The 144,179-nt window shown below is 40.3% G+C and overlaps 1 protein-coding gene and 5 long non-coding RNA genes across 14 annotated transcripts; 3 read left to right on the forward strand and 3 right to left on the reverse strand.

Annotated features, from left to right (window-relative positions):
* Window positions 1-10,536: 10,536 nt before the first annotated feature.
* On the forward strand, window positions 10,537-77,163 carry LOC309844176. 3 transcript variants are annotated; one of them, XR_014300537.1, is made up of 3 exons: window positions 10,537-10,608; window positions 54,484-54,564; window positions 74,974-77,163. It is a non-coding gene; the product is annotated as an uncharacterized lncRNA (long non-coding RNA). The 3 variants fall into 3 exon arrangements; XR_014300538.1 differs by lacking the exon at window positions 74,974-77,163 and adding an exon at window positions 59,434-59,503; XR_014300539.1 differs by lacking the exons at window positions 10,537-10,608; window positions 74,974-77,163 and adding exons at window positions 29,137-29,238; window positions 59,434-59,503.
* On the reverse strand, window positions 37,041-59,503 carry LOC309844175. The gene is made up of 3 exons (XR_014300536.1): window positions 59,425-59,503; window positions 54,763-54,895; window positions 37,041-37,205 (listed from the first exon to the last, which is right to left on the reverse strand). It is a non-coding gene; the product is annotated as an uncharacterized lncRNA (long non-coding RNA).
* A 3,962-nt stretch (window positions 77,164-81,125) lies between the features above and the next one.
* LOC309844197 lies at window positions 81,126-90,055 on the reverse strand. Of its 2 annotated transcripts, none has more exons than XR_014300542.1 (4): window positions 88,961-90,055; window positions 83,614-83,687; window positions 81,791-81,927; window positions 81,126-81,319 (listed from the first exon to the last, which is right to left on the reverse strand). It is a non-coding gene; the product is annotated as an uncharacterized lncRNA (long non-coding RNA). The 2 variants fall into 2 exon arrangements; XR_014300543.1 differs by lacking the exon at window positions 88,961-90,055 and adding an exon at window positions 87,396-87,531.
* Window positions 90,056-95,505: 5,450 nt separating this feature from the next.
* On the forward strand, window positions 95,506-109,565 carry LOC309844365. Of its 2 annotated transcripts, none has more exons than XR_014300641.1 (3): window positions 95,506-95,564; window positions 108,846-108,905; window positions 109,530-109,565. It is a non-coding gene; the product is annotated as an uncharacterized lncRNA (long non-coding RNA). The 2 variants fall into 2 exon arrangements; XR_014300642.1 differs by lacking the exon at window positions 95,506-95,564 and adding an exon at window positions 102,898-103,106.
* Window positions 109,566-117,026: 7,461 nt separating this feature from the next.
* LOC309844364 (serine protease 58-like) lies at window positions 117,027-120,331 on the forward strand. Of its 4 annotated transcripts, none has more exons than XM_082691072.1 (6): window positions 117,027-117,155; window positions 117,450-117,571; window positions 118,098-118,278; window positions 118,694-118,947; window positions 119,558-119,706; window positions 120,094-120,331. In XM_082691072.1, the coding sequence occupies exons 2-6, from the start codon at window positions 117,514-117,516 to the stop codon at window positions 120,241-120,243; spliced, it is 792 nt and encodes a 263-aa protein (XP_082547198.1). In that variant the 5' UTR covers window positions 117,027-117,155; window positions 117,450-117,513; the 3' UTR covers window positions 120,244-120,331. The 4 variants fall into 4 exon arrangements, with proteins under 4 accessions (XP_082547198.1, XP_082547199.1, XP_082547200.1 ...); XM_082691073.1 differs by having other exon boundaries at window positions 117,457-117,571; XM_082691074.1 differs by having other exon boundaries at window positions 117,477-117,571.
* A 17,050-nt stretch (window positions 120,332-137,381) lies between these two features.
* LOC309844077 lies at window positions 137,382-139,831 on the reverse strand. Of its 2 annotated transcripts, none has more exons than XR_014300489.1 (3): window positions 139,715-139,831; window positions 139,150-139,379; window positions 137,382-137,870 (listed from the first exon to the last, which is right to left on the reverse strand). It is a non-coding gene; the product is annotated as an uncharacterized lncRNA (long non-coding RNA). The 2 variants fall into 2 exon arrangements; XR_014300490.1 differs by having other exon boundaries at window positions 139,150-139,411.
* Between the last annotated feature and the right edge of the window lie 4,348 nt (window positions 139,832-144,179).

Here is a 144,179-nt window from a genome sequence, read left to right on the forward strand (position 1 = left end):
AAGCAGCCTAGCACATGGCAATTTTACAAGAGCAAAAGGGTGCACACACTCTTAGGTTAATAATCAAAGATACTGTTAAGGGGTGATATGAAAAGGAGCAAAGGGATACCCAACCAAGAACCTCAGGGCTGGGTGGGAACTGATCCCAGATGTGGAGCAATGTCTCTGTAGCCTGGTTGGTACAACTGCAGTCTCAGTGGGGTTTCCCCCAGGGGTAAGCATAATCAGACTATAAAGGCAACTATATTCAAGGGTAATTCATGCCTTGTGTAGCCGCTGGTACTCATGCTTATGGCAGGGTCTCCGTAGTCCCTCAGCCTGTACGCGCTCACTGTTATTAGAAACAGCTGTTGGCTCTAAGAGCCCTGGCAATCGGACTCCAACCGTCTCCAGGACAGTATTTTGGAGCAAACTTTAGTATGTGCTTTCAGAGAATCATTAGTGAAAAGAGATAACCACAGGTAAATATAAAGCAGGTGGATTGGTACAAGTGGTGTTACAAAAATAGTTGTCAATTACCATTTTCCTTCCTTTCTTCCTTTCTTTCTTTTTTTTTTTTTTTTTTTTTGGTGCTTTCTAAGGGAATGGGATATCTCGGCTTCACTTAGCTCTAAATAATAAAACCCTTTCACTCCTACCAACCACTGTCTGGAAAACAACCTGAAAAAGAGATCAAAACAGTGAAAAGAGGTCTTTTGCACATTTAACAATGTTAAGAAAGGTTTTAAGAACAAAATTCTATAGTAGTTTTATCACACATGGCTGTATCCAGTATCCTTTGGAAGAGCAGCCAGGGTCAGGAACTTCCTTGCTGCAAAAACACGTATAAACCCTTTGTGATCACTGCATTCTGGATATGGCCATCACCTAACTTACAGAATTTTACGATCAAACAATCACTGAGATATTATCGGTATGCCCCATGCATTAACTCCACAATAATAAAACAAATTGTACACTTTTTTTTTTTTTTGCTTCTCCTAGTGTTATGCTGGACAATTTGTATAACTTCGAAGGGCCTCAGTCCCCCCACTTTGGGGGGCCGTTGTAAGAATTAAATGAGTGATGCGTATGTATTGCTCAGGGACAAGGCCACACAGAAACTCGGCAACTGTTAGCTCCTTGTCCCTTCTAATCCATTTCTACCAAGCTGGAATGATCATAAACTATAAGATTGGATCATATTACTCTTCACCCTAAAACCCTTAATGGCTTCCCATTACATTTGGGATAAAATCAACAATTTGTAACCTTCACAACAAGGCTCCTTGGCCCTACCTGAATTGTAGCTGCTTCTTATGAGTTTTATGTTCGGGTACCACAATTGCCTTCTCAAGGGTCTTCAGATAGGCCTGACCTGTCTCATGGTTCCAGCACAGTAGTAGCACAAGAGGAGATTCGGGGTGCTTTATCTGTTATAATATGCATTGAGTCCATCTTTCCTTTGAGATGTGCCACTCATATTTTGTAGCACTTATGCCAAAAGCTATGTGAAAGTAGCTTCTAGCCCACTGTAAGGCCCTCCCGTATTGCAGTTTGGAAACCATCACTGCTTCTGCATGTGCTGCTCCCTTCTGCCTGAAACCCTCACCTTTTCTCTTTGTTACTGGCAAAATCTTACTCTTAGGTCTCAGCTTAAATGCAACCTACTCAAATATGTTTCCTTGTTAAGAACTCTCCTAACACCCTGCTCTTTTCTTTCAAGTAAATGAGTAATCCTGTGTGACTGTTCCTCTGCTACTAGACTGTAAGTTTCTAAGGGCCTGGTAGGGTGGGTCTTTCTCTCACGGCCACATTCTGACACGGACAAAGCATGCAGGAAATGCTTGCTGCTGGAGTTCAAGATTTACTAACCAATAAAGTCCACCCAAAGATACAGCGAAAGATCTGTCCCCCCTCCCCATCACCCAGGGAAAATTGGAGAGCATGACTCCAGCCAACCTGATGTCAAATTTGGGCATCTTCCTTGAGCCACATGTAGGAACAGAGAGAGAGAAAATGCCTCCAGCAAAAGACCTTTGTATGCTGCTCTCTTCCTACTTCCTCTTTAACTCACTTCCTCTTTTCCACCCTGCTCACTGCGTTTCAACATTCACAAGTGGTTCTAGAGCAAAATTAGACTTTGTGTAGAAAGAGGGATTTGAGACAGGAAGTGCACTACTGCAAAGGAAGAGAGAAACTGCTAGCACTGCCTCAAGGCTTTTCTGGTCCTGAACTCTCAGCAGAAGTGCCCCGCCAGGCCCACCTTTGTGCCTTGTTTCTAGCCCGGGTCACATTGTCCTTGGATGTTTACTGAAGGGCCAAGCCACCTGCTTTAGTGTCCTGAGTTGTGCTTCTGCATAGGTCTCTGAAAGGAAGTACTAATACGCTTTTCTGTTTGGATTCTAGGTTTAGACCATTACCTTTTAGTCATGAAAATATACCTCATAGCCCACCACCTTTTCCGATAACTGGAGCTTCTGCTAAAAAACTGCGACTTCTCTATCTTCCTTCCATGACAGTTTATGAAATGTCCCCAAGTACCATGGCCTGTGCGAGGTCCTACCTCTTATGCATTCTTTGACCTCTGTAGACTGTCTAGATTGTCAGTCTTTCCCGAAGTTTTTTGTCCACTTTGAGTCTTCCTTCCTATCTGGCTTTGATTTTTATTTTTTGATTTTTTTTTAAGTTTTTTTAATCTTTAAGATATTTCTTTAAGATTCTGCTCTCCATGCTGGTCTGACATCTTCTCTCACACGATCCCTGTTTGGAAACTCCCAGTGTAGAAGGCAGCTCTTAGAGAAGCTCTTGGAGAGATTTCCGTGCTCGTGTTTAAATGTATATTTACCATTTAACAGTCAGACGTGAAGTCACCTCTGAGTGAGAACCTGAGGCCCTCCTTCTAAACTGTGAGCACACAGTGGCATTTGCTTTGTCAGGCCTCTGTGCTGTAACTTTACACAAAAATTTCTATTCTTTCATTAGCTCAGGTTGCCACGTACTCAGATGTTTTTCTCCAGAATTTTGTGGTGTGTCTTGCTTATTGAATAAGATAACTTGAATAAGAATGGTCATGGTGCCAACTACCTATTTTTGTGCTGTCTACCTCATTCGCATAATTTTCTCCCTTCACTTCCAACTTTCTTTTTAAATTATTTATTTACTGGAGATAGAGAGCAAGCACAGGGGAGGGAAGGGGCAGAGGTAGAGGAAGAGAGAAACTCAAGCAGAGTCCACACTCATCCTGGAGCCCCATGTGGGGTTCCGTCTCCCCTTAAGATCATGACCTGAGCCCAAACGTTAACTGACTGTCCCACCAAGATGCCCCTCACTCCAACTTTCTATAGTAGCTTTCCCCCTACATGTTAAAACAGCTTTCAGGAAACATTCATGGAAATCCTTTATAAGTAATAGAGTGAATTTAAGGAATCATCTTCCAGGTCCATCTTTAAGTTTAACCTTCCAGGGCGTGAGGCTCTGGCAGTCGTCCTCGGCACCATGACTCCACTGAAGAAATTTGGTTGTCTCCTCTAAAGTCACATCACAAAAGGTCTATCTGTTCCACCCATAAGTGAGCCCTTCTGTGTCTCAGTGTTCCAAGCCCTCCGTTCAGGTCTAAGGCTTACCTCAATTCTCGGGGCACATTCCTCTCTTGCTCCTGTTTACACAAATGAACCCATTTCGGTCCTAATCTCATAAAACCAAGCAAACTGTGCCCAGAGGGTATGAATGGGGAGAGACCATTCATGGGGAGAGACGGTGGACTGTGGACTGGGGTTTTATTTAGTTGGCAGAGAATAACTCCAGAAAGTTACCAAAGCTTCTACACACATATTTTCTATATTTTAACATAACCCTTCATTTTGCAGGCTCTTCAGTAGGGAGAAAAAATGCCAAGAAATATCTCTGTACTGAACCTAAACTCCATGGATTCAGATGTATTATATATAATCCAAAAAAAAAAACCAAAAAAAAAAACCCCCCTAGAATCCTAGAGGTGGGAAGGAAGGGACTTCAGAAACCCGGCCCACTATATAGCATTCCTCAAAACTGGCCATCCAGCTACAATTTTAAGAAAAAGATTTTTTAAAGAAATGAGCCTAATTCTAAAGCCCCCAAAATGCTCTGCAGAGTCACTGGAATATTGCTGAAGTGTCCTTGGGCCCCTAGATGGACAGAATCCTTGGGTCTGCGGTATAGTTCAGCAGTCAGCACCCCCAGGGGTTTCTTATGCTTGAGTCTGGAACCCCACATTCTAATGGAGATCAGCCGAGGCAGATCTACCAGGGCTGAAGGTCTTTTTATGGCTTGAGTGGAGCCGTCTGGGCCTGAAGGCGTTTTCACAGGAACGTGGTAAAACAGCTGCTACGAACTCACCCCCAACGTTATTTTTTTTTTCCACATCACACACTTAGAAAAGCCAAAAGCATTATGAATGTGGCAGATACATAGGTTTCTACTTTCTGATGAAGATGAAGAAAGGAAGCTGGTCCCTGGACCAGGGAGAAGGAGTCAGAACAGAAATATTAATGCTACAACTGGTCCTGGTGAGATATATTCCAGGTCCCCTGGCAGCATATCTAGGCAACCACACTAAGCAAACTGTGAATATTAATGACAATCAGAGAAACGAATTTATTAGGAAACAAGTTAACTGATTCTAGGCAATGTGGAGCTATCATGATCACCTTGTTCAAAAGATAAAAACATCAATGTGCAGAGGTGTATTATAAGTCAAGAATTTGAATAGGAAAACAGCAAAAAGAATGTAGACACAATTCAAGACATAATAAAATAAACCTTAGTAATTTAACCATTTCAACCAAAACAGCATATTTTTAGAATGAGGAGTACTGCACAGTCTCCCTTTGGAGGAGGCCCGTGTTGAACATTCCATAAAACCACGGAAGCTCAGAGTCAGTACACAAGAGTCAGCTCTGTTGAAAATGCAAGAGCCAGAAATGACACATACCTAGCAGATGACCAAAAACTAGCTGAGGGAGAACAGAGAAATCCATTCTTCTTTCTCCCAAGGGGAAAAAAGTATCAAACTACCCCTCTCTTAACCTCCTCCTCCCTCTCCCCCCACCCCCAAAGAAAGAGCACTCGACTGGGCATTGAAAAGCCTAAATTCTAACCCTGGCTCTGCTAGTACCTGTATGACTTTAACCACCAACAGTCTTCGTGACTCTCGATTTCTTCACCTGTATGTAGCGGAGTGTCTCGGCTGAGATGGGACTTCAAAATTTGTGAAATTTTGTGTGTTTTTTTGGTCTCTACAAGTAAATGTTTATTTTTATTGTTCTTATTTATCTTTCATATTAATATAAACTGTCTTCATGGGGGGGGGGATCCCACAATGGTTTCTTTTAATTACACAACTATAAGGCAGGTGCCCTTAATCTGAAGACGGTATTAAGCATTCCAGTTTGGTAAGGAAAATGGTGTAGCTTTGAGCTAGATTGCTATCTCTAAGTTCCTTGTGTGAGTATGTGTATGTGTGCTCACTTGTATTTCAGTAGTAAGGAAAGAAAACGTTTTTCTTGGAAGTGTTTAAACAGCATAGAGAATGCACAGAAAACTGCAGCTTCTACTTCTGTTTGAGATAACTTTGCTTAAAGGTGATAAAGAGGGGAAGACATTCTACTGTGAGAGACACTGGGTCTAGCAGAGTGGGGCCTTGGAGGCCAGGAGACAACAGAGGGTACTTCCTCCCGCCTAGGGTGGTTTTGCTGGGTAAAGGCTGAATTAGGAATAGGTCATGGGTTGTGGACTGCTTAATAGTCCCGAGCAGAGATGGCAGCAGGTTTCTTAAGGAAGCTTCAGCTGCAGTGGACATGGGCAAGAAGGGACCCAAGTGGGAGGAAAATGACTTGGTTTAACTGCGAGTGGAGACAGGCACCCCTGCGGTGACTCTCAGAGTCACAGGGAGATACTTCGCATGTTGGTGCAAGCGCTGTGAGCTGTAAGAGTCGCCCCGGGGCATCGGAGGTAAGCAGTGTATAGGTAGTTCAGCACTGGCTGGTATATAGGGGCTGACCCACGGTGCGGAGCTGCCTGAAGAGAAGTAGGAGCTGGGGACAGAATTGTTTCACATCCAGATGTGATAGTTTTGCTCATGTTATATAACTTGCTTACCTCCCAGAATTGGAAAGCTGACATCTAAATCCTGTCATTCTATCATCATATGATTAGCAACATCCTTAAATTCAGGTAATTACTTCTCTATCCTTAAATTTTACTAGTTGCTGCCTTATACCTCTCTCTATTTTAGCCCTTTTAACAGTGAATGGAATGACTTGTTTACATGACCCTCTTTCTCAGTAGAGGGCAGAGGCTTATCTTATGAAATCTATCTCCTACCATAGTGTCTCACTCACAACAGGGACTCAATAAATAGACCCAGGTCTCAGAGACCTGGATTTTCATTTCGGTGCCGCATTATCCCAAGCAAATTACTGATTTAAGATCTAGCGCCTTTGTCTGAAAGTGTTGACAATAATGCTTATGTCATGAAATCGATTTAATAATTAAATGAAATAATGGTCATTGTTGCTGGGCTCACAATAAGTGCATACAGATGAGAGTCAGCTGTCAAAAGTTGTATTGAAAATGGCTCAGGGAGAGAATCATCTAGGGTGTTTCTGTTACGCTAGAAAAAAGGAGTGAATGTTTTTCAACTCCTCCCCTCCGTTGAGGGCTTTCTATGTGCAGGCAGTCTGCGCAGGTCCTGGAGATGGAGCAGTGTTAACATGGCCCTGGCATTCCTGGAACTCGAAGCAGAGTGACCATTTTCCTAAACTGGCATCTAACCAACACATAGACCATTAGGGAAGAAATATAATTGGCTTTCTTATCAATGTAACCAATGATTTAACCACCTATACAACACCAAGTCGGCATCATTTTGTACCAAATGTTCAATATTTAAAATAGAAGCCCATCTTAACTCTTACTTTGAGGATAACCACTAATAAGCAAGAACATATTCATATTTTCAAAAGTCATGTTTCCTACCTGCCATCCTCTTGAAGTTACCCCAGACTTTTAAACAAATTGTCCCACAATTTATTTCCCACATAATTTTCTTTTAAATAAATTGTTTTAAACTTTATTTTCACATAATTTTCTTGTCAATCATGTTCTTTGAGCATTATCTAATTAAACAGCTCTTTCCTGAGCCTTTTATACATATGTCTAATCTAAAAGAAACGAAAGGACTTTACTCCCCTGATGAAACTCTTTATGGCCCCTGAAACTTTGATCTACTCACCATAAACTAGAAGTCTATTTTGCTATGATGTTATCTAGTTCTTATTCTTACTCCATATCTTTAAACCATGTAATTCTAATGCTATGAAAAATTAATAAAAATAATACAAATTGACTTACTGGAAATTATATCAAGTGAACAATTGTTTAAAAATCAATATTTTAGTGTGTTACCATGGCATTTGAGACAAAGGATTTCTGTTCTCATTTTTTCTTATGTACTGATTCTTTAAAAAATGATCTTTTGAATGAGACCAAATGTGACTCCAAAAATAGATAAAATTCTGAAGTTATGTTACCCCCAAAGGGAATGGTTTCTTTCAAGGATACTGTCACAATATTAGATGGATCAATGTCAACCACTGAATGAGTCCTTATCAAGCTGCCATCTCAAGAAAGCCTTTACTTTCAGAAAAATTTCCCATCCTTTTAGTCTTATTTCCTGACTTACAGTAACACAGTTGACTGGAACTGGTTTGAGGATGCTGAGGGGAAAGTTTACATCTGCCTTTTTGCATTTATGCACTACGTTCCTGAACAGAGATCTGCCCACTAGATGTCCAAGGCTACTCACCACCTGTGACAGTGTGGCTAATGGAGTACGTTGTGCATTCTGCAGAGGTGATTCTAACTGGCTCTAAAACGGCCGGCTAATAGTCATCGCCAGTGTTATTCCAACATTTGGAAACATGTGGAAGGCACATTGATTGTCACAGTGACTGGGCAGGTGGAGTGGCAGCGGAGATGCTAGTGGGTTGGGACCAAAGGTATTAAAATTTCCTTCCACATGCAATACCACTCTATAATACAAAGAATTGTCCTGCCCAGAATGCCACTTGCATCCTTATTTTGAGAAGTATATTTTCTTCCAATAGGAATTGTGGAAAACTGGGCCGAGCTTGTTGAAATGGAGGATCCTACAAGATAGGGAAGAAACCACCCGCCCCTCGAGGGTTTTGTAAGCATGTAATTAGGAATTTTTCCAAACAATGTGAAGAATTAGCCCATTTATGGGGCGCCTGGGTGACTCAGTTGGTTAAGCCTCTGCCTTCAGCTCAGGTCATGATCTCAGGGTCCTGGGACTGAGCCCCGCATCGGGCTCTCTACTCAGCAGAAAGTTTGCTTCTCTCTTTCCCTTTGCCCACCCCTTCGCCCCCTGCTCATGCTCTCTCTCTTATTCTCTCTCTCTCTCTCTTTCAAATAAATAAATAAAATCTTTAAAAAAATAAAACAGACAGCCCATTTTTTTCCCTCCACCCTCGGACAAGAAAACAATGTTGAGGGATACCAAATGATCCATCATGCTTGTTGTAGAAAGCCCCACCAGTAGAGTCACTTTTATGCATTAAGGTATTGTCTCTAAAAAAAGATTAAAACATAACTATGTTATGGGATAAAACTAGAATATACTAGAATATACCCTAGAATGGATTAGTTTTTCAGATTAGTTAGTCATCACTGTGGCAACTAATCCCTAAGAAAATAGATTACAGGCAAGTAATATGGATATGGGCATAATAAAAGAAGGGATTGGAAAGGGGAGAATTTCCAGAGGTGAGCCCAAAAGGACTCTGAGAGACCAGAAGAGCAATCGGGTGCCTCAAAGAGAGATCAAAACAGGAGATGGCGACAATTGTTTTTGCCCGTATTTGACCCATATTTCTGCGGCTATCAGCATTCTGAAAAGAAATATTTCAATGCCAAAATAACCTTATCCCTTTGAAGGTAGAAGCAGTATCTTTTCTATTATTTGCTTAATTCCACAATGCTTTGCACAGTGAACTTTTAATAATTTTTGACACGTAAGGAATCAAAAATATTACTTCTTATATTGGCTTGTCAAAAAGCTATTAGAATCTAGGTTCAATAAAATACACAGCCACACAATGTTTTGTGTTGTGTTTTAGGCTTACAGCACAATTTTTAAGAGCATGAATGCATAAGCTATTTTCTTTAAGCACAAGGAATGCTTCCAGGTGTTTCAGAGGAAATCGAAATTGGATAAAAATGGACTTTAAACTCCACGTCAACATTCTATATTTAAAAAGAGTAGGCCACTTCCTCTTGTTTTATATAGAACCACACATTTTAAGATTTGAAGCAATGTAAATGAAAGTAATCTTCCTCAAATAATACACAACTATGGTTTACACTGAAACTTGGTATTTTCTTCGAGTCATATAATAATAGTAATAACAGCAAGATGATTCTTAAAATGTTCTAATACAAAGGTAAACAAGACATGAGTATTTTGTTTTAACATGTTACATCTCAAATATTCTTAAAGTATACTCTTAAAGTAGATGAAGAATTTAAGCTTCATGTTAAGAAATCTATCGCCATAGCTTATTACAAACCCAAGATGTACACCTACAAGTCTTGCATATATACTCTTGAATCCTGTACATGTGAGAAAATTGTTAAGAAGATCCTTGACTGAGTACAGACTATGAGCACCACCAACTGTCGCTCTGTTTAATATTTTTAGTTTTAGGGGTGCCTGGGTGGCTCAGTAGGTTAAGCCTCTGTCTTTGGCTCAGGTCATGATCTCAGGGTCCTGGGATTGAGCCCCGCATCAGGCTCGGCGAAGAGCCTGCTCCCCCCACCCCCCTGCTTGCCTCTCTGTCTGCTTGCGATCTCTGTCTTTCAAATAAATAAATAAAATCTTAAAAAATATTTTTAGTTTTAAAGGCATAACTTTGGATCTAAAAACATACACATCCTATGCAGTACCTTTCTATGAACTGGAAAAAGTTGCCTGTTTTTAGGGGTAGGTCGAGTCCTCCCCCCGCCTCCCCAAGCATGACGTTTCGCCGGGCGTGTCCATCAGGTGTCTGCGCAACGCTCAGACTACAGAGCTGTCTGTGGCAAGCCCTACTCACATCGCATAGTTCAAGACTTCTTGCCTCTGAGGTCCTTCTTCATTTTCTGCTAATCTTCACATTTGTCATGACTCTTTGTCGACCTTTCAGTATTCTTTTCCTGTCCCCCTTCTAGCCTTTTCTACACTTCCCTCCACTGCTTCCTTAGAGAGACACTTCCTTAGAGCTGGAGGACACTGAGGACCATCGACAGTGGGAGCTGTGGTATTCACCAAGGGCTTCCATGTCCTGGCGTGTAGCTGGCATGGAGAGGAACTCTGCTAATATTTGATGAGTGAATGAAGTAATACATTCTAGAACTAAGTACTATCTCACTAGTTCAGCAGTTCAAGTTCACCTAATTTGTAGTGACAAATCAACATGAAGACCCTGAACGTAAGTCATTTCCCTGCTATTCTTGCAGATCACATGTAGAGGATTTAAATTCCACATTGACCCTTCCTGACTCCTCTTCCAGACAACCTCCTCCATCAAGGTAGTCCTGAAACTAAGCTGGGTAAAAATTAACTAGTTAGCCAAACTTGCTGGGGGAAAAATTCCATTTACTATATTTAACTTAAGAAATTATGTTGGGAATAATTGGACTGTATCATGGCAATAATGCATTAGTGCCTCACAGAATTAGTGTCCATAATGAATGTTGACTCTGAGTTTTCCTCTCCAATTCTCTGGGTCCATTTGAAAATGTTACACCCATTTAATATTAGCTTTCTTACAATTCAAAATGTTTCTCACATCTCAAACACATATCATCAATTTATTTCTTTTTTGGTTTAATGTTAATAGTAAAATAGCTTAAGATGTCTGTGGATTAAATGGTCAATGATCATAACAACAGAATAATACAGGGACACTTTTATACTTGTACTGAAAGAGGAAAAATTAATCTTTCAGAATTTCATTTTTTCTGATAGTAGTAAAGTTCAGTATTCAGAAATTTTGAGCACCATGCACATTCTATATTTGGGGACTGTGCTAATGGGATTGATTCAAAAACATATCAAGACCACTAAAATATTTTTTCTGAATCTACTTCATTGTTAATACAAATCTCCCTTCATATGATCCGGTGTCAAGAAGCTGTTGGTTATGACTAATGCTAGCTAATGCATATGGAAGGAATGATAGAAAAAGAAAATTACCATTTTATAGTTATTTCTGTAATAACTTATTTAGAGGTGTGTGTGTGTGTGTGTGTGTGTGTGTATAGAAAGGGAGAGACTGCAAGTGTGGCAAGAGGTTAAAAGATGTTGAGTCCGGATGAAGAGTATATGGATGCTTTTTGTATTTTTCCTTCAAGTATTTTATAGGCTCATAAATAATAAATTGGAAGAGGAGGTAGTTGACTAGAAAGGTTATATGGAGGCTGGGACTGTAAACAAAGGATTAGGATATAAAAATTTATGGGATTTGGCAAAATATTGCTTTGATATAAGACACTTTTTTTTTTTTACCCCCAAACTAAGAATAACAGAACAATCTAATAAATCAGTCATTGGGTCTTTAAGTTTTGGATGAAACCGAGAGATATTATATGTTGAAAACAAAATCAAATTTTGTTTTCATGGGGAGCTGGATGACTCAGTGAGTTGGACATACAGTTCTTGGCTTCAGCTCAGGTCGTGTTTCCAGGGTCTTGAGAGGGAGCCGTGTCGTGCTCTGCACTCACCATGGAGTCTCCTTGAGATTCTGTCTCTCCATCTCCCCTTACCCCTCCCCTGCTTGCTTGTGCATGCTCTCTCACTCTCCCTAAAATTAAAAAAAAAAAAAATTGTTCCATTTACTCATTGAGCAAATAATTTTCTTGATCCCCATCATACGCCGTTATGTTCTGTGTGGTACAGAAACAGCTGCCAGCAATCAGAACGACCCCACTCTTAGAGAGCTCACCCTGTGTGGAAGTACCGACAGCAGTAAACACAGAAAGAAGTTAACAAAGGAATCATAGAACGTTTGACATTTTTATGATCGGCTTATTTCACGTAGTACAGTGTTCCCAAGTTTCATCTGTGTTGTAGCATGTGTCAGAATTTTTTTAAGGCTGATTGATAAGAAACTTACTTATGTCATTTTGCTAGTTGTTTTCGATATGCTTTATTACAGTTTTATGGTGCCCCATATCCTGCATTACTGTCTTCTTTTGTGTTTAGTTGATTTTTTGTAATGAAATGTTTAAATTCCTTCCTCATTTCCTTTCGAGTATATTCTACGTCATTTTATTTGTAGTTAGCATAGGGATTTCGTATTCTAAGGTTACAGCACTCTAACTTGGATTTATGCCAGCTTAACTTCAATAACACAGTAACTCTTCTCCTTTACATGTCCATCCTTACTCCTTTCAGTTGTTGATGTCACAAAATTATGTCTTTATACATTGTTTTTAAAGCATAAGTTAATGATTTTTAAAAGTGTATTAATTTTTTAAATAATGTAGAAAGAAAGTGGAGTTGCAAATCATTGCAACAATAGCAGTAGGTCTTGTAATTGCCCATATATTTACCTTTATTGAGAACTTTATGTCTCCATATGGTTTCGAGTTGCCGACCAATGTTCATTCATTTCAATCTGCGGGTTCTCTAGAGCATGTCTTGCAGGGTAAGTCTAGTGGTCATGAACTCCTTCAGCTTTTGTCTATCTAGAAATGTCCTAATTTCTCCCTCAGTTTTGAAGGAATTTGTCAAATACATTCTTGGTTGACAGGTGATTGTGGTGGTTGTTTAGCATTTTGAATGTATCAGCCCGCTGTCTCCTGTCTCCAGTTTCTGATGACTTGCTTCTTTCTTGCTGCTTTCAAGAATCTGATTCTCAGTGTCCATCTCTCTGAATTCATCCTACTTGGGTCTTGGAACTTCTTGGATGTTTATGTTCATGTCATCAGATTTGGGGAGGTGGGGGGCATTATTTCTTCAATATTCTCTCTGTTCTTCTGTCTCTCTCTACTCCTTCTGGGACTTCACTATCTGTATGTTGGTCTGCCTGATGGTAAATCACAGGTCCGTTACACTCTTCACTTTCCTTCAGTTTTTTTTTTTTTTCTTTATGTACCTCGGGCTCAATAATTACAATTGTCCTATTTTCAAGTTTGCTGATTCCTCTGCTCAAAAATGCCTCTGAATCCCTCTAGGGAATTTTCCATTTCAGTTATTGTTCTTTGGAGTTCCAGAGTTTCTTTTTTGTTTCTTTTAGGTTTTTTGTCTCTTTATTAGTATTTCCATTTTATCATACATCATTTTCTTAACCTTCTTCATATCTTCCTTTAGTTCTTTGAGCATTTTTATGACAGTTGTTTTAATGTCTTTGTCTAGTAGGTCCACCATCACTTCTTTTCCAAGGACAGTTACTGTTGGTCTAATTTTTCCTTTGAATGGGTCATACTTTTTTGTTTCTTTGTATACTTTGTGATTTTTGTTGAAAAATGGATACTTAATCTAATGATTTGGTAACTGTGGAACCAAACAAGTTTTGCTATTTGGTTTATTGTAGGCTGTCTGTTTGCTGGGAAATCAGTCTGAAGTGTAAATCTAAGGTCCTTTCAGGTATTTTCTGAGTTGTACACTTTGTCTGGAAATGTGTGGTAACTTTCTAATTTCTCTTAAACATATATATGTGTGTGTGTGTGTGTTTGTATACATTTGCTTTTGAATAGCCTAGTCTTTAGTGTACAGCTCCCAAAGGCAGAAAATAAAAAAAAAAAATGAAGGGGAGCAAAAGGATGCCAGTTCTCTAAATCCCCAGAAGTCTCTTCAACTGAAATGAGAGCGGCTTGCAAAAATGGGGGAGGTGTAACAACAATGATCATTGGCTCTTTGCCTGTGCCTCTGTGGTCAGAAACGTCAATCAGCCATCAGAGAATAGACCCCACATATTTGGAGGACATATTTTCCCCCCACCCCGGCTCTGGAAAATTGCATGGAAGATGTTCTAGAACATGTGTACAGCTGCCTGCCACAGGTCTGAAGGGTGGAGGATGGGAAGCTGCTACTGTGGTCACTTTGCCTCCCGGAAGTTTCAAAATTATAACACCTTGTATTATATAGTATTCTACAGTTTGTTTTCACAACATGGATTATTTTTGTTCTTCACAATGACATGAGCAAAGTTGTAAGGTCAAAGAGTGCTATCCCACTCTTACAGTCAAGAAGATTTAGTCTTGGACTATAGTAAATCGTAACGTATACTCTGAGTGAAGAGTAATAAATCAAGCATTTCTCACTCAAAGCTAGAGTTCTGTCTGCCACCCAAACTGCCTCTGGAGAGCAATACTAATTTCTCTACAATACCAGGTAGTTTGACTCTGAACAATGAGAACAGTCTAGGAATCTGGAATGAGAAATATCACAGCCGAAGCTTCCTTGACCTGTGAGACCATCAGTTGCTCTCTCTGCCTGTTCCGATTATGAATAAACTCACAAAAATGTGAGAAGGTAAAAAAGCAAGAGGATGCTGTCTTTCTTATCCCCTCCAATAGTTTCTTCCACCTGCTGGAAAGAGAGAACGAGCAAAGTGTGAAGTTGAGGGGCGCCTGGGTGGCTCAGTTGTTAAGCGTCTGCCTTTGGCTCTGGTCCTGATCCCAGCATCCTGGTCCACATCAGGCTCCCTGCTCAGCGGGGGGCCTGCTTCTCCCTCTCCCACTCCCCCTGCTTGTGTTCCCTCTCTTGCTGTGTCTGTCAAATAAACAAATAAAATCGTTAAAAGAAAAGGAAAGTATGAAGTTGGGAGACTCCATCTAAGCAAGTTCCTCATAGCAGCCGTACAATTCTTGCTTTTACTTGCAATTAAGAGAATGAGCTGATGTCAAATTTGTTTGAAGTAACAAAATATATAGCCTCTCTAGAAACGACCTGAGTCCTTCAGGATGTGGATTTGGGATGAATATTCAAATTTCTGTTTCAGCCAGAAGATAAGAACAGAGTTAGAATAAGCTAATTTAAAGTAGATAAGCATTAATTTAAAATATATAAAATTACACCTAAAGTTTTGTCATTTAAAATTATGTTGATGCCTGTATTGGTGCTCAATTATTGTATTCCTTGGGGGTGCAATGTCATTTTAACAAAATATGGCTGCTGGTTCTGACCATGTGGTGAGATATTTATTGCCCCCTGGTGGTAGTTTTCCTCAATTCTAGCTATAATTTTAAGGGATGAGGTGACAGTGAATTTCAGTGTTTGGCTCATTTGTGTGAGGCGCATGATCCCGCTGGGTGGGCGAAGTGCCCACTTCCAGTATTCATGCCAATGCTTCCTTATATTGGCACAAATGGCCAAGGCGAAAGTCAGTACTGAAATGGGAATTGGTGACTCAAATACTGAAAATAAGTATTCATTAACACAGATATTTGAATGATAATCAGTACAATATGGGGTTATTTTTTAAACACATATTATCAAATATTCAGGGTGTGTGCTGGGCACAGCTGAAGCAGGGAGTGCCCAAAACACTGGGTAATTGTCTTCAGCCCTCATGGTTTTGGGATTGTGCGTCTGGACCATGACTCACTCCGGCAGTTAGCCAATTCCCCAACTGGTGCTAAAAATGACCTGAAAGATGGTTTTCTCATCTGTAAAATATGGAGATAATAATACTATCTGCCTTATAGGGCCATAAAAACTCAATGTTCTCACCACACTTAAGGGTGGGTATTTTTTACACATGAATACATTGCCATACCTTTTGTCACCAGGGCAGGCAGGTAAGACTTGCTTATCTCCTTTTTATACCCTTTCCCCAGACTGGGTGTGGCTTTTTTGGATCTTCCTCATTCTTTTTTTCAGATTAGTTTTTTTAACCCGATGTTCCCATATAAAAATGTTCAGAGCAGAAGGTGGCAGGGTACAATGTGATTTGGGCTGGTTTCCATTCCTACCCCAAAGCCAACCACGTATGAGAGCATGTTAAAGTTGTGACTGCATGAAAGGAATGTGGATACTGATTTGTGATGGAAAATGACAGGAGTCCATGAGGAAAGTACTACTATGAAGTATCACCTTTCACAGGGGAGTCAGGAATGCCTTCGTATTGACTTTGCTTACTTCTTCTTTTTCTTTTTAATTGGGACTCTGAAACAGTAGAAACATCCCTAAGGTTCCAAACAAATAATTTAAAACTGAATTACTGGACCCAAGAGTTTTTTGGCAAACAAATATAATACGAGGAATTCTCTTAATTAAAAAAATCTTTAAGACATTCACTTTCGGGGCGCCTGGGTGGCTCAGTGGGTTAAAGCCTCTGACTTCGGCTCAGGTCATGATCTCAGGGTCCTGGGATCGAGTCCCGCATCGGACTCTCTGCTCAGTGGGGAGCCTGCTTCCACCTCTCTCTCTCTGCCTGCCTCTCTGCCTACTTGTGATCTCTCTCTGTCAAATAAATAAATAAAATCTTAAAAAAAAAAAGACATTCACTTTCATGTGTTTCATATTTATTTATTTTTTTTTTTAAAGATTTTATTTATTTATTTGACAGAGAGAAATTACAAGTACACTGAGAGGCAGGCAGAGAGAAAGAGAGAAGGAAGCAGGCTCCCTGCTGAGCAGAAAGCCCGATGCGGGACTCGATCCCAGGACCCTGAGATCATGACCCGAGCCGAAGGCAGCGGCCTAACCCACTGAGCCACCCAGGCGCCCCTCATGTGTTTCATATTTAAACGTGAGAATGGATTAAAGAAAAAAATTGCTAAAAATTAGAATTACCCACTTCTGTAATGAGAGCTATTAACATGAATATTAGAGTGAGAAAATGTTTTACTCCAAAGAGAATACACAGTATAGCATATTAATACCAAATACAATTTTAGTATATGTGCTGCCGAAGCGAGCACTATTAATACCAAATACAAAGTGAAAGTATAAACAGTGTGAATGGCTTTTTAAGTAAATATTACAGCACTTATATACTCAAAGGACTCAGCAAAATAAATTTATATGCTTAATCAATGCTAAGATTTCTGGAGCTCCTCTTATTGAACTAGTTTTCAGTCCTGTTCAGGTTGAAAATAATTCACGCTGGTTTATGGTCATGCTTCATTTTGAAACCATTTAGAGGATGGTTAGGCTTTGTATGTGATCATTACATAAAGGTGATAATATTTTGAACATGACCTTCGTGGGCCAGTGAGCAGGATTAGAAAGGAAGTTATACAGGGATTGAAGAAGGCCTGTTGGGGAGGCGGAGAAATCAGGTGGCATTTGAGACAATCTAAAAATCAACAAATCAAGGCAGTTAAAAAGATACAAAGATACCTAAGTATTTATGTAGCCATAGAGATGGCATGAAATCTTTCTTTGGGACAAAATATTTTCTCTACCCTCAGGTAATGCTGTAAGCAATAGAGCAGGGTAATGGCTTATCAAATAAATGGGTATTTTAATAAAATAGGAAAATGAGAAACATATTTAATCTTATGCAAAAACTTCAAAGTCCTGTTTAAGAAATATGGAGCTCAACAGAGAAAGGTAAGCTATTAGAGAGAACAGATGGAAGCTTCCCCGAGATAATCCTGAGCAGAAACTTCAGTACCTTCCTGGAGAATTTTGAATCCATCTATCTTCTCAAAAAAAAAAATTTTTTTTTTTGGAAGAGAGAAATATTTATGAAATGAGTTTGTGTGAAATTGGCTGCTGTTCAACTCTTGAAGAAACAAGCTGCTTATCTAATTCTTGTCTGAAGGGCATTTATTTTTAATAGTGGAAATTGTACAGCTACCCAATGTCTCACCTTCTCAGTGGAGGGGGGGGGGAGATCTTGAGAGAGGAGAGTCTCCGAAAGACTTTTAATTACACCTCAAGTAATTAGATACTTATATGACCAAGTGTACCTACACATGCACAATAGAAAAATACATGGAGAAAGATACACAAACACATCTTCACAGAGACAAAAGTAATTTATTAGCAGATTGATAATAAAGATCTATGTAGTTCTATGTGAAAAAGAATAAATTTAGGTTTAAAAGCCTCCTATTAATTATAAATATATATGGAAATATATACTATAGTAAATCCCTGGTATAAAATGCCATCTGAAATTCAAATTCAAGATTCAACCACTTGTGTTTCACTGAAAAGAAGAATGACTTTAATGGTTATTTAAAAAAAAAAAAAAAAAAACCTTAGTTAAACATGCAAAAGATTCCAGTAACTTAAGAACTGTAAATAGGAACCTCATTTGTGTGTAGGCTTATACCTTTCTGAAGGCAATCCTTCCAAAGGGTCATGGCTGATACCCTGGAGACCATCTGAGAATGGTGTTTGGATTATTTGTCCTGAAAGCATCTTCTCTCCTATCCTTGAACATTCATCTTCCACTTCTCTGCCCGCTCCCCCGTTCTGGTGCCATCTTCCTGTAGGTTATCCTGCACTTGGCAGTTTACTAAACGGAAGTTCCATGTCATATGCCACTTCGGAGATTTCAGCATATGCTCACCTCTGAATCATTTACCAAACCTTTTCTTAAGAATTCCTTAGAGCCAATCCCTGGTGTTATCTCACTGCTTAAATCTCTTCATTCAGGAGGAATGGAATGTTAAGTGGAAGTTTCAGCTGATGTCCTAAAGTATGAGCTACCTAAGTTAATTGTAAACTTATTAATTTAAGAGTTATAATGCTTAGGCCCCTTACCCACATCAGGGGCATAAGGGTGGTTTTATTGGGCATTTGAAAAATTGATTTCTTTCTTTCTTTCTCTTTCTTCCTTTCTTTCTCTCTCTCCCTTCCTTCCTTCTCCCTCCCATCCATCCATCCTTCCTTCCATGAGTTGTGAAGCATCAACCCCACCTTCTTTAGCTCAAGTCAAGAGTGAATCTTAAAGTAAACCAGCAAAGTAAATTCTTCTTGGGGCGCCTGGGTGACTCAGTGGGTTAAGCCTCTGCCTTTGGCTAAGGTCATGATCTCAGGGTCCTGGGATTGAAAAAGCCCCGCTTTGGGCTCTCTGCTGGGCAGGGAGCCTGATTTAAGAGTGAATCTTAAAGTAAACCAGCAAAGTAAACTCTTCCTATGTAAAGGTAAGAAGAAAAGCTAAGTTTCTACAGAGACAGGAGAAAGACCAGACCTATTGAATAAATATAAGTGGACAATGAAAGAGAAAAGTTTGTTTTCTTCTGAGCACATCCTATAAGATAGGACTTGTTCAATGCACTAATTATACATGCAAGTGCCCTTTACCCTTATCTTTTATTTAGTGCTTTTAGAGCAGTTCTTTATCCATAAAATTTTTTCTCTGATGATTTTTATTAAGTGTTTTTAGTGTATAATCTTATGAAAGGCTAACACAAACATCACATTTATTGCTGTGCTTTTATTAAGGTATTTAATTTCACTCTCAAAGAAGCCTAACATATTACTTAGATATGATTTTCCCTTAATAAAATGTGTTTTTTATCAGTATATCAAGTTTGTGCAAGTTTTCAGCGATCTTACACTCCATGGTAAATTCATTTTTAAAGCTTAGATAGAGGTGAGACCTTCTGCTCCCCTGCCTTTTTAAAATCATTAAAACTCAGAATAATAAGCTAAGAGATAGAAGTCAGAGAGGTAGTGGTCTCAAAGAAGCCAGTGGAAGGAGAAAGTTTATAGAAAGAAGATCTATAGAGTCAAATGATGCAAAGACATCAAGAAGGATAAAAAAGAAATTATGGTTATCTGGGGATTCTGGAGAGACCTTTTCTTTTTCTTTCTTTCTTTCTTTTTTTATTTTATTTTATTTAATAGAGAGGGAGAGGGAGAGCATGACCTGGGAGGAGGAAGCAGGAGTCTGATATGGGGCTTGTTCCCAGGACCCTGAGATCATGGCCTGAGCAGAAGACAGATGTTCAACTGACTGAGCCACCCAAGCACCCCCGGAGAGACCTTTTTGAATGTCTTTGGATGGAGTGGTACTTTCTTATATTTTCTAACTCTTTGTTGATGTTTTCACTGTGTTCATCCATTCTTCTCCTAAGTTCAGTGAACATCTTTATGACTTCTACTTAAAACTCTTTTTCAGGTATATTAGGTATCTCCACTTCAGTAAGGTTTTTTTTCTAAAGTTTTATTTTTTTATTTTTTATTTTTCATCTGGAATATAATCCTCTGTTTCTTCATTTTGCCTGACTCTCTGTTGGTTTCTATGCATTAGATGAAACAGCTACCTCTCCCAGTCTTAACAGATTGGACTTGTGTGGGAAATGAACCATATCACAACCCTTCCCTAGTTCTTGGTTGTCTTTTAAGCCTTGTGATTATCCAAGCAGCCTATAATATTTTTTAATAGCTCCCAGTAGTTGAAGATGGGCCAAGATCTGTCAGTGTCTCAAAGGAGATCTCACTTAGCACTTACAATCATTCAAGGTGCCTGGAAACCAAAGCCTCAGGCAGCAGATTTTAAAGTATGCAAATGTATATGGCCTGTGGAACTGGAAGTGTAGCCCTGATGGCTACCAGAGCCAGGTGATCTGGAGGAGTCCCCTGCGCAGCAATCACAAAAATCAGTATTCCAGATAAGTGCATAAGCTCTTTTCCAGATACCACTCAGCTATAGCAAGGCAGAGGGAGAGACCAAAGATGGTATCATCAGCCTATATTCCTCAAGAGCAACTCAGTAGACCCCTAGGTGTGTACCAGACTAAAAGCCTGTCCCTCAGGCCAAAACTCCTGCACATGCAAATAGGTTTCTTTCACAGAAAGACTTAGGGGATGTGCTTCAGTCCACTTTCTTCATAGTGCTCTGGACATGGTAGCCTGCCAAGAACTATTCTCCCATTTTAGTAATGTGGGATCCAGAACACAGCCACACCTGGCCACTGGAAGCAGGTGGTCAAAGAGCATTCCCTGGGCAGCAGCTGCAAAAGCTAGGACACCAGATCCAAAAAACAAACAAACAAACAAACAAACAAAAAAAACCAACAATAACAACAAAAAGGCACCAGATATATGTAAGAGCTTCCCCCTGGGAGATACTGGCATTCTGGAGCAGGGCAGAGGTATACAATACAGAAGGGCCTACTGGCCGTAGCAAGGAAGACAGGGGCATAAAGATGGCACCCAATGGAAAATTTGTTTTTAAAAAAAGCAAGAGGTGGCAGCTTTGGATAAGAGCAAGGCAGAAGGAGACCATGATGATGGTGTCTACCAATCTCTGCCCCCAGAGAGTGTTCCTGAAGGCTCTCAGATATGTGTTAAATTATATACCACCACCTCAGACCAGCACTTTAATATACTCAAATGAGCCTCTTTCACTTAAAGTCAGAACAGAATGCTGCCCCTGGGCTGGCCCCTAGGGCAGGTGAGTCCCAGCACAGGAGTCCTTTAAGAACTGTTTCTCAGATGGCTACAGTCTTGTCGTCTCATGGATATAAGCCTTGTTGGCTTTCAAAGCTAGGCGTTTTAGAGGCTCTTCTCTCAAGTGCAGGTCTTAAAAGCAGGGGTGCCTGATATGAGGTTCAAACTCCCCACTCTTCAGGCAAAAGCTCTGGGTTTTGAGTTCCTTTCCAATGTGGGTCACTGTGCTAGGGCTGGGATTTATGGTGAAATTATACTCTGGCCTTTCCTACCCCTTTGGATGGGGTTTTCTTCTCATATTCCTGAGGTATAGTATTTGTTCAGCCAGCCTTTAGCCCCTCCCCCCCCAGAAGAAGTTGTCCCATATGTAGCTGTAGACTTACGGTGTCCATGGGAGGAGGTGAGTTGAGGCTCTTCCTATGTCACCATCTAAAACTGGAATCTGAATGAGGAGGTCAGAAGAGATACAATGATGAGAAGACTGAGGAGCAAATGTGAGGTGAAGAATCGAGCATAAAGATGTTTCGTGCTTTTTCAAGAAGTTTGACTTTGGGGAACAGAGTAAAGAGGAAGTTTTGTGTTTCTTAGGTCGGGGGACTTGAGCCTATATGGAGACTGAGGAAAGCAGAGGAGTAAAGGCTGAGTGGGTAAGTGGGTGTATCTGGGCCCTGGAAGGGAGAGGAGGAAGCATCCGGGAGGATGGGGTGAGTCTGGAAAGAATGTGTCCCCTTAGACAAGAGGGAATGTGCAAACATAGAGTTAAATTGGAGGAGGGAAGCTGGAAGTTGAAGGAGTTCACAACTCTTGGTCTCAATTTTCTTTGCGATGTAGGTGATAAGTTCGTCTGCTGAGTAGGTACATAAGTGGAATAAAGTTATGCCCCTCACAAGGGAAACTGGAAGCTGAAATTCCAAGGGGTACACCTTTTTCTAACTCTAATGAAGGTACCAAAACGACTAGCTACAGCCTTTGGTCAGAGCTTTAATAAGAGTGGTGAAACTTGGAAAAGTATCAGATTCTAAGGATGCAGCCTACAAATGGTGGGCCAATTAGTTGAAGAAGATCTGAGTATTATCACAATTTGATATAATCACTCTAACTTGGTTGTTGGAAAAAATGGGGTTTAAAAATTCTCTAATCCCTTTTAAAGGAAATACTAATTAAATCTGTGCTTATTATACGTTAACTGAACTGTCACTTAACAATTTTAAATAATGCCTTAGTTTTGGTCTTTGAGTCTCAAGGCATTTGAATGTTCTTCTTGAGTTCTTTTTTGAAATGTCTAAATTTTAATTGATGCATTTAATACAATTTTTCTATGATATCTTTGTGAAGGCAAAGTTCCCACTATTGAGGGGCTGGCCTGCCTTGCAAATTCCAAATTAGGGCAGGTTTTTCTGGTGTTATTCTGAAATAAGTGAACTCTAGAAGTGCCCATTATTGAGTCTTATTTATTTTTAATGAAAGCCATTTATGTAATCCTCTAATTATTATTGAAGACCTACTATACCATATATATATATGTACTGCATATATATATATGCAGTGAAACAGACTAAAAAAATTGCTGCCCTCTGTAGCTATGTCCTGTCTCTTGGAAGTCCTATCCCTGGGAAAGGAATCTTGGAGTAGGACATATTGGTGGCCTGGGTGGCCAGTCAGAATGTGTGTGTTCGGTTTGTGGGCCGTAGCACGCTAGTCCTGGTATCCTAGACCATTTCTGAGGTCCATCCCTTCAGAGCTCATTATCATGTCTGTTTTGTTTGTTTGTTTGTTTTCATGCAAAGAGAATGTAGGCAAAGACAAAAGAAAATCAGAGATGCCCTTCGTTAGGGAGGAAAAACAAGTGCCTGAAATAGCTATTTCAGATGTCCAACCAAGAGCCACCCAAAAGGATAAAACAAAACACGGAAACATGTACATAATTATGAAAAATGTATGGGAAATAAAGGTAACAAGTACTGTCAATCAAAAATTAATATTCCAAGAAGCTTTCATTTCAAAATATTGACATCTCAGGGCACCTGCATGGCTCAGTCAGTGAAGCCTCTGCCTTCAGCTCAGGTCATGATCCCAGGGTCCTGGGATGGAGCTGAGTCGGGCTTCCTGCTCATCAGGGGAGTCTGCTGCTCCCTCTCCCTCTGCCCCTGCTTGTGTGTTCTACATCTTTCAAATAAATATATAAAATCTTTTTAAAAAAATGTTGACATCTCAAAGATACAGAACGATTCAGCAACACAGAACTGGGCATTCCTTCCCTCACTTCTCCCTCCTTTTCTTCCTCTCTTCCTCTGTCTTCCCTTTTATTTTTCCTTTTTTTTTTTTTCCCTCAACGCAGAGGAAGGAATTTTTAGACACAAATAAAAGCAACCAATATTCTTAAAGAACAGGTTGATAAGAGCTGCTGTTAATAACCTATGGTTGCGTCATTTGATTCTCTTACAGTGTAGTTTGGAGACAACGTATTTCTGTGTCATTAAAGTATTAGACAACACTGTCTTCAGATTCACCCTGAGAATGGGCAGGGTGTGCCCCTGTGCGGGAGAGTCAGGAAGAGGCACAAAAAAGAGATGTCAACCATTGCCATCCATTTCTCAAAAAGCATTCTGGGCAGATTTCCAAATTCCTGTTACAGTCTGTTTTTGTTTTTGGGTTTTTTTTTTTTTTTTTTTTTTTTTTGTGTACAAGATGATTAGCTGCTTTGACAAATATACTCCTCCCTTATTAACAACAGCTGCTATCAAAAATCACTAGCATGAAATTAAAGTCTGAAGTACTGTGTGTCCTGTTTATTTCAATGAAGTATGAAATCTATTTCTTAAGGATCTCAAGCTCCTTAAGGATGAGACTTTCATTTTCAGGCATAGTTCGGGTTAGTGTTTTAAATGGTTTCCCTTGTTTCATATTTAATGTTTACTCTACCTTTTGTTTAAGTCACTAAAAATCTCTAGCAGAATGCATATGTGGAAGAGTAACACATTGGGGATCAAAGTCGTTCAATTCAGTCATTAGCAATTTAGCTCAAGACTGGTTTTGCCAGAGAAAATGGACATGGTGCCATGGCCACCATGGAGGGTAAAGGGAGAATAAACCCAGAGAAGAGAAAAACTGGGATGTCCTGATGGGGTGTCACAGATGGGGGGAAGGCTGCGTAAGCACGTTAAATTAAGAGGCAGTGGGAGAAATTAGGGAAAACTGGAGATAATGGCAGGTGGTTAAAAAAAGGAAGAGGTCACTGTAAAAAGAGAATGGATGTTAAATCTTGTTTACTTCCCAAATTTCCCTCAGGCTGGTCCCAGCCAAGAGAGCCAGCAATCACCTCTGATGGTCCGGGGAGAAAGGATTCTGCTTATGCCACCGGGGGAAAGGGCTCTCTCAGGAGTTTGAACATCCTTCTTCTTCCTTTGTTTTTTTTTTTTTAAAGATTTTATTTATTTATCAATTTGACAGAGAGAGCACAAGCAGAGGGGGCAGCAGGGAGAGGGAGAGGAAGAAAGAGGCGAGCTGCTGAGCAGGGAGCCCAGTGCCAGTCTCGATCCCAGAACAGTGGGATCATGACCTGAGCCGAAGGCGGATGCTTAACCCGCTGAGTGGCCCAGGCGCCTTTTGAACATTTCTCTTTAGCACACATCTCTAGACTATCTTCCTTTGCCTTCATAAACCTTCCCAGGAGCGGTGTTTTACCTCTTTCTGCTCTGTTGTTGACCACAGATTGAGAACTGCCAGGATCTTCTGAGCCTCACTTTCTAACGAGTGTCACAAACGGCACGGACACATATAACCCCAAATTGTGCTTCGATCACTGTGTCCTCTGATGTTTACATTTTCCTGCCCGTGTGTATTCTTCATTGCTTCCCCTTTTTTCTTCCTTTCCTTTCCTTTCTTCCCTTGTATACCTCCTGGTTTCTCCTCTTCTCCATCAGGATTAATTAACCCTTCAGGTGGGGTGCTGTCAGAGCCAAAAGATCAAGGCAATAACTTTTCACTTTTTACTGTTGTAGTCAGTGCTTCCCTTTCGTCGTTTGTAGCAAAGCTCACTCCCTCAGAGGAAAGGATGAGGAACATAAAAACTTTAAAGTTGAGAGGTACTATTCTAGATATAAAAATACTGGCCTTAGTTAAGAAACATTTCATTTTCATTCTTAAAGGTGTCATATGAGTATAAGGACTCTTAACAGAAATATAGAATCCCAAAGATTAATTCATTGATTTATTTACTCACTAAATATTTGTTGAGTAACTTCTACAGGAAATACTCTTCCAGGTGCTGGTCATACAAAGATAAGGCTTGATCTTTGCCCTGGGGGAGGTTATCATTTAGTAGGGGAGCCAGATGTGTAAACATAAAATTATAATACAGAATTTTATTACAGAATTATGTATTCTGAACTGAACTGCCAGAATTCTGGCAGTTTGTGTAAACTACTGTTTTGTCAAACGGAGATAGTCAAGGACTCTGCCAGGCTGGGGCAGAAAAGGCTTCCCTGGGGAAGAGATTTTGAGCTGAGTGATGAGAAATAATGGAATTCACAGCAAAGAGGGAGGCGTGAGCACTGACTCTAGTGAAGTTTGCCTTGAGCATGGAGCTCATGTTAGGGTTAGTAGGAGATTTAGCCCCAGCGATAGCCAAACTGAAAATGGAAATATGAGAAATGCTGAGGATGTGAAGTGACAGGTAGGGCTCAATAATGTGGCCCAAGATGATGAAGAGGATCCCCAGGTCTCTCTGTTTGGAAAGAGGCTAGATATTGTTTAGTCCCACTTTTGACTAAATGCAGGAATCTTGCTCACAGCATCTGCACGCGGTGGCTCGCTAGCCTCTTTTGGGACACTTCCAGGCGCGGAAGCCGTCTGACTCACAGGCAGCAGCCTGCTGCAATCTGGATGGCTTGGACTGAGGAGAGAGCCGCTTTACAGAGACCTGATACCCGCCTGCCCTTAAATGCCATCCACTGTTCTTAATTCTGCAAAGACTTGGTCTGTTTTCTTTACTCTCGGTCTGGGCGTCTGGATTCTTAGAACAGTCATTTATCACTCCATAGTCTTCTCCATTCTTCTTCCTTCAGAACATTCCTAAGGCTCCAGAAAAATCCTCACAAAATCTCTATTGATCATAATGCTGACATTTGAAAGAGGCAGCTTTTCACCTTCTTCCAGAGATGGGATGTGGTGCCACAAGTGTTTAATGCCATGACCTTAAAATACGAAACTCTCTGGCTTAGTGGTCATTTGAAGTAACAGTCTTGTTTTAGTATTGCAGAAGAAAAGATGATACAGTTTTACTGTTGGAATCGCCATCATCAAAACGCAAATGATAACGAGTGTTGGCATGGTTGTGGAAAAAGGAGAACCCCTGTGCACTTTGTTGGGATTGTAAATTGGCACAGCCAGTATAGAAAACAGTATGGAAGAGCATCAAAAAATTAAAAATAGAACTGCTAAATGATCCAGAAATCCTACTTCTGGGAATATATTCAAAGGAAATGAAAACAGTAACAGGAAAAGATACCCTCACCCTGATGTTTATAGCAGCATTATTTATAATAAGCAAGACATGGAAACAACCTAAGTGTCCACTGACACCTGAACAGATAAAGAAGCCATGGTATATGTAAACAATGGAATACTATTCTGCAATTGAAAAAAAAGGGAAAATCCTTCCATTTGCAGCAACATGGGTGGACCTTGAAGGCAGTATGCTGAATAAAATCTCAGACAGAAGAAGGCAGATACTGTATATCTCATTTATATGTAGAATCAAAGCAAACAAAAACAAAAACAACCTCATAGACGAAGAGACAAATTTGTGGTTGGGGGGTGTTGGAGGACAGGGGTCGAAAGGCACAGACATCCAGTTGTAAGGCAAGTCAGTACTAAGGATGTAATGTACAGTATGATGACTGTAGTTCATGCTGCTGGATGGTATAGACGGAAGTTAGGAGAGTTAATCCTAAGAGGGCTCATCATACGGAGCTTTTTTAAACTTTTCTTTTTTTTTTTTATCTATATGAGATGATGGATATTAATCATTTCATGGTATATGTGAATGGAATCATCATGCTGTATGCCTAAAACTTACCCAGCAGTCTATGTAAGTCAGTTATTTCTCAGTACAACTGGAAAAAGGCATTACAGCTTGATGCAGATAAAGTCAACATTTCAGACTAAGAGAATGAAATAACATTCAAGCTTAAAGTGATCTTTGAGATGTTCTTACCCAAGCCCATTTTATAGACCAGGCAATGTATGACGGCTTGATGATGATGAGTCAAATTATTTGTTAATACCATTTGAAGATTAGTTGATGGGTGACTAGACACTCCTGTATTTCCAGATTAACACCAAATAGATTATTTTCTTTTTTAAACTTTATTTTGACTCCTACATAGTTGGCATACAGTGTTGTATTAGTTCTAGGTGTGCTAAAGTGGTGCAACACTCCCCCACATTACCCCGTGCTCATCACAACAAGAACAATTCCTTTCTCCCCATTTCCTATTTCGCCCACTCCCCCACCCACCTACCTCCTGGTAAGCAGCCATTTGTTCTCTATATTTAAGAGTGTTTCTTGGTTTCTCCTCCCCCCATTTTTTTTATCCTTTGCTTGATTGTTCAATTTCTTAAATTCCACATATGAGTGAAATCATATGGTATTTGTCTTTCTCTGACTGACTTATTTTGCTAACATACTCTTCAGTGCCATCCATGTCATTGAAAATGGCAAGATTTCATTCTTTTTTATGGCTGAATAATATTCCACTGTATATATATCACTTCTTCTCTATCCATTCATCTACCAATGGACACTTCACTGCTTTCATAATTCGGCTATTGTAAATAATACTGCTATAAACATCAGAGTACATGCATCCCTTTGAATTACTGCTTTTGTATTCTTGGGGTAAATTCCCAGTATTGTGGTTACTGGACTGTAGGGTAGTTCTGCTTTTAACCTTTTGAGGAATCTTCAACCTGTTTTCCATAGTGGCTGCACCAGTTTGCCTTCCCACTAATCGTGCACATGAGGGTTTTTTTTCATCCACGTCCTCACCAACACATGTTGTTTCTAGAGTTTTTTTTATTTTAGCCATTATGACAGATGTGAAGTGATATCTCATTGTTGTTTCAATTTGCCTTTCCCTAATGATGAGTGATGTTGAGTATCTTTTCATGTCTGTTGACCATCTATCTGGATGTCTTCTTTGGAGAAATGTCTCCTCATGTCTTCTGTCCATTTTTTTATTGGATTATTTGTTTTTTGGGTATTGTATCAGTTCTTTATATATTTGGGATACTAACCCTTTATTGGATATGTCATTTGCAAATATCTTCTTTCATTCAGTGGGTTGCCTTTTAGTTCTGTTTCCTTCACTGTGCAGAAACTTTTTATTTTGAAATAGTCCTGGTAGTTTATTTTTGCTTTTATTTCCCTTACCTCAGCAGACATATCTAGAAAAATGTTGCTATAGGCAATTTCAGAGATATTACTGCCTTGCTCTTTTCTAGGAATTTTATGGTTTTAGGTATCACATTTAGTTTCTCAATTTATTTTGAGTTGATTTCTGTGTATGATGCAAGAAAGTGATCCAGTTTCATTCTTTTGCATGTAGCTGTCTGGTTTTCCCAACACCTCTTGTTCAAGACAGTGTCTTTTTTCCATTACGTATTCTTTCCTGCTTTTTTGAAGATTGACCATGTATTTGTGGTTTTATTTTTGGATTTCCTGTTCTATTTATCTTTGTGTCTATTTCTGTGCCAGTACCGTACTACAGCTTTGTAATATAACTTGAAGTCTGGGACTGTGATTCCTCCAGCTTTGTTCTTCCTTTTCAACATTGCTTTGGCTATTTAAGGTATTTTGTGGTTCCATACAAATTTTGGGATTGTTTGTTCCAGTTCTGTGAAAGATGCAGTTGGTATTTTGATAGGGATGGCATTAAATCCATAGATTGCTTTGGGTAGTATAGATATTATAACAATGTTTGTCCTTCGAGTCCATGAGCGTGGAATTTCTTTCCATTTCTTTGCGTTGTCTTCAATTTCTTTCATCAATGTTTTATAGTTTTCAGAATACAGGTTTTTCACCTTTTTAGTTAGGCTTATTCCAAGATACTTTATTATATTTAGTCCAATTGTAAATGGGATTGTTTTCTTAATCTCTCTTTCTGCTGCTTCATTATTAGTGTATATAAATGAATCAGATTCTTTCATATTGATTTTGTATACTGTGACTTTACTGAATTCACTTATCTGTTCCAGTAGTTTTTTGGTGGAGTCTTTAGGGTTTTCTACATTCAGTATCACATCATTTGCAAATTGTGAAAGTTTTACTTCTTCTTTACTAGCTTGGGTCCATTTTACTTCTTTATGTTTTATAATTGCTGTGGCTAGGACTTCCAGTAATATGTTGATTAAAAGTGGTAAAAGTGGACATCCTTGTCTTGTTCCTGTTCTTAGGGGAAAAAGCTCTCAGTTTTTCACCATTGAGTATGATGTTGGCTGTGGGTTTTTCATATATGACCTTTATTAAGTTGAGGTATATTCCTTCTAAACCTACTTTATGAGGCTTTTATGAAATGGAAGTTGTCCTTTGTCAAATGCGTTTTCTGTATCTATTGAAATGATCATATGGTTTTTGTCCTTTCTCTTACTGATGTGGTATATCATGTTGATTAATTTGTGAATAATAAACCACATGTGTATCTCATGATCAAATACCATTTGATGGTGGTGAATGACTTTTTTAATGTATTGTTGGATTCAGTTTGCTAATATTTTATTGTGGATTTTTTCATCTATGTTCATCAGAGGTATTTGCCTATAGTTCTCTTTTTTGTAGTGTCTTCATCTGGTTTTGATATCAGGGTGATACCTCATAGAATGAATTTGGAAGTTTTCCTTCTTGTATTTTTTGGAAATATTTTGGAATAGTTTTTGGAGTATTTTGGAAACTACTTTGGAATAGTTTGAGAATAGGTATTAACTCTTCTTTAATTGTTTAGTAGAATTTTCCTGTGAAGCCATCTAGCCCATCTGGGAGTTTTTTTGATCACTGATTCAATCTCCTTGCTGGTAATCAGTCTATTCAAATTTCCTATTTCCTCCTGCTTCAATTTCAGTAAGCTATATGTTTCTAGGAATTCAACTCTTTCTTTTAGGTTGTCTAATTTGTTGGCATATAGTTTTTCATAACGTTCTAATTGTTTGCATTTCTGTGGTGTCGGTTGTTATTTCTCCTCTTTAATTTGTAATTTTCTTTGAGTCCTTTCTCTCCCTCTCTTCTTTTAATGTGTTGGCTAGATCAATTTTGTTGATCTTTTTAAAGAACCACCTCAACTCCTCATTTCATTCATCTGCTTTACTGATTTTTTTTTTTTTTTTTTTAGTGTCTACGTCCTTTATTTCTGCTCTACTCTTCATTATTTCTTTCCTTTTTCCTTCTGCCATTTTTAGGTTTTGTTTCTTGCTCTTTTTCTAGCTCCTTTAAGTATGAGATTAGGTTGTTTGAGATTTTTCTTGCTTCTTGAGGTAGGACTATATTGCTATAAAATTCCCTCTTAAACTGCTTTTGCTATGTCCCAAATGTTCTGAACCATTATATTTTCACTTTCCTTTGTTTTCATGTACTTTTTGATTTCTCTGATTTCTTGGTTGACTCATTCATTGTTTAGTAGCATGCTGTTTAAGCTCCAGGTATTTGTGGTCTTTTCAGAATTTTTCTTGTGGTTGATTTCTGGTTTCATAGCATTGTGATGAGAAAAGATACATAGTATGACATTGCTCTTTTGAAATTTGTTGTGATATATTCTGTGACCTAATATGTGATGTATTCTGGAGAGTGTTCCTTGCGCACTTGAAAAGAATTTGTAGAATCTCCACACTGTTCTCCAAAGAGGCTGCACCAACTTGCATTCCCACCAACAGTGGAAGAGGGTTCCCCTTTCTCCACATCCCTTCCAACACATGTTGTTTCCTGTCTTGCTAATTTTGGCCATTCTAACTGGTGTAAGGTGATATCTCAATGTGGTTTTAATTTGAATCTCCCTGAGGGCTAGTGATGTTAAGCATTTTTTCATGTGTCTGATAGCCATTTGTATGTCTTCATTGGAGAAGTGTCTGTTCATATCTTCTGCCCATTTTTAAATATGATTGTCTGTTTTTTGTGTGTTGAGTTTGAGGAGTTCTTTATAGATCCTGGATATCAACCTTTTGTCTGTACTGTCATTTGCAAATATCTTCTTCCATTCCGTGGGTTGCCTCTTTGTTTTCTTGACTGTTTCCTTTGCTGTGCAGAAGCTTTTGATTTTGATGAAGTCCCAAAAGTTTATTTTCGCTTTTGTTTCCTTTGCCTTTGGAGACATATCTTGAAAGAAGTTGCTATGGCTGATATCAAAGAGATTACTGCCTATATTCTCCTCTAAGATTCTGATAGATTCCTGTCTCATGTTGAGGTCTTTTATCCATTTTAACAGTGTGGAGATTCCTCAAGAAATTAAAAATAGAACTTCCCTATGACCTTGCAATTGCACTCCTGGGTATTTACCCCAAAGATACAGATGTCGTGAAAAGAAGGGCCATCTGTACCCCAATGTTTATAGCAGCAATGGCCACGATCGCCAAACTGTGGAAAGAACCAAGATGCCCTTCAACGGACGAATGGATAAGGAAGATGTGGTCCATATACACTATGGAGTATTATGCCTCCATCAGAAAGGATGAATACCCAACTTTTGTAGCAACATGGACGGGACTGGAAGAGATTATGCTGAGTGAAATAAGTCAAGCAGAGAGAGTTAATTATCATATGGTTTCACTTATTTGTGGACTATAACAAATAGCATGGAGGACATGGGGAGATAGAGAGGAGAAGGGAGTTGGGGGAAATTGGAATGGGAGGTGAACCATGAGAGACTATGGACTCTGAAAAACAATCTGAGGGGTTGAAGTGGCAGGAGTGTGGGAGGTTGGGGTAACAGGTGGTGGGTAGTATAGAGGGCACGGATTGCATGGAGCACTGGGTGTGTGCAAAAATAATGAATACTGTTATGCTGAAAATAAAAAATAAATTAAAAAAAAAGAATTTGTATTCTGCTGTTTTAGGATGGAATGTTTGGTGTATTTATCGGTTATGTCCACTTGATCCAGTGTGTCTTTCAAAGGCAATGTTTCCTTGTTGATTTTCTGTTTGGATTATCTGTCCAATGATGCAAGTGGCATGTTAAAGTCTCCACTGTTATTGTATTATTATCAATTATTTCTGTTCTTGGTTAGTAACTGTTTTATGAATTTGGGTGCATAAATATTTACAGTTAGTATATCCTCTTGTTGGATTGTCCCCTTTATATATTTATGTAGTGTCCTTCTTTGTCTCTTATTACAGTCTTTGTTTTAAAGTCTGTTTTGTCCAATGTAACTATTGCTACCCAGGCTTTCTTTTGACATCCATTTGCATAATAAATATTTCTGTATTTCCTCACGTTCCATCTGTAGGTGTCTGTAAGTCTGAAACGAGTCTCTTATAGGCAGCATTTAGATGGGTATTGTTGTTTTATTTTAATCCACTCTGTCACCCTTTGTATTTTGATTGTAGGATTTAGTCCATTCACATTCAAAGTAATTATTGATAGAAATGTATTTCTTGCCATTTTATTTGTTTTGTGATAATTTTTGTGATTTTTTCCTAATTTTTTCTTCTCTTTCATGGTTTGCTGGTTTTCTTTAGTGATATACTTGGATTCATGTTTCTTTACTCCTTGCATATCTATTTGTGGTTTTTGATTTGTGGTTACCATTATGCTTTCATATAACATCTTCTGCATGTAGCAGTCTATATTAAATTCATGATTGCTTCAGTTTAAAAATCCATTCTTTAAAGTTTCCTCTTTTGCCCACCCAACTTTACATATATGGTGTCATATTTTACATCCTTTTATTTTGTGAATCCCTTGATTGATTTTTTGCAGAAGTACTTATTTTTCCTGTTTTTGTGTTTCCGACTTTTTAAAAAATCTTTTAAATTTTTTTATTTGACAGACAGAGATCACAAGTAGGCAGAGAGTCAGGCAGAGAGAGAGAAGGAAGCAGGCTCCCCACTGAGCAGAGAGCCCGACGAGGGGCTCCATCCCAGGACCCTGAGATCATGACCTGAGCCGAAGGCAGAGGCTTAACCCACTGAGCCACCCAGGCATCCCAGTGTTTCTGACTTTTCATACTCTCAGCTATGACCCCTTCTGGCCAGCAAAGTTCTTGGTGAAAAATCTTATAGCCTTATGGGATTTCCATTGTACACAACTGTCTTCTTTTCTCTGCTACTTTTTAAGTTTTTTCTTTATTTCTAATTTTTGCCATTTTGATTACTGTATGTCTTGGTGTGGACGTCCTTTAGTTGATTTTGTTGGGGGATCTCTGTGCATCCTGAATCTGAATATCTGTTTTCTAACCCCAGATTAGGGAATTTTTCAGTTATTGCTTCTTCAAATAAACGTTCTGCCCTCCTCCCTCTCTCTTCCACTTCTGGGATCCCTATCATGCAAATGTTATTATGCTTGATGAAGGCACTGAGTTCCCTAAATCTATTCTCATTTTGCATAATTCTTTTTCTCTCATGTGTTCAGCTTGATTACTTTCCAGTACTTTTTCTTCCAGCTCACTAATTTTTTCCTTTGCTTCTTCTAGCCAGTTATTTAACCCCTCAGGTATTTTTTTATTTATTATATTCTTCATCTCTGACTGGTTCTTTTTTATGTTTCTATCTCTTTCTTAAAAGTCTCACTGATGTTCTCCACTCTTTTTTATTTTATTTTATTTCTTTCCAGTGTTCCAGAATTCATTGTTTATGCACCACACCCAGGGCTCCATTGCAATATTGCCTCCATAATACCCACCACCAGGCTCACCCAAACCCCCACCCCTCTCCCCTCCCAAACCCTCAGTTTCTCAGAGTCCACAGTCTCTCATGGTTTGTCTCCCCCTCTGATTTCTCCCCAACTCGCTTCTCCTCTCCATCTCTCAATCTCCTCCATGTTATTCCTTATACTCCACAAGTAAGTGAAACCATTTGATAATTGACTCTCTCTGCTTTACTTATTTCACTTTTTTCTCAAATCCAGTGAGTATCTTTATGATCATTACTTTAAATTCTCTATCAAGGCATATTTCTTCTTTTAAAAAAATATTTACTTATTTGTAAGTGAGAGAGCACAAGCAGAGGGGAGCAGCAGAGGGAGAGGGAGAAGCAGGCTCTCCACCAAGCAGGGAACATGACTCAGGACTTGACTCTAGGACCCTGGGATCACCTGAGCCAAAAGCAGATGCTTAACTGTTTTGCACCCCCAAAACAGTTATTTCTTATATCCCTTTTGCTTAAGTCTCTTGCTGTGGTTTTGTCCTGTTCTTTCATTTGTGACATATTCCTCTGTCTCATTTTCCTTACTCTCGTGTCTGTTTCTGTGTGGTAGCAGAGTCAGGTATGTCTCTTGTTCTTGAAAGTAGTGTGTGGATTTCTGCAAAACATGCACAAGTAGGGGAGGGGTGCAGTTTTAATAAGGTGCATCTGTCCTCTTGGAGGGGGTAATATTGACAAGGTTTGCATGGCTCTTTTGGGGGAGGGGGGCACAGCGTGGGGCCCAAGGCAGCCTGGCTGGAGGGTTTGGGGCATAGTATAAGCAAGTTAGGTAGTCAATGCTGGTGCTGCACTGGTTCCCACAGGTGGCTATGTGTTTATAATGAGGGGAACAAGACAGAAATGATGCCTGCCTGTTCCTTTGTTCTTGGAGAAGTTCCTCAATAATTTCTGAAATTAATAACTAACTCTTCCTTCCATAAACCCCATGCACCTTTAAAATTGCTGTTTCCAAGCTGTATCTCCATGGGCTGTTTGCTCTACTGTCTCTTTAAGGGCAGTGCTCAGCTCCTCTTGCCCTCTGGGCTCTCTCGAGCTAAGCCCTTTGATTTGTTTAAAGTTCCAGACTTTAAGTCCCACTGGTTGTAAGTTCTCATGGAAATCAGAGGGACTGAATTTCATGAGTGCTTACAAGAAATTCAGTCCCTCTGACTTTCCAAGCCAAGTGCTATGGGGATTTCTCTTCCCCTTGCAGCCTTCCTAGTGTGATAGTCTGTCTCCGGTCCCTTCTGCAGTTCCCTCCCTCCAGCAGTCAGGTCTTTGGTGTTTAGGAGTGTTCACTCTTTCTACCCTCTTTGATATAGCCTCTTTTCTACATTTAATTATGGAGTTTGGCCAGTCTTTAGGTCCCTTTCTGGGTTCTTTGCTCTGATGCAAGCGTTACATAGTTATATCTGTGGCACAAGATGAGTTTAGGGTCCTCCTTTCCTGGAAGTTCAAACAGATTATTTCCTAGTCACAAATGAAAATAACACTATACAATGGAGGTATCCAGTGGTCATCACAATAAATAAACAGTTAGGTTTCTAATGATAGTTCATCCACATAATATCTTCTAATGAGATTGAACATGCAAAACTTGACATCGCCTATGATGTAATTTAGTAAGCAAAAATGTCTATTAGAATACACGAAGTTCAACAGATGGTACTGGGACAGTTGAATATCCACATACAAAAGAATGAATTTGGACTCTTTCCTCACACCGTATACAAAAACAATTCAAAATGGACCAAAGACCTAGATGTAAGCACTGGAATGGTAAAACTCTAAAAGGAAGCACAAGTGTAAATCCTTGTGACTTAGGATTAAGCAATGGATTCTTAAATATAACTTCAAAACACAAACATTTTTTAAGAAAAATATTAATTAAAACTTCACTAAAATTAAAATATTTTTTTTGTATCAAAGGTCATTATGAAGAAAGTAAAAAGACCACATATAGAGTGAAAAAAATGTTTGTAAATCATGTATTTGTTAAGGGTCTAAAATCCAAAATATATAAAGAAACAACCCAATTTAAAAGTGGGCAAAGGATTCAAATAGACATCCCCCCAAAGAAGATATACAAATGACCAATAGGCACCTGAGAAAGTGTTCCATATTATTAATTATTAGGGAAATGCAAATCACAATGAAATACTACTTCACACCACTAAGATGAATATAATTTTTTTTTATGGAAAATAACAAGTGTTGGTGGGGATATGGAAAAATTGGAACCTCATACATTGATGATAAGAATGTAAAATAGTACCGCTACTGTGACAAACCATTTGGCAGTTTTTCAAAAAGTTAAAGAGTGCTTTGGTGAGTGCTGTGAAGTGTGTAAACCTGGCGATTCACAGACCTGTACCCCTGGGGATAAAAATACATGTTTATAAAAAAAAATTTTAAAAAAAAGTTAAAGATACAGTTACCATATGAACCATATGTTCCACTTCTAGATATATAGTCTAGATAACTAAAAACTTTTCTTCGTTTAAAATAAAAAATGTGTGCAGGAATATTCATGGCAGCATTACTCATAATAGCCAAAAAGTAAAAACCATTCAAATGTCCAAATGTCCACTGCCTTCAGCTCAGGTCATGATCTCAGGGTCCTGGGATCGAGCCCCACATTGGGCTCTCTGCTAAGCAGGGAGCCTGCTTCCCCCTCTCTCTCTACCTGCCTCTCTACCTACTTGTGATCTGTCAAATAAATAAATAAAATATTTTTTTAAAAAATGAAACAGATCAACAGTGTCACAACACTGCTCTTCTGGCTGCAACTGGCCTACTGAAAAGGCTCTACTCCACCAGGGCCACTCCACTGGTGCTGCTCTGGACGTGGGGCTTGCAGGCCACAAATGCAGTGTCTCCACTCAAAGAACAGATTATAGCCTTTGCAAGCAAATGAATGCTCCCCTTCTGGACATTCTGTTGAAGAAAAATGAACATCTTTTCTGAAGACTGTCACATATTTTCAAGATTTAAGAAATTCACTTTACATTAGGAAAAAAAGGTAATGTAATATTATTACAATGTAATATTATTCAGTGATAAAAATGTAACAAGTACTGATACATGCTACAACACGAATGAACCTTGAAAACATTATGCTGTGTGAAAGAAGACAGATACAAAAACAAAGATCACATACTGTATGATTTCATTTATATTATGTGTCCAGAATAGATAAATTCATAGAAACAGAACGTGGATTATGTTGTCAAAGCATGGGGGGAGAAAGGTGTTGGGAGTTACTGGGTTTCTTTTTTGAGGTGATGGAAGTATTGGAATTAGGTAATGGTGTTTGTTACACAATATTTTGAGTATACTAAAAGTCACTGAATTCAACACTTAAAAATTATTAAAATGTTAGCTTTTATAATAAGTGAATTTTTATCTTAAACAAAATCTTTAAAAAATAATACACAGAGTTTTTTTTTAATTTTTTAAAAGATTTTATTTATTTATTTGACAGACAGAGATCACAAGCAGGCAGAGAGACAGGCAGAGAGAGAGGAGGAAGCAGGCTCCCTGCTGAGCAGAGAGCCCGATGCAGGGCTTGATCCCAGGACCTGAGATCATGACCTGAGCTGAAGGCAGAGGTCTTAACCCACGGAGCCACCCAGGCGCCCAATACACAGAGTTTTATATGTGACTTCCATTTCACAGTAGATTCAGGCACTAGGGAAACAAGCTAAATAATAGCAGGTGGGAGCAACAGAACAAACCCAGAACAATTGGACTGACCTTCAATAATAACATAAAAAGGTGACTGTGCTAGATATCAGAAAGATATAACAGAATACCCTAAGAAGTGTGTGCTTTAATAGTAAGAATATAATGTTTTCACTGTTTTGTCTGTCAGCGTTTGATTATTTTCTGACAAGCAGATGTACCACTTCTTTAAGTATATTTAAGGTTCTCACTTGAGGTTATATAGCTAACGGGGGAAACTAAAACAATTCAGAAAAAGACTGAAAAGTGCAAGGTTGGACTCACACTTAGATATTGGCTCCAAGGAATAAGTTCCAAATATCTGGGTTTGGAAATGAGCACAATATCCGTATGTGGGTGTAACATGAAGATTTTCCTATTCGTTCCTATATTTATGTTTCTTTAAATATTTTCCCTCTCTCCCCCCCTTTGCACCTTTTCCCTCCCATACTTCATTTTTGCTCTTTCCTCTCTTTCTGTTTCCCACCCGTCTCCTTTTTGTTTTCTTGGTTTCTTTCTTTGGCCCTTCTCTGAGGGTCTGCATCTTCCCTTATCCGTTCCCATGGAAGATGCTCTTGATTCAAGTAGAAAACAGTAGTTCTTAGGATGAGACCTTGGCTGCTCTGACATTGCTCACAGAGGAAGTTACTCTTTTCTAAGCACAGGCAAAGGAAGTCAGTGCTGCTTCCAACCTTAAAGACATCAAAGTTTGTAAGGGACTGTACTATAGGAGATAGTGGGTGAAACTCCTGGCTCCATCCATAATTTGGATAATGGAACTGTAAACATAGGGAGAGGAGATTGGGGAAATTGGAAGAAGTGGATCCTTTCTTCTTGTTGTTTATTTCAAAGGACAGATGTTTGCAGCACTATGGATAGAAGTGGATTGGATCGAGGGTTAGCTCCTGGAATTGTCTGATACCATAATTTATCTACAAACTGATTCAGTCTTTGAGAGTCTGTATGCTAGATCAGGAGTCAAATGTGGAAGTTAGAAAGACATGAAAGAACTCAGGAAGATTGATAACTTTGATAATTTTTTTGTATTTGATAAATAACAAGGTATTTTATGAATTACAAGGTAAAAAGAAATTGTTTTATTATGAATGTGTTGACTGATACATAGATTTTTTTTAAAAAAATCTGGGTTTTTTTCAGCATAACAGTATTCATTGTTTTTGCACCACACCCAGTGCTCCATGCAATGCATGCCCTCCCTAATACCCACAACCTGGCTCCCCCAAACCTCCCACCCCCCATCCCTTCAATACCCTCAGGTTGTTTTTCAGAGTCCATAGTCTCTCATGGTTCATCTCCCCCTCCAATTTCCCTCAACTCCCTTCTCCTCTCCATCTCCCCATGTCCTCCATGATATTTGTTATGCTCCACAAATAAGTGAAACCATATGATCATTGACTCTCTCTGCTTGACTTGTTTCACTCAGCATAATCTCTTCCAGTCCCATCCACGTTGCTACAAAAGTTAGGTATTCGTCCTTTCTGGTGACTACGTGATCATCTATAACTTGAGTTACCCCAGGTCTTGCCAGCCTGAGGTATATACGAAGGAAGTTAAAGGTACATTTTGCATTGTTTATATTTACCCTACTTGCTCATGTAGGACCTCAGATTCCTAAAAGATTTGCCCTAAAGAATTTCTGAGAATCTACACAGCATCCAATCAGCTATAATGAGCTGTTCTTCTGCTGGCTTCCTCTCCTGAGCGGGCAGCTGTGTCCATCAGTGTTGCCTCATTCTTCGCTATACACTGGCAATCTCCACCCCTGCTTCTCCAGCCCACCACTGCTTCCTGTTCAGTACCTGAGTCTCAGTGATGGCTAATTCATGTGTCAACATGATTGAGCTAAAGGATACCCAAAGAATGAATAAAACATTATTTCTAGATGTATCTCTGAAGGTGTATATGAAAGAGATTTGCATTTGAATTAATAGACGGAGTAAAGAGCATCCACCCTTTGCAAAGTGGGGCATCATCCAATCCATTGAGAGCTCCAGTAGAACAGAAAGGCAGAGGAAGGGCAAATTCATGCTCTCTCTTCTTGAGCTGGGCCTCCGTCTGGCCCTGCTGCCTTTGGATAACCGAGTTCTCGGTTCTCGGGCCTTCAGACTCAGACCAAAGTATTCCATTGGCTTTCCTGGTTCTACAGGAACCAGGAAACAGTAGTGGGAACATATAGTATTTCTATTTTTAATTTTTTGAGGAAACTCCATACTGAGAAACCTCCACAGTGGCTGCACCAATTTACATTCCCAACAATATTTCCAGAAGGATTCCTTTTTCTCCACATCCTCACCAACACTTATTTCTTGTCTTTTTTTATTCTAGCCATTCTGACAGGCATAAGGTATCTCATTGTGGTTTTCATTTATATTTCCCTGACAATTAGTGATATTAAGTATATTTTCATGTATCTCTTTGCAATTTTACATCTTCTTTGGACAAATGCCTATTTAGGTCATCTGCCCATTTTTATTTGGGGTTGGTTTTTGTGGGTTTTGTTTTGTTTTGATGTTGAGTTGTATAAGTAAGACTTTTATATATTTTGGTTATTAACCCCTTATTGGATATATTATTTGCAAATATCTTCTCCCATTCAGTAGGTTACCTTTTTGTTTTCTTGATGGTTTCCTTCACTGCAAAAAAGCTTTTTATCTTGTGTAGTCCTGATAGTTTATTTTTGCTTTTGTTTCCGTTGCCTGGAGAGACATATGCAGAAAAATGTTGCTAAGGCCAATATAAAAGAAATTACTGCCTTAGTTTTCTTCTAGGAGTTTTATGATTTCAAGTTTCATGTGTAGATGTTTAATTCGTTTTAAATTTATTTTTGTGTGTGGTATAAGAAAGTGCTTCAGTTTCATTCTTTTGTATATAGCTGTTTAGTTTACTCAGCAGCATTTATTGAAGAGGATATCTTTCTTGCCCTGTATATTCTTGTCTCATTTATTGTATATTAAGTGACCATATAATCATGGGTTTATTTCTGGGGTTCCTATTCTGTGCAATGATCTATGTGTCTATTTTTGTGCCACTAACATACTGTTTTGATTACTACAGCTTTATAAAATGTGTCTTGAATCTAAAATTGTGATACTTCTAGCTTTGTCCTTTTTCTTAAGATTGCTTTGGTATTCATGGTCTCTGTGCTTCCATACAAATTTTAGTATTATTTGTTCTAGTTCTGTGAAATATGTTATTGGTATTTTGATAGAGATTGTATTACATCTGTAGATTGCTTTCGATATGGATATTTTAACAATATTAATTTTTCCAATCCATAAACATGCTACATCTTTCCACCTGTGTATGTTGTCTTCAGTTTCTTTCACCAGTGTTTTATAGTTTTCATAGTACAAGCCCCTTAGTTTTTTGGCTAAGTTTATTCCCAAGTATCTCATTATTTTTGGTATAACTGTAAATGGAATTATTTTCCTAATTTCTCTTTCACAGAAATGCAAATAATTTCTGCATATTAATTTTGTATCCTGCAACTTACTGAAGTCATTTATTACTTTTAATAGGTTTTATATGGAGTTTTTAGGATTTTCTATGTATAGTATCATATCATCTGCAAATACTGACAGTTTAACTTCCTTCTTACTAATATGGATGTCTTTTTTTTTTTTCCTGTCCATTTGCCATAGCTAGGACTTCCAGTACTATAATGAATAAAAGTGGTGAGAGTAGACATCCTTGTCTTGTTCCTAATATTAGAGGAAGGGCTCAGTTTTCAGCATTGAATATGATGCTGTGGGTTTCAAATATGGACTTTATTATGTTGAAATCTGTTCCCTCTAACTCCACTTTGTTGAGAGTTTTTATCATTAATGGATGTTGAATATTCTGAAATGATTTTTCTTCATCTATTTAGATGACCATATGATTTTTACCCTTTGTTTTGTTAATGTGGTATATCACAATGATTTGCAAATATTGAATCACCCTTGCATCCCTGGAATAAATCCCATTTGATCGTGGTGAATGATGCTTTTAATGTATTGTTGAATGTGGTTTGCTAATATTTTTTTGAGGTTTTTTAATCTGTGTTTATCAGGGATATTGCCTTGTAGATTTTGTGTGTGTGGTATTTTTGTCTGGTTTTTGTATCGGGATAATACTAGCTTTATATAATATATTTAGAAGATTTCCTTCTTCTTCTATTTTTTGGAGTAATTTGAGGAGAATAACTATTAACTCTTCTTTAAATGTTTGGTGAAATCCATGTGTCAATCCATCTAGTTCTGGACTTTTGTTTGTTGGTAGTTTTTGATTACTGTTCAATTTGGTGATTAGTAATTAGTCTGTTCAGATTTTCTAGTTCTTTCTGATTCAGTTTAAGGAGATTGTATATTTCTAGACATTTATCCATTTCTTCTACTTTGTCCCATTTGTTGGCATAGGCCATTGTCACCAATTTAATAGCCATTTCAATATATGCCTAAATTTCTTTGGAATCCTTGCTGGATAGCTATTTGGCAGAGTATGTCAATAAAAATATGTACATAATAAAGTTACATTTATTTGAGATGAAAATTACAATATAGTTTGTGGTCTAATGGAAAAGTAAACATTGAAAGTAAGCAGAGTGTGAGATGTAGGGTAATAGCAAAATCAATTTAGAAGACTGGCACACATATATATAAATTTATTAACCTATGGCAGGAAGTTCAGACAATCCTTGGCAAGATTTTCAAAAAGAAAAAAAAAACCATACGAACTGCTTGTCTCCCTCCCACTCTAACACTCCTGTGATTGCATCTGAGCTCCCTGCCCACCCACATATTACAGTAGTTCTTAAAATGGCTGTACATTGAGAAGATCTGGGAAACTTTAAAAACCACTCATTCCTGAGCCCTACACCAGAAGTTCTGAAGTAACTGGTTTGTGGTTAGGTTGTTTTTAAAGCTCCCCAGGTGGTTCTAATATTCAACTAGGGACTAAGCACTGTACCTGGCTTTGGGAGGAATTTAAGCCTAGACTGAAGAATTAAAATGACTTCTGGTGCAGAGCACCCTGACTTTGCTGGTTCTTACCTCATTCTTCAGTTCCAAACACTGGGCTTCTGCCTTTTCCCGACACAAAGTGCCCCACCTTATTCTTTCTTCCCTGCTTTGTTCTCTCCTTCCTTCCGTGCTTCCCTCCTTCCTTCTTTCCTTCTTACTTTCTTACGGAATCCTGCCTCATTGGGTCTATGGGTACTGCTGCTACATGATTTCTTTTCTGGATTTTCACAAATTACTTATTCTTAGATCATTTCACACATGTACTTCCTGGGACTACTCTGATACAAACCCCTAATTTGGGTTACCTCCTGTTGCTTTTCACTATACTTTGTATATCATGTTCTACCCAGATAGTTATTCATTTGTTTGCAGCTATATTCTTCATCATAAGGTTTGAACTGTCCCTAGGGGAAGTGGCCTACCCCAGACCTTAGCCAGTTCTCCTTCTCCTCCTAATGTGCAAATAGTTTTTCTCAGCTTGATGGTGTCATTTTATAGGATTTGTAGTTAACGTTGTCAGAGAAGTATAGAAAAAACTTCCCAGGCCAGTGGAAGTTTTGAAAGTACCTCTTTAAAAGCAAATTGGGAGAGGGGGTCCCTAGATGGCTCAAGAGGTTGAGCAGTGGACTCTTAATTTTGGCTCAGGTCACGATCTCAGAGTCCTGGGATCAAGCTCAGAGTTGGGTTCTGCACTCAGTGGGGAGTTTGAGAAGTCTCTCTTTCCCTCTCTCTTCCCCTTCCCCTACTCATGTGCATATGCTCTTTCTCTCTCAAACAAATAAATAAATCTTGAAAAAGAAAAATAAATTGGGGATTGAGACTTCCAGAATGAGGAGCTCTGCAAATCTTCTCCCCAACAAAACAACTATATAATTAGAGAAAATTACTTTTAAAAATCATCTAATATCTCTTGAAATTTTCCTAAAGGCAGAAACTTTTTTAAAAAATTTAATTTTTTTCAGTGTTCCAAAATTCATTGTTTATGCACCGCACTCAGTGCTCCATGCAATATGTGCCCTCCATAATACCCACCACCAGGCTCACCCAACCCCCTAACTCCCATACCCTCCAAAACACTGTTTGTTTCTCAGCTTGGTAAGCCCCAAATACTGGGGCCTTGCTTACTCCTTCCCCAGGTGCTTGAACCACTCCTAGAGAGGTTCCACATTGTCAAAGGCAAGTTGAGAAGATCAGAGCCTACCATCCCTCACTTCCAGCATATGCACGTATTGCTGGGTGTCATTCTGGGAGAATCAGGCTATCGTCCCTGCTCCCAGCTGTAATGTGATTCAGAGAGTCTGTTCCTGAGAAGGGACAGGCCAGAAGGACAAAGGGCACCACACCTCTGCCTGAAGGGACTGAGTTTATCTGGAACAAAATGTAGAAATTCCATGCTTAAGGGTATTGTCTGAAACAAAGAAGATTTTTGTGGAGAACAATTGAGAGAATGCTGTTAGCCCCATGACACTGGTATTAACAAGAAAACACAAAAGCTATAAATAATAGCACAAAAAGGGGTGGGGCATGAAGCTATATAGTAGTAATGACAAAACATTTCCAAATTAACTAGAATCAGTTTAGTAAAAATCTGAAGTAGATTTTAAGAACTATATTGTAATCTGTAGAATAACCACTAAGAAAATAACTCAAAAATAAAATTAAAAAATTATTAAAAGAATTAAAATGTTACATTATAAATGTAATGTAATGTAATGTAGCTTAATATGAAAGATAACAATAAAGAGGAAGATAGGAATAAAAAAAAACATACGAGATTTAGAAAAAGCACAATGGTAGATGTGGATCTAAACATATCTCACATGAAATATATAAGCATACAGATCATGAATGTGAATGAGTCTATAGAACATTCTACCTAACAACAGAATTTTTCTTCCTTAAGTGCTCTTGGAACATTTTCTAGGATAGACCATATGGTAGGCCATAAAATAAGGCTCAATAAACTTAAAGGGATTGAAATCATACAAAGTATATTCTCCAACCAAAATGGAATGAAACTAGAAATTAGGAATCATTAGCAAGGAAATTTGGGAAATTCACAAATATGTGGAAACTAAACAACACACTCCTAAATAACCAATGGGTCGAGAAAGAAATCACAAGGGTAGTTAGAAAACACTTTGAGAACAATGAAAATGAAACTATGAATAATGATATGCCAACAAATCAGGTAGCTAGATGAAAGGAAGACACAAACTGATGAAACTCTCTCAAATAGAAACTGAAAATCTGAATAGAGCTATAAGAAGAGATTGCATTAGTTATCAAAAAACTTGCCACAAAGAAAAGTTCAGAACCAGATAAGGTACTACCGAACATTTATAGAAGAATTAATGCCAATCCCTCAATCCCTCATATACACTTCCAAAAAAGAAAGATGAGGGAATATATCCCAAATAATTCTATGAAGCCAGTTTTAGCCCAATACCAAACACAGATGAAGATACTACACAAAAAAGAAACTGCTTATCAATATTCTTTATGGATGTAATCACTAAAGTCCTCAAAAAAATAACAACAAACCAAACCCAGTGACATATAAAAATAATTACACCCCATAACCAAGTGGGATTTATCTTAGATGCGGTTGGTTTAACACCTGAATATCAATTAGTGTAATACATGAAAAGAGTAGAATGAAGGACAAAGATCAATCATCTCAATAGATGCAGAAAAGGCATTTTACAAAACCAGCATCTTTCAGTGATAAAGTTGAAATAGAAGGGAATGTCCTTTACCTGATAAATGGCTTCCACAAAACCCTATAGCTAGCATCACACTAAGATTTGGAAGAAGACAAGGACGTCCACTCTTGCCACTTACATTGCACATTATACTAGAAGTTCCATACAAAGCAATTAGGCAAGAAAAAGAAATAAAATACATCCAGATTGGACAGGAAGAAGTTAAACTATCTCTATGTGCAAATCACATAATCTTAAGTCTAAAAATCCAATGGAATCCATTAAAAGACTATGAGAATTAATGAGTTTAATAGGTACATTCTTCCAGTAAAAATTCCCTGACATGAACAGAGTGTCCAATGATTTAATTCAGTACTGATCCTAACTACCCAGAGTTAGTACAAACCCCAAAAGTAAACAGCTCACTCCCACAAGACTTCCCTCACTTTTAAACACCAGCCTTACCTGGGGGCTTCAGACTACCCACACTTCTGTCCAAAAGACTAAAATTTGGGGGTTACCATGACCCCCTACTCAGGTTTCCTAATTTGCTAAAACAATTCACAGAACTCAGAAAAGTAGTATACTTATAATTATACTTTTCTTATAAAGGGTATAACTTGGGAACAGACAAATGGAAAATGCTCATTAGACAAAATATGGAAGTGGGACAAAGAACTTTCATGCTGTCTCCAATAGGATGACCTGCTCAGCACATCAATGTTTTTATGAATCTAGAATCTTCCCAGATCTCATGATTGAAGAATTTTTATTGAGGTTTCATTATAGGCATGATTGATTAAATCATAGTCCACATGATTGAACTCAATGACCAACCCCTGCCTCCTTTCTCCAGAGACTGGGGGGTGGGGCTGAAAGTTCCAATCTTCTAATCATGTGTGTGGCCATCTCCTTCCTTGAAACTATCTGAGGACCCACCATGAGTCATCTTGTTATCATACTTTCAGATATTATTATGGATAACAAAAGATACTCCTATCACTCAGGAAATTCTAATTCTTTTGAGCTCTGTACCAGGAACCACTAATAAAGACTAAATACATAACATATATTTTTATTATAGCCACATAAGTAATGCATTAAAAGAGCATTAGAATTAAATAAGTTTGGTAGAGTTGCAGGATACAAGATTTGTATTAAAAAATTAATTTAATTTCTGTATCGTAGAAAAAAATAATCTGAAAATGAAATTAAGAAAACAATTCCACTTATAATAACATCAAGAACAATAAAATAGGTATAAATTTTAAAAAATTAAGTGCAAGTCTTGTACACTGGAAAATGCAAAACCTTGTTGAAAGAAATTAAGGGAAATCTAGAATAAATACAGACATTTCATTTTCCTGGATCATAAAACTTATTGTTAAAGTGGCAATACTCTCCAAATTATCCACAGATTCAGTGAAATCTCTGTCAAAAGCCCAATTAGATTTTGTGCAGAAACTGACAGTGTGATCCTAAAATTTATATAGGAATCCAAGAAACCCATAATAGCAATCTTAAGAAAGAAGAATAAAAATAGAGGACATACTACAAAGCTACAGTAATCAAGACAATATGGCATAAAAATACAAATATAGATTATTGCAATAGAAATGGGAGGCCAAAAATTAATCTTTACATTGTGGTTAATGCATTTTTCATAAGAACGTCAAAACAATTAAATGCGGGAAAGAATAGCTTTTTCATCAAATGCACTGAAACTACTAGATATCATAAGTAAAAGAAAGAGGCTGGACTCCTACCTCACACCATATATGAACATTAACTCAGAATGAAAACTAAAATTAAATACTAAGACCATAAAATGCTAAGAACAAAACACAAGAAAAATCTTAGGACCCTTGGATTTATATATAAATTTCTTATAAATGACTCCAAAAGCACAAGCAACAAAAGATAAACTGAATTTCATTGAAATTAAAATCTTTTCTACATGAATGGATACTATCAAGAAAGTGAAAAGACCTACAGAATGGGAGAAATCTTTGCAAATCATATACCAGTCTTATATCCAGAATTTATAAAATACCCCTAAAACTCAACAATAAGAAGATAAATAATCCAGTTTTTTAAATGAACAAAGGATTTGAGCAGACATTTCTCCAAAGAAGATACACAAATGGCAAATAAGCACATAGAAAGATGTTCAATATTACTAGTCGTAGAAAAATGAAAATCAAAACCGCAACTAAATATCCTTTTAGACCTACAAGTATGGTTGAATTGTGCCCCCCTAAAATTCTATGTTGATGTCCTAACCCCAGAATATGACCTTATTTGGAAGTAGGGTCAATGTAGATGTAGTTTAGATGAGATCCAGAATAGGGTGGCCCCAAATCCAATATGGCTAATGTCTTTATAGAAAGTGGAAATTTAGACACAGACATGTACACTGGGAAAACACCATGTGAAAAATAGATATATATTTCCAGTAGCCAAGGAGCTACAAGAAGCTAGAAGAGAAGTCTGGAACAGATAATTCCCCTAGGCTCTTCAGATGGAACATGATCCTGTGGACACCTTGATCTTGAAATTCTAGCCTCCAGAACTGTGGGAGAATTTCTGTTTTAGCCACTCAGTTTGTAGTACTTTGTTACAGCAACCCTAGCAAAACATTACATCTGGATATAATAAAAACATCAACAATTATAAATGTTGGTGAGAATGTGAAATGTGATGTGAAATGTGGAGAAATAATTTAGCATCCCTCAGAATGTTAAACATACAGCTACCATCTGATTTGGCAATTCCTCTTTTAGATACATATCCAAGAGAACTGAAAAAGGGTGTTGTTGTTGGTGGTGGTGGTGGGAGGGGCAGAGGGCAAGGTAGAGGGAGAGAATCTCAAGCAGGCTCCACACCCAGCACAAGCCTGATGTGGAGCTTGATCTAACAACCCTGAGAGATCATGACCTGAGTGAAAATCAAGAGTTGGACACTTAACCAACTGAGCCACCCAGATGCTCCTGAAAATGTATATATAAACAAATACCTATACTTGGGTGTTTATAGCAGCATTATTCAGAATAGCCAAAAGATGGAAATAAGCCAAGTGTTCATCAAATGATGGATGAATAAACAAAATGTGGTATATCCATATAATGGAATGTTATTCAGCCATACAAATGAAGTATTGATGCATGCAACAACATGGATAAACCTTGAAGATGTTATACTAAGTGAAAGAAGCTGGTTATAAAAGGCCACATACTGAATGATTCTGTATGATATGCCCAGAACAGGCAAATCTACAGAAACAAAAAGTAAATTTGTAGTTTCATAGGACATGGTAGTGGGTGGTAGGGTTGAGGGGCACGGGATGTGTTGGGAAGGAATGGGGTATGACTTAATGGACATAGGATTTTTTTTTGAGATGTTGAAAATGTTATAAAGTCAGATTATGGTGATTCTTGCATAATTTTGTGGATACACTAAAAAACATTGAATTGTACTTTAAATGGCTGAATTTTATGATATGTGAACTATATTTCAATAAAGACATTTTTAAAAAGACAGACCCTGAACGTGAATTATCCACTTGATCCCTCCCTGCAATCCTGATGTACAGAAACCAAAAGAAAGTATAAAATAATGTTGATTAAAAAAAAAAAAGAAAAGAAAGCTAATTAGAAAACTCCCAAGACATGCTAGTTATAAGAGGTCTGAATTATGTAGATATATGCATGGCAGTGGCTGTCTGTTACAACAACATTATTATTCTTGATATTTTGGAAAATACTATGTGTGTTAGCAAACCAAATAGTTTGCGCTTCAGTCAGGTCTTATGAGTGCACAACTCTAGTTCTTGGAACACTTTGTATATGCTAACAGTATTCAGTCTGAAAGACCCTGAGTCAGCCCTTTGACTTCTGTGGACCTCCTCGTTGTGTATGAGGGGGAGGTATCCTAGATAATCTCTAAGACCTCCTCTTATCCCAAGTTTCTCGTGTCCCATTCATCAGTCTAAGAAACGAGACAACAACAGGAGAACTGGGGGACACTAGAATCCCCTGGGGGAAACATGTTTTATATGATACTAGGCCCTACCACCAGGAATCCTATTGGCACTGGTGAGCCCTAGAAACTGACCTTTTACAGAAGCATGCCAAGCAGTTGAGAAATATTGGCAGGCTCTGGAAACCAGTCACCCACAAGAAATCAGGGACCCTTTTCCCTTCTGTGTCTATGAGCTAAATGGACACCTCAGTTGCCATCTGTTACTTCTATCTCTAAACCTCTTTATTTAATCTTTTTAAAGTTAGTTAATATCACCATTAATTTGCTTCTTTTTATTTGCCAAACATATGGAGTGGACGGTTGGGATATTAAAAGATCCTACTAATTCCACTTAAGCCCTATAAGTATTACTAATCAAGAAATAGCTACAATTTTATTTTTCACCTGAGAATGGGACTCATGGAAGACCAAGGAGGTAGTATGTTGGTTACATAGGTTTGTAGTCTATTATGTGACATTATAGTTCTCCTTCCTCTGGACAGAAGTTTATGTTCCCTGGGGTGGGATGGGGAGTACAGCATTTTGAACAGAGATGTCATAGAAAGGGTTAAAAGGAAGTGGGTGGGGGATACCAGTGGTAAGACTTCCATTGACTAAAATAGCTTTCAGGCCTTAGGGGTAGCTTTGCTCAGACGCCAGAAAAAGGATAATGCCTTACCAAGAGCCACTGACCTGCCTTAAAAGATTAAAAGAGATTCAGCTTCATCTGAACCATCCCTCCTATCCAAAGAGAAGGAATTCAAGTTGTTACAGTCTACCTTTAGACCCTTAAACAATAACCAACATGGCCTTTACTGTGCTCAAGTACTGTTCCAAGAGTTTTGGCTGCACAAACTCAGTTAATCTTCACCATAGGCTGACAGATAATCATTTCTATTTTAAACATGAAGAGATTGAGACAGAGAGGCTAACTAGTTTATAAAGATTACAAAACTCCAAGACTGGAGAGAGGGATATGAATCCAAGAAACAAGGCTCCAGTCTATGAGGCTTAAACACTAAACTTCAGTCTTGTTCACCAGAGTTAACTAAGGAACAGAATACAGTGTGCTTGCCGTTCCTGGACTAGTGAAATCTTTATCAGCAGGATAATATTTTGCAAATTTGTCTTTAATGAAAAGAGCTTAAGGTTTAACGGGTAAAGCATAATGCTAACTTTGATCTATTAACTGAAACATTGTTCTTTGAAGAATAAAGGGATAACTCAAATTCTATTAGGAGTGAGTGACTTTGAAGAACTTCTTGTAATCAAATATTTTTCTCATCATTATGTGTCAGAAAATGACCCTTAGTTAAATATTGATTTTTAGAAGAATATATTTACACTAACCTAAACACTCCAAGTTTGAATTCTGTACCCTCCAATCCCACTTAGGGGCTCAAGAGCTTCATAATTGACCCAATAGTAGAAAGTGAATTCAAAGGACTAGACTTTTGTTGGTATTGAAATTACTACATACCAATAGTAAGAAACCTTTTTCAGGGGTGCCTGGGTGGCTCAGTGGGTTAAACCTTCTGCCTTTGGCTCAGGTTGTGATCCCAGGGTTCTGGGATCGAGCCCTGCACTGAGCCCCACATGGAGCCCTCTCTGCTCAGTGGGGAGCCTTCTTCCCCACCTCTCTCTCCCTGACTCTGCCTACTTGTGTTGTGATCTGCCAACTTGTGATCTCTCTGTCAAATAAAAGAAAAGAAAAGAAACTTTTTTCACCTGGTGCTTTTTGTTCAGGGACTTCTAGGAATGAGCAAATTGTTGGACAAAAGATGTAGTCCATCAAAAAAAATTTTTGCTGCTTTTCAATACTTCATTTTTGGAGGAACCCGGTCATTCAGTAGGTATTCTTTAAGCACCTGCTCTGCAGAGAGCAATATAATAGCCATTGGAAGGACATGAAGATGAATCTTGTCCCCTAGGAGCTCATTGTCAAGTATGGGAGACAAGATTAAAAACTGAAAAACAAGACACAAGAGTAGATGATGGTACAGAGTAATACTACTAGTGACCATCATTGTTCCAAGGGGGACATAGGTTGGAAAGAGAACTTTTAGTTCAACTCAAAAGGACACTGAAGGTAGTATAGGATTGGGACATACAGAGTTGAGGAGAAAGACTGAGCCCTTTTAACTGAATCCTGGGAGTGGTTTGAAAGCTCTAACAATAAGTGGTTATAAAGCAGGGACTTTGTGTCTTACGTGATCACATAGTCCCATGCCAGGCACGAACTGGAATGAGTGAGGGGGGAAGGGTGGCGGGAAGGGAGAGCCAGTCATTCCGATCTCTAGGGGAAAAGGACAGAAGTGCCAGCTGATCTCTGCTTGATCACTCTGGTGACCTCACTGGATTACAAACTCTCAAGTTCGGCACTTCATTTAGGATGGAACATGGTCACCTCTGATGAATGACAAGAGAGTGCATGCAAATGACTAACAAATTACCTTTCCATTGTGAACTGGCACTACATCCTCAACTAGGAGAATAGTGTCAAATACATGTGTGTAAAATTAAACAATAAGATTGTTGAAATGACAAAACTATTATCTTGAAAACACTGAAATAAATTATAATATTATAATAATAATTTGAATAGTATTCAAATGATGAGGTGTTGAAAAGTGATGGGATCAATCATGGGAACAGAACATACTTAGATTAATTAAATATAGTCATGTTCTTTCAAAATGCCTGCCTTTTGCTCTTCTTAGAAGATCGTGACATGTTGTGTTCACAGATCTGTCCTGGGGAACCAATATCCAAACCTAATATGGCCACCCAAACAACCAAGAACTGCCTTCCCCTCCCCCCACGAGTCAAAAAGGCAAACCCCTTGATGGAAAGCACTGTAGCGAATTAAAAACTAATCTTCTTTCTTTAACTAAGGCATTGCTTTTTGAAAGATTTTTATTGAAAATGGTGAGTACTTTTTCTGAAATTGGATATCAGTCCTCACTAATTTGTTTTAACCTACAGAAAACAGTAATTTCTTTATTTTCTCACTTTTGTTGCTTGTCTTTGCCAAATGCTTTCTCTTGGCCATGTATGGCAAATGTGTCCCCAATCCTCTGTGCAGACATTTTTCAGCTCTCTGAAAGCTGGGACGAGATCAGTCTTTGACTTTCCCTCTCCCTTGGCAAATAGAACCAGAAAAGCATCTTTACACATGTCATTCTGGTCGCAGTATTTCCAGTGTTAGCATAGAAGCAAAAGGGGTAAGAGGTTAGCTAATGAAAATATGGATTTTTTTTTGATGATTTACCACAAATTAGAATACCTTTACAGACCAAGTGCTGCCCTGGAGGCAATCAGGCACTTATTTGTTGACCTGTGCATTAACCGGCACATTTTTCTGGGCGAGAAATTGTCTCTTTGCCAGCATGGACACTTCCAGGTAAAAATGCATGGCAATTTAACTGGTGTGATTTGAGAAACTATGAGATGTTTCCTACACCTAAGATTATTTTCCTTGCCCACCTCTTATACTGCCTGAGGCAGCATCGTTATAGACTTGTTCTATGAATTAACGAGCGTATGAACCAATCCCCACAAGAGTTATGGCACATTGTAAGAGTGTCCGTACTCTTTGGCTTCATTTTAGCTTATCAGTTCTTAGTTACTCCCTGGTAACTTTCCAAGGTACAGGCACTTTGGAAATTCGAGTTTTTATGAATGGGTACCTGAGACACTGTCCATTACTGCAAATGTGGGTGAGGTACCATAGAGGATACAACTGTACTGGACTAGGAAAAGAGAAAGAGAGCCTATAGCCATTGTTAGCTCTCTAGACAAACTAGTTTTTTAGTTACTGCAGTAACAAAGTATTCACAAACCGGGTGGCTTAGAACAAAAAGGTATTATTAGTCTCACAGTTTCAGAAGACAGAGTTCACAATCAAGGTGTTGACAAGACCATGAAGTCTTCAAACGGTGCTGGGGGTGCATCTGTTCCAGGCCCTCTTCTAGCTTCTGGTGTATCCTCAGGTGTTCCTTGGATTATAGGTGCCTGTCTTCTCCCTGTGTCTCTCCATATTCTCTTCCCTTTGTATCGCTATGTCCAAATTTCCAATTTTCATAAGGATGCCAATCGTATTGGATTCGGGCCTACCTTAATGACTTCCTCTTACTTGATTACTTCTATAAAGTTCCCATTGTCACAAATTAGGTCACATTCATATGAATCTGGGGAAGGACACAATTCACTCTATAGCAGAGGTGTGTACAGGCGCTGGATGGGGGTCTGAGGAAGAAAGTATATGAGGAACTTGAAAACAGAACTCACCTGATTCACAGTATGCCCTGAGCTGGCCCTGCCTATTTAGTGACTTTGTGCAATAAGAAGTCTTGGCTAGTTCGGGTGTGACTCCTGGAATCCAAAAAAGTTGGCTGATAGGGAGACTCAGCTGAATTTTATAACTAAGAGAGTCAGGTAATAGTAATGTTCAAAGCAAGTGGGAAGTCAAGAATCTAGGCAGGACAAGGGTAAGACAAGGGTAGAGAAACAGGCTCTTAGAAGCCATGACTAGGTAAGAGATGAGATACCCAAAGAAACATTTTTTCCCTCAACTTTTATTATGAAAATGTTCAGGTATACTGAGAACTTGAAAGAATTATATAAGGAACACCCATATACCCAACACCTAGAGTCTGTGATTAACATTTTTGTGTATTTATTTTATCACGTATCTTTTTAATCATGTCTTTTTATTTTCTGTATTCCCGATGTTTGGGCATCTAGGATCTTGCCTCGCTGACCCTGGAGAGACCGCCACTCTCAGTGCTGCCCAGCTCCTGGAGACAGTAAGGGATTTGCCTGCACGTGTGTCTTTCTTTTGCTAACTAATCAATCCAGAGCCCACATCCCCACTGTCCCTCTAAGGGGCTTTCATACTCAGGGCCACTATTTGTTGTACTCAGCCCGAAGCCAGGTATCAGGCAATCTGAGAGAGCTCTATACCTCAGAACATGCTGAAATTACTCAAACTAGCCAGTCCTAAACCTGTTTAGCCTGCCTTACCTTTCCTTCCCTTGGAAGCCACAATAAAATCTCTTGCCCACATTTTCTGCAGGCTTTCTTTGCCTTCTGACCAGCCCAGGTATTTTTCAATGTTCCTTCTGTGTGCGGCATGGGTGTCTCTCCCTCTTGGGAACTGTGAGGAACAAGCAATCTTTTTAGTGGCAGCCATTTCTTGACCTATTGACCTCACCATTCCTGAATAACAGTAATAGAAATCCTAAATTTTAAAATACCATCTATTAACATTTGTTGCATTTTGTTTGTTTTAATCATCTTTATTGAAATATAATTTGCCTTCAATAAAATTCACCCATTTTAAGCATACAGTTGAGTTTTATAAAAAACAAACAAACAAGAAAACCTGTTAAAAACTACCACCACTTTCACAATACAGAACATTTAAGTTACCTAAAAAAATTTCGTCATGTCCCTTTATAGCCAATCCCATTCTCTCCATCTACCCCTGGAAACCACTGATCAATTTTCCTTCACTATAGTTTTGCCTTTTCTAGAAGTTCATATACATTGTATGTGAAGTTCACATACATTGTATGTGATCTTTTCTGCCTGGCTTTTTACAATGAACATAATTACACTTTTGAGTTTAACTGATTTTGTTGCTTATATCAATAGTTTATTCTTCTTTATTGCTGTGTAGTACACCATTGTATGGTTATGCCACAATTTATTTATCCATTCACCAGTTAATGAGGATTTGGATTGCTTCTAGTTTGGGGCTTTTCTGAATAAAGCTACTATGAGCATTAAAGTACAAATCTTTGTATGGAACATATTTTTTTTCTTTTATCTTGAGTAGATACCTAAGAGTAAGATTTCTAGTTCATATATTAAGAGCATATTTAATCTTACATGAAATTACCAAGCTGTTTTCCAAAGTAGTTGTACCATTTTGCATTTCCACAGCAATGTATGAGAGTTCCAAAGACTGCATCGTTGACAAGACATGGTACTATTTGTCTTTTAAGTTAGGCATTCTGATGGCATTTGTAGTAGTGCCTCCTTGTGGTTTTAATTTGCATTTCCCTAATGACTGATGAAGTTGAGCACCTTTTTAATGTACTTCTTTTACATTTGAATATCTTCTTTTGTGAAATCTGGTACTTTTTGTTCATTTCTTTTAAAATTTTTTAAAAATTCAATTTAGTTAACATATACTGTGTTATTAGTTTCAGGGATAGAATTCAGTGGTTCACCAGTTGCATGTAACACTCAGTGCTCATTACATCAACTGCCTTCCTTAATGCCTATTACCCAATTACCCTATCCCCCTACACACCTCCCCTCCAGCAACTCTCAATTTGTTTCCTAGAATTAAGCATCTCTTATGATTTGCCTCCCTTTCTGTTTTCATCTTATTTTATTTTTCCTTCCTTTCCCCTATGTTCTTGTTTTGTTTATGTTCTCGTTTCTTGTTTCTATGTTTTGTTTCTTAAATTCCACATATGAGTGAAATCATACGGCATTTGTCTCTCTCTGACTTATTTTAATTAGCACAAAACCATCTAATTCCATCCACATCATTGCAAATGGAACGATTTCATTCTTTTTGTTGGCTGAGTAATATTCCTCTGTATATGTATACCACATCTTCTTTATCCATTCATCTGCCAATGGACATCTGGATTCTTGTCCATCATAACCGGGTTGTTTGCCTTTATTAAGCTATGAGTTTTTTAAATACCCTGGATAGAAGTCCTTTATCAGATATGTATTTTGCAAATCTTTTTTTCCCAGTAAAGAAGCAATTCTTAAGTAGGAAATACCTGAGTTCAGGGGAAACAAGGGGCCCCAAATCCAGGCAACTAAGTAACTTAGAGCAACATGTCAGCAGGGAGAATGCAGAGTTATGAGCCTCATTCTGGGCAAAAAGTTCTGGCCCAGCCATGGTTCTTTTATATACTTCTGGTTAGGGAAGAACCACTTGCAGTGCATGAATAGCCCCCTATGCATAATGCTGGGGGTGATTCTGTCTGGCCCACCAGCAGGAAGTACAGTATGCTTTCATATCATTTGTGGCAGAGCATTTGGGGAGCAAGGAGGAAGAGGAAGTAAGTTGAGAGAAAGAGGGAAGGTTAGGAAGAAATTAATACAAACTTGAGCCACGTGGGAATAGTGGCTTCAGTATTCATGGAGAAGGTGAGCTTTCCAAGAGTGAGTCATAATAAGAGAGTAGCAAATTCAGACTCATACTGGGCAAACAGTGATAGTCCAAGGAAATGCTAAATCTGAGGATAATAGGATGGTAAGATGGAGATACATATTCTGAAGTCTAGAGAAGAGAAGGTAGCAAATCCATGGGAACTTGATATCAAGGAAGAATGGGGCCTGAGGGGTCATGACTATGTGACTCGCACTCATATAGTACTTGTAAGTTTGATTCTTCTTCCAGAAATGTTTTAACAGAAAATGCAGTGAGTTTTGTAGACGGAGCTTTAGTCAGTTTCTTATCCTACGGTGTCTTAGTACTGACTTTGTACATATGGAAGTCGGCCAGATCCTGTGGGTGGATCATTAAATTAGAATTCTTTTCTTAGAACACCAGTACCTTAATGTGTGACCTTGACCTAAGGCTAGCCATCAACTTAACAAGATGAATGACCACAGGAGAAAGGCCTTTCTGCCTCTAAAGGACTGTTCTTTAAAAAAACAGAAACAAAAACCAATACAAAAAAGAAAAAAAAGAATGCAATCCTCTTTGGTTTCTACTTGTTTAAAGCGTATGTTATGAGGATTCTAAAGATACTATCTGTGGAGAACTTTGAGCTCCTGCAATAAAAATGTATAAATATAACCAAAGGAATTCTGGTAGACAAATATTGCAAGATTGTATATCAGTCTCTCTATCTATATTCAGATGTTTTTTTAACTTGGCTTGTGTCCAGAAGTATGCATGGAATAGATAGAAAATGCTCACTACTAGATATTTAGTTCAATCTTGTCCTTTAAAACAAGGTCAGAGAGTAGAATCTCCTCAGAGCTCAGGAACCTGTACTGTAAGCCTCCCTCACAATGAGAGGTAAAACTAAGTACAGGTGAACCCTGTGTGACACATATTTTAATGAGAACTTTATACATAATTTGAGTTATTTATATCATGCTTCTTTAAATGAAATGATTGTTGATCAAACTTATTTCAAGTGTTATTCTCATGTTCAAGCTCTGTAGGTTTTATGTAATTATAAAGGGCTTAACATTTTTATGAAACATTGTAAGATATGATTTTGGTTCTAACAGTTTATCTTGACACTAGTATATAATTCAAAGAATGAGATCAAGACACTAATATGAGGGTGCTCGTGGGGCACCTGGGTGGCTCAGTCAGTCAAGCATCTGATTCTTGATTTTGATCCAAGTCATGATCTCTGAGTTGTGGGATTGAGCTGTGTCAGGCTCCGTGCTAAACAGGGAGGCTCCCCAAGATTCGTTTTCTCCTCTTCCTCGTCCCCTGTCCCCTCCCCGCTCCCCCTCTAAAAATAAAATAAAATGAGGATGCTCATGAACTTTGAAGGATAAAAGATCATTTGGATTTAGTGTCTATGTGTGTATTTTTCTCTGTGTTTTATGAGGTGGTTACATAAAAGGGACTTCTAAAATAGAAAAGGATGACAAAAAATGGGCTGAACATTTCAAACAGAGTTCAGTGTGAAATCAGTAGTATATTCAGTGGAGGTGACAGGGAACAAAGATGTAGAGGAGAAAGGAGAAAAAGAAAATCAGCAAGCAGTAAAAATAATGATTGGGGTCAGGCAGTAACAGTAAAATCAAGAAACTTGTATATGATGGAAAAAGCCATGGGTAGCTATAAAAGAGGCATTTGAAATAGGAAATGATGTGCGAGGAGAAGATAATTTTAGTACAGTTAAAGGAGGTAGCAGCTATGGGAGAGAGGATTAATTTTAAATGTGTCCTAAAAGTAAGAGAAATATTTTTTAAAGGGTGGGGAAAGAATGATGGGAAAAGCCTAGCTGAATGTTATATGGCTATTCCAGGCAAAATTCTACATAGAGTATTATGTTCATTTTTGGTCACTATACTTTCACTGGAGCATTGAACCAGAGGTCATTCAAGACACGAGGGTGGTGAGAAAGGGCAGCTCTCCCCCGATGTCTGTAGGTCTGCCACAAGGAAGAAAGATCACATTTGGCTCTATATTGTTCAAAAAAAAAAGAGAAATAGACACAAGGCAAGTTAAAGGGATGCAGATTTTGCTTAACATAATGTTCTAACAGGGGCACCTGTGTGGCTCAGTTGGTTAAACCTCTGCCTTTGGCTCAGGTCATGACCCCAGGGTCCTGGGATCGAGCCCTGCGTTGGGCTCCCTGCTCAGCAGGGAGTCTGCCTCTCCCTCGGTCCCTCTCCCTGCTCATTCTCACTTACTCATTCTCTCTCAAGTAAGTAAATGAAATCTTTTATATATATATATTTAATTTGTTTAATTATATATAATATATAACTATACGTATATTTATATGATGTTCTATTATTATCAAATATGTCTGTAGTGTTCTGACAATTAGACATGCGCTGTAACTCACTGGGCTACTGTAAGTACAGTAATGCTTTCCACCTTTGCAAATATTTAAGTCGAACATATTCAATAACCTGAATAACCTGACTAGCTAACCGAATGGCTTCTTTTACCTTATTAAGGTCCTTTCTGCCTGGAGGAACCTGCGGTTTGCCGGGAGGGAACACAGGGCCTCCCAGCTCCGAGGCCGCCTCAGGCCTTCTCCGGAGGCGCAGCTCCCCGACGCCGCGGCGGCAGGAGGCAGAGCAGCAGACGCGCTGGCGGGGGCGTCCTCCGTGCACACTCTGTGGACCGGCCGGTGTGTTCAGGGTCGGCTCATGCGTTTTACTTCCCCTTTTATTAATTCCGGGCCCCCCGGAAACGTTTTTGAAGGCCTTTTCCGTCCTCGGTGATTATAATGTGAAATCAGGGTCGGAGCAGAAACAAGCGAGCGTTCACACTGGGTCACTGGAGGCGAGTTTGACGAAGACGTTCGCAGAGGTGTGGACGGTGTTTACAGACACCACAAGGGCCGCACCGTCCCCCAGACTCGTGGCGGCGGAGACAGGACTCCCCGGGCGCGAAGATGGCGGCTACGGGGCTGCCCCGGCCCTGCAGAGGGCGGTCGTGCGAGAGGCCGGCCCGGAAGCGGCGCCGGGAGCCGCGCGCGGGGAGCCGGGCCCGAAGGAGCCGCGCCTCACGTTGCGTCCGCGGGGCTGTCGCCGCCACACCTGACCCCGAGCGGGGCGTGACGGGAGCCGCGGGCGTCGCCTCGGGTCCGCCCTCCGGGGCGCGGGGCCGCACGGGGCGGAGAGAGCGAGTCCGGAGAGGCTCACGGACGGCGCCGCAAACGCAATCCCTCTGAGGTGCGGCCGGCGCGAAGCAGTGTGTGTCCTGCGGGGGACGCGGCCACGGAGCGGCGAGAGTCCGAGCCTCGGGCCCTGCCGGCCGCCCTGAGGCGGGACTGCCCGGGGCCGCAGCTCGCCGCGCGGTTCCCCTGACGGCCACGCTTCGTGCTCTCCAGCCCGAGGAAGACCCAGAGCAGCTTCGCGAAGACGACGACAGGCGAGCGCTTCGCCGCGGTCAGGCTTCGCCGCCGTCAGGCGGCCGAGTTTCCTGACCTGGAAGCGAGGAGACACGTCTGCACAGAAAGGCGGTTTCGCTCCGAAGACAATGAAGCTTCAGCCTCGGGCCCTGCCCGCTGGCCTGTGTGCGCGCCGGGGCCGCGGGGTCGCCGCGGGGTCGCCGCGGGGTCGCCGCGCGGAGGGCGTCCGACTGCTCTTCTGTGGGCGCGTTTCCAGCACGTTCCTAGGCGAGTGTCCCGAGACAGACCGGCCTTCCGAAGCTCCAGGGTAATTCGTCGTGAATCCTCCTCGCATCCGTAATAAATGTTCATTTTGGAGACCGAGCATTGTCTTTCGTATTTTATCTTCCTTTTCTGAGGAAGGATGGACCGAGTAGTACAAGCTCTAGCCCTCGCACATCCTGGGCCCCGCCTGCCCACGTGGAATCTTCGTTACGCTCCCCCCAGGTCGGAGGTCGGTGTCTCACGTGGGCCTGGGAAGGGCCTCGGGGCGGACAGTCAGGGGGTTGTGCAGGGCAGCGGTGGGAGGTTTGGCGGGAGAGAGGAGCACCGGTGCGGCCTGTGTCTGTGAGCGAGAACGGCACAGGGCCCGGGGCACCACAGTTTAGCCTTTCCCGCTGCTCCATCCCCTTCCCAGGTCCTTGCACACACACTTCATACACGACGTCCCACCTCTGAACTACGTCCCGGGCCTTGACTCTCTCGAACGCACGTCGTGCCCCTGCCCCCTGCACCCCACTCACCCCTAGAAGCCTCCTGTCCGCTGGAATATCGAGACTTCGTGGAAAAGTCCGAAGACGGTTTCCGACGTGATCATTGCAGTTTCTGACTCGATGCCTCATCAATGCGCCGTTTTCCCTTTGTTGTGACTAGCATCGCTTCAGAAGCTTGGCCACGGGACTCCGGCTTCTAGGGGGTCATTTGCTCTGAGGATCGTGTGGTACCACTTTCTGCCTCTATTGAAGTTCCTCAGCCTTTTTTCTCCCGGGAATAATCTAGGCTAGAAATCACCGCCCTCCTGTGAGATTAGGCTCTGCCCACACTGAGATCACACGTGTGTCTCTTCATCCGTTCTCCCCGGTTTTCACGTTACCAGCCCTTTTTGCTGTTTCTTTCAGTTTTCTCCTCCCTCTGATCCTTTTCTCTGTTCAGTTCATACAATAGGGTCTTCTTTTATCCAGAAGAATAGTTATCTTTAATACAGGAAGTTAACCTCCATCCAGCTGATAGAAATGGAAAGGAAAAGTGAGGCAGACACATCGGTTCCTCTGATACTTTTGCCCAGGAGAGACACATAAATCATTCCAGCTCGACTTCCAACTGCAAGAATTTATTCAAAACTTGGTCTCTTGGTCGGGTTCTCCCCTCCAGATCTAACCTTCCTAACCACTGCTCAGAGTGACCTTAGACATGGGGATCTCAAACCGCTCATGAGACAGCACTCTATTCCTTAAGATTCTGTAGCGTCCTTCCACAATCCCACAACGCACATTTGAACTGTTTTCCCAAAGTCCCATCACTTCCTTATTTAACATTCACTTGCTCAAATCTCCTTTTGTCTAATTCTATCCCTATTTTTTAAAGAACTGCACAATGCACCAATGCACCTATCACCACTCCTTTGTGCCACTTACTATGTGCCGGACTCTAAGCTATTCAACCCAAGTAAATGGCCCAGAGTTAGAGACTTGGTGTAAGACTTGGTTAGAGACTTCATACACTAGTGTATGAACAAAGTTTCTCTGTTCTTAGAGTTTATATTGTCAACCACTGTCCAGGTGTTTCTCAGAATTTGGGCCAGCGACCATCCACATCAGAGTCACCTAGGGTGCCCTTTAAAGTGCAAATGCCTGGTTCCTACCACCTATCTCTGTAAATGATGAAAATGAATCAGTTACATGAAGATTTAAAGAAAGAATCTTTTAGATAAAGAGAACAGCAAATGCGGGGTTGGCAATAAGTAAGGATCAGAATAAAAGCCTTGGGAGCCAGAGCACAATGAGACCACAGAGGTAGAAGGGGTCAGATCATGGGGGTCTGGAAGCTCTGGGTATAGTTAGACAGGAAGCACTAGGACAGTTGTAATCAGATGAATATACTCTTCCTTATATTTTAACAGATGGCAGCTGCCCGCATCAGAGTTGTAGAGCACTGGAGTTGTTTTAGGGGAGCAGCTGCCCAGCCAGGGTTGCCTTGCATCCAGAGAAGCCATGGATGAATTCTTGCCATTGGAATGTGAGCAGGAGTGATTTATGAGCAAACGTATCAGAAGAACAGATGTGTCTGCCTCACTTTTTCTTTCGATGTCTATCAGTTTGATGGATGTTAATTTCATGTGTTGACAATAACTAGGTTTTGCTCTGCGCTAGCCTAACCCTGACTAAAGGATCCCCTAAATGGGACTATGAGGCGAGTGAGAAGTAAAGTCCACATTACACAAATATGAGGGTTTCTTTATTGTAGTAGTGACTGTTACCTTAAATGATACAAGTCACATGACTTACCCTTTGCTGAGACCATGTGGGCTACTGTGTGGACAGTAGTGTGGGAGGTGGTAGGGAGTGGCAGCAAGAGTGCTAATAGTGGCAGTGTGGTTGTTCTAATGGACTGATGGTGGCTTGGATTTGGTTGGTGCACTGGAATGGTATGAAGTGAACGTATTAGATATACTTGGAAAAAATTTTTTTATGAAACTCACAAGATGTGTGAATGTTCTGGATGTCGGGTGTGACAGGAGAGAGAAACCAAGTAGTGCAAGATGTTTGTCTTGAACTCACTGTAAAAACAGTGATGCGGTTTCTGAGCTGGAGACCAGAACTCTCAAAATCCTCCCTTAATTGCCATCCTTCCAGTTAGCATTAATGATCAGAAAAAAAAAAAAAAACTTGGCTTAAACTATGGAAAGAACCTAGGTGTCCATCAGCAGATGAATGGATAAAGAAGATGTGGTATATATACACAATGGAATACTATGCAGCCATCAAAAGAAATGAAATCTTGCCATTTGTGATGATGTGGATGGAACTAGAGGGTATCATGCTTAGCTAAATAAGTCAAGTGGAGAAAGACAACTATCATTTGATCTCCCTGATACGAGGAAGTGGTGATGCAACATGGGGGGTTAGGTGGGTAGGAGAAGAATAAATGAAACAAGATGGGATTGGGAGGGAGACAAACCATAAGTGACTCTTAATCTCACAAAACAAACTGAGGATTGCTGGGGGGAGGGGGTTTGGGAGAAGGGGGTGGGGTTATGGACATTGGGGAGGGTATGTGCTTTGGTGAGTGCTATGAAGTGTGTAAACCTGGCGATTCACAGACCTGTACCCCTGGGGATAAAAATATATGTTTATAAAAACAAACAAACAAACAAACAAACTTGGCTTACCCTCTGTCAGCCAAAACATCTGATAAAATGAAACTCATCAACAAGAAAAATGGCCATTTTAACCTCACATGGGTTTAAATTGCTTTACTCATTCTTACCAAGTTGGAGGATGGGTGGAGAAGGATTGTATATTTTGTACTTGCAATTGGGAAGTAAAGGTGATGATGTTAGTCACAAGTTTCTGTAGCTCTGGACTGATCTAGATTTGGAGTATGGCTACAACACACTTTATAACTATATAGTTCTTGGAGATTGTTTATTGCTTCCTTTCCTCTCTGTGTCCTCTGAACGTGGGTCCACTCAGAGTCACGGTGTCTCCAGGGAAGGGCTCTGTAAGTGCTGGAGGGGTTGGATAGGAAGGTGCTCTGTAGGCTAATGATGACTGTCCCCTTGGCTCTCAAGAGAGGTGGTCATTTCCTTACAAATTGGTCACAGGAGGAGCCTATCTGGGGCGAGTAAAAGAGAACCCCTAGGAAGTGTCGGTAGCTGGATCTGAACTCGAGAGAGAGTCTTTGTGCAGATACATGACGGTCTCGAGTCAGTACTGTAGTTTTTTCCTTCTCTTTCAGCCGAACTGCCACTATTAGCACTTGAGATCCCTGTGACTCTCACTGCCATCCATAAGCCTGCCTCAGTGGAATTAAGCCAAGTCCCCACCTGTGAGACCTTCCGTCTTAGGAGAGAAGGGGACTGAGCGTGAAAGGAGAAGGGGCAGAGGGGGGAGGTCATCACATACCCCCCGAGAGCCGTTCCTGCTGATTCCTGGGTTCCTGCTCCCCACCGAGCCTTCACACACACGCCATGGCTCCCCGTCTGTTTTCAGTCCCGTCCGTGGGAATTCAGTGCGTGTGGCTTCTGCAACCAACTGAGTGAGAGAAGTGAGCCGTAATGATGACTCTGTACTTACTTTCATTCATTCATGGCTTTTTAAGTCAAAGATGAAAAAGAAATAGCCCTTGTCTCAAGGAGCTCTATTTGAGAAAATAATAACACCAGTTAATGTGGTAACAGATGTATAAGCACAAAGTGCTCTAGATGCAATCAGAGGGGCGCTTAGTCCCACAGGCCCCTCCGCATGTTTACGTCTGTTTCATCTGGGAAGACTGTGTAGCCTGGGACAAAAGGCAAATTTGGCGGAGGACACGATACCAGAGCAATCTTGACGGCTGGGTAAGATTTCATCATGCAGAGAAGGGGGTGCTGAAGAGTAGTAAGACAGGAAACAGCAGGTGAAGGCATTGTATTCTATTTACAACTAGGAATTGTGTCCTGAGGATATTCTTGGCTGAATAAATTAGAATGTATCATCATACCATAAGATAATGATTTGCCAACAGCAGTAATGGCTCATATTCTAACCACAGAATCTCTCATAGGGGTCACTAGGGATATGAGCTGGAAACGGGAGCATATTCTATCGTAAAGTTATTTGTAACATAAGGCAGGGCTTACTCTCTGCTTTGTCTGCTTTAGTTTCATTTTCAACCCATAATTTGACATGCATCATTTACTCAGTGTAATGTGGTTGATTTGCTGCAAATTAAAAGTTGAAAGAAATGATGATAAATAATCTACCCAAAATTCAGACAAAACCATTTGACTCTCCCACTAGATGGCATAGGAAGAACCTAGAATAACATAATACCCAATTCTCATGCTAGACTTGAAAGAAAGGAGTTTCTATTTCCATGGTTGCCTGAATCTGCGTATTTTCTATTAGAAACAAACCTTCTATAAGTAATATCTTTGTAATTGTTTTTTCTTGAACAATGATCTATTTAAAGCAGTCATGAATGCATATGGTTTAAATTCATAGTAAATAGGAGGATATGCTGATAATTTATTAAACCCTTTTTTTCAACAGATTTAAGCCATTTTTTTTTCATCAAGCTATTTTTTTGTTCATTTTTCATTTTTCCATATAGTTTCTTGGAGAGCCCAATTTAGGGTTTATCTTAGTGATATCCTTGTCAGAGATTCCTGACTTGGGGAAGAAAATAAAAGTTAATAATTCTATATTATTGTGACCTTGGTAGACAAGGCACTGTCATTTACCAGTTACAGGTTTTACAGAGTCATCAAAAGAGAAGGAATCATGAGAGACTGTGGACTCTGAGGAACAAACAGAGGGTTTTGGAGGGGAGAATGGTGGGGGGTTGGGTGAGCCTGGTTGTGGGTATTAAGGAGGGCATGTATTGCATGGAGCACTGGGTGTGGTACATAAACAATGAATCTTGGAACACCAAAAAAATAAAATAAAATTTTTTAAAATGTGAAGGAATCCATATTTACTGAGTAGAAGCAAGAGGGAACTCTCATGTGACCTGTGTAATTAAATCCACATTACTTCAAGAACATTAACAAGTATTACCCGAGATAAAAAGAAATCCTACTTACTTGACCTTTAATAATAGAACCTGTCTAATCTCAATGTAATTATTCAAAACATTGAGTCCCAAATAATTTCGTCTTCATGTGAACTTCATATAAGCCCTAGTCTAACTTTATTTTAAGAATGTTGAAGGAATGTGATTTTTGATAAGCTGCCGTAAGTGACTGTTGGGGAGCAAGAGCTGTCTTACGTAGCTAGTCTTTTCTGGGCATACCAGGACTCAAACTTCCCCAAATCCCTGAGTTATCTGGAGTAGAGCTGCATTGGATAGGCACTCAAACTTCGGAAAGACTGCTTGATCATGAATACCGAGCCAAGTAAATATATCTTCCAAATAAACCCCAATCTTTGATGTAGCTGGTGCTGTAGCTCCACAAGGATTCATTCAACACTTGTTTACTGAATGCCTTCTTTGAGCCATACTCTGTGCTGGACTCTGAGCTAGCTTGAACAGTCTGACTCTAATAATGGGGCAGCGGGTAAGGAGGCAGGAATAGTATCACCTGCAATAATTATCTCTTTCTGCAACAAGGGCTTCATAAATCACAGTAGTTTGCAACACTAGAATCCAAAGGACACTTGACTTGAACCAGAGTGCCCCCAGTAATCATAACTGACAGTCTACCTGGCTAATGAGAGTCCTTACTGAATGTAGAAGCCCTGCTTGATTCTGTTCCAGTAATTACAGCAAGCAGGAGCAGAAAACCAACTCCTGCTGGTTCCTACATGCTCCCAGTGTAGGGTTTTTTCCTATATTCTATAACCCTGGGACACCTTTCATCAGGATCTCCTGAATTCACTTATTTTAATAAACATTCTGGAGCCCTACTGTAGGTCACAGAACCGTATCTCCAGATTTCTTAACCAGGAGGCTACAGCAGAAAATATACATGGGCCAGTTCCCAAGCACACATGAGATCACCAAGGACATTCTGAATCAGAAGGGATGTGTGGGGACCTCAAAATGTGATGAGTTCCTAAGCACAGCTAGGGTCGGGAGACATCACAGTTGGGTCCTGGACATCAATGGGATGTCATTTCTTACTGCTTATCTTCGGTGAAGACCAGCTTACGAATGTCCTTCCCTAGGGAAAACATCAAAGAATTAATTGACTGAAGGCACTGAGTATGGATTCTACTTAAGTAACTTATGTACAGGAAATTACTTATCTGGAATGCTTCACTTCATTGTTAAGTTTTAATAGCAGTAAAAATAGTGTGACTTTACCAAGGCCTAGTCTTCCCTAATTCATTAATGCATAGAACTATCAGAAGTCAAAATGCAGAGGAATACTAACGTGGAGTCCCCACATGTTCTGGTAAATGTTGCTTTGAAGCAGAATTAAGTTTGGGGAACTTACATAGAAAAATCAGAAAGTGATTTTTTAAAAAAGCTTTCCTGTTTGGTGACAGACGTGTGCACGTGTATACAGGGATCTGTATAAACACCATACGTTCCAAAACAAGTCCAGCATTGTACTGGGAATTTAAATGTTTTGTTCCACTGATTTTCACAACTGTGCTGCCGGGTGGTAGTTATTACGATACCCTGTTATACAGAGTGGGAACCTAAAGCTTGAGTAACTTGTTCAAAGTAACATAACATAGCAAAGAAGCTCACAAAACAAAGGAAGATGTTGAACCCTCCAAGGTTCGTGAGATTTCCATTCTACTGTGCTTATAAAGAAACATAGAAAGAAACTAATGCAATAAAAGAAAGATATTTAGTGCTAAAACTTTCATGACATTTTTTCTTTTGCAATATCAGAAACATCCAGTAGGCTGTACTCCTGAATCAGTTTTCTAACTGAAAACCAAGCCATTAAACAGTGACTTTTTTAGAGCTTCAGATGTTTTTTCGATGTTTTATTTTATTTTATTTTATCTTTTTACATTTTTAGAAAATTCTAGTTTCTTTTTAAATTTTTAATTTTCCAAGTTTTATTATTATGTTCAGTTAGCCAACATATAGCAGTACATCATTAGTTTTTGACGTAGTGTGCAATGATTCATTAGTTACATGCAACCTAGTGCTCATCACAACACATGCCCTCCTTAATGTATTATTTTAAATGAAATCTACAACAATAATTTTTAAAATTTCTGTATGCATACCTGGAACGTCAAAAGAAAACATTGTTTTGCATGCATTGGTTTTTGGTCCTTAACTGATTTTTTATATTAAAATAGTACCCTATTAAAATTGTTTGTGGAATGTATTGATGCTTCCCAGCTAGGGACAGAGCTTTATTTTATTCCATCATTGTGAAAGTGATGTTATATTATCACAGGCTGCCACACAGCTTAGCCTGATTTACAGACTTGTGATTAGTTTACCGGAATGTCTCCAGGTATGCCAAGGCTCAGTTATTTTAAAAACACCAAAGACAATAGTTCACAAAATATGGTCCCCAACCTGATGCACCAGCACCACCTGGGGTCTTGTTAGGTAAATTCTTAGCATCACTCCAGGCCTACTAAATCAAAACCTCTGGGAATGGGGTCCAGAAATCTGTGGTTTAACAAGCCCTCGGGGCAATTCTGAGGCACACTAAAGTTCCAGAACGACCAACTTAGGATAGTTATCACAAGTATCGATTTCTGGGGTGCCTGGGTGGCTCAGTCGGTTGAGTGACCGACACTTGGTTTCAACTCAGATCATGATCTCAGGGTCCTGAGATCCAGCACTGCCATGGGGTCTGTGCTCTGCAGGAAGTCTGGTTGAGATTCTCCCTCTCCCTTTGCCCCTCCCCCTGCCTGTGCACATGGTCTCTCAAATAAATAAATGAATAAATCTTTTAAAAAATGTAGATTTCTGATACTCGACCAGATTGAATCAGAATCTCTGGGTCCTAGGAATCTATATTTATGAATGTCCCAGTGATTCTTAGACACGCGGAAGCTTGAGGACCACACTGGTCCACGTGGTATGATTTAAGGACACTAGGAAAGATCTGCTCTTAATATTTTTCTCTCCTTCTTAGATGGAGAGAAAATCATACACAAAAGGCAATTAATTTTATAGAATTAAGTTTATCTTTGTGTATGGTGTAAGAGAATGGTCCAGTTTCATTCTTTTGTATGTAGCTATCCCATTTTCCCAGCACCATTTGTTGAACACACATACAGTGGACTATTACACAGCTGTCAGAAAGGACGAACACCCACCCTCTGCACCAACATGGATGGAACCGGAGGGGATGATGCCGAGTGAAATACGTCACACAGAGAAAGACAATGATATGGTTTCACTCCTATGTGGAACATATAGAATAGCACAGAGGCCCACGGACAGGGAGAGAAAACTGAAGGGAGGGAAATCAGAGAGGGACAAGCCATGAGAGACTACGGACTCTGGGAAACAAATGGAAGATTGCAGAGGGGAGGGGCCCTGGGGAGGATGGGCCAGCCACGTGATGGGCATTAAGGAGGGCACGAGTTGTGATGAGCACGGGGTGTTGTACGCAACTAATGAATCGTTGAACACTACATCAAAAACCAATGATGTACTATATGTGGCTAACTGAACAGGATAAAACAAATTATAGTCTCCATTAGTTTCTAAGTTTATTAGGTCATATATATTTTAGAGTAAATTTTTTTCATTAACTAGGTACTTAACCTTTGTAGGAGAACTAGAAAAGGGAACAATTAAACAGGTCAGATGTTACAAAGAGAGACTAAAAAAGCCTGGATGCTTTGCCTCTGAGATCTGATTTATGGATACCTCACATTATTCGTTAGGAGATGTCATAATTCCAGTACAACATCTTCAGTGTAACATCCTTTAACCAACCCCTGCCTCCTGCAAAGAGAACCTTCTAAAAGTCTACTGGACAATAACCAAGCAAAACTTATACTCTGAGTATAGGTAATAATGTATTGTCATGTTTATTTAGTTGTGTGCATTTTTTTAGTGTAGATAGAACTTATATAGTCAAAGACATAAATACAAAACACGAGACACACAAGAAAATTAGTATCATTACTTTATAATCACTTAAACATTTTTCAAATAATATATATCTATCTTATTCAGCAGACTAGGTTCCATATGGCTTCCTGTTGCTTCAAAATAGATACAGTTACAACATGGGTGACCCCGGAAAGCATTATAAGTGAAAGAGGTCAGGTACAAAAGGACACATACTGCATGGCTCCATCTGTATGAAATACCCCAAATAGGTAAATCCATAGACATAGAAAGCAGATCACTGGTTGTCAGAGGCACAGGGACTATTTCATGAGTAGGGGCTTTCCTTTTAGAGTGACGAGAATGTTGGGCAGGGGATGGGGGTGCTTGTTGTGATGGGAGTTATATGTAAGTGATGAGTCACTAATTTCTACTCCTGAAACCAATATTATGCTACATCTTAATAGAATTTAAGTAAAAATTTGAAAACAAAGCAAAGCAAAACCAAAAAGTTCAAGATGAAAATGAAAAAAAACCATAGAATGATAAAGATTTTCTTGGACTAGATTGTGGTGATCATTGTACAACATCGTGAATGTACTAAATGCCACTGAATTGTACACTTTAAAAGGGTAAACGGAGATGGGTAGTACTCAGGCTGTAAAAAAGAATGCACTGCTGGGGTTGGGGGGATCCTAAAAGATACACCCCCAAATGGCTTAAGGGGTGACCTAAATTTGGGAAAATGTCAAGTTACAACGTTGAAAGCCAACTTTGACTTACATAAATGCTCTGGCATGTATGTAAACCATACATATGCTTTAGCTTCCCAACAAAACAACAAAACAACAACAACCTCCCACCACCCCCAGACAAAGCACAGGAAGCCACATCCCCTGTAGTCTCTTTGATATAGAGCCATGGTGCTGCTGTCACAGCTGGGCCACAGTCCCTGTAGGTCCACTCACGGGGCAAGGCTTCCTACACCGCAGTCCGCACTGGTTTCTCATGTGACTCCACAGAAAGACAGGGAGCACGTTCATCTACTCCTCTCCTACCCCTCTCCCACCCCCATCACCCAGCCCCCAGGCAAACATAGGTCTCCCCTATGAGATAATCTAAGAATGGATGTTTACTTCTCATGCTGGCTTTAATTAGTGATTATCAGTGTTCCTGTGACCGTACATAAAGGCTATTCTCACTTCATTCCTTCAGAGAATTCAGATGTATTTACAAGCTGTGACCCCAATTCTTGTACCTTCCTATTCCCACTCCCACTGTCTAGAAGCCAAATTGCCCTCCTAAAAATTCATATATTATATCAGGTTTAGATTAAAAAAAAAACCTACATCTGAAAGCTTCAACTGAAAAACGAGATTGTGAACGGCGTTAGAACGAGACAAAATGGTGTCTGCTGCGCCTTCTGAAGGGCTGCGCTTGGTGTGGGCGCTTCCGTGCAATTCGGTGTCACCCACGCTACCCACGACAATGCTCACAACATTGCCATCTCTGATCTGCAGGAAATGTAGCGGGCGCTGTGTTTATTCCTGTCACCTCCTGTCTTGAAGCAAAATGCCAGCGCTTCATGCAGCCTGGAGTGGTAAACATCAGCTGGAGAGAAGCTCTTATTTAGGGAATTTATCGCAAAATGAATTTCTGAAGAAATTAATATAAGAAGGCGGAAGCACCGTTTACGAAGTACAGCATGTGCAAGGAGACGTGTCCAATGATCGATTTCTGAGGTAGCCACGAACACCGTCTCTTCTGTGGTTTCCTGTTTTGTGGTTTTTATATGAAACACAGATTTTGCCCCATAAGCCCACCAGTTGTGCGCATCCGTGACCCAGATCCTTGTACTACTAATACAGGAGACCTGATACAGGCTGATGATTTGATACGGTGCTAATAAAATTAAATTATTTTTTAAAAACCTGCCAAATGGGTAAGATGTTTGCCCTATATTAGTGACTATCATTTTGAAGTGAAACCTACTTTAATGAGTACCTGACAAAGAAACCTTTTAAAGGAAGGATTATCTTTGACATGAATATATTCAGCTACTGTTTATACAATGAAATCTTAACTAGTTGGTAAAAATGGCACAATATTAGGACGGGCGTAGAAATACTCCATAAAGAAAATGTAAAGGCTGCCTGAAGAGTTAATGACTAATTCTGTTATCCGAGCTGGTGCCTCAGTGACAGTTTGCTCTGGGAAAAGCTTATGTTTCTGGCATTGTGAGTGCAATCTGTACATTTGCATTATACCCAGAGCCTTATTAATGCTATGTGTAAATTATAGACATTATCAGAGGAGGAAAGCATTAAGTTTGCATTCTGCTTTTTTCAGATACAAGGCAAGGTAATTATGATTTATGACCCTGTGACTATGTTTTGTGTCTTAAAACTGAAAGATAAGGGAAAAAATGGGAAGTACTGGAGTATGAATGTAATAGAACTTAAAATGATGACCTCATTGCTAGGGGCATGTGGGTGGCTCAGTGGGTTAAGCCTCGGACTCCTGGGTTTGGCTCAGGTCGTGATCTCATGCGTCATGAAACTGAGAGTCCCGCCTGTCAGGCTCCAAGCTCCGACCGGGCGTTTTCTAGAGATTCTCTCCCTCCGCCCCGCCCCCACTCACATGTGTACTCTCGCTCTCTCAAATAAATAAATCATTTTAAAAATGATGACATCATTGCATTTTTCACCTTCAAATGATCTGTTAAAGCACAGATAAATACTTTGTCATACAGTGGTCTATTCTGTTCAGAGAAGAATGAAAAATTTTAATGGTGGGCAATTTAGGCCATAATGACAGGATAAGTTGTTTATTATGAGCCTGAAGGGAAAAAGGCTAAGTTGTGAATTCGTGAGTCCACAACGAAACAAAAGATAAGTAAATGGGCAATCTGTTCATTGTTCTTCATCGCCGCTGAAGACAGCAGCTTAAATTGGTTAAGTAAAAAACATTCTTAGCAGTGTGGCTAAGAATGATGAAGGAAAATACAGATTACTTCTCCTTGTAGACTTTTAACAAAGGGGACATGTATCTCTAGGTAAAGATTTCCCTGGTGGCTGAAATATGAATCATATATTTCTTGCTGGTCATGAATTCCATGGAAGCCTGTTCTCCAAAATAATGCAGTACTGTGTTGTCCCACACAAGTGGTGATGTCTTCTGTGTTTAATGTAAAATTAAATATTTTTTGCATTGAACTTCACTAATTTAGGAATTTCCCACTAGTCAGTAGTGAAACCCAAAATGAGGACTCTGCATTCTGCGTCTCCTACTTAATCATAGAGTAAGGTGTAAGGGAGAAGTTGGGAGACGTGGACAAAAGGATTGGAAAATGGATAAGGACATTGAATATGACTATTTTAAGGCAATGATTTTTAATATGAGCTGTAATCAGAATCATTGGTGCAATTTAAAAAAAAATACCAGGTCTTTTTAAAAGACCAGGGTAGGTCTTTTCCAGTCTTTTAAGGATCTGCAATGTTTATAAAATTTAGCAAAGTATGATGGTTTAAAAAAAAATCTCTATACCAACTCTTGTTTCAGAGTAATATGAACCCATGATAGGATTTAGTAGAAGCATATGATATAGTAGTAAGAAGCATAGTGAATCAGAACAGGTACAGTCTAGCCCTTACTCCATTATTTGTGAGGTGTGTGATATTGGGCAAGTTACTTTATTCCTTAAGGCTTTGATTTCCTCATGTGTAAAGTGAAGGAAGTACATGGCCTTCGGGTCACCTCTGGTTTCCTGATTATCTGGCAATATGATTGCACAGATTTTCTTGTAGGAATCTGTGCTGACAACATATTTTCCAACTTGAAAGATATGGCAATAGCTTTACAACAGAGAGGCTCGAGACATCTTACTAATTTTATTTCAGTGTATTTGTCATAACCAGTTTTATTTTTTTTTAAAGATTTTATTTATTTATTTGACAGAGAAAGACCACAAGTAGGCAGACAGGCAGACAGAGAGGGAGGGAAGCAGGCTCCCCGCTGAGCAGAGAGCCCAATGCGGGGCTTGATCCCAGGTCCCTGAGATCATGACCTGAGCCAAAGGCAGAGGCCTAACCCACTGAGCCACCCAGGCGCCCCTCATAACCAGTTTTAAATAAGACTATTGACTCGAGTCAATCATCAAGTTGAAGACCATTTTGTAAAAGACGTTATCCATGTGTATTCAGCAGACATTTTTGGGCAACTGCTGTGTTCTAGACACTGTTCCAGAAACTGTGATGATGCAAAGATAAAGAAGACACAGTCCTTATTACCAACAACCTGATGGTTTTGTAGAAAAGACAAAGCAAATTTGAAAATGGAATCCAAATTCTTTTAACCTTTAAAAGGCACATGCATTTGCATCAACACTCCCCAAAATAATAACAATAGATCTGAGAGCGAATTGTGAGAAATTTGTTCTTTTACTGGATTCTTTCCTTTCTTGAATAATATCTTTAAATCCCTGAGGAACATTTCCATGTCCTGTCGTCTGTTCAGGTACTCACTGATCAGCTGACCAGCCATCCTGATCTAGATGTTGTAGCTCCAGATCCTACAACTGATTTTTTGAAGTTCTGTAAACATCTTCCCACGCTGCTGTTGGCTCTTTTTCATTTCACACCTGCTGTACTCTGAGTTCTTCCTTAATTCCTAAAGCACAGCCAAACCTACCATCACACTTAAGATTTAACTGAAGGCTCAGGTATAACTGAAGCACCATTCAGAAAGTACTTGCAACTCAGCTGCCCCTAAAAGTTACTTGCTACTTTTAGGATCTTCCATTAGTATTAAATACAAATAAATTAATACTGTGTGTTGGAGACATGGCAGGTCCCCCAGGCATCTTCGGGTTGTGGAGTTCTTACACTTAACCTTCTTCTTTTTCTAGAACCAGGAAGAAGTCTGCCATCTTCCAGTCCATGCCCGGGCCCACCTCATCTTCCACCCTAGAATGACTGACTGTGGAAACATCTGGTTCCTTCGACCTCATCCACCAGGTGCTCTTTAGCCTTAGGAGGTCAGCAAGGCGAGAGTACCACTTTCAAAGACATACTTCAAAGTCTGGTTTATGTAATTAAAAGAACCCAGGTGTGGGTGGCCAGCAGTTAGCCGTGGTCACACTCTTACAAGACCCTTGTGGGACATGACTGCAGCATGAAGCTAAGAGAAGGTCAGATCTGGCTCCCGACTCTTCTAAACTGATCTGTGGGAAAACTTCTATGTAAAGGACATTCGAACCTCCCAATGGGAGGGGGGCAATTTTCAGGCATAAGACTAAATCCATATTTAGGAAAAAAATTTTATCTGTCTCTGTCTCTGCAAGGGTATATTTATGCCAAAGACAGAAAAATGTACATTGATCAATGGTGCATTTAGTGTGTTTGTCTGAAATACTAGCTTTCAGATTAATGGTGACTTAGTATCTTTCTCTAGAACAGTAAGTAGTTATTACATTTATGAGAGTATTCTGGTGATTTTCCTAAAGCAAAAGAATCTGCTCCCAAGATGAATTAATGTTTCCACTAACACTTTGAGAGGATGTATTTCCAGTAAAGAAAAAAAAAAAAACTTGACTTCACTGAACACCCCATTCTAAGGGTGAGAAAGACTTTTATCCAGACTGGGGACAAGAGGGAGTGAGGATGGAGAAGCGTTCAGGACAGGGAATGACTGAAGAGCTCGCCAGAGTTTAGATCGGGAGCCGAGTGAACTGGGGCAGGGAGGTCAGGAGACAGTGATCCAGGCAGATGGGAAAACATTACTGAACTCTTAGAGACCAGAGAGAAAGAGGGTGCCTCTAAGAGGAGGTGACATTTTGGTTGTGAGGTCCTGGAGGGGGTAACATTTTGGTTGGGCAGTTTTGACATTCACACCTATTTCATGACTCTAAAAACAAACATACAAACAAAAAAACCATTAAACTTTGATTTTTGAAAATCACTAGGCAGTTTGTAAAACAGACACTCTCACCTCATCTCTTACTCTCGAAGATGGAAGGGCACCACAGAGAGAGGTTATGTTGAAAATGCAATCAACTGTATGCTATATCAAAGACTACGTAGTTTGTAGACTATGGGAAAATGGATATAAAATATCTTATTTCCTGAGGCTTTATCACAAAATTTCTCTGTACCTAATACCATGCCTGCAGTATTCTATATCTATTGATGAGTGAATGATTATGGGACTGTTATAAAGGATTTTAATATAATTCCTCAAATAGGTGTCTCATTTCTAATTCTCCCATACCCAAATAAGAGATTTAACTACCTTAATGTGATGATCTTACTATATTATCTCATTTGATCATCCTAACAACTCCATAAAGTATATATGGCATATAATTTTCATTTTATGGCTGTAGAGACCTAAGCTCAAGGTAAGTGATCCAAGGTCACGATTAGAAATGAAAAAAAGGTGAATTTTTAATCTAGGTGTACTGCTTCTAGTTCTTTCATAATTTATACATTCAGCAAACATCCGCTGCAATCTCTGTTGAAACCTCAGCTCAAACCACCAAGTCACACCGGACAGTAACTGAGAAATAGGTTCTGTTGTTGACTAGAACCATTTTATGAACTGAATCGAAGGTTTCCAATATTTGTCACAAATAAAGACTTTTGGGGGAGATTCTGGCTAATCAATTGTATATTATGCCAAATTGTTCTATTTTGAGATATAAAGAAGTGTTGATTGCCTTTGGTGATCCCAGCCACCAAAAAGGTTGTGAGGCCTTCCCACAACCCCTCAACGTCTCATACATGTATTTCAAAACAATTTTTTAAAATTTTGTTTATTTATTGAGAGAGAGAGAGAGAGTGAGAGAGCATGAACAGGGTGAGGTTTAGAGGGGAAAGGGAAAGGGAGAAGCAGACACCCCACTGAGCAGGGAGCCTGATGCTGGCCTCAATCCTGGGACTCAGGGATCATGACCTGAGCCAAAGGCAGATACTTAACTGACCGAGCCACCCAGGAGACACCCCCCCCCCCCCAATTTTTAAAATTATGATCCATAATGTCAGTATAATGTAGTTTGTTAAAGTCTACTTTCAACCCACTACTTGTAAACGCTTTTTGGCATTCTGTGGTACGCGAAGCACATACTTAAGTTTGCTCTCTGCTCTTTGCTTATTCTAATCTGGGATACCAGATGCCCTTTTTCACATTTTCTTTCTTTCTTTCTTCCTTTCTTTCTTTCTTTCTTTCTTTCTTTCTTTCTTTCTTTCTTTCTTTCTCTCCTTCTTTTTTTTTGAGATCTATTTATTTATTATTTTTTAGAAGACTTTATTTATGTATTTGACAGACAGAGATCACAAGTAAACAGAGAGACAGGCAGAGAGAGAAGAGGAAGCAAGCTCCCCACTGAGCAGAGAGCCCGATGCGGGGCTCGATCCCAGGGTCCTGGGATCGAAGGCAGAGGCTTTAACCCATTGAGCCACCTGAGCCGAAGGCAGAGGCTTTAACCCATTGAGCCACCCGGGTGCCCCTATTTATTTATTTTAGAGAGAGAGAGAGGGAGAGCAGGAGAAGGGGCAGAGGGAGAGAGAGAATCTCAAGGAGACTCTCCACTGAACATGGGGCCAGACAAGGAACTTGATCTTAGGACCCTGAGATCATGACCTGAGCCAACACTGAGAGTCGGCCACTTAACTGACTGAACCCCCCAGGTACCCCTGTCCATTTTCTGTAGCATTGTGCCCTACTTGTAAACCTGTTGGTTGATTTGGAAACCAAGGATCAGTTGGCAAACTAACTTTCTGGTTGAAGGCTATAATTCTGTTCTGAAGTGGAGAGTAATTATTGCCTTTTGGGCTTCAAAGGGAATAAGCTACTAAAGTCGCCTCCCCCTCTCCCGGGTGGGTAGAATGGCCGACATGGTGTGGTATATAACTGATTGTGTTACTAGCATGCCATAGAGATCTTCTTCAAAGATTGTGGTCTATGTATTTTGGTATAGGAAATGTTGACACTTTTGAAAATAAACATTTGAAAAGGTTCTTGCTACTCCCGGTGACCTGGAAATAAACATTTTTGAAATGTTTCTGGAAGATAAAGTATTCTTGGCTGCATGTTCTTCTCATTCAGTGCCCTAAATATATCTTGCCAGCCCTTTCTGGCTTGCCAGGTTTCTGCGGACAGGTCTGGTGTTATTCTGATGGGCTTCCTCTGTACGTAAGGAGCTTCTTTGTCCAGCTACCTTCAAGAGAGCCTGCTTACAATTATAATTCCTCATTCTTACTATTAGATGTCTCGAGGACTTTCGAGATTCTATAATCTTGGAGGGAGACTGTTCTGCCTATAGTACATGAACACTGGTACCATTTGCGAGATTGGGAAAATTTTCATGGAGAATTTGTTCCACTATATCTTCTAGACTTCTTTCTTTCTCCTTCCCCTCAGGGATTCCAATAATTTTGACGTTGGAATGTTTCTGCCATTTTGAAACTTGAGCCTTCATTAATGACTTTTAAATTAGTTGTGGGAACTAATCTTACAATTGTAACCTACCAATAAAGCTTTCTACTCTTTTTAAAGAAACGTATTATGACCAATTTGAAATATATAATTAATTAGGAATTAACTGGAAAAGCTTCAAGACAACGAAGACTCTTGTGTACATAAAGGCAGATAAATCTTGAGTTACAAATTAAGTCTTGTGTTAAACTTCTTTTCTTTCTTAAGGACAAGGGGAAATCAGAACATAGAACTATTTTTAAACATCAGTCGTATGTTGTGCAGGCCAAGAACACAGATATTTTCTTGACAGTAAGTAGTGCAAAATTTAGTTTCAAATACCCTGATCTCTATGGATATACTATGTGAAGATAGTGTTCTATGTTGTTTGTTTGATGTCTTTTGGCTTTCTTTGTCAAAAATTCCAGTGATAGAGAAATAAGAAAGTCTTTTGACTTTTGCAAATCTGAGTTTCTTCATTTATAAAATAGAATACACACACACACACACACACACACACACACACACACGCGGTTGGGGGAAGACAGAGATATGCATTTCATAGCAATTAAATCAAATCTTGAGCTGTGGAGTCAGACAGGTATGGACTGGTATCCTGGCTCTGTCATTTTCTAACTGTATGACCTTGGATAAGTTGATTCTCTAAACTTCAGTTTCTTTATTTGTAAAACAAGGATAATAACAGAACCTACTTCTAGGGCTCTTTTAAGGGTTACATGAGGAACGCGGTTGAGTACATAGCATGGTGCTGGTATCTTGGACTTTGTATATATATTCAGTAAATTAAGTAATTTTATTATTGTTTTTTTAAAGCATTTTACAGATTCTTGGTGCTAGTTGTTTTCATCAGAACCATTTACCAAAAGTGAGATTCAGGTGAGATCTGTATCTTTCTCCACATTTTCAGAGGTAGTGACCACCCCTTTCAGAATCCCCATGCAGCACTTTACTCAGTTTATAGATTAGTGTCCGACTTCTGCAGTCAGAAATGACTATAGCTAGCTAGAAACATCTGCACCCATCCTTCTCACTGGTTTATAAATTGTGGAGGACAAGGACCATATATTTTGAGTTGAAGTTTAATTTCACCCTGGCTGCAATTAAACTCTCTGCACATAGTTAAATTATCAACAAAGATAAAATTTCGGTCAACAGTTCCTCCCTGCACTCTTGAGCCACACCAAAGAACAACTGAGAGCAAACCTCTACCGGACTCGTCTCTGGTCGGGGCCTGGCTCTGCTGGATGAATGCTCATGGGGGTCCTATGGGGAAGGGGTAGGAAGAGTAGTTTGGCTTTGCTGGTCTCCAGGAGGAAAGCTAGCACTCTTCATGGTAACGTGGTTGCTTGTGCCCTGGGTGTCCTTAGGTACATCTACCAGGCCCTGCTCACCCAGTGACTGCTCTTTGCAAAGAGTATTTGTGATGGGATCATGAGACCCGAAATTCCATTTCTGCTAATAAATCTGCTTTCCTTCTAAACATACCCACATGTGCCCACACACAGACACATATACGCAGCTATATGTAACCATATGCAGAATCCTCATTCAGTGTTAGTCCTGACCTGAACTGCAATACCATTTTAATGGTGTGAAACTCCATGGAAATAAAACTAGAGAAGTCTGTCGTTTGGTGCATTTATCGTAATGCATCTGTATATCCATTTTAGAAGTGGGTGGTATTTTACATGGCTATTTTGTATTACTTGAGGTTAATTATTTCAGGTCTTTTTTGCTCATTTCTCTATAGTGTTCTGGAAAAAAATTTTAGACGTAAGTGATTCAAAGAGCTAATCATAATTACGTCAATTTAATTCAATTCATTAAATCACTTTCGAGCTTCTATTACATACAAAGCACTGAACTAGGCAATATCAGAGATATACAAATGAATAGTAGTGCATGGTCCCTGGTCTCTAGAGAGGTCATAATTTAACATCATTAGCATTGTCAAAGTGTGTTTCTTCGTGATGATTCTATCCATATGTGGTATGCCTAATGGGGTATGAAACTGGTTAAGCAAATATCAAAGCCTGTTCAATTTTTTTGTTGAGAAAGAGAATGTATATATGCAAATAATAATATGCTAGTTCCCAAGACTTACTTTTGACAAGCAACACAACCAATAAATATGAAATATGTTCAATTAAAAATTATAGTAAAGCCTAATCTATCCATATTATGAAAGAATGAGAAAGTTTATGTATTTTAATTTTCCTGATTATGGAAACTTACATTCCTTTTAAAGCAACAAGACATTTTAAATACTAACCAATTTGAGGTGTAACCTTTCCAAAATGTGTGATCTATTTCTCTTCCCTTCTAAAGGAATGTATCCCAAACCAAATTTAACAGTTTCTTAATGAGACTGGAATATTATCGTGAACATAAAATCATATGCCATATTATAAATAGGGAAGTTTTCAGGAAAAATATTGAGGTGTACAATATCGTGGTTCAACAATTCCATACATCTACTTCAAGTATTTTTTCAGAAATCTTCTTCCCTTAGTGGTCTGATTGTCTGAGTCAGTTACTATTGCTATGTAATAAGTCATCCTAAACTTAGCAGCATGAAAAAAAATCATTTTATTACACTCTTAGAGTCTGTGGATCAGGAATTTATTGTGAACAGGTAGGGGCAGCTCTTCTTTGCTCTCCGATGTCTGGCCCTCAGGTAGGAAGACGACGTTTGCAGCACCTGGGACGAGAGGTTCCAGTCGCAAGATGGTGTCTCACACACCTGTTTGGCTCCTGGGCTGGAACAGCGAAAGGCTGGGTTTAGCTGGGACCATTGCCCAGAACCCCTACCCAGGGCCTCTTCACGTTGTGCTGTTCACGGCTGGTGACTGGGTTCTGAGAGGGAAGGCCACAAAGAGGCGCTTCCAGAAGGTGGGTGTTCTACGAGAAACCAGGGCACGTTCATGGCCTTTTCTCGTGGCCTCAGAAATCATGCAGTGCCGCTGTGTTAGTAACAAGTGAGTCACGAGATCTGCCCCAGATTCAAAGGGACAAGACTGAGCCTCCACTTGCTGATGGGCAGTGGCTAGATTACACTGGAAGAGAGAGGAGGGATGGGAGAGGTTGGTGCGGCCGTCTCTGGAAAACACAATCTGTCGGCTACCGTTTGTTACATTTAAAAGTTAAATGTGAAATCAGAATGTGCAGCCATTTGGGGGAGGCCTAAGAGTTTTCGTATGAATGAGGCGGCTGAGTTTCAATACACTGACCTGAGGAGAGCTAGTCTGGGCGCTGTGAGGCAGTGAGGGGATGCGGCAAGACGGTGGCTGTCCACAAGCCAGGGACAGAGATCTGGGGAGAAACCAGCCCTGCTGACACCTCAATCTTGGACTTCCAGCCTCCAGAACTGTGAGAAAATAAATTTTTGCTATTTAAGCCACTCAGTCTGTAGTATTTTATATGGCAGCCCTAGGTTACTAACATACCAGATAACTGACTTCTCGGAGGATGCGGTCTGGGTCCTGCTGCCTACCAGAGGCTCCTCTGTGCTCTCTTTGCTCCACCCAGATACTCCCATTTTCTGTGCCATCCCTCAAGCTGTTCCTCCTATCTAGAAAGTCCTTGCCTTCTTGTCTGGGCCTATTAACTCATTTCTCAAGGCTCAGCTCAGACTCCATCTTCTCTGTGTTTTACTTCACCAACCATCTAGACAGAATTAGACACTTGATCCCCACACACATACCTTGATTTTATCATTTTTACTGTTGAGTGATAATTAGTTGTATCTGATTCCCTATCCCCAGCCATAGAATAAGATGGTTGAGGGGAGGGACTATATCCGGATTCCCCCAATTTCTGGTACAATGCCTGACATTTAGTAGGTGCTCAATACATGTTTATTGATTTCATACATTGCACTAGAAATGCAAAAAAATTAAGATCTGGAAGACACCTCAATGATGATCTAATCTAGACTTTCACTTTGTAAGTGAATAAAAGGTTGTTTCAGACAGATATTCCAAAGGAAATCACCACCACACTTCCAGTTAGTACCCAAAAACATCCTGAAAGGTAATAATTTTTTAGGGATGACTGCACAATTGAAAAGACATGAGCTCATGGAGTTGAGAAAGGGAATGTGTCCTGGACGTTGGGTGGGGCGTCGAGAAGGTTTGGAGACGGGACGACTGCACAAAGTGAGTACCAAGTTAATGTGCGCACATTTAAGATGCATTATTGTGATTTAGAGGGCCTATTCACAAATCGTTAGAGAAACTACATGCTAAATTTTGTTATTTTATTATCTCTATCTCCTAATTTTCCCTACCTCATTTTTGATGCAAAGGTTGTTACAGTGACACAAGTCAGATCTTTATTCAAATGTAGATTCCTTTATTTTCTGAGTAAAGCAGAATTGTGCTGTGTGTAACTGCAGATAAATTAAAATAATAATTTTCCCACCAATCAAACCTAAAGTAAGAGCAAAGATCTTAAACACTTCCTTTCAGTTCCAGACTTCCAAGGATGGGCAGGGCTGCGATCTGTCATCCCTCATCCAACTTCCCTCAGAAATACTTTCCATTCATTAGGGTGTCTGGGTGGCTCACTTGGTTCCATGGCTGACTCTTGACTTCGGCTCAGGTCATGATCTCAGGGCCGTGAGATCGAGCACCGTGCTGGGTTCCATGCTAAGAGTGGGATCAGCTTAAGGATTCTGCCTCGCTCTCTCCCTCTCTCCCCACTCTCTCTCTCCAAAATAAATAAATCTTTTTTTTTTTTTTTTAAAGGGGGATGCCTCAGTGGCTCAGTTGGTTAAGCGACTGCCTTTGGCTCAGGTCATCATCCTGGAGTCCCAGGATCGAGTCCCACATCGGGCTCCCTGCTCCGTAGGAGTCTGCCTCTCCTGATGACCTCTCTCCTCTCATGCTCTCTCTCTCTGTCTCTCTCTCTCAAGTAAATAAATAAAATCTTTAAAAAATAAAATAATTAAAAAAAAAAGAAAAGAAAAAGACAAATCCTTTCCATTCAGTCCTCAGGGGAAAATGCTAAGGGTTGTGAGAGTATGATTACTTTCTTGTCTCCTAAAACGTACTGGCCGTATGGACTCCAGGTGGTAACTCGTGAAAGGGCCTGTTTGCCGTCTGCTTCTTGGAATGGTCTTTGTGGCTAAAGAGACAAACAAAACAAAAAATAACAACAACACAATAATAGTAACAGCACAAAAGGAGCTACAACCGCACGTTTTCATTATGGAGATAAAGACGATGTTTACCGACACACCAACAGCAGCCCAGGGATTGCCGTGGCCTTCAGCCCGCGACACTCTGGGGCGCTCAGTTCACTGTTCACTTCCTGCCTGAGTGTGCACGGGGCTGTGGACCACTAGCTGTGGACACCGGCCAGAAGTTCCACGTGGCAGCATCACTTGCCTTGTGTGTGCGCGTGTGTGTGTGCGTGTGTGTGCGTGTGTGCGCGTGTGTGCGTGTGCGTGCGTGTGTGTGTGCATGTGTGTGTGTGAACTTGGAATAATTTCTTATCTTCATGACCCTTGGTTTTCTTATCTTTCAAATGGGGATAGCGATGCCTTTCTGGGGGCTATTGTGAGGATTTGGTGAAATGATAAGGGAAGAGCACAGTGCCAGGCCCTCACAAAGACAGATTTCCTTTTATCAGTGGCAACACTGGGGTTCTTCTTCTTCTTCTTTTTTTTTTTTTAAGATTTATTTATTTTAGAGAGAGGAAGGGAGTGAAAGCATGGGGCAGGAAGGAGGGGCAGAGGGAGAGGGAGAAGCAGGCTCCCCGCTGAGCAGAGAGCAGATGCGGGGCTTGATCCCAGGACCCTGGGAATCACGACCTGAGCCAAAGCAGACACTTAACTGACTGAGCCACCCAGATGCCCCAATACCTGGGTTCTAATTTTTAAAAACTAATTCCGTCATGACTTTGGAAGTTAGGCCTTTGAAGCTCATTTTTCTCATATAAAATGAGGTGTTAGCCAAGGGTATCTCTTTTAACCGGAACTTCTTCTCAATGGGGCCATCACTCACCATTTGACCTTGGCTTCCTCTTTTCTCCCTCTGCTTGTTGGGGTCACTGTAAGACCTGTGTTAGGAATCTTTATGAGATAATGACAAATGATTTGTCCCATACATGCCCAGGATTTCTCTTTCATGCATGGCTACCTCCTGAAAATGTTGAGATTACTAAGTAAATAATGTGTGCAGATGAAACATTTAATTGTGCTGTCACGGTCTGGGCTCGTGCTGGCACAAAGTTTGTTAGCGGCTCAGAGCTTGGATACCGTCAGGTATCAAATCCTGGTGCCTCCAAGCTCCACACTCTGTAGGAGTCATTCTCTCGGTCTTTGTGCCTAAGAGGAAATGGAGACTTGAGAGTTAATGATTGAAAGGACTTGACTGTAGAATTTTTAAAAAATCAGTAAGAGAATCCTGAACACACGAATGTCGATCCGAAGGCTGACTATTTATATAGCCCAGGCCTGGGATTTCCTGCGTCTCTGCCAAGGTAGAAACTTACAAAAATGAGTCCCTTTTATCTTTCGTATGTTAGAGGGAAAGTGATGGATGTCCAGTTTCTCAAATCCCACTTTTCCCTAAAGTACACAGAATTAATGGGTAGCTACTAAGCATAGATTCTATGATGTATTAAGCATGATTTGTCGTCAGTGATGGGAAGAAAATTTCCTTAGAATTGCAGTTTTCTAGAATATAAAGGGCACATAACACAGAATGAAGAAAAAAGCTTTGGAAAAGCAAGACTGTCCCTTTGAAAAGTAAGAAAGGAAATGGCAGTGGGAAAGGACGTGGGTGGCAGAAGATGATTCAGCCGGAGGGGGCTGGGGTGAGCGCTGTGGGCCGGCCTGATGAGTGTGAAGTAGGCGGCGGTTATGACTAGCATTGAATGGGAGATAATTAAGAGCAAGTTGGTACCAGTAACTGCCAGGGAAGGGAAGAGAATATGTCCAGAAAAAGCAGTTCTTTATTTTAATGCTGAATTAAAACACCTACCCATTTGGGGCTTGAGAATTTCATTTTGAAATGAAAAAGTATTTGCTGGAAACAGCATGCAGATAATTGTGAAATTTTACATGGCTTTTTCTAGTTGTTGTGCTGCAAGAGTTTCAAAATGAAATAACTGTGCTGGCTCCTCTTTCGTAGAAAGAACATAGATTTTAAAATATGAGCCATTCTCTAAAGGAAAAGACAGTGCTGTTCAAAGTCATGCACAACACAAGAATCAAGTTTCAATTTGGGATCAGCTACACATACATTTCTGAATCGTTTTTAAGAGAAAGGACTGAAAATGCACAGCTTCCATCGTCCTTTAAATAGCTTTCTGGATTGAGGAGCATTATAATTAAACTGCACCGAGTGTCACTGCAGAGAAGCTTCTAAATTATGGGTCTGAATGGGGGCGAGAAATGCTATTTGATTGCTTGACAATCAAAACCAGAAAATGTTCAGATATGCTCAACCCAGACTTATTGTAATTATATCAGATGGAGATGTGGGAGGAATAGGTGTAGCCTTGAATTCAGTAATTACTTGTTTATCTCTTTTTCAAAAATTTAAAAGAAAAACTATTCATAAATACTCAGGAATGCATATTCACAGAGTAGTCTTATATAAGAAAGAACGGATTAGCAAGTAATCAGTCCCTTCAGTGTGTCCCAGAAATCGGTCGTGAAAACATGACCATGTATGTCCTCAAAGTACTCTCAAACTTCGGAAACTAGTACCCTGAACTCTTCAATAGGTACTTTATTTCACACGGACTGTTGGAAGGGATGTCCGTCAGGGCTCTGAAATCTACTTGGCGCACTGGGTTGCTCTTTACTGCCCGGGAGCTCTCCTTTCTCTCTTAAGGTGGAAAGGAATAGGGAGATGCTCTCAAACATTGCTCAGACAAGCCAGAACCTTTCTTGCCTTATAAAGAGGCCCAAAAGATGCCTCTTGGGAGGAAGGTAAGGATCTAATGCCATGCCCGCACCTTTACAAAGTGTTTGAGACCATCTTAGGTACTACAAATGGGGAACAAACACTAAACATTTGACTGGGAAACAAACTTCCTAGTTTTGTGCCTAAAAACTGTCAGGCTGAAAAAGGAAGACATAGTACATGCTTTCCCAGCTGAAAAACTAAGACCATAAATTATACACATAATACATGTATTATCTATATAAGCAAAATTATGTCATGTTCTTCAGTCTTCCGGATTGATCTTTCCTTTAACATTTAACTAACTATGGATCTAGTTTCCATCTCAGGTGATGGGAAAGTCCATTAACCTCCTCCAATCTTCCCTCTCCTGGGCGTTTTTCACTCCAGAGTCTCACTACTGGTTTTGTATACTGATTAACAATTTTTCTTTCATAGATAAATGAGTGAAATGTAGAATATATTCAAGAACAATTAAACAATTTAAGAATTGGGTTGAATGGTTCTTTCTGAAGAGGGATATTTCTGGACAGTGGTATCTAGTCCCATTGAGTGAACCACTAGCCAGTCATAGACAGTTTCACTTTAGCAAGGGGAAGATATTTCTGTGGGTCAGAGGTTTCCCAAGACAGCCTCAGGGTCTGGGGATGCAGGTCCCCTCATCTCTGGAGGTGTCTGAGTATTCACTGGCTACAGGAACTTGAGATTTTCTCACAGAAGTAGACCCTGAGACGAGGATCCACACATAAGCAGCTTCTCCAGTAGGTGATCCCAGCAAAGAGTGGTCCGAAAAACAGAAGTGAGACAAGAAAAGGATGTTGGGTGTGAAGGATACACTATTCATGCAAGAGTCCAATATAGAAATAGGAACCCTAATCCCATTTGGAAATTCCGGAGACCAGTGTAAAACACTCACCTCGGGTGAGAGCTGGGATGCGCACGCACAAAGTTCCATCAGCTGAGGTAGAAAACCCCCCCAGGAAACCATTCGTCCTTCGCCGATTCCTGCCTGGTGCTATTGCTGGCAGTCGGAAGCCAGGCTGGGACACAATGAACTGGTCAGAGTGAAACTGCTGTAAGTCAGGGTCTCAGCAGTATCTGTTACACTAACTAAAAACTTGAGAAGGCGATGGTAGGAAAGAGATTGTAACATGATAACCAACGGACTGACTAATGCCCAGAGATGTGCGTTTAATGGCTTTTCACAGTGTTAACTTTTGAAATTGAATTTGAATGACCACAAGTGCTACCATACCGTCTTCAGTATGCCTCAAGCCCCATGACGCTCTACGGCTAGTCTCACGTGTTTGCATCACTTGTCTGCTCTTTGAATTTGCTGCCCAGAAGGAAATTCAAATCTGAGACGACGGGTGAGTCTGGGCAATCTCGCAGGCCACTGCTGACTGAGAAATTCTGTGCCGCTATGACTCTATGATCCCTAAACTCCTTTCAGCAATAAAATTTTGTAGATTTAATTATATGCTGTCTTTTTAATTTTCTTTGCAAGTTCCTTAAGGCCAGTAATATAGGCGCATAAATGCTCTTGACTGGCTAAAATGCAATTATGCAATTCTAAATGCTAATAAATGGAGCCACAGTCATGTATAAATTCACTAGCCTGACACACATCCGAACAGATAACAAAGAGGAAGAGCTCGGTATTCAGCAGGCTTGATTGAGGGTCTATGGTCACACCTCGGTGTATCTGTTAAGGCAAGTGTGCACGCCGATGCTCACCCACTTCGTCTGACGTCACAAGGAGAGATGATCTTGGCAGACAGCACTGGAGCTTTAAAAATTGACCTTGCATTATGCTAAGTGCAAGAAGCCAGACATTCAAGGCTATATACTGTATGATTCCATTCATATGGCATTCTGGAAAAGCCAAAACTGTCTGGATGGAGATTAAGTCCCTACTTGCAGGGTTGGACATTATGGTGGAGGCAGCTCACTACAAAGGGGCAAGAGGGAGCTGTGTGGGGTGATGGAAGTGTCCCGTCTTCTTCCTCCTGGGTTACACTGTGGTGCACATTTGTCAGATATCATCAAACTGTACATGGAAAAGGACGATGTTATTGTATTATATATTATGTATCTATGTATTATACACTATATATATACACATGTATGTGTATACACACATACACGTGTGTGTGTGCATATATATTATATATAATATATATAATACATATTATATAATACATATATAATTGTATACATATATTGTATACATATACATATACATTAGTATAATACATATATAATACATGTATATGTGTGTATACACATATATGTGTATATATATAATGTATATATACATTCATATATAATGTATATGTACATACATATATGTGTATATATGTATATACATATTATATATATATATATATGTATATATATAAATATAAAACCTCAGTAAATCTGACATTTTAAACAATTGAACAAAACAACAAACCTCTAGGTCCCAGGCAAGTTCCTTACCTGCTGCTATACGGGAAGCTTCACAGCATCCCAGGAAGACCCGGGGAAGCTGCACTGGATGTTCTCTCTGATAAAGACCCCGTTTCCCTAGCCCCTGAGTTACCGCTTCCTTTTAGCTCCAGATCATCTTTGCTCCTCCAGTTTGACAAAAACAGGTCAGTGGATGAAATAAGGTTTGTTCCGTTGCTTTCAACTTCCTGCAACAGTACCTGCCTTAAGCCTTTTTACCTCCGTGTTTTTCTTTAGGCCGATTTCAGAATTCACAATCCAGCGTACTGATGTGTTTGTTCTTCACTTGTTGAACGGACCCGGGGGCTGTCTAGCGTCCGAGCACAGCCCCTGGCCAAAGAACCCTAAGTCGAGAGGAGAGACGATGTGCTTTGACTAAGCCCGAACGCCTCCAAGACGGACTTCAAAAGCTGAAGGACTGGTCTTCCCTGTCCAACCCGTTTCTGTTTTCTTGAATTGCCTGTGCAATTCCTGAAGAAGCTTGTCCTAGATTCTCCTGTGGGTGAGCTGCTCTCCATGAGGCTCCTTCGGGGGCCGCTGTCAAAGGCACTATCGCGGGGAGCAGCCAGCAGGACGCGGTGTCGGGGGTCACTGCAGCTCCCTAGACAAGGAGAGCACGTGCCGCTCCGTCAGGGAACCAGGGTGAGTCTAAGAACCCGAGCCTGCACTGTATTCACTCTCGTCTCTACCAGCCTCCAGCGTCCGACACGTTCCCCGCCTCACACGAGGTGCTTGGTAGCGGCCAGTTATTTGACGGAGGGACCCTTACTTCTCTCTGCGCCAGGGTTTCCCTCCCGGGCACTTGGACTCGCCTCTCCTAGTTCTGCTCCACATCCTGAGCCTCCAGATCCGTCCTTCCCTCCCAGCCAGCCCTGAAGTGTGTCCTAGGCACCCCTTCTTTGAGCTTTCCCGAGAGCTTCTCATACCTATCGTAGTCTCCATCCCTCTGTATTTTAACTGTTTCCTTAATTTCTCTGCCTAGCCCCTCCTCCCACAGTGGGCTATGAGCCTTTTACTCTTGGTGTATGTGTGTGTTCTATCTGGAACATTCTTGGTGTATGTATGCGTGTGTTTTCTATCTGGATTCCTTTAAGTGTTTGACCGCGAACCAATAAAAACTTGCTCATGCTACTTTCAGAAGTTTGCTGTGTTAGTTGGAAATGATTTCAAATACAATAAAAGAAAAGCTTGCTAGCCTGTATTGGCTTATACAATTAGACATTTCTCTGGTGTAAAAAAAGGTTTGGAGAAAAGCAGCTGCTGACCATGATTTAGACATGCAAGAGGTCAAGGCCAGAGATTTCTGTGATTTATTTGACATTTCCTTTATGATAACAAGATGGTTTTTTAAGCACTCAGCTTTTGAGATTATGTGAAAAGGAGGTGTATTCGTTTTCCACTGTTTTGTTACAAATTGCCACCAATTTAGGAACTTAACACAACATAAATTTGTTATCTCACAGTTTCTATGGGTCAGGACTCTAGTCATTGGTTGAATTCACTGCTCAGAGAACCACTAGACTGTAACCAAGCTGTCAGCGGGGCTGTGTGTCCTCCGAGGCCCAGGTCCTCCCTGAGGCTCACTGATGGTGGAATTCGGTTCCTACGACTGAGGCTCTCCGCTCCTAGAGGCTGCTCCTGAGCCTTTCACACCATTGCTGTTTGTTTTCTTTTAAGAGTCCGGCAGGAAATGATTTCTTTCAAAAAGCTTGCCTGATTACGTGAGGCCCACTCAGGATAACCTTCCTTTTGACTGACTCACAGTCCACCAGTTGGTAACATAATCATACGGCGATGTCCCGTGGCTCCACATACTCAAAGAGAGGGGACTCTACAGGGCCTGGACACCAAGAGGCCATCTGAGAACTCTGCTTACCCCGGGAGCAATGTCATCTCTTTCCTTTGAAAAGCAAATGGCTTCTCAGAGTTCCTCGTAATAGAGTTCTGCTTAGATCTCGTGGGGCAGAACTACCTTACGTAGCCAGTGCTAACCACACGAAGGCTAGTAAAGAGGATATCTAGCTTTTCCAGCTTCTACAGAGAAGACAGGAAAAGGGGAGGGGCTGGGAATAAACGTTGGATTAGTCTATCAACAGACAAATCCCCTCAAAACCTTGATTATAGGAGATTAGAGCTGTACAAGCACTGAAAATCATTTAGTACAGTTTTTCAGTTTTCTAGATAACAAAACTGAGGTCCAGAGAACTTACGTGACTTTCTTGAAGTCACACATGGCTTCCTTTGATGCACTGGACAAAGCCACCCTATTCAGCTTCTCTAACAGTTTAGTTTATCAAAGCTAAAAAAAAAGAAAGAAAGAAAGAAAGAAAGAAAGAAAGAAAGAAAGAAAGAAAGAAAGAAAGAAAGAAAGAAAAGAAAGGAAGGAAGGAAGGAAGGAAGGAAGGAGAGGTATTATACAAATAAACTAGTGGTGGAATAATTTCTCTTGAAGCTGATCACTGATATGCCTTTCTATCACCTAAAACAGGTTTCTACCTTCTACTCGTAAATTGTGAAGCCAGCAGCTCTGGCAAGAGGGACAGCTGGATAGGCACAGATGCAGAGGGCAAGTCCGCATGAGTTCAGAGAAAGAAGATCCACTCGTGGCTCAGGACGTCGGGAAAGCATCAGAGAGGGCCTGGACTTTGAGATGAGCCTTAAAGGCATAGCACCGAGAGTTCAAGGAGGGCGTTCCATCTAGAGGGAAACATCAAAACAGAAATGATACGTTAAACTAGAAAAACGGGCAAGGAATACAGAGACCAACTTAGCTCAGCTAGGCTAGTTTCAGAGGCTCCTTTATTCGTCGAAGAAAGAGGTAACGATGACTTGAGCTTGGAGGTGACAATGGGGGTGAGAGGCATGACTGTGAGTCGGAAGGAGAGTTGGATGTGCTCATCGGACAGATTTTCCCTGAGTTTCTAAGCACAAATGTGGAAAGTGGGTTTATTCACTTCCTCTCCCCAGTCCCGTAACCAGTCCCTGCCCATACGAAATATTCAGTGTTTTTAGTTGAATTTCTGAATGATTTGGTGCAGAAGAGAAAGGAGACGTAAAAAGAGCCGTGTGAGGCTGGACTGGAGGTTGGGAGGAGGCGGAATAGAGAGGGCTTGAAGTTCAGTTTCAGGTATGTTGAGCGCCAGGTAACTTCTGGAACCCAGGGGTGGTATCTAGTAGGTCACTTGGGAGAGGTACCCAAGAAGCTGCTGGGCTTGGAGACGTGTATTTGCAATTTGTAGCTGTGAGGGAAAAAAGGGGAGGTAGTGGAGAACTTTAGGATGTGCTTACGAGTAAAAGGGGGTAAGACAAAGCAGAAAAGGAGAATGATTAGTTGAGAATTGCCTAAGGAAAGAAGATTATAGATCTAAGAAGACAGGGAGTAAGAGTGTCTAAATGATAGTAACCGACAGGGAACTAGACAGCTTTCAGAACAGAGAGCTAGAGTTTGAAGAATGAGTGCGGAGGAAGAGCTCACAACTAGTACAGTTCACTTTCAGAAGTTTTAAAGATTTTGCTTTTATTTATTTTAGAGAGAAAGTGTGTGTCTGTGTGTGCATGAGTGGAGGGGGCGGGGGTGCAAAGGGAGAGAGAAAATCTCAAGCCGACTCTGTGGAGCTCAGAGGACAGCGTAGAGCTCAATCCCAGGACTCTGAGATCATGACCTGAGCCAAAATCAGGAGTCAGACACTTAATCGACTGCGCCACCGGGTTCCCCCTGGAAGTATTACTGATAAGAGGAAAATCAGGGATGACAGAATCAAGGGAAGATGGTTTGGTTTATTTGCTTTTGAAAATGAGAGTGACTTGGGCACTTGGCTTCTGTTCGGTGGGACGGGTCGGGAAAACGGAGCGTGAATATAGAAGAGAGATTCTGCTGAGGAAGACCTCATAGCCCCTGGAGGGACTTGGAAGGTGGATTCAGGGGAGGAACTATTCCTCATCTTCTGAAGCGAGAGGAAGAAAAGAGAGAAGGAAAGGAAGGCCTTTTTCCATCGCCCTGTCACTAGCTGGCTTTGGGCCACTTTGAAAACCTCGCTCAATCTCAATCTCCTCTTCCATGAAGTCAAGCCTGGGCCGAGGTGGGCCGTGGGATAAACTCGGTAGTTTTGCTCTAGACAAACTTCTTAGGATTCCCTCCCCTCCCCTGCTGTCCTCAAGCAACCAGTTGCCAATAATGGTGATAACAGCAATAACAGCAGACAAGTCTCAAAGGGCATACCCTCCGAGGACGCAGTCTGAAAACTACACAATGGAGAAATCATTTCAATGTACCTTGAAAGATGGCCCGTGTATGTATATATGTATATTCAGTGTCTTAGTGATGAGGGAGCAGGAGGCCGGCTGAGGACAGAGCAGAAGCTGGTGCCTTGCACCCCTCTCCACCCGCTCCCCTCCCTATGTGTGGCATTCCTCAGGCACCCCTGACTGCCATAAAACGATAAATAGTTGACTTGCAGGGATCGCAATCCTGCAGAACAGGAATCTCCCTTGCTCTATAGATGTCCTAGAGATCTAAACAGGGAGGTTACCTTATCAGTAGCAAAAATTTCCAGAGGCAAATAACTCTCGGTTCCTGAAGCCCTCATGTCTCCCTCCCACCATAAACTGGAGGAGGCTGAGGTAGAAGGGAAGGTGAATGACAGCAGGATCATAACACCCCACCAAGGATCTCCCAACTATCTGGATGTGAATGCCTGACCTAAAGACGACATTGATCAGGCCACAAGGGCAAGGCCTCCCCCGGCACCTTGCAGGCCCTCCCTTACATGTGAAAACGCCGTTGAAACCTCCCTTCCCCTCACCTTCCCCCAACCGCAAGGCATATAACATGCCGACCCTCACAGCCCGGGGCAGCAGCTCTTCCTGCCCACGGGTCCTGTCCCCGTGCTCTAATAAACCACCATTTTGCACCAAAGATGTCTCAAGAAATCTTTCTTGGTCATCGGCTCCGGACCTCAGCCCACCGAACCTCACCTAGGTTCTAGAACTTCATCATTAGTGCAAATATCTCATATCTTACAGGTAATGCGGTCTGATACCTACTCTATTTCTTTCCTGAGTTCAATCGACTGTCTCATTTCTTCCTGGTTTTTTGTCTGTTACTGTTTCTCATATTCCTAAATGCTTGTTTGAGGATACATAATTCAGTTTGCAGAGTTGTGTTACAGTTGGTGAATTTTCTCCCACTTTGACATTATTTGGAAGAGGAGTTTTATGAGTTGAATTTTTTGGATTCTTTTTGTCTTTTTAAAATATTTTTATTTTTTAGATTCTTTTTATTTTTATGTTAATGATGTCGCTTTCATGAAGACTGAGGTGCATTTCCCTGGGCAGGGCTGAACGGTGGGGTGGTTGCAAGATTTCCGGATCAAGAGCGCCCTCTTCTGTCAGTGTAGCAAAGTACGTTTCTTTTTTCTTTCTCTTTTTTTTTTTAATTGATTATTATTTTATGGAAAAGGATTGATAGGAAAAGAGATTATGCTTCCTTCCATTTTAAAAAAGATCTAATTTATTTATTTGACAGAGATCACAAGTAGACAGAGAGGCAGGCAGAGAGAGGGGGAAGCAGGCTCCCCACAGAGCAGAGAGCCCGATGCGGGACTCAATCCCAGGACCACGAGATCATGATCTGAGCCGAAGGCAGATGCTTAAGCCACTGAGCCACCCAGGTGCCTGCCTCCTTCCATCTTAGAGGAGGGGGGTCTGATAGTTTCCTAAATTTGCCCCTCAAATTTTTTCCCCTTACCCTGCATAATTCCTGAAAGCCACCTCTACCTTCTTCTGACCCTTCTGCCTAAAAGTCTGTCTTTCCAGGACTGGCCCCTTGCACTTCACACGCACTGCTAGATACCATCCCTGTAGTAAGCGCTCTGGTCTATCAGCATGTTTTTTCAGTATTTTCAAAACTAAGTGGACTTTCTCTTTCGGTTGGTGGCTTTACATCAATCTTAAATCCACCACTAGCTCCCCTTTTCTAAACTCTGCACAGTTTTTCTCAAACTGACTTTGTTTTCCCGAGAGGGGTTTGCGTCAGGAGCGTGGGGACAACTCGCCGGGCTCAGTGTTTATTTTCTACTGACACTTAGTTTGAAGTTCGGACATTCTGTTTTCTAGTTAATGTGAAGACATGGGCATATGTAGTGTTATTTGATTTTCTTGCTCTTTGTGCTTTTTGTGGAGGGAAGAGGTGAGAGATTGATATTCTACTACATTCCGCTCCTGTTACGTTGGCTATCTAGAATTCCTCCATAATGTTTGCTCTAGATGTAATTTACCAACAAGATACATAGGAGTCCATTGACTCAAATTATCTCATCTTTCTCTTTAAGCTTCTGTTTCAGTTAAGAATTCGATTGGGCTGCTGGTTGAAGAGACTCCAAAGTCAATGGTTTAAACAAATAAGGGGTTTTTCTTGTATAAAAAGAGGTAGGTGGCAGTGAGCATTGGTTCAGCAGCACAGTGATGTCAGTGTTTGTATCTCTGTGACATGGTAACCTTTCTCTTACGGTTGCCACAGTTACAAGAGGACTGCTCCACTTCTAGCATCAGCTCTAGAATCCAGCCAGGAAGAAGGACACAGTACACAGAGCCAAAGGTATCTGTTAGTTGTCAGGTCCGTTTTAAAGACCTTTACTGAAGGCCCCATCGAAAAACTTTTCTTATGCCTAATTGTCCAAAGCTGGGTTGATGATAACCTCTAGATGCAAGCAAAAATGGGAAATGTCATCTTCGCTCCTCTGGGGGCTTTTTGTTTGTTTTTCCTAAGTACCTTATCACCCACAGCAAACCTGGGGAGCTCATAATAAGGAAAAGGACATAGAGTAGGCAACTAACCGTTCTCTTCTGCAGATCCCAAATTCCAGAGCCAGAGAGCTGCTGGTCTTGCACCACTGACTCAGAAACAATCCCTAGACCCATGATTACTGACCATCTTTGGAAGGTTCTAGGAGAAACCTGTAACAGGAGAAGTAAGAAAATGACCTAAGGACTGACCAGCTATGAAAAAGGGCCAGAATAAAGCAAAACTATACATTGTCCCAGACAGATTGACTCTTATCTCAGGAGAGGGCCAAATAGCTAACAAGCAGTTCTTATTTAAGGAAAAAACAAACACCGCACACATTAAGGAATACCTTAGTTTGTAAACAAGGACATAGTTTTTGTCATATCTTTTGTCTTTTCACCATTCTTTCTCTAAATGGACATAATTCCATATAATGAGAAAACTTCTTTAGGAGATAAAGTCTAGTAGAAGATCATCTGTTCTCAGCATAGAAAGCTCTAAAATTCATTTCCAAAATGAAACTCAACCATCTCTCTCTCTCTCTCTCTCTCTCTCTCTCACACACACACACACACACACACACATACACTCCTAGACTTTCATGTATGATACCCTCATAGAAGCATGTCTCCAGGTAACCATGAACTGAGTTACATATCCATTTGAATAACCTCGTTTGCTGAAATCATACATTATTCTCTGGTCTTAAATGTAAGCTACTTTTGTAGGTACCCCAGGTATTTAAGATTGATTTCCGAGACTAGGGAACTAGCTAGTGAAAAAAATCTCCAAACCCAAAGACAAGCATCCAAGTTTATAAACACACCCATTTATTTACTCTGGCAGATAGAATCTTGGCATATAATAATTATATTTTGAGCCACAGAAAACGTTCAGGAGATAGGAACTTCTGATTCTATCACTAGCTAACTGTGCTGTTTAGAGCAATTCACTTAGCCTCTCTGAACATCATTTCTTATTTTTAGAACAGTGAAATTGGCATTAGTGTTTATTCCCTCTAAGTTCCCAAATCCTATGGTTTTGGAGATTCTGATATTCAGTTAACATTTGTTCAATGTCTGCTCTGTGTTAGGCACTGTTCTACGCACTATGGACACATTACAGTCTAGTTATTACAATGGGGGAGGATTTTCAAGTCAATTCAAAAGAGAGGGTAGTGGTTCTGGGGTGGCTCAGTGGGTTAAAGCCTCTGCCTTTGGCTTGGGTCATGATCTCAGGGTCTTGGGATCGAGCCCCACATTGGGCTCTCTGCTCGGCAGGGAGCCTGCTTCCCTCTCTCTCTGTCTGCCTCTCTGCCTACTTGTGATCTCTCTGTCAAATAAATAAATAAAATCTTTTTTATAAAAAAAAGAGGGTAAATAAAATACCTAGAAATAAATTTAAACAAAAGGTGAAAGACCTATCCACTGAAAACTACATAACATTGCTTAAAGAAATTACAGACTTAGGTAGATGGAAAGACATCCCATGTTCATGGGTAGCAAGACTTAATATTGTTAAGATGGCAGTAGTACCCAAAGTGATCTACAGATTCAATATAGTCTATATCAAAACTCCAACCACCCTTTTTGCAGAAATGGAAAAGCCAATATTCAAATTTATATAGAATTGCAAGGGGCCTTGAATAGCCAAAATAGTCTTAAAAAGCATTAGTAAGAGGACTCACATTTTTCAAAAATTACAATAAAACTGCAATAATCAAAGTGGTATGGTACTGGCATAAAAACTGACATATGAACCAATAGAGTAGAATTGGGAGTTCAGAAATAAACCAATGCATCTATGGTCAATTGATTTTTGACAAGGCCACCAAATCCACTTAATGGTAAAACACCAGTTTCTTCAACAAAAAGTGCTTCCACATATAAAAAGGATGAAGTTGGACCTCTACCTTACATAATATAGAAAAATTAACTTAAAATGGGTCAGAGAACTAAATATAAGTGCTGAAACAATAAAACTCTTAGAAGGAAATAGAGGCAAATCTTCATGATCTTGAATTTGGCAGTGGATTCTTAAGTAAGACCAGAAGTGAGCAAGGAAAGAAAAAAAGAGATAAACTGGATCTCATCAAAATTAAAAACTTTTATATATCAAAGTACATTATCAATAAAGTGAAAAACCAACCTACAGAATGGGAGAATATATTTGCAAATCACATATCTGATGAGGAATTAATATCCAAAGTATATAAAGAATTCCTACAACTCAACAATGAAAAACAACCCAATTAAAAACTGGGCAAAGAGGGGTCCCTGCTGTCTCAGTCACTAAGCATCTGTCTTTGGCTCAGGTTATGATCCCAGAGTCCTGGGATCAATCTCTGCATCCAGCTCCCTGCTCAGCGAGGCTGCTTTGTCCTCTCCCTCTGCCCTGCTCCCTCTGCTGTGCTCTCTCTCTCTGTGAAATATATAAGTAAAATATTTTAAAAAAATGGGCAAAGAACTTCAATAGAAAATTCTCCAAAGAAGAAATACAGATGGCCAATAAACACATGAAAAATGCTTGACATCATTGATCATTAGGGAAATGAAAAATGAAAGCCGCAATATCACTCTTTACACCCATTAATATGGCCATTGTCAAAAGGAAAATAACAAATATTGGCAAGGATGTGGAGAAAATGGAAACCTCATCCGTTGCTGGTAGTAATGTAAAATGGTGCGGCCATTATGGAAACAGTTTGGTGGTTCCTCAAAAAGCAAAACATGAAACTACTACATGACTCAGTGATTCTATTTGTAGGTATATACCATAAAGAATTAAAAACAGGAACTTGAATAAATATTTGTATGCCAATGTTCATTGCAGCATTACCACAATAGCTAAAAAATAGAAAAAATTTAAGTGTTCATCAACAAATGAGTGGAGAAATAAAACGTGACATAGATCTATAATGGAATACTATTCAGCCATAAAAAGGGAACGAAGTTCTGATACATGTTCCAACATGGATGAACTTGAAAACATTATGCTAGGTAACATGAGCCAGGCCAAAAAGGACAACTATATAATTGTTCACTTAAATGTAATACAAGAATATGAAATATCTTCTATGAAATATCTAGAATAGGCAAACTCATAGGGACAGAAGGTAGATTAGAGGTTATCAGGGGTTGGGAGAAGGGAATTACTGATTAATAGTCACAGTTTCTGTTTGGGTGTTGGGACTAGGAAGTGGTGATTCTTTATCTAATGCTGTGAATGTAATTAATGCCACTGAATTATACACTTAAAATTGATTAAAATGGTAAGTTTTATATTACATATATTTTAACCACAGTAAAAATTTTCCCCCCAGAAATGAGAAGGTAACATACCTAGGTAGGAAGATTTGGAGATAGCTTCCTTAATAGGAAGCCACTGGCTCTGCCTTGAGACATGTATGCAGATGTACACAGATGCAGACTTACACGTGCATAAACACAATCCAGGTACCTAAACACAGATATCCAGATAAACACAAGAGTTACATGCCTCTTGGTATGTACATACCTACATACTTACCTGTATATAAAGGTGGATGGTTATGAGTCACCATCAGAATTCAACCATACGCACTGTATTGGTGCATATACCTACACATTACATTATGTAGTGATATAGCTAGCTACACAGGTTAACCAAAGAACCTGTTCACCTACTGAAAAGCGTGTTCTACATGCTACACACACAAAAACACCCAGAAATCCTAATGCGTGATGTAGCCGAGAATGGGGTCAAGGGCATGTAAATGGGTTCACTGATTGATAGGAGGGGGAATCAGGGTCGTGAGCAAAGAGACAAGCATTGGAAGCCAAGAGTTGTGCAGAAGGGAGGGGTTAGAGGACGGTGAAGTGACTAAGCGGGAAGATAAGTGGCTGTCATAAGAGGGCATCAGACAGCCTCTTTGTCAAAGAGATTCAAATTAGAAAAGGCTTGAGTTGCCAAGTTTTACTCTTTCTCTCCCCTGCTACTATACAATCTCTGGTTGTCAGAGAACAAGCAATGCACTCAGTTACCTTTGTAACTGCACCAGCCCTTCTGGCTGCTCCCCACACAATTTTAGGGGAATTCTCGGGTGAGTTCAATGAGCTTTCTGTGTCTTCCTTCTGCCCAAATAGAACGAGCCTCCTCCCACACAGCAGTGGGAAGGTGCCGGGCGCACTGGCACCAAGGTAGGGACCGAGGTTGAGGAGGGAAGCCCCATACGGACCCGGATCTTTTCACGGATGGTCAAGCTGAGGCCGTGAGAGGCTGGGAATGGGGAGTCCGGAGCTACCGAGCAGCCTTAGAGCTGGTTCTCGAAGGGAATAGCCCGTGTGAGAAGACAGACGAGATCTTCAAGAGGAAGAGTTCTTGAGGCCTGAGTGCAAGGCTTCCCCCAGGACATGGCTTTTGTGTTGGTTCTGGTGTCGTTTGCGGTGGCAAAAGCTGTAGTTGGCAGAGTTGCTTATGGCACACGTAGCGAGAGTGTACCGGGGAGGTCCGGTTGGAGACAGAAGGGCCCTGTCTCCAGCTTCTTTCCCGGCCTTCCCACCCCAGCACCGACGCTCTGTTTTCTCCCTTCAGGGACTAATCCCCTTCTACCGCCAGTGGAAATCCTGAATGCCTATGAGAGTTGACCTCTTAACCTTCTCTGCTAAGAAAGATGATCCTTACTGCTGCCCAGTGCGATCAGAATGAATCACATGCTATTGTCAGTGCTTCCTCTTTTTCATCCTGTTTTGAAAAGCCAAAAAATAGCCTATGCCAGTATAAGATGCTATAATTTAGCAAAGCGACATCTTGGTGTGTTCTGTTTTTGTTTTTGTTTTTTCTGAGTTCCCTAATAGAGTAATTTTTTGAAAAGATTATGCTATTTTTTGGAAAAGAGTATAAAGATTGAATAAATTTGGTCTTTAATGGAAAACCAAGATTGGCTTTGATTTTTGATTATAGGGTTTTTTTTTTTTTAGATTTTATTTATTTATTTGACAGACAAGAGGTCACAAGCAGGCAGAGAGGCAGGCAGAGAGAGAGGAGGAAGCAGGCTCCCTGCTGAGCAGAGAGCCCGATGTGGGGCTCGATCCCAGGACCCTGAGATCATGTCCTGAGCTGAAGGCAGAGGCTTAACCCACTGAGCCACCTAGGTGCCCCTGATTATAGGTATTTTTAAAAGTACACTACTTTCTGTTAATTTTTAAGTATAGGTATTATAATTTTAACATACTAGTAACATTTGAGATGTGTGTGTGTGTGTGTGTGTGTGTGTGTGTGTGTGTGTGAGACAGAGATGTATGATTTGGCAGAGTGAAGTCTACAGCCCATAAAATCACTATTCTTATTACCTAACGCAATTAAAAATGTTTTTGTCATTTGACTGTTACGTCCATATTACAAATTATTTGAACATAAAGGATGTTGATTCTTAGATGAAATTATCATGTTCTGGCTCTTCACTGGCTTTGAATTCAATTGTGGTAGAAAAATTATTCTATCTTTGAAAATAATTTAACTTTTGTAAGCATGCATGCCTGGATAACTCCGAAATGAATAGTGAACTTTAGAAGCTGAAACCTCTTCTGACAGCAGCTCAACTTAATTCTGGAAGAAATTAAGTAAGCGAAATCTCCGAAGTACGTGTCCTCTTTCAGGCATAATACAGACTTGAGACAAATAGACAAATATTCTTGACTTGGACCATCTGAGGAAAGATTCTGACTGTCTTCCCATGCAATTTGCATATAACTCACAGGCCTACACAGAATACCACAAGCCAGCTGCCTCTGCAGGTTTCCTACTCAGAGGAAAGAAAGCAGACTATTGTCAGAATGAGGGACGTGAGGAATGAGGAACCGCGGCTGTGCGTGCACCCGCAGCTTGCCTAAGTCGGGCACTGAGACAAGGGCCTCCCCAGAGCGCGGTTCCCCAACCTCCATCCCACCCACCTGCCCCCGCCCCGCCCCCAATGGACTGCTCCAGGGTCTCAGGCACGGAGGCCTGGAAGGTAGAGTCAGTGTGGGTAACCAGGTGGTGTTTGGGTTTTTTTCTTTGACATGTGTATGGATTAAAACTCTATGTTTCTGTTTTAAATGTTAGGGGTTTTCATTTTTCACTTTAAAATAAAAGCTAGGAGCACCTGCTAAGTGTCTGCCTTTGGCTCAGGTCCTGGGATCAGCCCTGTGGAGGGCTCCCTGCTCCACAGGGAGTCTGCTTCCTCTTCACCCCCTCCCCCTCTCCCTGCTCCTGTGTGTGCTCTCACTCAAATAAATAAAATCTTTTAAAATATTTGTATTCCTACTTCTCTTCCTTTGTCCGCTGGGTGCAGAGGCTTCAGGAACACCGGAGGATGCCAAAGTCTCAGCAAGGGGGAGCCCAGGTCCCTAAATCACCTCACAGAAGCCCGTTTGTCAAATGCCCATGCTGAATTGTTAACACATGCAATTAATAAATTCTGTTGTCTTAAGCCATGGAGATTATAGAAACGCTATAAAATTGAGATAAACAAAAGAAAGAATTACCCAGACTTCGAAAGACCAGAGGGTAACTAATTGTTACAGAAAGGCTAGACTTAGGCTGACAAATCCAGGCATGTTGCTGCTTTTAGTCAATCCACACTGGAATTAGTGGTAAAAAAGGAGGGCTTGGGATTATTTTCTCTTTCACAATATCGTCCTCCCTTTTGGATACCTATTGTGGAAAATAAGCTATTATGTATAAAGGAATTATGTATAGAAAACTGTGCTGTTGTGTAGGGTGTCCTCTGCATACGTCTCACACTCAAATATTCATGACAAAGGAGTGGAAAATTGACATAAGTAAATAACTTAATATCACTTTGATTTGGGATGATGTCAGCCTGTGGTCAGAAATGCGCAGACCGTTTTAGGCAATCAGCCCATCTATCCCCACACTCCTAGCTCCTGTGAAGTCGGGAAGACCATGTGGCCAAGGAAAGGTGAGCAGAAGGCCCAGGGCTGTCTTCTGAGAAGGTTACCGCGAAGCCCACCTGAGATTCTAGCGTCGGTTTCCCCGTGGTAGTGACCAGAGAGCTGGTGCGGCCACAGGATGGCAGGGCCCCCGCCAGCCTCCTCCCTGAGCGACCTGGGCTCCCCATCTGGAATGCACACGTGGCACAAGCAAGAACGAACCCTTCCTTGCGTTAAGCGCTGGGGTTTCCGTGAGTCAGAAAACGGCAGCATACAGCCGTCTTGTCCCGGAGCGAGGCTCACCCAGTCCTCTGCGTCTGGCACGCTCCCCACCAGCGGCTCAGGCCACCACTGATCAGCATCAGACTCGCTGCCCGGGATCTGATTTCCCCGCCGGGAGGGAAAAGGTGAGGTAATGACTAGGACTTCAGAATGGAGAAAGGTAAGAGCTCCCTTCCCGGTGCAGGATGATCTTCCCAACACAAGTAAGAGGCAGATGGGGTTTTTTGGATTTTTCTAGCCCCAAGGGGCTTATGAAATAAATTTAAATTACACTTACGCTATGTGAGAATCACTAATGGCGCATAGACAAAAAGGTAGTAATGACAAAGAGTGAGTCGGATTTCTTGCTGTGCTAGGCCAGTACCTTGTGTCACTTAATTTCCACCAGTTCCTAATGAAAAGTGATACATGGCAAGGAGTGGAGAAGTTAGTTTGCAAAGAGAGACTATAAAATGAAGCAGACCCTTTGCTCCTTTAGTGTCTAGTAGCTTTAAATGAATTCTCTTAAATCAGTGAATGATATTTTCTATCATATTTTAATTCTCTTATAATGAACTTGTATTATTTTTGTAATTAGAAAAATGTATTTCTGTTTTGGAAAGAAAATGAGTGAATGAAGAATTAATAATCATTTCCTCCATTAACCTGTACGTACTGACACCCAACACAAACAATGCCCACCCACTTCTTTAACTGTTTAGTTCAAGGGCTGAGCTCCTGGAGGGCAGATGCGGGTTGTGATTTCAGTGAGGAAGCACGTCGTAGAGGCTCAAATATGTGAGCTGTGTATTGAATGATTCTGCCTACACCTTGCGTGTTTGTCCATCAACTCTGTCATTCTGGAATCAATTGCCTTAGTTTCAAGTGATATTCCAAATAGCTTTGTGGGCTCTGGACTTGCCCATACGTTCACACTTAGCAGAATCCAGGGATGCGATAATGGAATTGCCAGAAACAGAATCCAAATTTCTTGTTAAATGGAGTCTCTGTGCACAAACTCCGCATCACTGACAACATCACTCTCCCAGATAAAACCAGGCAAGCAATTATAACAAATTATAACACCAATTCCCTCTCTTTTCATACTTTTGTATTACCCAATTCCTGCATGTGGGTGAGTATATCAGAAATCATCTTGTTATAGCTGTAGATAGAATTTTTATTACCCTAGTACCCATTTTAGCTTCTTTTTCCTTTGCAAGTTATTTGCTGTCATGCCTCATGCTAGGAACAGCTGAAGGTCATTTTCTAGATAAGCAATTTTCCCAATTTATTTCAATTTTCCCATTTTAAAAAAGTTTTGGCTACCAGGAATATAAGATAAGATTTCGCTTGTGGTAATTACCAAATTTCAAGTAAGTGGTAAATGAAAACTGCCTGTTATTATTTAAACTCTTTGTGGGAAGCCATTGGTCTATTTTAAATAAACCTTCTGCTGACATTGTTTAGCTAAAACTATTTTAAAGCCTCCACGAAGGTCTGTATCTTTAATTTTACTTTACTGTTACAGTCATTTTACTAGCTACACAACTCCCGCCATCTATCTCGGCTGTCTCTTTCTGACACCCACAGATGTATCTGCCCACACACTCACCCACACAAACCCACACTCTGACTCACATTCAGAACGATTGTCAAAAAATCCCCACTCCCTGTCTAACTAAAATGTTCCTTTCAAACACATGCTACTTGTTTGATCTATTTCCATGCATCTGTGAGTCAGCTGAGTCTTGTCTGATCGACCCAGTAGACGAGAACCTACATGTATGCCTTTTTTTTTTTTCATATGGATTTGGCAAACCTGATACATATTCAAACATTTGAGATCACAAAAGCCTGGTGAGCAGTTTTTCACTCAGAACACTTTTGACATTAATTGTGTAGGTTTTTTTCCTTACGCCAGTGAATTTTTCAACTCCCCAGACACCTACTGTGTGTCCTACAATTCAGTTCTAGCACTAACTGCCAGAGTTAGTAGACAGGTTAAGAGCTCATTCCCACAAAACTGACCCCACTTCAGACACCAATCCTAAATCCCAGGCCAACCATAGTTCTGATGGTCAGGCTATTTCCCATGAGCCCCTTCTCAAGTTCCATAATTTGTTAGAATGGCTCACAGAAACAGTTTGCTTGCAATTTACTGGTTTATTACAAAGGATACGACTCAGGAAGAGCCAAAGCCTGCTTGGGCAAAATAGAAGGTGGGGAGGAGGCAAAGAGCTTCCAAGCCTTCTTCGGGCCTGGGCACATCACCCTCTCAACACCGCTGGGTGTTCGCCCATCACGAAGCACTCAGCTTGATCATTTAGTGGTTTCTTTGGAGGCTGCCTTATACAGGCATCATTGAGTAAGTCATTGGCCACTGGTGATTAATTCAGTCTCCAGCTTCTCTCTCCCCTCTCTGGAGGTCAGCCGGATGGGGCCGGAAGTTCTAACTCACTAACAAGGTTGGCTCCTCTGGGAACCAGCCCTCACCCAAAGCTACCTACGGGCACACCAAGAGTCGTGCCATTAGCATATATCACTCTGGTGTGGTTGAAAAGGTCTTAGGAATGACAAAAGGTGCCCCTACAGTCTTTCAGGAAATTCTGAGGGTAGAAGCGCTATGTCAGGAACCAAGCACAAAGGCCAAATATGCATTTATCACACTTGAGAACATTTACTATAAATGAATGCCTACCCAAATGCTGGCAATTATTGCTAATTAAAATATTATCCTGGAACTGGCAGCATGTTTAGGGCTATCATTTCAACGCACCTAAAGAATGAGAACCTAATTTCTTCCATTCCCTCCATGTTGCTACAAAAGTTGGGTATTCATCCTTTCTGATGGAGGCATAATACTCCATAGTGTATATGGACCACATCTTCCTTATCCATTCGTCCATTGAAGGGCATCTTGGTTCTTTCCATAGTCTGGTGACCGTGGCCATTGCTGCTATAAACATTGGGGTACAGATGGCCTTTCTTTTCACGACATCTGTATCTTTGGGGTAAATACCCAGGAGTGCAATGGCAGGGTCATAGGGAAGTTCTATTTTTAATTTCTTGAGGAATCTCCACACTGTTCTCCAAAGAGGCTGCACCAACCTACATTCCCACCAACAGTGTAAGAGGGTTCCCCTTTCTCCACATCCTCTCCAACACACGTTGTTTCCTGTCTTGTTAATTTTGGCCATTCTAACTGGTGTAAGGTGGTATCTCGATATGGTTTTAATTTGAATCTCCCTGAGGGCTAGTGATGATGAACATTTTTTCATGTGTCTGATAGCCATTTGTATGTCTTCATTGGAGAAGTCTCTGTTCATATCTTCTGCCCATTTTTTTTATATGATTGTCTGTTTTGTGTATGTTGAGTTTGAGGAGTTCATTATAGATCCTGGATATCAACCTTTTGTCTGTACTGTCATTTGCAAATAAGTCAAGCAGAGAGAGTCAATTATCATATGGTTTCACTTATTTGTGGAGCATAACAAATAGCATGGAGGACATGGGGAGTTAGGAGAAGGAAGTTGGGGGAAATTGGAGGGGGAGGTAAATCATGAGAGACTATGGACTCTGAAAAACAATCTGAGGGGTTTGAAGTGGCGGGGGTGTGGGAGGTTGGGGTACCAGGTGGTGGGTATTATAGAGGGCACGGATTGCATGGAGCACTGGATGAGGTGAAAAAATAATAAATACTGTTATGCTGAAAATAAATAAATTTAATCTAAAAAAATAAATAAATAGGGGTGCCTGCATGGCTCAGTGGGTTGAGCCACTGCCTTCAGCTCAGGTCATGATCTCAGGGTCCTGGGATTGAGTCCCACATCAGGCTCTCGGCTCAGCAGGGAGTCTGCTTCCCTCTCTCTCTCTCTGCCTCTCTGCCTACTTGTAATCTCTGTCAAATAAATAAATAAAATCTTTAATAAATAAATAAATAAAATCTTAAAAATGAAGAAATAGAAAATAAAAAAATTAAAAAAATTAAAAAAAAATGAGAACAACTTATTTATGGAGCATAACAAATAGCATGGAGGACAAGGGGAGATGGAGAGAAGGGAGTTGGGGTAAATTGGAAGGGGGGAGGTGAACCATGAGAGACTATGGACTCTAAAAAACAATCTGAGGGTTTTGAAGGGGTCGGGGGTGGGAGGTCGGGGTACCAGGTGGTGGGTGTCATAGAGGGCACGGATTGCATGGAGCACTGGGTGTGGTGCAAAAATAATGAATACTGTTATGCCGAAAATAAATAAAAAATAAATTAAAAAAAAAAAGAATGATAACAACTACAATTTACTATCACAAGCATCTACCTGGACGGCTGTTGAGCAATTTCACAGGGAAGGAAAAAGGATGAGATTCATTTTATTACAGAACAGCAGAGCATCTTGTCACTTACATGTAACTCTTTCGTCCAGTGTCATCTAGTATCTGAACCACAGCTGTGATCCAAACAGAAAGGATAAGACTGAAAATTCCAAATGAATGTACTCAAGCTTTTTTGGTGGGGGAGGGGGGTACATTGCTTATAGGAGTGACCTTTGGGCATACACTCTATGCTCATTTAATTTAATTTTACGTGGACTATTAGCAAGTTTGTTTATGTGACTTACCAACCTGTCAACCGATTAGGGAGCATCAAATTAAAACAAATTCAGGAGAGAGGCTGAGAGAGGCTGCGGCAGGCAGGTGGCATTCTGTCAGGATGAAGAGACAGCGGACAATCTCACAGCAAAGCAGACAGCAAAAAATTTGTGAGAAATAAGTTAAAGTGAGGACATTTAGTGTGAGAGTAAGCCTTCCAGTACCCTCCAGGACTATTTGAGGGTATCATGGTTTTGTAGTACAGAGAAGAACTGAGTTTTATGATGATGATTATCATCAAAAGAAAACTCAGTTTGGCTCTGTTTGAGAGGTCAGAAATACATAACCCATTTGTTTGTGTAAAAATAGTTCCAAGCAAATTTTTAAAAATAGTAAAATAATATGTATTAATTTTATTTTAAAAAGTATTCTTTATACAAGAATATGAAGGGAAAAGTAAAAACTTTCATTTAACTGCCCCTACCCCTTCAATCTTCCTCCGCAGCTTAATGGGGGAAACTCCAGAAATCTAGGAAATTCATTTATCTAGAGAACCCATTTTCTCATGATCTTGGCTAAAGGCAGCAGGGCTGTATCTATAACTCAGTCTCCATATACTAATCTGGTTGGGATGTTTTTGCTACAGAAGAAGATAATGCCAGTTCTAAATATGGAAATCAAAGGTGATATTATCTCTTCTTGATACTAGCCTCTGTATTCATATCTCTTTATAGCCACTAGTCTAACCACTTCTCATTTTTTTTTTTTTTTTGGATGCAAGACAAAATTCTAAAAGAGTACCAATGCTTAGTTTAATGAGTTCAATCAGTGATGCCTGGTGGTTCAAGGTGCTTTATTTATTTTTTTTTTAGATTTTATTTTATTTATTTATTTGACAGAGATCACAAGTAGGCAGAGAGGCAGGCAGAGAGGGTGGGGGGGAGCAGGCTCCCTGCTGAGCAGAGAGCCCGATGCAGGGCTCAATCCCAGGACCCTGAGATCATGACCTGAGCCAAAGGTAGAGGCTTAACTCACTGAATTACCCAGGCACCCCACAATGTCCTTTTAAAAATATGCCAACAAGTGCACCCTTAGGAAGCACATATACTAAAATTGAAATGATACCAAAAAGATTAGAATGGCCCCTGGGCAAGGATGACACACAAATCTGTGAGGTGTTCCATATTTTAAAATAAAATGAAATAAATAAAACAAGCCAACAAACCTAAGAAAACCATTGTAGGGGGTCACAGAAAAAGGGTAGGCAGCTTGGTTTAGCAGGAGGGCTGGCCTCTTGGCCTGACTACTTCCTGTCCCCCTGGTTCCTTTTCAGATCTGGACCAGATGGGAAAAACACCAAACGTCCACTACCACCACCGCCTTGTCTCCAGAGGTAGTTTCTAACAGGAGCTGAATTCCCACGGGCCCCAAATAGTCTCAGTTATGGGCTCCAGGGTCTCAAGCGAAGGCTTAATAAGTCTAAACAAGAACCTGGTGTGTGCCAAAAATATCTGTCAGAATGAAAACCGTTGTTTCTTATTTGCTTGAGGAGTAAAGAAAGGTGTTTAAAACAATAGACAACATTAAAGTACAGAATTTGAATATCTGCTTATACAATTTGAGGTCAAATTTGCTCAGAAAGAAACAAATTTCCATTGGTAACCGCTCTTTTCTTATGAACTCTGTATAGCTTGCAATTGAGACTTATCTATAGGAAACTGAAAACTTTCACAAGTAGCACATGAATTTTTGATGCATTCGAAATACAGATTGGGCTGAAGTTATCAAAATAGAATCATATTTCAAAATAAGAAATACTGTGAGTCAGGCCAGTCCTACCAATTATAGTGACCTCGTTTCTGAACGTCTTAAAGCTTGGGTCAGCACGATGATAGCAAAGCAATGTTTCATCAAAAAGGTGTAATTAAGAATGGGTGGTGGTATTTTACCCCTCCTCCCAAGAGTCCCAAAATGCTTTTGAACATGTTTATAAATATTTGCGTTTGTGTCATTTTAGGGGGAGCTTTCCATTCAAACATTTGGCTTTCAATGAGTCATGCCCAGTCTGGTTCACACCCAGAAGCGTCCTGCGTGGCCATCAGTGCATACCGGACTCCGTAACTGTCTTGTTTTCACAACCGGCTGGAGTGAAGACGGGAAAGATGGTAGAGTGAGAAAGATGTACTGAGATAGACATGAAAACAGTCTAGTTTCCTTATGGGATTGTGGCAAATACGCACCAATACCCTACCATTTAAGCTTAGCTTAATGCTGGGATTGTGATGAATTTGGTTTTGACCTTTTAAGAAACATCCAGATGATTATCCCTGATGTTGTTACTTTTTTCAGTCATCATGTATATTTGCTAGCTTAGGACACCCCAGAATTCAAGTTACAATGTGCAATTTTACTTTTATTGTTGTAATTACAGTTATTGGATCCTAAAACCATCAACTAAAAGCAACTGGAATAAATTACCCTTCCCCGTATTGAAATGGAAGAGAATGAGGTTCCTTAGTTAGGCTTTTAATTTAATTGTTCTTCAGCTAGAATTAAAAACTTTTATGTAAATAAGGAAACAACAGTGATGAAGCATATCAATTAGCAATGTATCTCTTTTTTATTTCCATTCCTAAATGGAAAAACATGGGAGTTGAAGTAGCACATTATATATCTTGGGGGTTAGATGTCAATATGGAAAAAAAAAAAACCACTAAAGCTAAAATTGCCATGCATGTTAAGGTGAATTCCAGATTTTTTAAAAATAAGAAATAAGTACTTTGCAAATTACACAGTAGATAGAATATACTATATATTCCTCTTTATTGGATTAGAGGAAGGGTTGCACACTCAGGTCCTTATATCTTGAGTGGCACTCTATGTACCTGGTCATATCTTTTTGCAGATTACATACTAAATGCTTAGGAATGATCTTTGTTCTCTCTTACCTCCCCAAAACACTATTCCCATTTTTCTTGAATGTGTATTTCTCTATGTTTACATTTTATTCTTCCCAACTTTTGTGTGGACTTGGTCATCAAAACAATATCACTTTTTCTTCACTTAAAAAAAAACTGATGTGATTCATACATTTGTGACTGACAACTGTATGGAAGAGGCAACGAAGAATGGTGATGGCTGTGACAAAATAGAAAAGCACAGGCCTCCTTTGAAATGAGGATCCACTTCTAAATGCCAGTAAATATGGCAATAGCCATATCCTTTTTTCAAGAGAAAGCCTGAAAGTATTTAAGTATTAAGTATTTAAGTATTTTATGGCTCAATGCTTTAAAAACAAGAAATTCCATCTTAGGAGGCTAAAAAAAACCCATTAATTACCACTGGAAAATGTGAGACATTAAACATTTACTATTAACAAATTTTAAATATTTGTGCTTCAGTTCACATTAGGGGAGGAGAGAGAGACGGAAAGTGCCGAGGACCCTGCAGTGGTTTCCCTCATGGTCCGCCTTCCACCTCTCAGCCAAACACCAACACAGGTACTGTTCATGGGACACCTGAGGTGCCATCAGTCATCTCTGATCCTCTTCTAGAAAGCATTCTCTAATTTGCTCCGAGTGAATGTTTCACACTTGAATTCACACTTGCTGGGAGAGACGGCAAACTCTTAGGGCAATTCTAACAATAACAATAACAATAATGAACAATAATAACAACAATAGTGCGTCAGGCACTATTTATTCTTTCACTTAACAAGAACTTACTGAATGCCTGTTATGCTAGAACTAGGTTTCTGGGATGTATTAGCTAATTTGTAGGCATTGGAAATATATCAGTTTTTTAAAAAAGAAAAAAAAAATGCCTGTCCTAATGGAAATTAGATTCATTGGGGAGACAGATAATAAAATGAATAAGTATATTAAAATGAGTTAAGTATATTAAGTTATACTTAATAAGTACTATTAAGAGATGGTAATAAATTCTATGGAGAAAACTAGAGTAAGAAAGAGTAATTTCTCTGGTACACCAATGTGTAATTGAAATGTATATACTGGGTAACTGGCGGAACCTCCACACTGATTTCTTGTGCTGCGGGATGAAAGCTGTATTAGTGGGGAAGACAAAGTGAAATATCTGAAACTGATTTGCCCCTTCATATGATAGTGAATAAAAAACAGTATCACATCCTGGGGGAAATGCAGCATTTAGTGCTACCAGTCAAGACCTGAAGAACACAGGGTGATGGCCCTCACTTATCCCCATGTAATTTGCCAGTATCACCCTTACAAAAACGTCTGATCCTGGGAAATAATAAAGTCAACCAAATAGTGGCTCTGATTGCTGTGGCTGTGCCAGATGTAATATCTCTGCTGACACGGGCTAATATGGCCGCAGGTACATTACATTGATTAGCAAATGCCTTCATTTCTATTCCTATCAAGGCAAGGAAACAGAAGTATGTGAATGACACAAACATTTGCAGTCTTGACCAGCATTAATTCTTTTACTCTCTGTGGTAATATAAGCAAAGGAACCTAGACTGCCTGGACATTCTGCATATCATCACAATATTGAAGATATCATATGTGGTGGTTTTTAAGTATGCCCACAAATGCTTTGGTATTTCTTCCTTCAAGAGACAGAGCTTAATTCCTGTCCCCTTGAGTGTGGTCTGGCCTTAGTGACTTACTTCTAACAAATAGAATATTGCAGAAGTAATGATATGTGACTTCTAAGACATTACAACTTCATTCCTTGCTCTCTTTTGGATCAATTCACATGAGGGAGGTCAGGTACCATGTGATAAAGGCACTGGAGTAGCCATTTCAGAGATATTTATGTGGAAAAGAACTGAGGCCTTCTGCCCAAAGCTGTGTAAGTGAGCCATCGCCGAAGCAGATCCTCCAGCCCCAATCAAGCCTTCAGATGACTGCAGCCCCGGACAGCATCTTGCCTGTAACCTCATGAGAGACCTTAGCTATACTGCCTAACAGACTTATGGCTATTAAAGGTATGTGTGACGGGAAAAGACATTTTATGGAGTTTCCAGCAAGCTCTGGTAAAAGAATCATTATGAAGACGTTAGAGTTCTGGAACAATGTTACACCATCTGTGGCAGACACCATTCAAAATATAGCTCCTGATGTGCTACTAGGCTTTGGTAGAGACAGAATACCTGATCTCGGGACATCCAGTGACTGTGCAGCCAGAACTGTTTGTGACAAGGTGTGTTCCATCAAATCTACTAAATCATAAGGTCGTGTGAACCCAACAAAAGTCCGTAGTGAGATGAAAGTGGTACATCAAAGGACAAGTAAGCTGCATGTGTAGATGGCTTAGATCCCTGTTTCAACCATCACTATGGCACCATTGCATCTCTCTCAGCTTACATTCATGGTTTTTTTGGGGGGGAGTGCGGTGGTGGACAGGCAAGTTCCCTTATGATCAGCTCATGGAAAAGAAAAAAACCTGTCCTGATACATAAATGGATTAGCTTGGTATGTGGTGAAGCCAGGAATGAACCACTATTATGACCCCCATCCAAAGATGGCCTTAGAAGACAGCAGTAGTGGGAAGATCTTTGGGGGTACATCTGGTCATCTATATTGTGTGGAAAGAAAAGTAGCCTGAAATAAAAATTTAAGACTCATGCAACGAATAATGTAGCTTCTTAGTCAGGGGTTTGGAAAGAGAAAGATTCAAAAATTGGGAACGAGCAGGTCTAGGGAAGAAGCATGTGGATAGACCTATTGGAGTCCATTCCTCCAGCTACTGGAAGAATTGCAGAAATCCTATTCAGAATATATTAAAAATTCTTCACATCTTCATTTTAAAGGATGAGACAACCCAGTTTAAAAATGGGCAAAATGCCTGAATAGACACTTTATCAAAGAAGATGTATGGATGGCAAATATGCACATGAAAAGATGTTCAACATCATCAGTCACAGAGAAATGCAAATTAAAACCAAACTGAAACACTATTTCACAATTAGGAGAATAGCTGAAGTTAAAAAGACAGAACACATTGTACACCTCAAATTAGTACATTATAATGTGTCAATTACATCTCAATTTAAAAACTTTTAAAAAGACTGAACATATCCAAGTATTGGTGAAGATATAGGGGGACTGGAACACTTACACTTCTGGTGAAATACTTTAAAATACTTTTTAAACATTTATTTATTCACTTTAGAGAGAGAGAGTAGGGAGAGGGAGATAGAAATTTTAGCAGACTCCTTCTGAGTTCGGAGACTGATGAGAGGTTTGATCTCACAACCCTGAAATCATGACTTGAACTAAAACCAGGAGTTGGAAGCTCAATTGACTGTGCCATCCAGGGCCCCCCAAAATGTAAAATACTTGGGAAGACAGTTTGACTGTTCCTTTCAAAGTTAAATATACACTTACTATATATGATCCAATCATTTCATCTTTATTTACCCAAAAGGAAGCATATGTTTACATAAAGACATATACACACATATGCACCTACATAAAGACCCACATATGTGAAGTATTCACAGAAGCTCTATTTGTATAATCCCAAACTGCAAACAACAAAAAATCCCATCAATAGGTAAATAAATTTTGGTCTATCAGTACAATAGAATACTACTCAGCTGTGAAAATAAATGAACTCTAGAGTCACACAACAACATGTATGAATCCAAATTAATTATGCCGAATGAAAGTAGCTAGACCAAAAAAGAAAACTACCTGTAATGACTCTATTTATCTAGTATTCTAGAAAATACAAATTAAGCTCTAGGGACAGAAAGAGATCGGTGGTTGCTTTGTGATAAGCTGGTAGGTTGGAGGAAGGAGGAGGAATTACAAAGGGGCATAAGGAATCTTTTGGGACTATTCTCATTAACTTACCAAATTGTACATTTTAAATATGCAATTTGTTGTATACCATTATACTTCAGTTAAGCTTTTAAAAGACATAAAAGGTTAAATCTCATGCCAGTGATGTCTAGTACCTGATCCTTAGAATCAAAAGCCATAATCTTGAAATGCTCTTCCCATTAACTCACAAGGAAGTGACCTGAGGCAAGCCAGGGAGCTGACATTATCTAGAAGTCAGGTCAGTGTGGCAGGCTGTTGGGAGCTTTAAATCAGGAGGTAGGTGGTATTCACTTATTCATTCAAAAAAAGTAATACACATGCATGTGTATGCATGAATTTGTGTGTGTATAAAATCCGGTATTCAGGGATGCCTGGGTGGCTCAGTCAGTTAAACGTCTACCTTTGGATCAGGTCATGATCCCAGGGTCCTGGGATCGAGTCCCCTATCAGGCTCCCTGCTCAGCAAGGAGCCTGCTTCTCCCTCTGCCTGCTGTTCCCCCTACATGTGCTCGCTCTCTCTGACAAATAAATAAATAAAATCTTTTTTAAAAATCTACTATGCAGTATCAGTATTATTTTAATATCTAGGGATGCAGAGTAGAATCAGATACAAATCCTGTGCTTAAGTCAAGGTCATGAGCCAGGTAAATAGAGCTTCTTAAATCTGAGACCATCCCGAAGCATGTGAGTGTCTGATAGGATCAACAACGAGTGTGGAGATGACAACCCAGATCCGGTAGTACGGGGCACTGATCCAGGAAGTGTCTCTGAGGATCCAGATTCTGGCCCTTGACATCCAGGCTTGAGTCATTCAGCAAGGGTTATGGACAGGAGCAGACTCCCTGATAAGCGGTGAGGTAGGGTGGATGCGCCCAATCTTGTTTATACAGTGAACCAAAGAATGAAAGGGAGCCTGGAGGGAAGTGCTCAATGTGAAGAATACTGAAGAAACTAGTGGACCAAGGTGCAAGGTCTACAGTAGAGAAGAGAGAAAAATAATGCACCAGGGAATAGTTCGGTTGGAGAGACAGTGGAGACAAACTGGAATCTGAGGGGCTCATAAAACCCAGTCTGAACAAGTGGAGCTCACTGGGTGCCAGCAGGGATTAGCACAGAGAGGGAGCCGAGAAAGGTCTTAGTGAGAGAAGCAGTCCAATCAGAGGTTGGATGAGAATCCTTTCTTGTATGAACCCAGGATGTATAGCCAAGGACTCACAGCCAGTCAGAAGAATATATTCAAAACAGGCCTCTGACCAGTCCTTGCTCATCAGTAGGGAAACAGATGACCATGGAAGCATGACAGTCATGAGATTTTTGACAAGAATCCAAGGAAAAGATACCCAGATCAGAGCAGAAATTGGTGCCTATGACGTGCTGATGGGAGCTGTCCAGGTGAGGCCAAGCTAAGAGGGCTAAAAGCCAAAGATTATAGCCAATTTTAAAAGACATTAGGACACACAGAGACTAGGGTTGGTCAGAGAGGGGTAAGTCCACCAACAGATCTTTGAAGGACACAGGCTCCTTTGGAGATTACCCAGGGACTCTGACTTTGCCCATTATGTCATAGTCCTACGGAGTCATGTGTCAGTCAGGTTACTGAGGACCTTGGCAGTCAAGCTAGGAGTTTAGACATGAAGAAATGGGCATGAGGAACAACTGTAAGCTTTCAAGCAAGAGCACAACAACAACAACAACAACAAAAATCACTCTGGCAAGTTGGACAGAGAAGGAGATAGCTTGTCGAAGAAGGCCAGTTTGAAAACTATCACGGTCACAGCCATATAGTCAGGGACTATATGGTGAGGGTGACAGCTGTGAGAGAAGGAGCTGCTGTCAGAGAGGAGGGAGAAGAAACCAGACTGTAGGAGAGTAAGCTGGTTGCCTCTATGTGGTAGATAGATGGATAGCTACGTGATAACACAAAGATAGTAAAGTGTTAGTTGAAGAAAATAAGGAGGAGGCATGGTAGTATCCACGGTACAGTGCTTTTAAATTTTTTGTATGTTTGAAAATGTACACAATAAAATGGCAGGTAAAACATGGCCGAAAACTATGCCCCTTCTATCTCTGCCTTTGTAATATGATTTTACACGTTCTCCCATCAGGTAGTGGACTCTTTTCTACCTGTGACTGTGAGTCAGCCATGCAACTTGATTTGGCCAATGGGACGTTAGTAAATATGACATATGTAAAGGCCTGAAGATTTGGGCCTTGAGATATACCATTTTTCTGAACTTTGCAATTACCATCATATAAATGATCTTAGACTAGCCTGTTGAATAGTGATAGACCCATGGCCTAGTTATCCTCATCGCTCTAGCTGACAACAAGCCAACTGTTGGACATGTTTGTGGGACCATTGGCCGCCAGTTGATTACAGATGCATCAGTGAGCCCTGCGGAGACCATCCCAAACTGGCAACCTACAGAATTGTGACCAAAATTAACTATCATTTTTAGCCACTGAGTTTTGAGGAAATTTGCCAGCAAAAGCCAACTGATACATTCTACCTGTTATCCCTTTGACTTTATTCTGAGGGAACTCCATGCTGAGCCCTGTCTGTCTTTATGTGGCTCTGCAAAGCTTCAGGGAGAGGTCAGCTGTATCTGGGGATTAGAGGGAAGATGACATGGTGTGGGGTCTGTGACACGAGAGAATGCTATGCTGTGGAGCCAGTGTGACATTTGGGCAAGAGTCAATGTGACATGGGGAAGGCTTAGTTGGTTAGATGAGGGCTCTAGCACAGAGTGGAGGGAATTTATTTTGAAGTTGAGGGCTAGTGAATGTCACACAGGTAGATGAAGATCAGCCACACAAAGTGAGGACAGGTGAGTAAATGTAAGGGAACGGGGGCTGAAGTATTACCGGAGACAGTGGAGTAAGGCAGACACAATTGGCCAGTTGAGATTTCTCTTTGGTAATAAAGTTCTTAACTCACAGGATATCCCTCTGTGGTCAGGAATTTCCCCTTAGAAAAATCTCCCAGACTATAATGGGAGGGCAGACTCTCTAGAGAAATAGGGTCTGGCTGTCTTTCCCCCCTTTGATGCCATCCTCCCTTGGTTCGGAGCATTTTGCTCCCTTGATATTCCCACCCCCTTGATATTTCTCCCTTTGCAAAGCTTCTAGGAGGTCAGACTCGGTGGTAGTTCACTCCCTTCCTAGGTCTACTTACAGCTAGAGGACATGGAGATCACAGACATGAACCACCTCTTTCTAGTCTTCAACATTCTGACAGCGACTGGTGAGTGCTGGTACCTAATTTGGCTTAAAACTTTGAAAAGGTTGTATTGGAGTAAAATGTAGGAAATGGGTCTAGATAAGATGGGTGGAGACAACAGTAGTTAGAAAGATAAGAATTTAGGACCCTGTGATTAGAAGTTGCCTTGTACGCTCAGCTATCTAGAGCCAGTTTCCTCTGGCTCCATGGGTGCAAGAGAAGACTCAGACTGAGATAATAAGACTTGGCACAGTAGATAGTGGGTGTCAGCAAGAGAACGTGATTTTGCTATGTAGTTAGGAAGGAAGCTTGAGGAAAAGAGAGGATAATCAAGCTGAAGGAAGAAAGGAGAGGAGGAGTAAGGAGGAGGAGGCAAATGCAGAGAGAAGGCTAAGGGAAAATTAACAAAAGGACTGAGAAATGGTTCAGTATCACCTCCAACATCAGTGACACATTGACTATTTCCAAGCATGTCCACATAAAGTGTTTCAGACTTCCATCTTCTGGAATGTCTGTCCGTCTCTAAAATTCTGTCTTCCTTTCCTGACAGTAGTGACAACAAAAACTGTAAAACCAACACCAGTACAAGTAAAATTAGCCCAGCAGTTCAATCAGATGGATAGCAAAACTGTACCAACCTTTTTGGTTTTCCTGAACTCAGAATATGAGCCTTGTTTGGGGACCCTGATCCACAAACAGTGGGTTCTCACTGCGGCCCACTGCTTCTTGCCGTGAGTAATGGGGGGTCTAAACGGAGAGGTAGCCCCCCTAGTCACCGAGATGGCGATGGGGGTACTGAGAATCAGCCCTGAAGAAACTTGCCCAGGGGTTTTCAAGCCTGAGAAGGGATTGGGAGGAGGCAGGAAATAGATCAAGGTGGTTATGAGTTAGAGTTCGGGGGTGATGTAGACAGAAGGAACTGGGGAAGTTGAGGACTAGGGGATGAATCGGTAGGGAAGAAAGGTCTATATACAATGTGGTGCAGATCAAAGAGTTATAGACCTGCAGTAGAATCACTCATTTGCCAGACAAGGAAATGGAGGTCTTGTGGTGGAAGGAATTCATGCAAAGTCACAAAGCAAGTTGGGGAGAAAGGATACAAGGTGAACAATAGAATAATATCTAATCCTTCATGGCCTATTCCAGATTTCTTGAGATAAACATTGCTGATTCAAAAGAGAGTTTCCAAAACAAGATTGGAAACTTAAGACCCATGCTTACTGTTCAACACCCAGATTTTAGCCGGGATTCTGCTGAGCATGACCTCATGCTTATCAAGCTGAATCATCCTCAAAAGCTCAATGATCAGGTGAAGCTGGTGGTTCTGCCCAATACCACAGATGACAGAAGAGGGGAAAAGTGCACCGTCTCTGGCTGGGGCTGGGAATGGAAGAATTCCAGTGAGTGACTTTCAAGACAGACCCTTAGTGCCTCTTAAGTATCCACTCAAAGAGGATCATCTTATAATTATTATTATAGATCATGAGAATTGGAAGAAGCCTGAGAACTTATAATATCTTAACCTCTAGTTTGATTCATTTGGAAACTGAGGCCCAAACTGGTAACATGACTGTTTAGGGCGGGAGGTGTCTGGAATCCAGTGTTCTTGGCTCATTCATCCCCCAGGTGAGGGGGAAAAGGTGTCTGGGTGAGGATGGGGCTGGCTGGCGATCCTGCTGGTGAAGCTGAGTGTGGCTTATTCACTAGAAACAAAGAGACAGGCCTTCACAAACACAAGCCCAAGGTATGCAGTTTGCAACGCTGGGACTAGACCACGGTTTTCTCCTTTCATTATGTTTCTTCTTCGGTTCCTTTTCATTTTGGCTTTTTCTTTGATTGAATGATGGAGAGGTTAATGACAGAAAAGAGGGAGGGAAGGGGAGAAGAAAGGGAGATGAACATGCTAAGGTTCAAAGAAAAACAAAGCCTCTTCTCTCTCTCTCTCTCTCTCACTCTCTCTCCCTCCCTCTCTCTCTGTGCATGTGTATGTGCACATGCTCATGTGCATAGACACAGAGCCCGATATGCAGATAAACCAGACTGTCTTTTGGTTCCCTAATGATGACTGCAAAGAGTCCCCTGTGAGAGAATTTCCTGTTAAAATCACAGAGAACATGTTCTGTGCGGGATCATCTCTGGAGAGCACACACACATGTAAGGTAACTCTTTTCCCTCTGCCCCGTTTGAGTTTGATCTGGGACACTGTTTTGGGGTCCATTTATCTCCCTCACGCAATCTAATGTCCTGTCTCTACATTCAAGAAGAGGTAAAGGTAGGTGGGACCCAGGATTGGATGTGTCCTTCCAATAATGAATGAAATTAGATGCCAGAGTGAGAACATCTCAAAGTGTATTTCTTCATGGCTAACTCTGATGTGGCCTGGAATGAGTGCTGGGACGTGCCCAACATGTCCACCAGACATTTCTCCCTGTCCTTGTCACCTAAATCTCTCTATTCTGGACCCCTCAGATAGGGACTTTGCATTAGGTACTAGGTCATCTTTGTTTTGGCTCTCCTGTCTGACCCATCTGTCCTTTTCCTAACAGGAATTAGCAGCTGCCCCAATCCTGTGCCAGAATCAGCTCCATGGGATCCTATCTTGGTCAGCAGGATGTATTCTGAGAGGTGATATTGGCTACTACACCAGGGTTTCCCACTATACAGACTGGATCCACAAAGTCATCCACAGCAACTAAGCTCTCTCCCTTCCCTCTCCCAGTGGCCTCAGAACTGGGTCTACCATCTTGACCCTTCCTTTCCCTCAAGTCTCATAAAAAGATGGGGATAGAGTCTTTGGCTATCAGAAATAGTCTCTTCCTTCTGTTCTCTTGACTTCCCTTTTCCTTTCTCAGTCCTAGCTTGAATGATCACCAAAGGATTTGAGCTGGATAACATTCTCCTAAATAAGCTAACTTCTCACCACTCCCTTCCACTCCTCCAACTTTCTACTCACCTTCCATGGTTTGCTCAGACTTGTATGGAGCAGTTCTCCTCCAACCTCTACCCTCCAGAGGGCATATGGGCCTCAGGAGTGTGATGGTGAGACTGCGGGACCCAAGGTGACTCCTTTGTCTGACATCACTTAGAGCTGAGTCAGGCCTCTGAGTCAGGCCTATACCTTTTCACTCCATCATATCTAATAAGGCTCAGTAAGTGCTGCAATGTTATTAGGCTGCTGGCAACATAATTTTTAAGAGATGGAGGCTGGAATTTTATGACAATAAGAACTACAAAGGTTGCAAAGAGGGTTAGGAGATGAAGCAGAAGTGGGTGCAGAGAGGAGTTAGATGGGTCAGACCACCAGCAGGAGAAGGGAGGATCCCCTGAGAGATCTTTCCTAATGATAAGCACAGAAAAATCTAAGATAGATGGCTGGAAAGAGAATGGTAGAAGGATGATAGGGAAATATTAAAACTTAGGTGAGTATAATTATGTTTGTGTGTGTCTGTGAGGGTGCATATGCACATGTGTGTATATAGATTGGTGGAGATGTGTGCAAAGAATGATCTCACTGAACCAGCCAAAATCTACCCTACTAATTACCAATTCAGCTGATTTTCTCCAAATCCTGAATTCACCTGCTCTTATCCTACCTTTCTCAATTATTAAATAAGAAAAAACTAAAGTAGATCCCATTTCTATTATAATATTTTATTTTGAAATTGGTTAAGATAAGAAATTGTAAAAAAAAAAAAGTTACAGAAAGTTTCTGTGTACCCAGTCTTGCCCCATTGGTAATATTTTCTATAACCATAGTAAAATGTCAAAACCAGGAAATGCACAGTGGTACAATTCTGTTCATTCAGGCACAGGTTTTATTTAGATGTCATCAGTCTTTCTTTATATATACTCTTTTTCAGGGTAAGATTTGAAATCTCATCACATGTATGGATTCCTATAACCATCACCACAAGCAGAATCCAAAACTGTTCTATGACCATGCCATCAGAAAGAAACTTCTTCCTGTTACACTTTAATAATCACACCATTTCTTGGCCCTAGCCCTTGCAACCACTGATCTGTTCTCCATCACTACAATTTTGTCACTTCAGGAATGTTCTATAGTCTGCAATCTATATAATTCCACTGCTCCTTTTTTCATTCATTATGTTCCAAGGGTCCTTTCATTGTCATTTCCTTTCTATCTGAATAGCTTTTTTAGCCATTCTTTTAGAACAAGTCTGCTGGTGACAAATCCTCCTAGTGTTTCTTCACCTTATTTCTTGAAGGATATTTTTTGCTGGATAAAGAATATGGTGGTGGTGGGGGGGGTTGTTCTGAGGGGCTCAGTCCATTAAGCGTCTGCCTTCATTCAGCTCAGGTCATGATCCAGAGTCCTGTGATAGAGCCTTGCGTTGCTTCTCCCTCTGCACCTCTCCCTGCTTGTGCTCATGCTCTATCATAAATCAATAAAATATTTTAAAATATTTAAAAAAAATTCTGGGTTGACAGTGCTTTTCTTTCAGGACTTGAAAAATGTTTGCCTTTTTATTCTGTCCTTCAAGTTTCTGAGGGGGGATCTGCTATCATTTGACTCATTGTTCCCCGATAGATAATGCGTGGTTTCTCTCTGGCTCTGGAAGCTTTTGAAAGTATTTCTTCATCTTCCTTCATCTTTCCTTTTCAGAGATTTAATTGTGACATGTCTGGGTGTGAACTTTTAAAAGTTTGTTCTGGTTGAGGGTACATTTAGTTTCTTGAATATATAGGTTTATGTCTCTCACCAAATTTGAGATGTGTGAACCATATCCTTTCAAGTATTTTTCAGCTTAGTGCTCTTTTTCTTCTGAAACTTTGATGACATGAATGTTAAATCTTCTGTTATCATCTCACAGGTCCCAGGGGAACCATTCATTTTTTTAGATATCATTTTCTCATCTGCTATTCATATTGACAATTTCTATTGCTCTGTCTTCAAGTTCACTGACTCTTCTGGCCTCCTGATTTTGCTATTGAACTCATTAATTTAATTGTGTTTTTATTTTCTACATTTATGATGCTTTCATATCTTGGGAGCCTTGCTGGCTAGGGAAAGAGTGTCCCTCCTAGAGCTAACTAATTCCTGGTGGTAGTAAGTGATTCTGTCTACCGCATGTTTTTTTATATGCAAACCTACCAATCCAGAGCTGTACCCCAACCACCTCCTTTAGTCTAAGTTTCACACACTAAGCCAATATTTCCCCTGCCCTAAATCACACAGGGCCAGGTACTGAACAACTGGGGATCACCACTGTTGCTCAGAGCCTGCCAAAATTATTCAAACTATTCAATCCTAAACTTGTTCTAACTTGACTACCCTGACTCACCCATTCCTTCTATTGGTTTCCAAATAAAAGCTTGTACCTGTGCTTTCTTCTCACTTCTCCAGCCTGACTGACCCTAGTACTTCCTCATGCAGCCTTGCATGGCAGCACGCTCTTAATAAACTCTTCTTCCCATGGCACTGACCTGTCAGTGTTATCATTTAGTCACTTTTAGACATTTAGTCACTTTTAGGTTCTGTTAGAACACCCATCTAATGAATTTTTAATTTCAGTTATTATATTTTTAAATTATAAAATTTCCATTTGGTTTATCTTTATGTCTGGTATAAATTTTTGCTCAGATTTTTCTGTTTCTTTTTCATTCGATTCAAGAGTATTTATAACTGCTTATTAGAATATTTTTGTAATAGCTGCTTTAAAATCCTTGTCTGATAATTGCAGCATCTTCATCATCTTGAATTGACATCTGTTGATTGTATTTTCTTGTTGGAGCTGACATTTGCCTAGTACAGTGAACATTTCATACTATACTCTGGATGGTTGGATATCCTATGAATCTGATTCCTATTTAGGTATCTTAGTTGAGGGGAGCCTGAATCTTGGCTTAGGCATCCAAATCTTGATTTCAGTTTAGGTCCTGATTTCAGAGTCATGGGATCAAGCCCCATGTTGGCCTCTGCACTGGGCATGAAGCCTACTTAGGATTCTCTCTCTCTCCCTCACCCTCTGCCCCTTTCCCACCCCCATTCACACACTCTCTCTCTCTCTCAAAAAAAAAAAAAGGTATCCTAATTGAGCATGTACTTAACCTATTAATGTTCAGAATGTACAGCCTAGCCCACTTTCGTGGTCTATGATTCAAATGTCAATTTGGTTTATAAAGCCTCTAGAGTGTTATTTTGTGGTGACAGAACAATGACACCCCCCCACACACACACACACAAACTGTCTACATCCTAATCCTTAGAACTTATAAATATGCCACCTTACATGGTAAAAGAGACTTTGCAAATGTGACCAAGTTAAGGATCTTGATATGGGAAGATTAGCCTGGATTTCAAGGGGGGGGGGGTGGCCAATCTAATCACAAGTGTCTTTATAAAAAGAAGGCAAGAGGATTCAAAAAAGATGGGAGATGTGATCACAGAAGTAGAAGTTGGAGTGATGTGCTTTAAAGATAAGAGGAAGAGGCCATGAGCCAAGGCACACAGGCAACCTCTAAAAGCTGGAAAGACAAGGAAATGGATTCTCCCCAAAGCCTCCAGAAAGGTTTCCAAAAAGAAGGCAGGTCTATGTATACCTTGATTTTAGCCCATAAGATCCATTTTGGCTTTCTGACCTCTAAAACTGTAAGATAATAAATTTGTGTTGTTTTGAACCACTAATTTTTGGTAATTTTTTATAACAGCAATAGGAAACTAATACATGATAGAAGTTAGAGTTCTGCCAACTAGCCCCACTACTGGAGCACCACAGGTATAAGGGAGGATATGACTGCTTCACAGGTTTTTGTCTCAAGATCAAAGAAATTACCAATAAATTATTGGTTTAAAGCAACAAAAATTTATTATCTCATGGTTTCCTTAGTTAAGAATCCCATAGCTCAATGTTTCATGAGGCTAAAATCAAGATGTGGGCCAGGTACAACCTCACCTGGAGATTCAACTAGAGAAAGACCCACTTCCACTTCTTTCACGTTGCTGGCAGAATTCATTTCCTTGAAGTTGGAAGGCTAAGATCCCCATGTCTTGCTACCTGTCAGCAGGGGACCACACTCAGCTCCTAGAGGCCATTCTCAGATATTTGCCACATGAACTCCTCCATCTTAGCAACAGAAAACCAACCTCATGTCAAATGCTTCTCATGCCTTGAATTTCTCTAACTTCCCCTTCTACTACCAAGCAAAGAAAACCCTTAACTTTTGAAGGGCGTGTGTGATTAGGCCAGGACCACCTGGATAATCTCCTTATCTTAATATCTACCATACTGTATAACATAGCCTAACCGCAGAAGTCATGTCCATCAAATTCAGAGTTTCAGATCAGGGCAAATACTCAAAGGTAGGAAACATAAGGGGTACATCTTAGAATTCTGCCTACCACATATAATTAAGAAGTTTTTGTTCTATTGGGCTTCTCCTTTCCTAGTCCTTTGGCTAGAGAAATAAGATTTTCTTATTTTTGTTGTTGCTGCATTTTTTGTTTAGTAGTAGTTGTTGTTGTTGTTTGCTTTTTTGTCTCTGCCCACTGTTTCCAGGTTATAAATATTTTTCGCATACAGACTTGGATATATTGACGGCAAGAAAAAAAAGCCCAGGAAATGCACTACCAAGTCATTCCTTAAGTCTCAAGATGTCTAGCTAATTCACTTTTTTCTCACTTTTCAGATCTTATGATAAATGACTTGTATATTTTGTTGAGGGTTTTCTGGTATTGTTACTATTATTAACAGGAGGTATAAAATGGGACGTACCTACTCCATCTTGCCTAGAACAAAACTTTAGTTATGTGGGACATTGGGAGGATGAAAGGCAATGCAGTTAAGAGGAAAGACGACTAACCTCTAAGTCAGGAGACCTGGGTTCTGATCTGGACTCTGTTATTGAGTAGGCAATGATTTTCATGTTGTGTGTGCATGGACCCTAGGAGGATGTAAGAAGTGAGTATTAAAACTTCTGTTTGCAATTAGTGTAGCTAATCCTTTAAAAATTTCTTTTTTGGGGGTGCCTGGATAGCTCCTTCAGTTAAGTGTCTGCTTGGTTTCAGCTCTGGTCGTGATCTCAGGGTCATTTGACTGAGCCCCACATAGAGCTCCATGTTCCCTGCAGAGCCTGCCTGAGAGTCTCTCCCTGTCCCTCTTCCCCTCCCCCTGCTCAAGTGCTCTCTCTCTTTCTACCCCTGCCCTGTCTAAAATAAATAAATACATACATAAAATCTTTTTAAAAATTTTATTCTTTGGTGAATGTTTTATAATGTGCACATGTTGGTTCTCATATATATATAAGTACATAGATAGATAAATATACATATATTGGTGATACATGCTCAAAAATGTTTTATTGGATTGGTAAATCCCCAGATATCTAAAATTAGACTGCCCCAGATTTTCTGGGACATCTAATTGCCTAAATATGTCATATTTGATTTAGGGCAGTTCTCTTCAACATGGAACAGACTGTAATTCATCAATTAAGATTCTTTTATATATCTTTAGTTGAGAATATAATTCTTAGCTCAAATAATGTTTCCTACATTCCTTAGAACTTTCATATGGAGAAATGATCAAATGAGTGTGAATCATTCTTAGAAAAGTAACCCTTTAAAAACAAAGTACAATAAATAAATTATATTTCCAATGTAATAAACTTAGGTGAGCTGAGTTAAAACAAATAGGTGCTTTCTGGAATTCATTTAAGATTATACTTAGTTGAGGGTGCCTGGGTGGCTCAGTGGGTTAAGCCGCTGCCTTCGGCTCAGGTCATGGTCTCAAGTCCTGGGATCGAGTCCCGCATCGGGCTCTCTGCTCTGCAGGGAGCCTGCTTCCCCTTCTCTCTCTGCCTGCCTCTCTGCCTACTTGTGATCTCTCTCTGTCAAATAAATAAATAAAATCTTAAAAAAAAAAGATTATACTTAGTTGAGGTGCCTGGGTGCCTTAAGTCGGTTAAGTATCTGCATTTGGTTCAGGTCATGATCCCAGGGTCTTAGAATCAAGCCCCATGTTGGCTCCTTGCACAGTGGGGGGAGCCTGCTTCTCCCTCTCTTCCCCACTCATGTTCTCTGTTGCTCCCTCTGTCCCTCTCTCTCTCTTTCTCTCTCTCAAATAAATGAAAGCATAAAAAAATTTTTTAAAGATTATTCTTACTCAATTTGCTAAGCATAAAATTCCATTAGGGGTGCCTGGGTGGCTCAGTGGGTTAAGCCTCTGCTTTCAGCTCAGGTTGTGATCTCAGGGTCCTGGGATGGAGACCCACATCAGGCTCTCTGCTCAGTGGGGAGCCTGCTTCCTCCTCCCTGTCTGCCTGACTCTCTGCCTACTTGTGATCTCTCTCTCTATCAAATAAATAAATAAGATTAAAAAAAAATTCCATTAGTCTAACTTCCATCTTTAGCCTTAACACTGAGAGGCACATTTACATTGGACACTCTGAAATTGTGACCCATAGTTCTTTCCAAGTAGTCTTCCCTTTGCTTTTTCATTGCCATTGACATTCTGAGAAAACTGGTACCCACTGCTCCAGTGTCTCTGACCTTCACATGGCTGCATGTGACAGAGACCACACATTGATCTCTTCTCTCATCTCTTTTTTAATGGATACCCCATAGCTGACTTAAGAATGCCTTGCTAGGGCGCCTGGGTGGCTCAGTGGGTTAAGCCGCTGCCTTTGGCTCAGGTCATGATCTCAGGGTCCTGGGATTGAGTCCCGCATTGGGCTCTCTGCTCAGCAGGGAGCCTGCTTCCTCCTCTCTCTCTGCCTGCCTCTCTGCCTACTTGTGATCTCTCTCTGTCAAATAAATAAATAAAATCTTTAAAAAAAAAAAAAGAATGCCTTGCTAAAAGCTATCTTCCTCAACATTCTTTGTAGCTCATTGTAGCCACATGACTAATGTCTGAGAGGATATGAGTAGAAGAGACCTGCACAATATTTGTATCACAATCTTAAACGTAAGCTACTTTCCCCCATTATATTTTCTTCCCATGGACTGGAACACATTTGTGATGATGGTCAGCAAGCTTCAGCCTTGCCCTCAAAGAAAACAAGGGAAAGGTGGGCAGAAGGCTGCGTGATCTATGGGAACAGAGCTGCCTTCCTACCAAAAACTGCTCAAAAGGCCCAGACTGCTCTGTGAGAGAGAAAAAAACATACATCTTGTTTGATCCATTATATATTTTGGACTCTGTTACAGCAGCCTATCCTATAACCTAACTAATACACCTATTTAATCTTTCAGCACATGTTTTCTTACTATACTAAGCTACTGTCTTAGGTTCTAGAGATTTAAAAAAATGAATCAAACATACTTCCAATTTTGAATAACTCCAAACCTAAGAAAGGAAAATTTAAGTCAAAGGAAAGTGGGAAGACAATTGGCCTTTATTAACCACCTATGTTTCACATCCATTGCTTTATTAATCCTCACCCAAAAAAAAGAGTTGTAATTGGTATAATTGTCATTGTACAGCCATGGAGACTGATGATCCAGTGGCACCTCAGCCTTATAAATAGTGGATTCGGTATGTACTTTTATCATCACCTTTGATGTAAGACCACTTTTTTATTGGTACTTATAGAGCCAGCAAAACTATATCTCCTTGGCCACAACTGAGATTCCTCATAAAATAGGTATGTGTGACTTGTATTCTAAAATCCCTTCCATTCCATCTTCTAGCAACAGCTCCCAATTTTCATATTAAGTTTTACTCTTTCCTCACTCTCCCTCTCTTCAGTCCATGTTCTTGACCAAGGCTACACCTCTGTCCTTAGAGGTGAAACATACTTCTTAGGCTTAGGCTAGTCAGTGTATCATGCTCCCTTAGTCACAGTGATTGGTTCAGGGATGGGAACAGGACTCAAATCACTAACTTTGAGTTCTAAGGAAGTCAACTTGTTCTTGTCTTTTCATCTTGAACCTAAGAGGTTGGAAGGACTGGAGCACTATTGTGAGGAACCTGATGCTGAAGCTATGCAGAAGGCAGAATTAATGGTTGGAGCAACAGCTGTACTTGAAGCCTTGGGACCTACCCTTGGACTTTCTAGTTAGACAAGACAGTAAATTTCCTTTTGGGCCAGATTGGGTCCGTTTTTCTGCCACCAGCAACCAAAAGAATACCACTCATTCTTTAGAGTCTTAGCCTCTGCTGAAGGTGAGCTATTTCCACTCATTAATGGAGAAAGGATTTATCTTTCTATCCTGTTGTTCATAATTTTATTGCTTGCTACAACCTCCAAGATTCTTAATAAACAAAAATGTGTCATGTAAAATACAAATGCCTTGTCAGTAACAGTCAATGAACACTATTTCAGAGATATTTTATAACATCTATTTTACTAATTTTGAATTTTCCATGATTTATGGCTTAGGTATCTTTGACTTTGATGTTTTACCATATTCATATGCTCTAAAAATATAATATTTTATCTAATTATGTCTTCCTAAATCTAAATATAGTGCACAATCAGAAATAGTTCAGGCTGCAGGGAAAACCAACAAATCTTTAAAAATCAAAGTCATACTAAACTTCTTTCTGACCACAATGTTATGAAAGTAGAAATCAACCACAAGAAAAAGTCTGGAAAGACCACAAATAAATGGAAGTTAAATAACATTTGGGTCAACGAAGGAGTCAAAGAAGAAATAAAAAATTACATGGAAACAAATGAAAATGAAAACACAATGGCCCCAAATCTTTGGGATGCACCATAAATGGTTCTAAGAGGGAAGTTATAGCAATGCAAGTGTACCTCAAGAAGCAAAAAGAATCTCAAATAAACAGCCTAATTTTACACCCAAAGGAGCTAGAAAAAGAACAACAAACAAAACCCAAAACTAACAAGGAGAGACAGAAACTAAAACAAAACAAAACAAAACAAAGAAACAATAGTATAGATCAATGAAACCAGGAGCTGGTGCTTTGAAAAGTTCTACAAAACTGATGAACCTCTAGCCAGATCCATCAAAAATAAAAAGAGAGAGAGAAACTGAATAAACAAAATCACAAATGAAAGAGGAGAAATAACAACCAACATCACAGAAATACAAACAATTATAATAGAATCATGAAAATGTATATGAACAGATTGTACAGCTGAGAAGTGACTAAAGTCCTAGTACATATAAACTACCAAAACTAAAGAAGGAAAAGGAAATTTGAACAGACCAATTACCAGCAATGCAATTGAATCAGTAATCAAAAAATTCCCAAAAAACAAGTTCAGGACCAGATAGTTTCATAGATGAAGTCAACCAAATATTTAAAGAAGAATTAATACCTATTCTTCTCAAACTATCCAAAAAAAACAGGAGTCAGGAAAATTCCCAAGTTCATTCCATGAGGCCAGTATCACCCTGATACCAAAATCAGATAAAGACACCACCACAAAAAAGAAATATATGTTAATATCTCTCATGGTTATAAATGCAGAAACGGTCAATATTAGCAAACAGAATCCAACAATACATTTAAGAAATCATACCATGATCAAGTAATATTTATTCCTGGGATGCAACAGTGGTTCAATATTCACAAAACAATCAATGTGATATGTCATGTCAATAAAAGAAAGGATAAAAACCATATGATTATTTCAATAGATACAGAAACAACATTTGACAAAATATAATATCCATTCATGACAAAAACACTCAGCAAAGTAGGTTTACCTCAACATAAAAAAGGCCTTATAGGAAAACACAAAGCCAACATCATACTCAATGGTGAAAAAGTGAAAGCTTTCCCCCTAAGGACAGGGACAAGACAAGGATGTCCACTCTCCTACTTTTACTCAACATATTACTGGAAATCCTAGCCACAGCAATTAGACAACATAAAAAAAATAAAAGGCATCCAAATTGGTAAGGCAGAAGTAAAACTCTTACTATTTGTAGATGATATGATATTGCATAGAAAATTCTAAAGACTACACCAACAAAAACCACTAAATCTGATAAATAAATTCATTAAAGTCACAGGATATGAAATCAATGTGCAGAACTTTGTTGCATTCTTATACACTAATAATGAAGTAGCAGAATGTGAAATTAAGAAACAGTTCCATTTACAATTGTACCAAATACAATAAAATATCTGGGAATAAACTTAACGCAAAAGGTGAGAGACTTGTACTCTGAAAACTATAAAACACTGATGAAAAAAAAGTCAAGACAATACAAAGCAATGGAAAGACATTACATGGGTTGGAAGAAGAAATATTAGTGAAGTGCCTACACTACCTAAAGCTATCTACAGATTTAATGCAATCCCTATCAAAATACCAAAAGCATCTTTCACAGAACTAGAACTAAACAATCCTAAAATTTGTTTGGAACCACAAAAAACTTTGAATAGCCAAAGCAATCTTAAAAAAGAAAAAAACTGGAGGTATCATAATTCCAGATTTCAAGTTTTATTACAAAGTAATACTAATTAAAACAGTATGGTACTGGCATAAAAACAGACTCATAGATCAACAGAATAGAACAGAAAATCCAGAAATAAATCCACAACTGTATGGTCAGTTATGCTTCAACAACGGAAGAATGAATATACAATGGGAAAAAGTCTCTTGAATAAGTGGTGTTGGGAAAACTGGGCAGCTACATGCAAAAGAATGAAACTAGACCACTTTCTTTCACCATACACAAAAATATACTCAAGATGGATTAAATACCAAAATATGAGACCTGAAACCATAAATCATTGGTGATAGCACAAGCTGTAATCTCTGACATGGCTGTTGCAACATTTTTCTAGATATGTCTCCTGAGACAAAGGAAATAAAAGCAAAAATAAACTATTGGGACAATATTTAAAAGAAGAAGAAGGAGGAGGAGGAGGAGAAGAAGAAGAAGAAGAAGAAGAAGAGAAAAAACCTCTGCACAGCAAAGGAAACAACCAACAAAACTAAAAGACCTACTGAATAGGAGAAGATATTTGCAAATGACATACCCAGTAAGGGGCTGTATCCAAAATATGTAAATAACTGATACTGCTCAATACTCAAAAAACAATCTAATTTTAAAATGAGTCAAAGATGTGAACAGACGTTTCTCCAAAGAGGATCTTAAGACAGATGGCCGATAGACACATGAAAAGATGCTTAACATCACTCATCATCAGGGAAATGCAAATCAAAACTATAATATCACCTCATACCTGTCAGAATGGCTAAAATAAAAAACTCAAGAAACAGCAAATGTTGGCAAGGATGTGGAGAAAAAGAAACCCTGGTACACTACTGGTGGGACTATAAACTGGTGCAGCCACTGTGGAAAATAGTATGGTGCTTTCTCAAAAGGTTAAAAATACAAACACTGTATGGTCCAGTAATCACACTACTGGGTATTTACCCAAAAAAGACAAAAACATTAATTCAAAGGGATATGTGCAGCCCTATATTTATAGCTGCTTTCTTAATAATAGCCAAATTTGGGGAGCGGCCTAAGTGTCCATCAACTGATGAATGGATAAAGAAGATGTGGTATACACACTCACACACACACACACACACTATACCATATATACAGTACCAAGATGTGGTATTGTATATGTGTGTGTGTGTGTGTAAATATATATATATACATATACATGTGTATATATATGTATATGTGTTTGTGTATATGTACATATATACATATATATACACACAAATTATATATATGTGTGTGTGCATACATATGTGTGTGTGTGTGTGTGTGTGTGTGTGTGTGTATTATTTGGCCATAAAAAAGAATGAAATCTTGCCATTTGCAGCAACATGGAGCTAGAGAGTATTATGCTAAGCTAAGTCAGTCAGAGAAAGACAAATATCATATGATTTCACTCATATGTGGGATTTAAGAAACAAAACAAATGAGCAAAGGAAAGAAAAGAGGGAGAGAAAGGGGCAAACCCAAGAAACAGACTCTTGGCTATAAAGAACAAACTGATGGTTATCAGAGGGGAGGTGGGTGGGGGATGGGCGAAGGGGGCATGGGGATTAATAGTACACTTAGGATGAAAAAAAGAAAAGATAATAAAATATAAGGAAAACCCCCAAAAAAGTAAAAAAAAGAAATAAAACTATTATTTTCTTCTTGTTAAGATTGTTAGAACTAATTTAATAGGAATGTTTTAAGTCCTTTCCCTCAGGAAAATATCAATGTATTGTATTGGTTTAAATATATTGTTATCAAAAGTGGATTTGATTTTGATGAAGTCCCAAAAGTTTATTTTTGCTTTTGTTTCCTTTGCCTTTGGAGACATATCTTGAAAGAAGTTGCTGCAGCTGATATCGAAGAGATTACTGCCTATGTTCTCCTCTAGGATTCTGATGGATTCCTGTCTCACGTTGAGGTCTTTTATCCATTTTGAGTTTATCTTTGTGTTCAGTCACCAAACTGTGGAAAGAACCAAGATGCCCTTCAACGGACGAATGGATAAGGAAGATGTGGTCCGTAGACACTATGGAGTATTATGCCTCCATCGGAAAGGACGAATACCCAACTTTTGCAGCAACATGGACGGGACTGGAAGAGATTATGCTGAGTGAAATAAGTCAAGCAGAGACAGTCAACTATCATATGGTTTCACTTATTTGTGGAGCATAACAAATAGCATGGAGGACAAGGGGAGTTAGAGAGGAGAAGGGAGTTGGGGGAAATTGGAAGGGGAGGTGAACCATGAGAGACTATGGACTCTGAAAAACAATCTGAGGGGTTTGAAGTGGCGGGTGTGTGGGAGGTTGGGGTACCAGGTGGTGGGTATTATAGAGGGCACGGATTGCATGGAGCACTGGGTGTGGTGAAAAAATAATGAATACTTTTATGCTGAAAATTTTTTTAAAAAGTGGATTTGATTAAACTGAATCACAATCTTCCTTTCTATTCTCATGAATTTAGGTGGGAGGAGCTGGCTATATTTTCACTGATTTTACTGAAGTTAATTTTTCTGAAATAAATTATTACTCTTTTATGCAAAGCTTTCCCCACAGGCTTTGTGTAATACACACATTTACACATCATGCATCTGTGCTCCTGACTTTGATTTCTCCTTCACGCTTTCTCGCATGGATTCAGGAGCTGGAACCGAGGCGTCAGAACTGTGTGTGAGGCCGGTGTGCGGCCCAGCGCGCAGGCGCGAGTGTGGGGGCGTGTGCTCAGATGGCACCTGCCGGTGTGTGGGAGCAAAGGTTCAAAGAGCAAGATCTGTGTTAGAGTTCAGAGGTTGCTAAAAACTGTGCACAATGGCTTTATTTTTATATCAGTTTTTCAATTAAAACTCTGATTTTCAGGTTTTTGAGTGTGTGCGTGCACTATCACAGATCTCAAATTAACATGAAGATTTCTAATGGAATCCATAAAGTTTTAGGAAAGGGCTGTGTAGACCTTGTTGTGATATGTCATCTGTCACACTTACAAGGTAACTTCACATTTTGCAGCTCTGTATCACCATTCTCCAATATGTTTATATTCCAAGGATTTCTATCTCTTTCTTTCTCACACACTGGAACTAGAAAATGCCCTTAACACTATCACACACACACCAACATATCCCTACTCCTATAATACTTTTTTTTACCTGAATTTTTATCCTATAATTTTTGAAAAGGATGATTTTATAAACATAACTAAACTGTATTTTTCAGTTTGATACTTTTTCACAAAAAGCAACACATTAGAGGAACCTGTATAAGAATCAATATTCTTGGATTCTACTTCTAGCCTTGACGTTAACTTGGCACATAATACTGAGCAAATAAAATCTTGTGATTCAACACTCAGACTTCTCATCTGAACTGAAGTGGTTTAATTAAATAATCCTCAAGGTCCTTTCGAGGTCCACAACTCCCTAAAAGAGATGATTTATAAATCACAAATACTACCTTTGTGATTAGTAAGAAAGAATATGAAGTATCCTTGAAGTCTTATCCATTATTTTATCTTAATCCTGGATAATAGATTTATACATCTAGTTGGGAATAAAAATACTTGAAGTTGGAATATTGCCTTTCATATCTCAGCTCAACATAAGAAGAGTGCGAGGGGACTAAATAATTATGATGCAATAAGCTTTGCAAAGGAAAGGACTTTTGGTCATTGCTCAATCCCCAGTTCCCAGAATAATGCCTAACATATGGAGGGACTTAAAACTTGCTAAGTGAATAATGAGAAAGTGTCAAGATGCAAGGATTTATAAAACCCAGTGAGAAAACAGAGAGAAGGCTTTGCAGGAAGGATGATAAGTGAGCTAAACCTACAGGGATGAACTAGAATTCAGAGTCAAGTGTGTTGTGGCAGTGTGAGTTATCCTCCAGATCCATTCTTCTTCCTTTCCTAGAAACAGAATTTCTGAGCCCGTGACCGCCGGAGTGAAGACTATATCGAAACCCAGCAAAACCAAACCCAGTTTATCAATTTATTAAAGATTTTTAAAATCATTTATTTATTTATTTGCAAGAGAGAGCATGAGTGAGGGGAGAGACAGGTGGAGAGGGAGAGCCCACTTTATCAATTATAACTATTTTTTAAAAGGGAATTAACAGTAGTTGCTGTCACAATGAAGTAAAAACAACTGTCCAATACCAACAATTTTAGAAGCAACTCCTAGTCTCTCAAATTCCAAACTACTCTACACTGAACCGCTCCTAAATTTCCTAAAATAGTGCAGGAATTAGGAAGTCAGAGGGCTTGGCTGGAGGCGTAGAGACATTATCAGCGCTGGAGCTTTGGGCAAGTCTCTGGATCTATCCCAGCCTCTGTTTCTGATAATCAGCCCCAATCCGAGAATCACTACCTACCATGGCAATACAGCTCGAATATCATTTCAAGATGAAAAATTATAAAACTGCCTTCAGTTAGCAGCTTCATAAATATGCCTACATATTAACATTTTTATGGCTAAAAACCAATATTGCTCTCTCAGTGATGTTTCTCAGTTCAGTGAGTTGGGTGATGTCAGTTCTAAGCTTTTACACATTTCTCCATGAGACCTAAAAAAACCTTTTCATTTTGGAAGGGGGGAAACAGAAATCTGTAAACTTTTTTATATTCCTTGAATTCACAAGTAAGTATTGCTCACCTCTGAGATGCTCTTTCAATGGTGCCTTTGAATTCTAAGACTGTGTGGCTAACCCCAGCTTTGGCTTGAGACTGGGACACCTTTCTTCACAGTCTCAGGCTTCCGGAGCCATTCCTGGTCCTCCTGAACAGTGCGTCTGACGCTTACGTAACTTTCCGGCCTCTTAAATGTACCCTTAGTGTCGGAATGTACCCGGACAATGTAACTCACCTAGTGGCTGGCTCAGGTTGTCACGGCTGAACTAACCTGGCAGACTCAGTGGATCTAAGCTGATAGAGAGCTCAAAGATGGGGCGGGTGACTGTTAGTAAGACAGCCCTCGCACACCTAAGTACAATACTACATAAAAAGCAAAACCAAAAAAACAAAACAAAACAAAAAGCAAACCAAAAAAACTCCACCCTTAATTCATAGGACTACCATGCAAATTACTATTGGCTTTTGGGAATTTTTAAAGAAACCTCTAGTCATGTCCGTCTACAATAGACACCGATGGCTTTCTAGGAGTAGATGAAGGCAGGTGAAACACAGAGGCTATATCATAGTGTACCTTCAACTTACGCACATTTACCTATGAGAGAGGGCAAGGGCAAACAAAGAGAAGTTTACTTAGAACGATTCTGCTTTCCATTCTACTCCCTATGCTTAATTATGGGAGTGATTATGATATGAGAAGTGACTTCCGTGCCATTCTTACAATGAAACGCTCATCTGTACCCTCTGAGATGGTCTCCAGAACTCTAGCTATCAGATTTTCATACTTTTCACCCAAAAGCAAGAGAAAGGCAAAGAGAAAGTACACTCACAAACCGATTATGCCTTTCCCGCAAGAAGGTGCTCTCCTACATGACTTTCCCAACTATTCTGCTGAGGAGCAAATTAACCCCAAACTTAGCAATTTAAAGCAACAATTATCTCACAATTTCTATGGCCAGGAATCTCCATACAGATTAGCTCAGATCTCCTGGCTGAAGGTTTCTGACAAAGCTGTAGTCAAGTCATTGACTAGGACTGTAGTCATTTCAAGGTTCAAATGGGGGGAGATCTGCTTCCAAATGCACTCACATGCTTGTTGGCAGGATCAGTTCCTCCAGGCTCTTGACTAAGGATCTCAGCTCTTCTCTGGCTGTCAACTGAGGGTCCCTCTTGGTTTCTTGCCATGAGGGCCTCCCCCAGGGCCGTTCATAACATAGCAACTGGCTTCAGTCAGAGTGAGCAAGTGGGAGACCAAGAAAAAGTAAACAAGATGCAAGAAAGTGTCCTGTTGGTGCCTAGTCCACGTGGGGACACCCCTTCCCTCTCTGCCGTACGCTCTTCATTAGAAGCAAACCACTAGGTCCAACCCACACTCACAGGGACGGACACGAGGAAGAAGGATCGTTGGGAGCCAAGTTCGAGCTGCCAACCACACTAACCAATGCATAGCTTTCCAGCATACTTATTTAAAAGCCACAATGCAAAATTCTGCCACGAAGATATAGAAATCTGTTCAGAATTTTTGTCAATGTATGTCTCTGTATCTCGAGAATAAGTACAGGATTGGGAGGGAGACAAACCATCAGTGATCTTAATCTCACAAAACAAACTGAGGGTTGCTGGGGGGAGGGGGGTTGGGAGAAGGGGGGTGGGGTTATGGACATTGGGGAGGGTATGTGCTTTGGTGAGTGCTGTGAAGTGTGTAAACCTGGTGATTCACAGACCTGTACCCCTGGGGATAAAAATATATGTTTATAAAAAATAAAAAATTTTTAAAAAAATTAAAAAAAAAAAAAAGAGAAATTAGTGAAAGGAGTTCCAAACAGAGCTAGATGCAAACAAACTTTTGAAACTCACAGTAGGTAAAACCATGTGATTCTTCCTGGTCTTGAAGGTAGAGCTGCCCAATTTGCGCCCTGTGACTGGATCTCATTGTATTCCAGACACAGAGTCCTTAGTAGAGTGGGCTGTGACAGTGTGCCCCAGGACTCCTACCGGCACCAGCACAGCAATCTCTCTCAGCCCCACTCAGCCGAGAGGCAGGGCTTGCAGTCAAGGCAGTGCTCTGCCCCCAGGCACCTCCCTCAGTGGCCCCTGGGAGCACACCAACGGGACTCAACGCGAAAGAGCAAGCTCTGGCCCTGCTGAGAGACTTCGTGCTGTGGGGGGAGTCAGGCAGCTTGGGGAGAGGCTTCTGACCAATGTAGCTCCGGACCCAGCACCTGTCCCAAGTCTCTTATTTTCACGTTTATTCATTGCGCCTGTGTGCAGCCAGGTGCCATCTGGGGGACATCCAAACCTGCAGAGTAACTGCACAGACAATGCTCGTGTGAGAGAACACATGAATCTGAAAACTTTTTATAGAATTCAAAACCCCGTCATCGCAAAAAATGTCAACATTATGTTTGCCAGTGAAGAAAGGAAAAGCTATTGGTTTTTATGTTTTCAACAGTAGTGAATTTCTGAATTGTTATTTTAAGTTTTTAAAAAATTTTTTCTGTCACCCATTTGGGAAAAAATTCTTATTAATACTGACTATCAACAATTCGAAGAGGTCTTTATCGAAGAACACTGATAAGAATAACATGTAGCCATTTCAGGCATAACTCACATGAAATGTCATGTTTAAGGAGGCAAGCACAAGTTTTTCAAATTAAACATATTTTATTTGGAAATTTCAGACAAATCCATTATCTAATATCTTCCGTACTACTTTGTATTTTTCATAATAATTATAATATAAATAAAATGTAATCAATGGTTTTACCAAGCCCCGCGTAGAAGTCCTCAAATCTCTTCCTGCTGATCCCAATTTCTGTACATACTCTGAACTTGGAGTTCAGGAAGCTTGGGTTTAGAGCAAGTTACCTGACCGTGTTCATTACTTATCTGTTAGTTTTCAGCTTTATATTTAACCTTTTGTAATCTATGTTGTGTTCCTTGGTGCCTAAAGTTTGCAAATTCTGTGTCTCAGACCCCTGCTGGGGGCCTCCTGTTGGCATCTGCCGATGGCAGGCTTCGGAAAGACCAGAGGGAGGGAGAAGTGTCCTGCCTCTAAATTCAACAGGAGCAGAAGGGACAGTGGGGCTGCGACCTCCAGCCGCGCAGGCAGCCACAGAATCTCTTTACTGCTTATAGCCTCGGCCGTGGAGGGACATTTCTGACAATCCCAGTCCCGAAAGTGACCACATCCACAGCTGCGCAGGGGCAGGAACGGGCTCGCGGGTGCAAGCTGAGAAGCACCAGGGGAAGCCCCAGGAGCTTCGCAGACTCTGCGCACCTCCTCTTCTTCCTTCTGTTCTTCCCTCCCTTCCAGCACTTTGTACGCCGCTCCCTGGATCAAATCCCTCATGTTTGAAATTCTGCCCGTGGTTTCCTTTTTCCCGACTGAATCCAGAAGAGTTCATTGAGTTTTGTGTCAGGAGGAGAAAAGAGGTAGGGAAGTTGGGTTAGGTCAGTCTAGGTCCGGGAGAGTGTTTGGGAAGGTGTCACTCTAAGTTGTCTTCCCTGAAGCATGGACAGAGGGTGTTGAGGATGGACAGTGACTGAAGAAAGAAGGACAGTAACAACAAACGGCTCACGGTTTTACCGAGGGGACCTGAGGAGCCACCGGCGGATCAGCTGGCCGGGCGAGGACACCTGCTTCCGAACTTACCTTGGCGCCAGCAGACCACCGCTGTCATCTTGCGCGTCTCTCTGAGCGGCAAGCTCACCGCTTCGCTGGAATCTATACTTCTTTCTGGCGTTCCCACTCTTGGTATTATTAGCAACTTTGTGTCCCATCAGAAAATTGCATGCTGAGCCATTTATCCAGGCAGCCTGAGTTACAAGTATCAAATATTACTATTTTCCTAGAATTAGGGAAAAATTATAAATCTTGGTATATCCCTTCTCTTGGTTCACTTCATTCCTGATTTGATCTAAGATCATCAGAACAGAAGATCTTAAAGTACACACCATAACTCCACTCCAGGGAAAGATAAAAATCATTTCTTTTTTTAGACTTTTTTTGTATTAACTGGCTAGTCGCATTCCAAGATATCTGTAGCATTTCCAGCAACATTAACCATTGTATAAGCTATTGTATGAGTTATATTTCACTCTTAAATTCCTCAAATACTTGCAGAAAAAGCAGATACATCTCTATTAATTACCTGCACAACTTCATGTACATCTGTTCTGTGTACTCGAGCTCTGCTGTGGAGGAACGCGATGAATTAGCAACCCTAGCTGCACCCTCGTGGTCTGCAAATTCTCCGGCATACACTGGGGTGATTGTGAGAGACTGACAGGCTTTTCTCTGCTTGCCGTAAGCTCCTGCCTGCCTGCGAGCAGTGTGAGAAGGGAGCGGCGTGCTAGGCAAAGTCCAATGCCTGGGGGACCTGGGCAGATGGAGAATATACCAGCACAGCTGAGGAGAAGAAAGCAATTAATTATATTCCCTTTCTGCTTCATTTCTTTTCACCCTCAATGAAATGCAATTTCCCCAGAGAACGGTGCATTTTGCTATAAACCCCAAACTGTCCATCCCTTAATGGTGAGCTGCTGATTAGATTTGAAACATCAGACTCAGAGCTAGAACGTGAACTGTAGCCCCTCTGTACGTGTGTTGTGTGGGGTGTGTGGGTTGTGTGTGAAACGGCAATTAGTGATGCTCGGCTTGCCTTTTGGAGTCATTGTGGTACGTGGTACGTTTTAATGACTTTCGGTGTAGTGGTTTCCAGTAAGCCTTGTCTGTAGAAGTAGGGAGTGAGCCCACTTGTAACTACAGAAGTCTCAGCTGATGTCAGTATTAATGTGATCACTTTAGAGTCATGCGGAGAGAGTGTTCCAGAATACCAGCCCAAAGATTTGTCATACAACAGCAGTTTTCTGTCTTTTGGGGTTCTCTTTCCTTAATAATTCAAGTTCAAAGATACTTAATCCGAAATTATGTAAATGTTTTTTGTAACATACTTGTTTCTTCAACTTCACTCTGTGTCATCCTTTCAAGTTGATGCTTGATGCTAATATGCATTTGACCATAGTTTCCAAAAACTTTCTACGGTTATTTTTATACCACACATGCCCTTTACACATTTCTTGCACTTGTGGTTTTTTCTGCTTGGATTGCTCAAAAGTCTGTTGTGACAGCAAAGTGAGCTGAGAGCTTCACATTTTTAAGGTCACCGCCGCCACTTAAAGCTGTGCATTATCAAGCTGGATCTGCCATTACTAAGGGGAAAACATTTTGCCTCAACCTGCCTGCTGCTCAACCCAGACTTTGAAAAGTCTCTCTAATCATAGAGCATATCAGGGGTGTGGCTTGAATACACAGCCACGCAACACCACCACCACCAGAAGTCTTCAGGGACTCTCTGAGTAGCTGACTTCTTTAATAAAGATGAGACTCAGATGTCCTTTAGATAATCTCTGGCTAAAAAGGGCAGCTAAACCACCAGGACCTTCACTGCTGGTGAAATTCACCTTTCCCTTGAGAAAGACGAACCTTTTGCACCCCAGCCACAGAGAAATTATGTTTCCTAGCTTTGCTTGTAACACAACTGAAAAAAAAAAGCATTTTGACTCAAGGCAGAGGTCACAAAGGGGGAACTAAGCACACGCTCCTGAGAGTGGGAAGCAAGGTTCTCCAGAAAAGAGCACACACACCTCAGTGTATGGGGAGTCACTGGGGCATGGTGTGGGAATGTTAGAACTTTCCACACCTACTTTTTTTTTTCTACACCCACTTTTTATCTCATCTTTTATTTTTTTAATTAAATTGATTTATTTATTTCAGAAAAACAGTATTCATTATTTTTTTCACCACACCCAGTGCTCCATGCAATCCGTGCCCTCTATAATACCCACCACCTGGTACCCCAACCTCCCACCCCCTGCCATTTCAAACCCCTCAGATTATTTTTCAGAGTCCATAGTCTCTCATGGTTCACCTCCCCTTCCAATTTACCCCAACTCCCTTCTCCTTTCTAACACCCCTTGTTCTCCATGATATTTGTTATGCTTCACAAATAAGTGAAATATCATAACCATATGATAATTGACTCTCTCTGCTTGACTTATTTCACTCAGCATAATCTCTTCCAGTCCGGTCCATGTTGCTACAAAAGTTGGGTATTCATCCTTTCTGATGGAGGCATCATACTCCATAGTGCATATGGACCACATCTTCCTTATCCATTCATCCGTTGAAGGGCATCTTGGTTCTTTCCATAGTCTGGCGACCGTGGCCATTGCTGCTATAAACATTGGGGTACAGATGGCCTTTCTTTTCATGACATCTATATCTTTGGGGTAAATACCCAGGAGTGTGATTGCAGGGTCATAGGGAAGTTCTATTTTTAATTTCTTGAGGAATCTCCACACTGTTCTCCAAAGAGGCTGCACCAACTTGCATTCCTACCAACAGTGGAAGAGGGCTCCCCTTTCTCCACATCCTCTCCAACACATGTTGTTTCCTGTTTTGTTAATTTTGGCCATTCTAACTGGTGTAAGGTGGTATCTCAATGTGGTTTTAATTTGAATCTCCCTGAGGGCTAGTGATGATGAACATTTTTTCATGTGTCTGATAGCCATTTGTATGTCTTCATTGGAGAAGTGTCTGTCCATATCTTCTGCCCATTTTTTTATATGATTGTCTGTTTTGTGTGTGTTGAGTTTGAGGAGTTCTTCATAGATCCTGGATATCAACCTTTGTCTGTACTGTCATTTGCAAATATCTTCTCCCATTCCGTGGGTTGCCTCTTTGTTTTCTTGACCGTTTCCTTTGCTGTGCAGAAGCTTTTGATTTTGATGAAGTCCCAAAAGTTCATCTTCGCTTTTGTTTCCTTTGTCTTTGGAGACATATCTTGAAAGAAGTTGCTGTGGCTGATATCGAAGAGATTACTGCCTATGTTCTCCTCTAGGAGTCTGATGGATTCCTGTCTCACATTGAGGTATTTTATCCATTTTGAGTTTATCTTTGTGTATGGTGTAAGAGAATGGTCAAGTTTCATTCTTCTACTTATAGCTGTCCAGTTTTCCCAGCACCATTTACTGAAGAGACTGTCTTTTTTCCACTGTATATTTTTTCTTGTTTTGTCAAAGATTAATTGACCATAGAGTTGAGGGTCCATATCTGGGTTCTCTACTCTGTTCCACTAATCTATGTGTCTGTTTTTATGCCAGTACCATGCTGTCTTGGTGATCACAGCTTTGTAATAAAGCTTGAAATCAGGTAACGTGATGCCCCCAGTTTTATTTTTGTTTTTCAACATTTCCTTCACAATTCGGGGTCTCTTCTGATTCCATACAAATTTTTGGATTATTTGCTCCAGCTCTTTGAAGAATACTGGTGGAATTTTGATCGGAATGGCAATAAAAGTATAGATTGCTCTGGGCAGTATAGACATTTTAACAATGTTTATTCTTCCGATCCAAGAGCATGGAATGGTTTTCCATCTTTTTGTGTCTTCTTCAATTTCTTTCATGAGTGCTCTGTAGTTCCTCGAGTACAGATCCTTTACCTCTTTGGTTAGGTTTATTCCCAGGTATCTTAGGGTTCTTGGTGCTATAGTAAGTGGAATCGATTGTCTAATTTCCTTTTCTGTATTTTCATTGTTAGTGTATAAGAAAGCCACTGATTTCTGCACATTGACTTTGTATCCTGCCACATTGCTGAATTGCTGTATGAGTTCTAGTAGTTTGGGGGTGGAGTCTTTCAAAGAAGAAATAACACCTATTCTCCTGAAGCTGTTTCAAAAAATTGAAGCAGAAGAAAAACTTCCTGACTCTTTCTATGAAGCCAGCATTACCCTAATCCCCAAACCAGGCAAAGACCCTACCAAAAAGGAGAATTTCAGACCAATATCACTGATGAATATGGATGCTAAGATTCTCAACAAGATCCTAGCCAACAGGATCCAACAGCACATTAAAAAGATTATCCACCATGATCAGGTGGGATTCATCCCTGGGCTACAAGGATGGTTCAACATTCACAAATCAATCAATGTGATACAACATATTAATATGAGAAGAGAGAAGAACCACATGGTCCTCTCAATTGATGCAGAAAAAGCATTTGACAGAATCCAGCATCCGTTCCTGATTAAAACGCTTCAAAGTATAGGGATAGAAGGAACATTCCTGAACCTCATCAAATCTATCTATGAAAGACCCACAGCAAATATCATCCTCAATGGGAAAAAGCCTGCAGCCTTCCCGTTGAGATCAGGAACAAGACAAGGATGCCCACTTTCACCACTCTTGTTCAACTTAGTATTAGAAGTCCTAGCAAATAAGACAACAAAGAGAAATAAAAGGTATCCAAATTGGCAACGAAGAAGTCAAACTCTCTCTATTCACAGATGACATGATTCTTTATATCTCATCTTTTAAACATCACTATTTATGCCTGTTCTATGATATATGGAAAATGTTGGTAAAATGTACGTGTATGTTACATATACACAAGTACCTGTGGAATTGAAGATACATGTCCACATCTGTCTGGGGGCAGATAAACCTGAACATTTGAGGATCAGTGGCCCAGAAAGCACACAGTTTATAAACTATGAGTGATCCCATAAGGATTAAGAACTCTTGTTCAATAACTTTCTCTCACTCTTGTTTAGCCAA

Source organism: Mustela nivalis (assembly GCF_964662115.1).
Source record: "Mustela nivalis genome assembly, chromosome: 11".
NCBI classification, from domain to species: Eukaryota; Metazoa; Chordata; class Mammalia; order Carnivora; family Mustelidae; genus Mustela; species Mustela nivalis.

Bases quoted from the DNA above. Each gene is read 5' to 3' on its own strand.
- LOC309844364 (XM_082691072.1), top strand. From the start codon at position 117,514: ATGGAGATCACAGACATGAACCACCTCTTTCTAGTCTTCAACATTCTG. The intron at 118,948-119,557 runs GTGAGTGACTTT...TCATGTGCATAG, and splicing joins CTGGGAATGGAAGAATTCCA to ACACAGAGCCCGATATGCAG. The intron at 119,707-120,093 runs GTAACTCTTTTC...TTTTCCTAACAG, and splicing joins AGAGCACACACACATGTAAG to GAATTAGCAGCTGCCCCAAT.